The following is a 144,179-nucleotide window of genomic DNA, read 5'->3' as shown; positions in this document are numbered from 1 at the left end:
TCTTATTGTACTGTATAGTATGCTGCACACCAATTCGCAAATGCGTAGAAAAACAGGGTGCTCATTTGTAAATAAATGAATAGCCTTTAGTGTCTGGTTGACTAACCATCATGGATCAGATATTCAAACAGAAGCTACTCAAACAAAAGTTCTTTTTGATATCACTTAATACCGCTGTTTTAAGGCAGCATAGTTCATATCATGCCATGGTAACCTATGGTTTTAGCATAGGAATTAAACAACCCAATCTACTCTGTACTACTGAAGAAAAACAGGAATAATCCCTATATGTGCCATCTGGGTCTCTATAGGGAAGTAAAAAGTGCTGAGATCATTACCAGATAAGCACAGTGACCAGTCACTAGAGAGTCTATTTCAAGGAGCTTAGCCTTCCACAACAAATGTTATCCTTGATCCCCCCCCCCCCCAATACATTTAGGACTCCGACTGCTCATTTGGACACTTCTTTTGAGCCCCCTCCCCCTTTGCTTCTTTTAAAAAGTCAACAGTAAATTCAGCATTTTTACTCGAGAGTCTACTTTTCATATTCCCGTCTTGCAGAATGGTTACTTATAGTGAGGCTATCCTGGGAGACAAAACTTTTTTCTCATTTCTGAAAGTGACCATATGTTTTTATACTGGACTTGTATCCATTTAGTCTTTTGAGTAAAGACTGACTTGTTTGTCCTGTGTAACCAAAGGGCATTGATGGCAGGTTATATTCTGTATTACATTGGAGATTCACAGGTAAGTCGAATGATGACACAATGACTAATATTTCAACTCAGTATCTTTATCGGCATAAATTATAAACATAAGAAAGGAAAAAACAAAAAATGTCATTTTAACATTACAACAATTTATCTTTAAAATAATTTACCCTTATGCCCTTGAATCTCATAGCACTTCACAGATACCTGTTGCAACTAGACAGGTAACATAAGGTCCAACAGTAGATATGAAACAAACATCTCATTGGAATATCCATTAAAGTTGTGCAAAATGGACTAATTAAAGATCTCACAGTTTAACATAAAAATCACAATAAAACAGATTCAAGGTTACAAATGTAAGGTTTCTGAGCTTGAAGGACAGAGCTTGTCATGATGAGGAGCTTTTACAAATCTCCCAAAAAAAACCACTATGGGGAGGACATTAAATCTTGCCAGAAAAAAAGTTCAACGTAATTGAGGAGAATGTTAAATTCAGAAAATAGGATGCTGGAACCCCGTGATCAGGTGTGATACCAAACTTCAACAGGGAGCACATTCTGTTTGTTAAAGAGCAGAGAGGTTTTTTTAAAACATCCAGAAGTCTGTTTCAATTATCTAAAAACTTGAGATTCATCTAACGTAAGGAGAGAATTGAGAGGGATACTAATAAACTGCAAAATTAAACATGACCAATTAAGAAAGAATTAGACAGTGAGTGCATCACATAGCTAGAAGATTCTATCCTATAATGGACATCTAGATCTGGCTAATGTTTTAAAGTCTTACGAGTGTTGCCTAAAAAAACACATCCACCAGCCAATGTTTGAGACTCAGATGTTGAGAAGCAGAAAACACAATTTCATGGAGTCTGAGGTGGCCTTACTGAGTTTTATTTCATTTATTGACAAAATTCATATCCTACCTTTCTAGCTAGGGCCTCAGAAGTGGCTCCAAAAATTCCCAAACGTGGCTCCAAAAATTCCCAGGCACAGATTGTAATATCTATTTAATTTTATCAAAGTTGCTTTCTCATGACCTCCAGCCATACCTTAAATTTGGTTTGAATGGTCACTGTCCTTATTTTGTATATATTTGGACTTAGCTTAGGAATGATATACTGAACATTTTGCATTTTAAAGTCTTCTGTCTTCACTGTGCTCACACATGAACACACAACACCTGCCAACTATGGATAAACATTGCATACTTATGAAATAATGGGAACTAGTCAATAAAAATCATGCCTAATCGATCCATTCATTTGATGGTGCCACAAGACTTCTTTCTCAGGATTATGGTTACCAGGTCCCCCTGGACACTGGTGAGGGAATAGGTTTGCTGAGGAAAAGACGGGTCCCAATATACAAATCTTCATCTTCATCCAAATATTTCCACATTCTCACTTATATATTGTTAACAATACATTCTTAAGAACTCTTTTTGCTTCTGACTAAACTGGAGTGGGATTCTGAGTAGACCTTCTTAGGATTTCTTTCAAAATGTAGTAAAAAGAATTATATCAGTAAGAGTGGGACGTTGAAAAGATATGTGACTACCTTCTAACAGGAATTCCAAATCATTTAACGACTTTTACCCTAGAAGCAATAACAAATACTCTGTTTTCAAAATCAATAATTAATCTTATACATATGAGACAAAGGGGTCAGTACAGTAAGTATTATCTAATTTGCTTTGTTTTAATTTCTTGTGCCTCTGTCCTCCTTTGGATTGTATTGACTGACATTAAGGAGTGACATGTTCTACAATTACACTCTGCAAAGGATCAGAATGTGATGCTTCCAGGGTGCTGTCTACTTCTCATTGGAAAAGGAACTTGCCCATCTCCTGACCATACTCAGGATATCTTCTCAAGAATGATCAGGATTCCACTGTAGGAAAGAAATTCAGTTAGGAAAAATTGTTAAAATATGGAAAGATGGGCCCACAAACTTGTAATGAAAATATCCCTTTAACTCACTTCTTGCTTAATAGATTCAGAGTCCTCATTGCTTTCATGTTCATCATGAATAAGTGCTTTATTATTCAAACAAGCTTCAATGTGCATTATATCCCCTATAGAAAAAACACAATTGGTGTTTAATTCAGTGGTGGGATGGAAATTCAAATTCCCATAAGGAGAAGACTCTTAATGCTGTTTAAATTGGTTGTAAATTACAGATAACCCACTTGGGATCCAAACACAAATTGGTAGAGTGTTGCCTTATTAAACCATTCCTTGAACTTATTTTGTGTTTAAATGTGAGCAAGAAGGCAGTGAAGGCTTCTAGACATTTCTTTGTTATATCATTGTGGAAAACAATATTTTATTTGGAAAAACATGTTCTTAAGGATTTTATATGCTACTTTTCTCCCCAATGTGTCACAAAGCTGCTTACAATACAAAAATACAGTGAAAACAAGCAGGGGAAGAAGAAAGAGGTAGAAATAATTCTATAACATGGTTATGTATCTTTATAAAAGGTCATAGTTACATCTGTGTTTACATTCTTGTATGAAGTAGGTCACTAATGCAAGCTTATTTCAGCTTCATACTATACAGTAAAAGTCTGAGTCCTAATTTGTCCCAGTGGCCATCACTGACCAGTGAAGAACACACGGACTGGTCAAAATAAATGAAATTCATTTATTAAGTATGTTGCACAACCCAGCAAATAAAGTAACATTAAAGGCACTCTTCATATCAAGAACAGATATAAAAGCTGTGGAAAAATGTGCAAATGTCTTACGAATCTCAAGCAACACAATTAAACACCACAGAAAGATGAAATATATCAATACAGAAAAGGGATGATAAATTGTTGAAATTTAAGCTGAGTCTAATAAGTTTCCTTTAGATGTCAACTTTATTCTATTTGCATAGCTACCTTTATTTATGATGGGAACAGGAAGAATGATAACCTTAACAAAATAGTGTGTGTGTGTTAAGTGCTGTAAAGTCACTTCTGACCAGAGCCGTAGCTCCAAGGGGATGGGGTGTGTGCAATGCACCGGGGCACACGGCCCTGTGGGGGTGTGGTGAGGGCGTTCTGGGGCGGGACAGGGGTGGAGGACACACTAAGGTAATGTGCCAAGACAAACAACCAAAATCAAACCAGTGAATCTCAGCAGTGGAAACTCTAGATGGGGGTGGGAACTATTTTAAGCCAACAGGACTCAGAACCAATATAGAAGTGCAAGCCCATCAGGACCAATGTCAAACCAAGACTCTCTACTGTAGAAACTGAATTGGGGGGGACGTACTTCTGCAAGGCCAGCAGAATTTACAGCAATATACACAATCCCCAGCAGAACCCAGGATACTCTGGCAGTGCAGGCTCAACAGGACTAATGTCACACCAAAGGCTCACATCAAAACAAATCCAAGCAGAGGATTGGGGTGGGGGTGGGGGGAGGGAGTTGTAAGCCCAACAGAACAAACGGCAATATACAAAATGCCCAGTAGAACCCAGTGCCACAATATCAGTGCAAGATTAACAGGATTCACAAGCATCCAGAGAATCACAATACGGACAGACCTACAACAACCCAAACTCAGGGTTATCCAGAAATTGTAGTGGAATGAATGTATCCACCATGTGCAATGATCCCTCAATCATACCACTTGTAGCTGTCAATTATTTACTTTTATCCAGCCTATATTGCTAGCATTGTGAATCAACATGAGCTGGAGAGATCTCAAAAATTTAATTAGTTGTCTAGCTCAGCAGAAAGAAGGCAAGTCCCAGGCCAGCCAGGAAGGGTTCTAGGTTCCAATCCAAATTCAAAGCCTAGTAGCATAATCCAAAATCCCAGTCCAAATGCAGTCTAAAATCAAGTGCCAAGGTTCTAAGAGCACAGTAAGCCACATGTGGTAAGCCACCAAAATTACAAACATGCTGATTCCATACTAGTTGAAACGATAGTCTTATATAGGGAATTTCCTTATAGGTGTCACTATGTTCCACATTTGGCTCCTTCTCATAGGCTGAGTAATCTCCTCTACTGGGATAACTTATTGGTTTCTCCTAGCATTCGTCTGTGCTTGGCCCATGCCTCAGGCCTAGCTTTTCACCTCCTGTTTTGGGGTGCTTCAGGAAACATTGACAAGCCTGGTTGTGGCTGGGTCCATGCCAGATCAGGGGCAGTGTTGATGCTGGCTCATGGTCCTATTGGGAAGCTACTGGAGAGTCCACCTCAATGGGAGGATCTGCCAAAGCATGGTTTGGGGAAGGCTGTCCTACTTCTCCAAAAGCTCCTATTCACAAGCTAACCAGGGTAGTCTATAGTGGATCCCACATGGGCCAAAAACAGTGGTGTGAAAATGGTGTAAAATCTTTTAAAATGGTGTAACAGGGTTTACAGCATTTTCACATCATTTTCACACCACTATTTTTGGCCCATGCAGGATCCACCTAAGATACTGAGAAAGCATGGCTTATTTTTTTTATTTGATTTGATATTTTAATTTACATACCACCCTCCCCCACAGGGCTCTGGGCGGTGCACAACATAGTAGAAAATCAATAACATGATAATACAAGGCAATAAAACTAAGCAAGTCACGGTACAGTACAATAGGGCTAAGCATAATGGCAATGCCAATTTCGCTAGCTCCATAATCCACCAACAATTCAATATGATCAATAATAATTTCAAGTTAACAACCAATACCAACCCAAACTCATAACAACATCAACAACATTGATATAGCATTTCATAGCAACGACAGTATAAAATTATAAAAACGGCAACAGCATAACATTTCATACTAAGATAACAGTAGCAACAAGAATATAACATAATAATATCCCAACCACAATCCACATAGCAACCTAAACCCACAATAAACACCATGTCACAACAATAAATCATATACCATCCCCAAACTAAACAATCTCTTAATTAATCTGATATGGCATAGAATAGTAGAAAAATAGATGGCGATTTCCTAATAATTTCATCCAAATGACCTAACAACAACAATCCTATCTACTCTACCAACCCTATCTACTAGTTTTCTAATGCATTTGGAAATGTTGCAATTAGGTTCTTAGGCCACATAATAATTCTCAGTCACCCCACACCAACTCATATGACTACTATCTTAGGATACTCCACCAGGGTATACGTACGTTCTAAATGTGCTGGTGAAGGCAATGTCAGATCTTTTGAAACTATTGTATTAAAAATTGTCTGCAATCATGCTTGTGGTAAGAAGTTCAGAATTGAATTTTCACAGGATATTTAATAGCCAGTGGTCCTGAGTAATGATCAGTGTTCTGTAACTCTGCATTTGCCTCTCTTTTTGCTATCTTCCTCTCCATCTTGACCACTGATCCCCCTACCATCTTGGCCAAAATCAGCCTTCCTTCCCCCACCCCCCATCAATCAACTTTTTCTACAGCTTCATCACCATTTTACTACACACACTCTCTCTTCAAAGTGCTGGTCCCTGGGATTTTGTCCAATGTTGTTTTAAACAGGAGCATTTGGGTTTACAGCTTGATATCTTTCCGTCATTCAGATCTACAGAAACATACAGAGACATGCAGCATGACAAAAAGAAAAGAAAATACTTTCCAGAAGCTGCTAAACAGAATTGAAATCAATGGGTCTGATTTATCATTTTGTCCTATCAGTTTTCAGATTGCATTTTGAAAGATTACCTGGCAACTGGGCTTGGAGACACCTATAATATACACATATATAATATATACATGTGATCAAAGTGGCTGCTCTAGTTTCTCTTCCTCTATCCCTTTGATTATGGCTTTCTAAATGAAATAGTTCTCATTGTCTTGTCAAGTCTAAAATTAATTTGACAACCATGATTTCAGACTTATCACTCACAAGTTTTTCAGTTATAATATTCAAACAGTTCAAATCAGCTTGTATTTCCAGGGTCACCAACGTCATCACAAGCTCCAGAGAACATTCTGAATGCTCAGGAGTCTGATCATTGGTGGAGCTAAGCAAGGTCTGCATGGGGGACTGCCTGAAGCCCACATAAGATACTTTGAGTTCTTGAAAGGACTAACCATGAGCAATTACTCACTACCACCCAACCCAGTCATGGAAAGAACAGTAAGATATTATTAAGCTTTTCAAATACTTCCTTCTTAATGTTACCTGACAGCTCAGGAAAAGGCGTGAAAATCGTGAGAAGGCTCAGCCTTTACACTTTTATGCACTGTAACAAAATGGTGTAGCGCTTTAGATTTAAATAGTGCCTTCTTTGCTGTTGATGCAAATGGTGGCATAGCAGCAAGCAGCTAATGTCAGAGGACTGTGGGCTAAATTCAGAAGTGCTTCACTGAATTGGAACGACACATAAATTATTGCTTCAGAAGTTTTCCATTTTGCTCACTTCAGGCAAATTGGTAAAGGGCAATCAAATCTGTTTTTCAAATGCCAAGAATACTGAGGATGTGAAATTTCCCCAAAGTCTAGTCTTTTCAAGAAGATAAGGCAGCGACTGTTGCTCTTATTTCCGTAGGTTTCAAACAAGTAAAATGTGCTAGATATATCATAGCATTAGTTGGAATATAATGCTATAATACCCTGAATGTATTTGGCAAGGAAGGGCAGCTTCCATAATCCTCAGCTAAACCAAGTAACTAAACAGAGAAAGGTGAAATCTTTGCTACCTAAATCGTAGGAAGGCTTTGTTTTGTTCCAGAGGAGGCAACTAGGTCATAGATGTAGCTAGACCAGAACTACTGTCAGACAAATGATGACTAATATTACAGTCAGGTGGACTGGAACCTGATGGGATGGTTTATGTGACCAGTCACTTACAAACAAGATTTTAATTTTTTCAAAAATAGATCAATATTTATATTAAATTAGTTTTAAATACCAACTGTCCAAACTAGATCAACATTCTCTAGGGCCGTTTCCGCACGGGTGGAATATGGCGGCCTGGGGACGGCAAAAACGCCATCCCTAGGCCGCCATTCGCACAGGGGGCGCAGTTGCTTTGCAGCCGCGCCACCCTCGCGCTGCCCGCCTGGCGCCAAGCCGGCGTTTCCAGAGTGCGCTGGGAAGTGCACTTTTCTGGAAAAGCCGGCTGGAAGCTGCTGCCATGCGAACGGCAGCGGCTTCCCGGCGCTTCCCCCCCCCCCCCGCGCCGTTGTCCCGGTTCTTTCTGGGACCATCCATGCGGACGGTCCCAGCGTTGTCGGGTCGGTGTCGGAAATGCCGACCCAAGCCCTTCCGCCTTTGTGCGGAAAGGGCCTAGGAGAATTTTGAAACATGCTTTTTATAAGACAAACATGTAGATTTTCTCTTTTAATCCCCAAGGAAAGGAAACAGAATACTGATAAAATACTGGCAATCATTTCAATATTTGTATTGTTACTTTTAATGATTTTATTAATTGTTTATTTTTATGCTGCAACCCGCCCTGGTGGGATTTAAGTTGTATAAATTTAATTTAATTTAGATCTTACATAATAGATGTTACATTCAGGTGAAGAATATCATTCAGAAATACTGGCATTTGCTTTCTAATATTCCCAGATGTAGATCCGAACCTCTCTTTTCCTATAGATGTTCAAATGATAGTAAGGATATGTTGGTTAAAAGTACTCTTAAGGGATCTCAACCTGACACCACCATCAGTGGCACAGGAGGAATATCCCTTGGTAATCCTCTATGTGGTCACTGTTCTGCTTGTGATATTATCATTAAAAGACATACTTTTCAAAATTCCTGTAAGGATAGGATCTTTTATATTAATTCATTTGCCAATTGTAACACCAGAGGTATTATTTATATCATTGATTGTCCTTGCAAATTACTGTATGCGGAATTCTCAATCAGATCAGTAAAGACCAGGGTATGTGAAGATTGTAGCTCTGTCAGAACAAAGAGGATAACAGCACCTTAGCTCTCCTCACCAGCTTGTGCATCAACAAGGAAGAGATCCATTCCACACAGCACAAATAAGATGTCTTGAGGACCTAATAAAAGGTGTCTTAGGAAGAAATTCCACACAGCTTTTAGGGTGTCCTCAGGATGCCTTATTTCAGCTCATGGTATCTATTTTTTGAAAACACTTTTTTCTTTAAGTCATCTGCAAGATGTCCCCTTCCTGGCTGTGTGGAATGCAGAGCTCAGAAGACATCTTATTTTTCCCACCCAATCGTTGTGCTCTCAGGTCAGTTTCACCCTCCATTTGGTGCCCAGCATTTTGTGTGCTGCTGAAGGGATTCTCCCTGCCTCCATTTGCTGAAGACTGCCCCAGAACATTTGCACTGCAGGCTCTGATACTGGGTGCCTTTTCACCCCCAAAAATACATAGTTGCACTCAGCTTATCCTGCTGATTCTGGAAATATGTAGTTTTCCTATTTTTTAAATTTTCAAGGAGCTATCTTCAAAGATATGCAGACATGCTTAAGAAAATCTGAGTTGCTCAGAGCACTATTTTACCTCCGATTTAGAAACACTGGATAAACCTGCCCTCCATGGACCATCTTATTTTTTCAGAGCTTTTCTGTGCAGTAAGAACAAACTAACATGGTCCACAGAGGACAGGTATATCCTATGCTTCTTATGGAGGAGCATGAACAAGACTTGTGGCAAACAACTAATCAATTATCAATATATAGAAACAGTGAGCAATGCAAGCCAAACACAAGGCTTTTGTTCAAAGGATTACAGAAATTATACAACCACATATAGTTGTGTCAATAATCCTGTAAAATGTGTGTGTGTGTGTGTGTGTGTGTGTGTGTGTGTGTGTGTGTGTGAGTGTGAGTGTGAGTGTGTGAGTGTGTAAGATATACACCTGAAAGATGAAACCAATGAATAAAAGATGTATAAAATTATACAATATAATTTGCCTCTGGTAAACAAAATTCAAAAAATTATGTAAACTATTATGTAGATTATTATACTAAATTATGTAGTAGTAAACCAGGTGTAATATTCAGAAGTCAAATGGAGGATGCAGAACAGATTATTCAGGAGATAAAAAATGAAAATTGCTTATGATGCAAAATAAAGTGAAAATGTATATTTATTACTTAGGCCATTTCTGCAGGGCGACGGAAGGGGTGGGGTCGGCGTAGATGACGCCGACCTGACCCCTCTGGGACCATTTGCATGAATGGTCCCAGAACCTCCCGGGATGATGGCACAGAGCTGCGCCATCGTCAGGTCGACCTACCTGCCCTCCGGCCCTCCGGCACGTCGCCGAGGCCAGGGGACACACACCCCTGCCCTGCGCGACCGCTCCGGAGTCGGAGGGCAGAGGGGGCATGTCCCCAGGCCTCGGTGATGTGCCGGAGGGCTGCAGGGCAGGTAGGTCGCCCAGACATGGGAGGAGGGAAGACGCCTTGGAGCCGCTGCCGTTCGCACAGCAGTGGCTCTAAGCTGCCATTTTCCATAAACCTCGCTTGGGAAGCGAGGTTGGAAAACAGTGGCTTCGCGCCACTCAGGCGGCGCGGCTGCGAAGCAGCTGCGCCTCCTGTGCAAACAGCTCCCTGGGGATGGCGTTTTTGCCGTCCCCAGGGCGCCGTATTCTGCCCATGCGGAAAGGGCCTTAGTTAAAATTCCCTTCTTATTTTGCCAAGGGACATCTTGAGGCTAATCTGTTATAGCCCCTCCAAAAGGCTAAATGTCCAGACACAGCGCCGTGGATGTGCTGCTCCATTTCCAATGGGGCTTTCTCGCAGTATGGGAAGGCCAAAACACACACAAAAAGCATTCAAGCCACTGGAAACCCCCATTGCCAGTGTAACAGAGGCAAGGACAGGGTGGAAGCCAACTAGCACTGGCTCCTTCCCTAGTCATGCCCCCAGATGACCCCTATTAAGCCAGTGGCGGGGATGGAAGCACAGAGACACTGGCACCATGTTCACCACCATGGAAGGCTATGGTGGCCACATGCCAATGGATCTACCCCTCCACCAGGTAAGTCCCCTTGAGGAGGGCATATCTACTGGCATGATCTCATGCTACTCCCAGCAGTGGATTCCCTTCCCCTTTGGATGGGAATGTTAGTCTTTTAGTGATCCTCCAAGAAAAGAATAAGATCAGTAGCCTACTGGCCTTATTCTCTTTTTGGAGAATTACTGCAAGACTGCAAGACTGCAAGACTAAGAATAAAAATATATTTTATTTTGCCTCATCAGCTTTGGCCTTATTTTTATTTTCTGTGACTGGTGTCACCCTTTTATTTCTTGTTGAACAAATTAATCAGAACAAGCATAGAATTTCACCATATCACATATTTGAGAAAACTGTACGTTTTGTGGAAGTAATGGAGAAGCAGGACCATAAGATGCTCCCTTCTTATGAAAAGCATTTCTTCATACACACATAAGTAATGTGATAAATTTTTTCTATCAGATATGCTAGGCAGATAATAGAACTATGGGCATAAGGAAGGTGATATGTTGTGAATATTTTTGAAGCATATAAATGTCTTCTTTCATAATATGGACAATACCATTTGCATCATACATTCATTCCCTTCTGTCTTGCTTTTCTTCTATTATGATTTTTTAAAACCTGGAACTATTTTTGTTGTTTGTTTTGTTATTTCACTCCATATGTTATACTAATTTTAATAAGCATAATACCAAAATTTGTCTAGTATTTTTGCATTGCTGTGTCTATGCATGGTCTAGACCTTACTTCAATCTAGCCATTAAAGATTTTTATAGAATTAACAGTACCCCTCTGTTTGCACCAGTGTTATTTTTATAAAAGCATTATCATTTGTTATGACTGCCTTCCCACATTTTCCTATGTCTATGAATTACATTACAGGGCCAAGAACAATATATTATGGTCTCCATACTCAAACTCAATCAGCAATCTTACGTTTTAATTTCTGTACTTTATATCACAAGTTGTATTTTTGCACAAAATACAAGTTGCGTAAAATACGTTGTATAAAAGTTCAGGTAATATGTTCATTGTATTTGTTCACAGGACTTTTTCTGCCTTTTATTTGACTTTCTGCCTTTAAGAGTACAATCCATTTTGGCACTTTTGTGATACAGAAAATAATGTGAGGATGATGTGTACTCTAACTGAATTCTGGATTCTACAATGTGGCACTCTTCTAAGTTTTTCCCATAGGAACACACATACCTCATTAGAACTATAAGCGATGATGGGCCAAATTAGGGCAAGGTTTAAAGCATCATATACAACTATGAGCTAGGCAACTCCCATTTACTCCAATAGACCAACGTATCAATTTAGCCAGTGTCCAATAGGAACATACATTTATACAGCGTGGTGCTTGACAGAGAGAGCTTCAATAACACTGTGGTATGGCCAGTCCACTTGAACATCAATACATTTGGGCTGGAAATTATAAAAGGCCATCAGTGTTGAGTAATGAGAAATACAGCCTTTCCGCCTGGCTGTCCCAAGGCCAAAATGAAAGGGTCACAGAGGGCTGGTAAAAGAGAAGATGGAATTTCTTCCAAGAAGCTGATCCATAATTAGAGCTCCTTCAGCAAAAGTTAGTGGTTAGCCTCCATGTTGCCACCAGGCCTATCCCTCAGGCCAGTGATGTAGGTATAGATTTTTATGGGGGGGTTCTGGGGGCGAGGCCATGCCCCCCACCCACCCTGGGGGCATGGCCACGCCTTCCCAAGCCCCGCCTCTGGCCTCAGTGGTTATAAAAGCAGCTGTCCAAGGCAAGGGATGGCAGACTTCCCTGCCCCCCAGCCTGCCCACCCCCACTGGCTGGGCTCCCAGCTGGCAGCCAGCAGTCCCTTCTCCCTCCCTTCCAGGCAGAGGGGTGCCTAGGGAAAATGGAGCCCGGTGCAAGATCTGAGGTTTGCGCCCCCCCCCCATTGGCAGCTGCTGTGATGCTGGAATCCACCCCCAAACAGAATCACTTTCAATGGTGTTTCAACTAGGGAGCCCAGATTCTCCTTTTAAATCCACCTTAAAGGGAGAATCTGCTAGTCCCCAGTTAAAACAACATTGAAAGTGATGCTGTTTTGGGGTGGATTCTCCCCCACCCTGAAACAGCATAACTTTCAGTGTGTAACCTGGGGACCTCAGATTCTCCCTTTAAATCCATGCTGAAGGAGGTGGATTTAAAAAAGAGAATCTGGGGAAATTTGAGGGGGTGCCTGCTGTCAGAGGTACAGTTGTTAAGCTACTAGCACCAACATTTCAGGGTATCTTTAGGAGACTCTCCTGATGATACCACCCAGGTTTGGTGAAGTTTGATTCAGGGGGTCCAAAGTTATGGACCTTCAAAGGTGTAGCCCCTATCTTCTATTAGCTCCCATTGGAAACCATGGGGGATGGGGCACCCCCTTTGGGAGTCCATAACTTTGGATACCCTGAACCAACCTTCACCAAACCTGGGCAGTATTGTCAGGTGACACTCCTGATGATAAGAGCCAAGTTTGGTGAAGTTTGGTTCAGGGGATCCAAAGATATGGACCTTCAAAAGGGTAGCCCCATCTACTATTAGCTCCCATTGGAAACAATGGGGGATGGGGCACCCCTTTGGGGGTCCATAACTTTGGACCCCCTGAACCAAACTTCCCCAAATTTGGCTCGTATCATCAGGAGTATCACCTGACAATACCCTGAAATTATGCTGCCACTAGCCTAAAAACTGCGCCCCGTGCAGGCCAAAAACCGAAAACACACTTTAAAATACAAAAAATCCACAAACGGGGGGGGGGGGGGGGGCTTCGGACATGCAATGGGAGGGGGTTGAACCCAAAAAAAACCCCCTTACCTACGTCCTTGCCTCAGGCTACAGGTTTCCAGCCAGGGTAAATCTGGCCAGATGTCTACACAAAGTCCCTGCCATCTGAGAGAAACATGTAACTTCTTATGGAAGAAGAGGCTGCATACATCCACTAGACTTTAGTAATGCTATGTCAATGACAGAGTGAGTCTGTATGCTTAAATTTTTAGGATTAGACAATCCTGAATTAATGTCCCCTGACATGGCTAGCCCAGCTCGCCCAATCTTGCCAGATCTCAGAAGCTAAGCAACATTGCCCATGGTTAGTATTTGAATAGGAGACCACCAAGGAATGCCAGGGTTACTGCATAAGGGCAAGCAAAGGGAAACCATCTCTGATCATCTCTTGCCTTGAAAACTCTCTGGGATCCCCATGAGGCTGTGGCAACAAAATGGGAAATGTCCCAGCCTGAAGCCTGGGCTTCACCTTTCCTGATGCCTCTCTGTCTCTCAGTACCACAGCTTATCTGTTTTTCCATGGTAATATTTCCATGGTAATATTTAACAAAGAAGTAAGTGCTGTGTCACAGCACAAAAATGGGATCCTATTCAATTCCTGTCCTGTCTGCCTGAGAAAAGGATGTCTTATTGTTGCCCAGCTTATTTCATGCTTGACCTGATGCTGAGTGCCCATGAGTTTGCTGTGATCAGAGGGGAACAGACTATTGCATGTTAAAGAGACTGTTGAGAGGATTTCAGACTCATTAATAACCTTTCAAAGTGTTATCTTTAAAAAAATATTTACAGCTTCTCTTCAATGTCTCAGCTAACTTGCTGGTTTTAATGCAAGCCTGTCCCATGGGCTTCTCGCCCGTTAAAATAGATTAAGTGATTTTTTTCTAATGCACAATGGCAGAATTTGCCACCCTGCCATTCCACAGCTGACTGTGGCCGGCTGATACTCAACCCCATGAATCCCTGCTGAGAATCTAAGCTCTGTGATCCACACTGAATATATTTAATCTACATAAAAAGAACATAAATTGCATGTTAGCCTCTTTTGAGCCTGCTAATCAGTACAGTTTATGTCGTACGTTTCTCTGCACTTTGAAGAGCTGGCAAAGGATTCCCTCCACCTCCTCCAACAATCACAGTATCAGGTAAGAGCAAAACGCTTGCCTTTTAAATGAGTGCACTGAATGGCAATATCCTGAAACTTATCCATTGTTCATATTTAACGCCGACTGGAGTCCTGCTGGGTTGCTGATAACAACAATATGTAATAAGGCTCATGCTCTTTCATTTCATTCCCACATTGCCCCATAATTTGAAATTAAATTTCTTAATTAAAACTCGAGGCTGTTAAAGCAGGGCTCCCAGGCTGCAAGATTATAAATATTGTGCTTGCCTCAACAAGAAGCTAACATTTTGTTATCTGTATAAGTTGCTATGCACAAACCACTTACATTGCTGTTAAATGTAAGCCTTGATTCCACTCAGAAAAAATGCAAATATTGGCTTATTAAATATATAAATACAATATGCATAATTATTTACAAGAGCAAAATTAGTATTTAAAAACTTTAAAAATATTGTTGAAATACTCTGGACACCTAGGTCATATTCATATTTATTTTGAAGGCGTATAAAGTGGCATCAAGTTGCTTCTAACTTATGGTGACTATATGAATCAAATTCCTCCAAAACATCCTATAATTAATTGCTTTTTTCAAGCCTTGCAAACTGAGGGCTGTAGCTTTCTTTATAGAATCAATCATCTCATGTTGGGACTTCCTTTTTTCTGCAGGCTTCAACAACTTTATTGCCTTTTCTAGTCTTCTCATAATATGACCAACATACAACAGCCTCAACTTAGTGAAGTCAGGCTTGATTTGCTCCAGAACCCACAGTAGGGTTGGTGATTCAGTAAACCAAAATCACAATCACAGAAACACCCCAGAAAATCTACCTCAGTGATGCTTGATAGGCTCAGTGCAGTATGGAGCTCTGTCCCTGCCAACACTTTCCAAGCACTCCAGGGTTCAGGTTTTTTAACCTGAACATTTTTCAGTAACAGCCAAATAAAGCAGATGGATATTGGCTTCATTCAGCTTCACTAAAAATTATCAGTGCTCATCCCTAGTTCACAATATTCATAAAATTCTCCTCCAATACCACATTTTTTAAAAACCTACTTTCTTGTATTTTTCAAACAGTCTTCAAACAGTGTTCAGACCCACCAGAAAAATACAACAAATGCTATGATCCGCAAAAGACAAGAGAGACCCCCTTACCTCCACAGGAGTCTATTGCACACTATGCAGCTGTACATAAGGACAACAAAATGCAGACAAGCTCTAACCTAAGGATCTTATTAGATGACCCAAAAATTCTTGATGACTCCACTATGTAAGACTACACAGGGAAGCCATTGAAAAAACACCAAAACAGTCTTAACAGAAATGTGTGTGACTCGTCTCTCTGAAAACCAACAAAACCTGACTACCAGTACTAAAAAAAACCCCAAAACCCATGGGACTTTTCAAACACCACTTAACAAACTACCAGATGCTACAAAGTATTTATCTCCTCCTTCCGACTGCCTCAACTCACTCCAATTTCTGAGATGAGCCAGGATTTCTGAGATGAGCCAGATGAGGAGGAAGCAGGAAGGAGTCGGTCACAACAGGGAGGGGGAGGCGTGAAGTTAAATAGGCTGGTGGTGGGTGAAGAGAAGATTTCCAGGGCAATGTTGTGCTCACTAGCAAATAGTGAATAATCTGGTTCTACAAGAAGCCTTAAACTTCCTAGATCAAATCCAGACCTTTACAAAGACTGCTGTGCAACTGAGTGCTTTACCTGAGACATGTACCATACAGTGCAGTCCCAGTAGCTTGTACAGAGTCCCCTACATGTGGGGTATAAGATATGTGGCGGTCCAACCCTTATTTTGGGGTGCAGTACTTGTGTAATTATCCTTAATATTTGTGGCTGGATTCGTGAATAAGGAACTAGAAAATGTGAATAAGGAGCTGGGAACTGAGAACCTACTGCTTCCTTTCACTGGTCCAGTTTCACCCTTTGGATTTCAGTCTCAGTTCTTTCTTTTATGGCACACAGAACTTGCCTAATCCTTAATCAGATATGACAGTGAAATCTACCACTGCAAAGAAGGGTAGTGACTGATCTCAATCCCCTGACATCAGGAAACCTTTGAATCCACCAGGCTCCTGACACATCACACATGTCTATGGGTGAGTCATACACGGACAAACTGAGAATGAGAAGTAATTCACTTCATGTGTAATCAACATATGAGGACACCCATAAACATACCTACTGACTGGTCTGAATAAAAAAATCAGAAAAAACAGACATCAGTGGTGCAATAGCCAAATATTATGAAGTTCTATCAAAACAGCTCATGTTCATTCATCAGAGTTCAGGCTAAACTAAACATGTAAAGCACTTTTATGACTGATAGTTATATTTGTAGCTACACTGCACTCAGTACACACAGGCTCCTATTTAAACAGTCCTTTGCTGTAACAAAAATGTCAATCAAGATTAATAGCGTGGGCATAATGCAAAGGAAGTAGCCTAAGAGGAAATCTGCACAGCATCAAATAAATATTGATGTACAGATCTTTATTATCAGAATTAGGAAGTCTGCTAGAGAGCAGTTGACCTTTGCAGAACCCCAGAGTGAATCACAAGATTGTAATAAAACAGGGTTGGGTTTTTTTGTACAAAATGTAGCAAAGCTAGTGTCTTTGCTAATACATCTGAAAATGCAGAGTGTGAGCTCTCTGGATATCCCTTGCTATGCATTCCAAGCAAGATATAAGACAGGTGTTCCCAAAAAATAGCAAGTGTAAATCAGAAAAAGAAATCCAAATTAATCAGTAGGGCTGTTCATCAGCACAAAACTTGTGTTTGGAATTCAGATTTGGAATTTTCACAATTTAGAATAGAATTTTAAAAAAAAAAAATCCAGAGTTTCTGAATATTAAATATTCAACATGAAAGTCAATAGGAAAGAAGAAAATTTATTTTCATAACGTTTCCTTCAGCTCCCTCACCCTTTCCTAATGTCTGGGCTCCCACCTCCCAAAGAGTGGAACAGGTGTGGCAAGTGAAGATTTACAGATTATTCACCAAATGATCTAAACTAATGTGATTTTAAATTGGACCCATTCCAAATAGGTAAAACATCTACATTCTGTTATGCTCCTACAAGCCCTTCACCCTTCCTTCACCCCTGCTGTGAACTTTCTTTGCTATCCCTGACCACCCCTGGTCATCCCTGATCTACCCCCAAGTGGTGGGATAGGTGGCAGAGAAAAATGCCACTGTTTTAGGTTCTGTAACAACCACATGCTTCACAGACCTGGGGTAATTGGAACCAAAAGAAATGTAGTTCCTTTTGTTTGTCAGCATCCAGTTGCCACAGGCATTTGCAACAGACAACCACAAATACTGAGAGTAATGGGTAATATAGTTTTTACATTAGCTAGCATTCTTGGATATAAGTTTGGGGAAAGTCGCAGTCAGAAAGATTTTGGTTTTGGTCCAGATTCTGAGAGATACTTGGCTTCTAGATCCAATCCAAAATTGACATTGGTGGATGTTAAACTCTGGAAATCTAGTATCAGTGATCATAATTTCTGACTTTACTTTGTTACTAGAAATAAACAGTACACAAGCAGTAAAAATATGGCTTGCATCTCATCAGCACATATACAATCGATACAATAAACAGCATTATTAGATAAGATAACTTACAAATTTTCCATCTAGTATTACTAACCGGAAAAGGAAACAGAGAACCCCAAAACACTGATGAAAATTCTGTTCACAAGATAACAATGTCCAGATAGCATGTATGAAGATGTTGGTATTAAGCTCTGGAAAGTAGCATTCGCTTTATGTTATGCAAATGTAATTTCACGGTATCACACAGCCATAGGGCTGTCGTTCCCTTCCTCCCTCTGGCTTAGAAGGCATCTGTGCCTGTAATGCATTGGATAGATTATATTTGATGTGACTTCAAATGATATTTATAGTAATTTTCATAATGTCATTAACTATCACAAGCACATCCTCTGCTTTTTTTTATTTTCAGACCGTATTCTGCAGAACAGCTAGCATAATTTGATTATAGACTAGTTTGTCTTTTCTTTCCAAACCACAGATTTCTGTAGTTGGCTACTATTTGCCATCTACAGATGATGACAAAGTCATGTGAGAAAGCATTTGCATGCATGATTCCAAAGGAAAGTGGGGAAATAGCCAAATGAACGTGTAGCTAATAACTGAAACAGATTTTTTGCATTTCTTTTCCCTCTAAGAATTATCATTTGCAAGCAAGGAGTCATCTGGAGTGGCAAAACCTCCCTGGACTTTCCATTAACATAGGTAAAAATGCTATGGTTTCTGAACTATATCCTGCAGTAGGACTCCCATAGACTGCAGTTCATGGGTCACCAGGACAAGAAAACTTCCTGACTGGGGAAAAGGCACCTTGCATACCCAGGGTCCCGTGATTTCAATTGTTTCATATACTGCCTGTCAACCACAACTAAAGTGCCTGTAAATTACTAGCAGCTTACACTGGTAGTAGTTAGCCAAATGTCTCTCTCATTCTAAAAAGAGGGGATAAAATCCTGCAGAGGCTGGGAACAGAGGGAAAAATTGTATCAAATGAAGAATATTGAATATCAGTTGGAGATAAGGCAATTGGAGGCCACCATTCTACCTCCCCACCCCTTTTTTCTTTGTTTATAAAAATTGTGTCTTGATACAGCTCCTCTTAGTGCCACTAACTACTTAAATTTTCTTAACATTTGCAACTGGATATATATGACAGGTCTTGTTATCATAGCTAGAAACACATTTTTTCTCCTCACACATTGTTCAATTTTGTTGATTTTAATAAAAGTATTACATAGCTTTTGTTTCTGAATATTGCAAAAAAATGAAAAAGTACTCCAGAACCACATCTTATATCTGTATATACAGTATGTAATATGCAGGCCTAATAATGGGCCTGCAGATCATTTCTGTGAAGGACAACAGTGTAGGGCAGAAGGCTGAACGGCAGTCTCAGTCTAGAGTGGGAACACTGTACGTAGGAATATCAGCAAACACACACATTCAAGTTGTGGCTGGAGATCTACCAGCATTACATCTGATCTCCAGGTGACAGAGATCAGTTACATGGAGAAAATGGCCACTTCAGAAGGTGGGCTCTATGGCAGATTCAGATTCAGAGATCTTTATTAGGCATATACAACACAGGGAGAGTAAAGAGTAAATCCAGTAGAGAACAGTAAAAATAGTATGGTCAGCAGCCAAGGGAACCTAATTCAAAATGCGCTGCAAAAATTTGACTATGATTTCCGTTATTTCAGCCTCGAGATTCTTGAGCAGGAAAATCATCTTTGCATTGATAGGAAGATCCGAGAATCCAACTGAGAATCCAACTGAGGTAAAGGCAGAGAAGTCTGACCTAAAGCTGTTATACTTAGGGCAGGAGAGCAAGATGTGTTCAAGGGAATCAGCATAAGTAGGGCAGAAAGAACAGTGTTGATCATGCTGAGGGATGTTTAAAGAACCAGCCTTGAAGTAAAGATGATGGAAAGGAATTGCATCTTGCTCTTGAGAATGCCCATCTGAATTTATGGTTAGGAAGTTGGTTCAGATAATGGGCAACACAGAGCTTTTGGGAAATAATCCCAAAGTACAGAAACACTGTGCCTTGTTCAAAAGATATTGATATTCCTGCTCAAATAATTTATTTTTTAGTTGAAGATAAACCTCATTGGCAGTGAGCATGAGCAAGGAGTCTCAGGCAAGGCCCAATGAGGAGATTTTAGCCTCGATTAGTAGCCACCAGTCAGAGGTCTGGAGTTTGTGTATCACTAGTTGGACCAAGCTGTGGGAGTTGGAATGGAAACAGAGGGGCACCCAAAACCCATGCCCTGGTTTCCAGAAGGTGCTGTCCTGCCTCAAGGCAAAGGACTGCATAGGGGACACTGTGGAACTCCAGAGATTTTATATAGGAAGCTGGACTGCAACGGTTCAAGCTTGGATGTCCATGCGTGGATTCATATAGGAACCCCAGACATTAGATGTTGAACCACTTTCGTGTTGATTACGTTCAGGAGCGCCACGATGAATCTGCTGTCATTAAGGGTAAAACACTTCAGAACAGCAGCAGAGGCACATTTGCTACCCTTCAGGGCATTGTCTCTGTGTTTAGCCCAGCCAGACTTACGTTGGAAGACAGCCCCTAAGTATTTGAAAGATCTAACTTGCTCAATAACTGAGCCCTGAATAGACCAGGTCATTGGACTACGAGTGTTTGAGAAAACTATCACCTTGGATTTTGATGGATTGATTGAAAGCCGATTAGTATACACCACTGAAGTCCCGCCTCTTCCTCCCCAAATCCTGCCTTCCTCAGTCTTTAGTCACCAAGTCTCCAGGTAATTGAAGCTGGCAACCCCGTAGGTAACTGTCCATGGTCCTTACCCTGCAAACTCCATGTCATTGAAATCAATCCCCAGACTTTCTTTTTGACCGAGCAAATGTTTCCATCTCACTGTCCCTTGCTACATTACCTCATTTATCAAGTTTTACAAGCCTGCAGAGTCAGTAAAGCATCTTTTCTGGGGGAAATGAACTGTTAGTGTTCAATTATGCACATTTGCTTGTAATGTGTAATTGGGACCTATAGACTGAAAGCTAACTCAGATGATGGTGCATAGAAATAGTGAGAAGATAAGAACATTTTTATCCTTGGGCCAAATGATAATGAACCTAGTTCATTGAGTAAAACTATGGTTTTTTTTTCTTTCTTGCCTGCACTTTCTAAAACTTTATTTAATTTAGATGTTATTTTAAAACTAAGATCTATTCCTTGTTTTATATTTGTAACTTGAAAAATCAATAAAGATTTTCAAGAAGCCCAGCAAAACATGGTGTCAGCAGTTTCTCTTTCTGTCAACACACATGTGATAAAGCGTTACTGGCCTGCCTGGCTCAGTGTGTGCTCTTTGGCTTAGACCCAAGCAAATTCTCCCTCTTTCAAACCCCTCTCCCTCTTTGCCACAGATTTAACATCCTCTGTGCAAGAAAGACCTTAACATTTCATGATGAGGAAGTGCAAATGTCACAGGGGGAGGTGGGCAGAGTGCGTGCCCCTTTCACCACAAAGCAGCGTGGATCTTTTATTTAATTAAATTGCACCTGCTGTCTTATTTTCAAGCTCTGTGTCTATTTGTGGTACAGACCAGTAGACAGGCAAGGTCACATTACACCCTTCTTTCAGAAGGAGACCTGCAAAGCTGTTCTTTTATGACATTGATTATAATTTAAACTAAAAAACCAAACCAAATAGAAAAAAGGTGTTCCCTGCATTTCAGTTCCCTGCATTTCAGATTTTAAACACATCACGACAGCTATCTTAACAGCCTGTCTATACATTCAGAGCTATTTTTTTTAAAGTAGGCCTTGCAAATATTGCCGCATTTTAGAGAATTAAACATTGTAATTGTCAATTGTTTTAGTGGTTTTACAAGCTCATAACATTTTCACTTTCTAAAATATTCCAGCAGTTTTACTCTAAGAAACACTGTATAAATGACCTCATTCTACCGTTTCTGGTTTCAAAATGTTAATATGCAGATTTTAAAGTGCAATTGCTTTGAAGTTAATGGAAGGCAAGCTGTCATTGATTTGATAGAATTGGATTGTGACCACAATGTCAATAAAATGCTAAAATGCAACTTTTAAACTAGCTTCATAACTGATTTGAATGATGAAGTGGATTCAGTTGTGTCAAGAAACAAATGCCATAATCCCAGTAAGAAGGTCTGCATGTTTCCATAATGCTTGTAGGAACAAGGGCTGCTCAAGGTTCACTGGTTTTTGAAGTATAACTTTGCCCTCTCCCATTGAATAGAGAAAAAATCTTTAAAGATTTTTGAAATAAATATTATTGAAAGAAATATTATTAGGCTATCTAAGAAATATTGAAAGAAATATTATTAGGCTATCAAAATGCACAATGTAAATATCAAAATAGATAACCTCTTCCAAGCTTTCTGTCTTTCATCATGGCAGCTACTGAAAGTCACAGTCAGCAGATACGGGCATTCTAGAAGCCAGTTAATGCCAACCTCACAACAGCACTACATCATTTTTACTGTCTCCTTGGATCTCTTTTCCACTGGTTGCCAGCTCAGTGGCAGCAACCCTAGCAATAATACCCCAAGCATTTTTGCAATCTTTATGGTCAATTCTTAATGAATTACTGTGTCAAGCAACTACCTCCAAATGATCCTAGAATTGCCAGCTGCAGGCCTGGAAACCCTAACCCCAGCTCATTTCTTGCCTGGGTCATCCTTAGCTATTGCAGGCCACAGCAAGTAGGTGTCTTCCTTTGCTTCACAACCATGAAACCAGAACATGGGCAGTTTGATTGTGAAGAGGACCACGATAAGCTGCAGCTACAATAGTCTTAAAGGTACAGGAGACTTCCTGAGTTGTGATATAGTCTTCTAAACCTGTTTTGTGCATATTGTTCTTTAGAGCGTACAATAATTCTCAAAATTTCTGGAAGTAAAATTAATCCCACTTGAGTAAAATTACACCAGCACTGTGAATTCTGAGGACAGATAGGCTGCACTAATGCAAGCTTTTTGTTTCTCTGGGTATTGCCCATTCTGTTGTTATTTACTTCATGTCCTTTTTTTCAGTTTAAAAGCAGTTGATGCAAAACAATCATATTAAAAATGGAACAAATTGAGACTGCTTCCCGATGGGGGCACAAAATGCCTCTCAATGGCAACAGCACCAAGTAGCATGGCAACAGGTGGGAACAATGTCCACAACCTCCATCACCAGACTATTTGCTTCACTATCACCCCTGGTGTCATGCTCACCCACCACTTGCCCACCTTTGAAGGGTTCTCTCTTTTTTCCAGTCATGCTGAGTGCTTTCATGTAGCTCAGTAAAGAAATAAGGGGGGGGGGGAGGACTGAAAAGAGGAAGTACATAACCTGACACACACCTGCAATATTTACAGTGGTCAAGCCATTCACAGCTGCCACTGGGTAGAAAACAAAGTTTATGTTCTATACAGGCCAATTTTGCAGGAGGCCCCCACAGCGCATTGGCAAATGAACCCTGGTGCAGCAAACTTCCTTCTACCAACGAACAAGGAAGTTGCCGCATGAGGGGAGTAAAAGTGATGCACGGCAAACTTCCTTGTGCTGATGTACAAGGAAATTGCTGCGTGCCTACTGCTCTTGCTCTCAGCTTTCCCTGTGGAAAGCAAGAGCATGTCAGGTGCATGCTTAATGATGCAGGGGGAGTGGCAGAGAGGAGGTAAGCTCCCCAGTCCATAATTGCCCATAAAGTAAAAGAGGGAGCTAGAAGTCATGTCCAGAGAAGTCATGGGCATGACATCATCTAGGTGTTCCCTTAATTATGGGGACTTTCCACTACTCATGTGGGGAAAAGTTACCAAGTTGGAAGCAGCTCATTCCATAGCACTCTATGAGCCCTGTCCTTATGAGGTCCTCAGTTTTTACCAGCAAGCCCCTCTGACTAAATCTACCATTTCTTCAACTGCATATATCTGATGAAGGAAACTTTGGTGGATTCCACGTAGAGCAAATATAACAGGTGTAGAGCACAATACAAACCATTGGGAGGGGCTTTACACAGATCCTATCCCCAAAACGGTTTGCCCCATTTTATTACCCTCAACCTGGAAATTTCAAAAATCACTAAAACAGCTATTATTTTGCAAAATTCCAGGTAGGACCCACCCCCATGCGAACAGTCAGGCAGGAGACATTTTATTTCCCTCCCTTCCATCACGCATTCCACAGTGAGGAGGAATCCACCTGCCACAGCAATTCATTATTGCCCTGCCATTGCCCTGCCTTCTTCTTTTATTTTATGTGTTGCACCTGTGCAGCTACGCAGGTGCAGCCAATCATATTGTTGGATGATTGGCATGGCTGTGGGGGCTCATTTCTGTATGCCTGCACAGGTATGCATGTGTTGCCGGAAATTTTTTTAAAAAGAGAACCGTCTCCATGTGAAGGCGCAAAAGCAACCTGGATTGTTTCCATGCGCTCCAATCGCTGCCTGCATAGTTCACATGTGAACGTGAAAATCGAAAGCAGGTTCCTTTATAACGACTGCAACCCATTATACATTTACTGTGCAGAATCCACCATTGACTCCTGAAAGCTTATACCCTGTGAATCTTATAGGCCTTAAGGTGTTGCTTGACAATAATTTCCAAACAGCCTCCATGTAGAACTAACAGTGCAGGTGTTGATTTCTAAAGCTATCAATGGCTTGGGTTTGCTATGCCTCCTATACCTTTTCTTTTCTTCAAAATTTGGTCATCTAAAGAATATCCACATTCCAATTTTTCCAGCAATGACCCACAAGGAGATTCTCTAGTGGCCATATTGCATCTGTAATTGGGTTTGACACATTTTAGGCTTTGATCTTTATCATTTTTATACACACGTACTTTATTATTTGCTGTGTTGTTAGAAGGCAGCACAAAGCTAACGTCCTGTAATGCTGTTTCCCCCTCCCCCCCCACACACAGATCTGTTCATTTTAAGATTATATGCAAGTTTTATGCTCCATTTACAACAGACTGGCAAAGCAAGCCAAAAAACCCACTGTGGCTTCCTTTTGCTTTTTATATCTTCTGTCTTCAATGGATTTGAGCCCCTGTTGCTGGGTTTCCCTCTCTTTTAACAATGGTGGTTTAAATGGTGGAGAAAGCATTTTTTACCTTGTTCGTAATGTACTATGACCATTTTGTTTGTAATGTACTATAACCATTTTGAAAAAGCAGATAGAATGTAAAGCCATCTGAAATTATGTACCCCAGTTTACAAATTACAGCTAGAAAGATTGGTTTACAAATTACAGCCAGAAAGACCAATCAGAATCACCAATCTAAAACTACCTTCCTATAGTTTTTGAGGTTTTCTGATAGCACAGTAGAAATAAATGAATCAGGCAAAAAATGACAAGAAATTGTCTTTTGATGATTTTAGAGTTATCGTTATCCTAACTGAACCAATACCCAATTATCTATATCACAGATACACTTGTGGCTTCTCTAATTCACACTATTGATTTCATTTCTCAAAGTTATCATAAAAATATGTGAAGCTGACTTGGAATATATCCATCTTGTCTATATTCAGTAATCCCAATCTGGGGGATCAGGATTGTATGTTGTATTATATTGGGATGTGAGTAGCATGTATAGTTCCCAGAAGACAGAGCTTTAAGATCCAGAAAGGTTACAAATAGCAGATTGCAGGATCTTGCTAAGATCTGTTGCTGAGAGTGGAGTATGGCTGCATGTGTTGCTCCCCATAGGGCCATGGATTTCTTATCCGCCACTTTGACCATTCTATCTTTGCATAGCCACATAATAGATTAGAGAGTTAACATTTTAAAATAAAAATTATACTTGACAGTACTTCAGTGGAATTATTGGTATAATGTTGGGTAAATCAAAAATAGGTGTGTCTTTTTAGCCATGCTAAGACAGAAGTAATTGCTCAGGCACCCAACTCCTGCAGCTGGCTTTTTTACAGTGAGCCATCTCATACTATACCACCAAAAACAAAATACAAAAAACCCCACATCATCTTGCTAGCAATAGCTCCTCAAACACCAGGAGCTGTCAAGATTTACATGACTCTGGCTGCTTCCTTGTGGGGATTATTACCCACATGGAAGACAGGAAGTGCCGGCATTAAAAGAGAATGACCACATTATGTTGTGCTAATTTCACACATCACTCATGACATTCCCATGACTCATGCCATTCTCTTTAATCCAAAATTGGCTGGGTGGATGGGAAGGGACAGGTTTTCTCTAGTTTAAATGGGAATCATAAGAATGGTTACATAATGTCTATTATGTAAATATTCCCTCCATGACCTCAAAGAGAAGGAGCATAACCAAGCTCTGCTTTCAAAATGATGCTTCCTCCCACCCACAGTTCTTTAAAAAGTTCCCCCCATTCTCTGCTGAGTTGTGCTGTTATACTTCAGTACAGATTATGTAAGAAAGGGGAAGAGAAGAGAATGAGAGAAAAGGGAGGGTCAGGACTAAGGGCAGCATCACAAATCTAGCCCTGACTAGTTATTAGTTTATACAAAAACTGTGGCATGACTCATAAGATTGCCACGTCTGGGCTGGGAAATTCCTGGAGATTTGGGAGGTGGAGTCTAAAAGAGAGGGACTTCAGCAGGATATAATGTCATAGAGTCCACCCTCCAAAGCAGCCATTTTCTCCAAGGGAACCGATATCTGTCATCTGAAAATCAGCTGTAAACCCAGAAGAAAACAATCAGCTACCAGCTGGACATTGACAATCCTAGATGCGAGACTGTGCAGAAGTGGCATAGTGGGGAGGCATGTGGGGCTGGAACCTCAGGTGCCACTTCTTGTGGGTGCATTCTAGGGCCAAGGCCCCCTCACAACTGCTCCCCTGTTCAGAACTCCCTTTGGAGTTTGGGGCAGGGGCACAATTGAATGCTGGTAAGCAGGATTTTCCCTGCCCCCAATTTTCACATGGAGATTGGGAGCAGGGCCAGTCAGGCTTGCCTTGCCCTCTTCTCCACATGTGGATTAGATGTGGGGCCAATTGGAAGCCTGCAGTTTAAAGCTGGATCCAAACCTTGCTTGCCCTGGGTATGATCTTTAGTAGAAATGCTCCTGCAAACAACGGTGTGTCTAGATAAACACATGGGAGTTTGAGGAGTTGTAGTAGAGCAACCTGGCTGGGACATGACCAGAAGAGGCTTAACTTACAGCAGTTATGATGAAGGGTTGCAGAATTCACCATACAGCATACCCCATTAATTCACTGGGATGTCTGTGCCCAGTCAATATTACCTTGTGGTGAAAAACTGCCAGGGCTGCTACCTGTTAGCCCTTCTGGGTACAACTAGCATGCTTTTCACTCACCATCCCATACATTTGTCTAATGTCAATGTGAGAAGAAAACATTCCATAATATCCTTCTAATTAAAGCACACATTTGAGGCTTATTTTGCATCCTTTTCAAGATTGCCCCTGTGCCCTCTTTTGCACTGCCTTCATTGGAGAACTCTTTACCTGAGGAAACCATTGGGCTGATCTGAGGCCTCAGTTCCACTAACAGCAGAGCTCTGCCCTGTTGCCTGAGGCTCTTCAGCTAGAAGAAAGTTCTACTAATAACAGGAGAGACCTAGAATCCAGTCCACTGCTGCGGTAGAAAATGTGGCTCAGAGGGTGTTAGGAGTATCTAAAAATATTATTTTGACACAAGAAATGAAGTGGCAAATATAACCACACTCTTCTGTGAATTTCCTTGAAGCTGTTGTTGCTATAGAGGGCTATCAACTTCACCACAAACATAGCAGCAGACACAGGCAACATGAGCCTATAAATGAACATTTGGCTTTCAGCATATATCTTGTTGTTCCATAGCTCCATCTCCTTTGATTAGACTTCATCCATCATGCCAATAAATTGCATTTATAATTTCAAAGATTTGTAATCCACACATTAATTCATCAGAGTACCGGTAATCACATAGATCTAAATGGTAATTCAGGGGAAGCTGCATTAGGGTGGCTACCACAGTGGCCTGGCAATAAAATATTGATATTTGCAGTATTTTTATAATATTATTAAAACAGAGAAATGTAGATCATGGGTCACTTGCTTCTTTTTCTCAGGCAATGCACTGTAATGCAAGGTAGCCGTAAATCCTTAAGGATACATTATGCCTAGGGATGACAGGGGTACGAGGCAAAAGGTCGCAGTCTTCTAGCCTCAGTTTTTTCAGGAATGGATGTGACATTTAAATTGTATATCATTTTGGTCATAACAAATTTATTTATATCATGTGCTACTGGGATCGCTTTTCCATACATTACAGGCTTGATATATTATGAGCTATTTGGATCACTCTGTATTTGCATCATAATATAATGTCATGTGCCATCACCATGACATTAGCTGCTTGGCGCAATGAATATTACTCATTTAGAGACTGCATGGATTGCAGAAGCTGTCACAGAGCAGTTCATTCATGCCAGCGTGCTTTGAGGCTTCAAGCCCTGGGTTTAGAGGGGTTTTTTTACATACAGAGATGGAAAAATAATAAATTAACTAATCTATATGGAAAAATGAAGCTCCTATCAGCTCACACTGAGATTTGTGCATGGAACATTCAACATTTCCTGTAATGTAACAACCATAATAATCACATTTTAAAAAGGATCATCAAAGAAATAACTATCTGAAATATAAAGTACCACAGTTTAAAAATAAAGCATATGAGCAGGCTGCTCCTAGGCACAAATTATAAGAGTTCAGTAGTTCTTCCTTCCAAATAAATGTGTACTTGACCATGACTTAGACACTGAGAGGCAATATTGTTCCTACAATATTTATTTCTACAATATTGTTCCTACAAGACTTTCAATATCATTGGTCATTGTATCTTTCTGTAAGAAAAGTTTTTTCTCATTAAAAAATAAGATATTTTCTAAATAAATATGTGTCAATGGTATAACATGTTTTTCAGTGTTATTCCAAATTGTCAAATTTTTCCAATAGAAAAATTGAAAAGGTCCTTTGACTTTTTCATGCTGTACATTTTAGTTGTGAAAAGTCTTGCCTTAAGAAGCATTGCACTCTTTCTAAAAGAAAAAAATGTTTTGCAGGAGTTTCTCTTTGTGGTTCCCCAATTTGCCTTCAGAAACATTTCCATCAGGAGGCCTTGAGGGAAAAAGGGAAGAATGGTTCCTGCGTGAAGTTTTTCCATTTTTTTTTAGATTGTCACATTTCTAAGAAAGCTCCATCACAAAATAGTCACCATAAGAAGCAGGACCAATCACAAATTACAAAATTCTGGCAGGTTCCAAACCAACAGTGCAATCAAAAGGGAGGAGGCTGAAAGTGCTGTGAAGGCAGAATGACCCTTGAGCTTGGATAAATGCAACCAACAAGAGTTGGCATTTGCAGCAGCTCCAGGCAGGAGTTGGAGGGCCAATGTTGCAGTGGTGAGGCCAGAGGGGACAGGACCTGGGTCACCAATGCCACAGACCCAATCTCCCCAATCAACTAGCAATTGCACACCCTAGAAGATCCACCATGTACCCACCAGGAAGCCCTTGGCATCCTGCTGTGGCCATACATGTGATCTTTGTTTCCTACAAGATGCTGTGGGAAGCCACAGAACAGCTGAGGAGTTGGCGATCATGCCTGGTGATCAGTCACTGCCTAGTCCCCCAAACCAGGCCACTGTCAGAATGGCTCCAGCCTTGTCATATAGCTCCTCAGGTTGGAGATCAGCCTACTTAGAAACCCACTCTAGGCATGAGTGCTATGAAAGCTGCCAGTAGCTTTGGAGGTGGTTACAGAGGTCACACACTCCCCTGACTCTTCCCCCCCCCCCATAATTGCCTCTGTGAGGATGGAATGATGGGCGTGTGGGTAGGGACAAAACTACCCAGCTGCTGCCGGCAGTCTCCCAGCTTCAGTCCCCCCCGCCCCCCGCATAGAAATCTTCGAGATAGAATGCACATTACCCTGAATTTCACATTGCCCTGAATTATGAACATATCCACAATAATCATAACAATATTCAGTAATATCTTATTCCCTTCTAAACTACTTGTTTTATAACTTGTTATTTCATTCTCCCCCTCCCTCAATCCATTCCATTGTAATTCAGTTTGTTGAGTGCTTTGGTAATTGACAGAAGTTCTCCTCATGCGCAATTATAACCAGAAGGGTTTTAATGTTTTATGTTCTATCTGGCTAAATTATCCTCCTTATTGCATCCAGCATCCAACAAGGCTTTTGTACATGGGTCCAGGTCCCCTGAAGAACATGCAATTGGTAAAAATTGAAGTGAAAGCTGCACTGAGAGCAATTATGAATAGGCCTGTTTAGGATTGCTCTCTGGGTGCCAAGCAGGCATATTTGACTTGTAATTCTATATGTCTGAAAATTAGCTTGGATTAACCCATCTAGAGAACACTAAAAGTTACTTTGATGTGCACAAGCACTGCAAACAACATGTAGAGATCCTGTGATTGTGAATGCCTGAATTTGGTTTCTGAACATAGAAACAAATCATCATCATATCTATCTTGCTTAATAATTTGCTTTCGTCACACACTTGTTTCATATTTACCTTGATTCATAAATTTACACACTACCATCCTGAGCTAGTTTGGACCAGTTTCACATTAACTATCACCCTTCTTAAGTAGAACTCAAGTTCTTAGGAGAAAGAATTTGAATTGCTGTGCCAATGCAGCATTAGCAAGTTAGAGCTGATATAATCTGACCCAATTAAAATAATCCTTATAATTAATTTATAAAAATGGCATCCTCTTCCACATTATTTCAGGACAGGATTATCTTGAACTTTCAAGCTAGTCTGTTAGAACTAAAAGGCTTGTATTCTGCCTTATTCTTTTGCAGTTTGTGGGACTTGATTCTAAAGATTACCTAAAATAAATCCTTACAAATAAATGCTGCAAGAGTACTACATTGGTAAGGTGACTGCACATTGGAGGCTCTAGTAACATTCTCATCTAATATTTATATTTGTCACATTTTAACCTACCTGACAAGTTCTCCCATCCTCTAACAGTCTCACATCAATCCTGTGAGAGAGTGGGAGTTGCTCAAGTTCAGCCAGTGACTTTCTCAGTTAAGAGTCCTAATCCAGCACTCTAACCACTAACTACTATATCACACAGCCTATCTACAGCACTTTTTCAGCATTTAAAGTGCTTCACGTATGTTATTTTGGTAATCCTTGCAACAATTCTGTAAAATAGGTCAGCATTATCTTCATATTGCCATCATATTACAAACTGCCTGCGTCTGTTTTTCTAGGGCTGCCTGGAGAGTTTGTGAAAGACGTTAAATTTGAATGGAGCATTTCCTGATTCACAACTCCTTTGCCTTTAACAGCTGTATACAAGCAGTAGTGAGAAAAGCTGCACCAATTTGACACAACTTTAAAGATGCAACTTTAAAGACCACTCACCCTGGTTGATTCTGCACAGGGCAAAAATAATGGGTGCAGAACATTATATAGCCCATTTTGGGGTGGGGACTTCACACAGGTCCTGCCCCCCCCCCCAAACGAGCCTGCCCCGTTTTGTTTCCCTCAACCCAGGATTTTCAAAAGTCACTAAACCAGTGATCTTTTTGAAAAATCCCAGGTTGGAGCCACTGCAGGTGGGAGGCGCTTCATTTCCCTCCCTTCTACCATGCTGCCCACAATCAGGGAGAATCTGCCTGCCATTTCCCTGCCGTTACCAGGAGGCCCTTTTCTTTTTTGTTTATTTTGTAGGTTGAATCTGCGTAGCTATGCAGGGGCAGCCGGTTGTATTGTGGGATGATCACCATTGCTGTGGGGTTCATTTCTGCATGCATGTGTAGCTATGCATGTGTTGCAGGAAATTTTTACAGAGAGAAGTGTGTCTGTGAGAAAACGCAAAAGCAACCTGGATTGTTTCTGTGGGCACCAAACCATTTTGTCTGTAATGACTACAATTCATTTTGCATTTGCTGTGCAGAACTAACCCCTCTGTACTGATATTTCAGCAGTCAAACCAGTATAAAAGCTTGAGACTCTAGTGCCAAACAGATATTATCTTTGTGTAGATGGTTTGTTTGCACTCCTTCATTGGTTACACTTATCTCAAGATCTTAGATCCTGACACAATTAGGAGAAAAGCAGGCATGTAAATAATTTAAATGAATAAATAAACCTTGCCATTAAACATTCAACATTTTATTAAGCTTAAGTGCATTTATTAAAATTCTAATTTGCTCACAGAAATGTTGCCTAGTGGAAATGTCACCAGTGAAACAACCAACTGCTTATAGGTCTCAGAACAGTTCATAAAACTATGGTGGGGTGTTTTTTTCATACAGGAGGATACGCTTGTCATTTCCCCATTGCTGCTGTGTCTGCCAATACACTGCAGTAGCAATAGGGCAATCACATGGGAGGTCTCTCCATAGTTTCTGTGCCCCAGCACCACCACCCGTCAGTGATGTTTTCCAGGGTTTTTTTAAAAATGACAATTAAGTATGTTGATAAAATGCAACCAGCTGTGTACAAAATTCACAGCTTTCAATTTTTTAAAAAAATCTTTCTTGAAATCTCCCTTTCATAGTGGAGATTTACCTGCAGAAAAATGAGTCAGATAAATACCTTTAAAAAAAAGGAATTTAAATACCCTTGCACACAGGTTACTATATTGTTACAATACAATATTCTTTTTTTTAATTTAACTCCCCCGCACCCCCAGGCAGGGGAGGAATGGCCACTGCAGGCACAGGGAAAATAACTGCCCTGTGAGCGGGACCAGAAAAATACAAACATTTCCATCCACATAGTGGCCTTCCAGGTTTTGCTATAAACAGAAATGAGAGATCAGGAACAAAGGCTTGGAAAACACCACAATGGCACATCCACAACACTTTGTGCATCAAAAACTGCTTTGTGATTCCTGAACATCTTTAATGCATGCGCACACTCAAGTATGTGCCAAATGGCCCAACAACGTTTTTCATTCTTGCTGGGCTGTAATTGCTGCAGGCAAGTTGTTAGCACATAAATTACAATCCTCCTTCCAGTCCAGATGCTACATTTCTGGCTGGCAAAGAAATCTTCTGGGCCAGTGCAGTATGACTTTCCCTAAAATGCTTAATTTGTGTGCTCTGGAATATTAGGTGCTAAAGACACAGTGCTTCTGTAAGTTGATTTTCACAACATATTCCTCCTCCCGCCTCTTTCCTCTCCTCATAAATACCAGGCTTCTCCACTTGCTATTTGAGAGTTGTAAGTGACTAGCTTAGCTTCTGGGCTACACTTCTGGTTCTTTTCAAGCCTCTTCTCCAACCAAATGTCTAAAACAATACTTCTTTGCTCCTAGTTACTTTTTAGGTTGTTATGAAAAGATGGCAAATTGTGGCGTATGTGTTAAATTGTGTGTGAACAACTTATGTTTGTACAAAGTTCAGCTTGCATAGCACTGACAACCACATAAGAGAAGAATCAACATCTAAAGTTGTAGGGATCACCACATTTCTTAAAAGCCTATTAAGTAACAACTGCAGGATCAAAATTGTTAACATATCAAACATACCTTCAACAACTGTCCATTCTCTCCATGGTGGGGGATCAGGTGTCATTCAAATTTTTATTTTCTTGCCAAACCCATGTAAAGTTCTAACATTTAGCAACCTGTCATACCATTGCCTTTTTTGGAGGACATACGTTGGCTTGCTTGATGTTCACACATTGGGAAACCAAAGTTGTAAAAAGCATGTGCATAGATGTTTCAATGATTTGCTTCAGGTAATCCAACCAATCCAGCACAGAAGGATGACAAATTGGTGAGTGAAGGGACAAAGCTGAAAGATTATTCAGAGAAAATTTCTCCACTTGCTAAAACAAATTCAACAATGTGATCATATACAGCATATAAAGACTCCTATCCATTCAGTCAAGTTTAGCTATATGTGTATGTTCAAAAGCAGAGATTAACTTCATTCTTGAAGTCTATCATCTTTGCTGCTTTCAGAAAGCCTTGCTAAAATAATATGCACATTCCTATAAATGGGAGAAGATAGAGCTACTAAAAATACTAATATAATTCTACCACTTATCAGCTGTGCTGTCAGAAATACAACTGATCCCAAAATAAGCTGGTGCAAGATTAACAAGAAATCACTGATCTGACAGTTTGATATTTTTTTATTAGCTTCTTTCTCTGTCTTAAATCAATTTAGCCTACCTTCTCCATACGTCAGAGTATCATCAATTAGTGGGTGTAAGAAAGTGATCCTCTCCCATCTGGAAAGTTATAAAGACCAGGACAGTTCAAGATTTTTAAATGTCCTCTATTGGATCTAGATATTACTATTCCACATGAACCCATCAATCCATTTAGAACTACCCAGAGCACAAATATATATGCCTCTCTGCCATTGATGTATACACAGGCTAGTGCAGTATGACCTTTTCAATGGTAGCCCAAAGACTGCGGTTCCCCTAACCAGCAAGTCTGACTTAAATCCTTTCATTTGGGGCATGAAGTAAAAGCACTCTCATTTCTTGAGCAAAATAATTCTGACAGAACTTGCAGGAAATCTTTGGTCCAAAGCTTCATCATAGTTGAATCTGTTCAGTACTGCATATTACCAAGAAGCTAATTCAAATACGCTTATGAAACTTACCTGTTTGTTGTTTACTTACTGGAAGATAAAACATCTGGATGGATTCTTGTTCATGGAAATGTACAGAAAATATATTTCCTGTATGTGTTGGTGTGATGCTGACAGGATAGTCACCCATGAAACTATGTTGTACTGAATCAGACTATTGATTTATTTGCATTTACTACTCCAACTGATAGCAGTTCTCCAGAGTTTCAGGTAGAGGCTTTTCAGATCACTTCCTCCTTCTAACTGGAGGTGACAGAGTCTAAACCTAGAACTCTGTGTATGTCAAATAGATACTCAATTGAGCCATGGGCCACCTACAAAATGAACAGGGTCAACTCTTACAACAACAATTATTTGATTTTTTTCATTCCTTTGGAGCTTTTCACTTTGCCATTTTATTCTACTCTTGTGATTATCATGGAATTATATCTTTTCTTCCAAGATATGCCTCCTTTATTCTTAGAAATGGAAGCCTGAAGAGTGTGGATTGACAGAGTTGAACCAAAGGTTGTCAGCTACACGGAAATCAAGAGTACAAACGAAGCAAGACAAAGTTACTGGATCTAAAACTACTTGTACTTTAAAAAAGCATAGGGTAAGGGATAAATTATTTCCAACTCTACTACTAAAAATTGGAGCAAATTCTTGACCATTTTATATACTACAGATTTTGACAACTTCATGATAACCTCCTGTAGTTTTTCTAGTCAGTTTGGTATACTGGGCATGATTTGTGGTCTCCTTCAATACGTAGCTAAGTAGCAGCTTGCTATGGGGCTGAACAATCTTTTAAATTTTTTTTGCCAAATTGAATTGAATTAGCATGCTGTAGAGGGCAGACATTGTGTCACCATTCAGTAACAGGCCAAATGAGGAATACAAGGTTAAACTGGTCAAATGCTTCACAGCACATCTGTCACCACAGGGCAGATATTAACACCACAGAAGAAGTTATAACGAAGAATTATGCAAATAGCCAACAAATGGGATTTCCAAAGGTCACAAATCACAAGATCATTCTGTGGCTATGTCTTTAAAAACAACATAGTCCAAGAATAATTTTCCTCATCTTTCCTGTGTGACTGTTTCATGTCATCCATAATATGGGGTGTTCTCTGCTGGATGTCTTCTAAAATGGCTACTTGGAGAATAAATCTACTGGCCTCTTGGCCAGTATGATGTTGATTATGGTCAATAAAATCCTTCATCTGAATACCTTCAAAAATCTCTTACATTAAATTAGTGAATTAAGGATAAAGATTTAATCCATGCATTGATGTATTAATATTTAAACATTTTCTTCATATATTTACTGGAACTAGGAAAGTACTGTAATTGCAGTATTATTAATTTCTTATACAAATCTTTCTGTGCTGCACAGTTGACTTCTATCATCTCTCATGAATTGCCACTCCAATCCCTTATAGGGTGTTTCTACACATGTATTTCCATCTGGATGGACAATTAAGATGCTCTATGTTTCATTAGTTTTAGCTGCATTCACAGAACCTTTAAGACAATTCCACTATCAGTAGATGGAGGAATAGGATAGATTTTCTCCCAACCCCCACGAAAATGTACTCATTCCAAAAGACTTCAAGCCCCGCTGTTCTCTTTGCATGTACATATCAAAAACATTTTGGATTTGTTCATTTATTTAGAAAAACACACAGGATAGAATCTAGAAGGGTGAAGCTTTTTAGTGGAAAACAGTTTCTCATGGACCCACAACATAAACTGAGGAAAATTACATGTATGTCAAGCAAGAAGGGCCTGTGAATATAAGAGATTGTTTTGTATGAATTATAGGGCTGCCATTTCTGGCAGTGTTTTTGTCCAGAGACATGCTGTTAACTCTACATGAGATGACTATGCAGATGTGCATGTGTGGAGTTCCACACAATAACACACTGTAGTGATAATTTCCATTTGGTATATGGCTGAATCCCTGAGGTCATGACACCTTGCTTTCCTCAAGAGACATACAGTAAAGTGACAAACCACACCCCCATCCCAACTTTTTAATGAAATTGACTATGGCAGGTTTGTGAGAACATCAGCGTCAGACATGTAAACAGGGCAAGTAGCCACCACCAACAGAAGGCTTTTTGATTGATTTTAAATTAAGGTCACAATCCCTCAGGGTGCAGATAGATTTGATTATTTTTGGCATATTTCAAGTGCATTTTTCTGTAACTTTATGGGTAATAGTCATGTATTCTTTGAAGCAGCAACCATCACACACACGCACAAACATATAAAACATACACAGCATTTTTCTGACAATTTTGAACATCCAATTTAACAATCTGCTGTACCCTAATGTAGTTATATATGCAATAGCATTTTCTTCCCCACATTCAAGGGCATGGACCATTTAACAGACTCATATATGTGAGTTTCACAGGTGCCAGAAGTATTAGAGTCCATATATCCTAAAGGAAAGAGTGCACCACATATTCCTAAAAGCATGAAGCCAAATATATTTATTAGCTTCTTAAAATTGTGGTGTAGGTGTTTAGTGCAACCCATGGATTTACAAACCCACTTCAGGCAATGGTTTCTGACCACAGACCATTCTTTTCATTAAGGCATCACACCACACTACGCTTAAGCATCCTTATCCATTGTCTGGCATGTCTGTATCAAGTCAATGGCTGTAGCCTGGACAAATTAGTAGAAAACTAATTCAAAAGGATATTTCTCCACTGCTAAATACTGTACTTTATACACAAGTCTGTTTCCTTTTCCTTTTCTTGTACGATTCAAGAATGGAAAATGCATCCTAGCTTATTTCTAAATGTATAATATTTTCCAGCAAAGTAATTAACAGGGCAAATTTTAATAGTAAATCTTGCATATTCATATATTTATAATCCTATAGAGAACTAAAATAGTATTGTATGTAATATTAAATAAGAACTTGGCTTACTGTACTATATTTTCTCACATGGGATTAGAGATGTTAGTAGAAACAAATGTTTTAAAAGAAACATGACAAAATTGTACACCAAAACGTTTTTGAGATGATGTGGGAAGAGAGTTGGAAACAGAATTGTTTTATAAAGTTCAGATTGATACAGTTGTTAAACCAGCGGGATTTTAAACATTTGTTTAGCATCTGCGTGCCAGCCAACTGTATACATATATTACAGTGAATGTCCATAATATAGCAAGGAATAAGCTTCTATTATTTGTATTTTAGATATATATTGTATCTTTTGCTTCTTATAGTGAACTGGAATGCTGAAGAGGATAATGATATAAGCTACTTTGGCTCCCAATAGGGAGAAAAGCTGTGTATAAATGAAGTAAGCAAATACATAAAGCAACAAAGGTAGGCAGACTTTAGTTTTGTACATTCTCTTTTTAGAAGAAACTCTATGATCAGTCAAAATAAAAAGCAGGAGGACACATTAAGAACCACTTAAAAAAGTTATAACTAACCTGTATTAAGTAACCCTGAATAGACCACATGAAGCAAACAGCTGGAACAGAGCTAGTGTAGATACCACCTAGTCCAGCTTTCATTGGAAGAATCTCAGCAATCAGTGGGCATTTTATGATTCACTGAAAATTGATTGTCTATTTATTCAGTGCCCTGTGCAGCAGCAAACACGCCATCTGTTGACTAAGCATGGCCCAGGATATTGCAATTCAGTGCCAGGTCCTCTTTCCATTGCAGGGACCCTTCTAATGGTGTCACTTCAGCTGGGTGGGGTTGGCATGCTGCTGCATTCTTTTTACCCCCGTGAGTTTATGACAAGTTGTAGCATATGATAAAAGTTTATTTTCTGTTCCTCTACCTGCCATACTTACTCCCCCTCTCCTATTCCCCTGGCACTCATATCTGGCCCATGGTAGTGGTCTCTGGAATGAGCACTCTCAGCCTTATAAACCCAAGGCAATAATAAAGAGATAACACTCTGCACATGCGCGTATGAGATTTCGTAGGCGAAGCCACTCTAATTATCCGTGTTGCCCCATCCCAGCAGAGGCTTCCCTAGCTTCAAGGAATTCAATCGCACCGAGGGAAGAGCGCGCACAATCTTGCACTTTCGACGCCAAGGGCGCAGTTCTGTGGACACCGCTTCTCCCCCCACCCCCCGATTGCCACCCGGCCCCCTTCCTCCCTCCCACAAAGGTCGGTATCTCCTCTTCTGCTCCCCGCCGTCTCCGCTTCCCTTGGCGCCGCTTCTGCGGGCAGGAAGGCGAGGCGCCTCCTTCCTTGCGCGGCGCGCGGCGTCCTTGTGCCGGCTGATGAAGGACGGCGCGTGCCAGCTCGGGCTCAGCCGAGGCGTAGCGCGTGATGCTGTCCGGGCGATGGGCATGCGCTTTAAGCCACCCAGCAGCAATTTGGGAAGGGGCGGGAGCGCTGACCCTCCCTGCTGCTCCGCTCGCCCTGGAGGCGGGCACGGCTCTGCTTCCTACTGGCCCGCCCCTCCAGCGCAGGGGCCAGAGATACCAGGGATACCCGGACGCCAGAAGACAGCAGGAGCAGGCAGGGCACGGAAGGGGAGGCGGCCTTCCTACGGCTGGTCTCTGCCTGTCGGGCGGAGCAGCCTGGCAGATCCTGAGCCTGCAAGGACGCGGGTTGGGGAGGAGACCGACCCCGCAGTCAGGCGGAGGAAAGGGGGCTGCTGCCACTCTTTTCCGAGGGAGCCTGCCCGGTCCATGGAGCCCAGCTAGGGCGACGCAAGGCGGAGAGACCCAGGTAAAAGCTCTCAGACTGGGCGCAGACGGAGAAGCCGCTAAGCCAGAGAGAAGAAGCGGGAGATACGCAGCTGCAGCAGCCGCACCGTGTGGACCGGAGGGTGGGGGGCAGGTGCGGGTGCTGAAGGTTGGGGGCAGATTGGAGGGGACCTTGCTGGAGCTGGACAGCCCTGCCGGGCCGGCGCGAGGCGTGCTGTAGCCGGGTGACAGGTTGCTTGATCCCCAGGAGGGCTGAGCCAGCCAGCGATGGGGATGTACGTGTCTGGCTCTTCCTCAGAGGATGCTTTGTAGGGACACGATTTTTGTTTTGTTTTTAATATGGGGGAAGGGAAGCGGTGGGAAGGCAAAGTCATGGCTGTATCACCACAGAGAAAAGGGGGAGGAGAGGCCTGCTTTTCTGTAGTTGAAGGCTGATTTGCGCTCAATTTGGTACACGAAGGGAGAGGTTGTTGTGAAGCATCCATTTTGCCATCTGAAGGGTTCGGCTGCACCGCCAGGATGGATGGATGCTTTGGAAATGCACAGGCTGCTTTGGGAAGGTGAGCAATATCAAGATGTGATGTGAAGTTGCATTTTGATAAATAATGTTGCCCTTCTGCATGGGGGGTGGTGGTGATGGTGGGGAGAGTGGCCATGCTGGCGGTCTTCTGCTGCATCCGCCTTTTTTGTGACTTGATGTGGCAGTCCCAAATTGGACTCGCCGTCTTCCTGCGTTGGGCCTGGTGAGAGTCGTTCTGCCATTCTGGGAAACGACGGGATACCTTGAAGATGAGAGAATGAACATCCCCAAATGCACCAAGGATGATTGAAACCAATCTGTATTTAGAAAAACAAACAAAACGCCTCTATCGGTTGCTTTTTAGACAGTGTTAAAAGCTGCTTACTTTCTGTCTGTCATCTGGCATTCAATGGATAAAAAGTTGACAGCTGTGTGTGTGCATTTGGGTTTATGTGGTTGCTTTTTAATGTTTTCCCTTTTTTTTTTAAAGTGGCTATTGTTTCTACCAGTGTTGAAGGAGGCCTGCATATTTAAGGAGATGAAACCTCATTGCTTTTGCTGTTTAGCGTTAGAAATGTTGCCAAACAGCTGCTGCTTTGTGTTTCAATTGCTAAGGTCCCCGGAGTGGGTTTTGGACGGAGAGTGACATGGTGTGTAAACAATGACGAAAGAGAGGAACCAGGGTCCAGGGCAGATTTATGGGTGCATAGGTTCCCCTTGAAAATTCTTCAGAATAGTGATGTGGGGGAAGCAGTGGCACAAAACCCTCCCTTCCCCGCCCCCTCTCTTTAGTAAGCATTATTTTGCTTGCCAGAATGGGTCGAATACTTCCTAATCCAAAACGAGGGCTGGAGTTAAATTAAGAATACTTGACTAAAAAATAAACCTGACAGGATTTAATCGTAATTGTTAGGACTTTTTTTCTTATGGCAAGTCCTTTTAAACAATTGAAGCTTATTGTTAAAGTTACTCGATAGAAAAATAATAATGTGCTGCTTTTGCCTCCTCTTATAGTTTTTTTTTACAAGGTAATTATAGGATTGTGTTTTTCAGTGTTTCTGGTTTTGAAGGTGCATTATTATCTTGGTTACTGAAGCATGTGTAAATATTTCTGTGTAGGCTTTACATTGGCTCAGGCTCTCTCTGAAATAAATTATTGGTATACATGCAGTTCGTTACATTGCTGGGGCTAAATTCTTCCCCTTTTTCATAAAACCATATTTTGTTTTGCTGGTGTTTCACATACAATTATCTTTGGATTTGTTTAGATACAGACTGCTATTTCTTATATGGTCCGATGAACTTTTAATTCATCGGAGGGGAGAGCAGTCAGATGCCATCTGCATTTTTTAATGGATCCTTGTTATGATGAATACTGATGTTTTAAATTATGTTTTTATATATGTTTTAAAATGTTGTTCACCGCCCTAAGCCCTTAGGGGAAGGGAAGTATACAAAACTAATAAAATAAATAAATAAAATAAATAATTGGTTGCCGATTTAGTCCTCTCTTGCTTTTGTAGGTTTTTCATCTCTCTAGTGGAAATAATTTAAAATAAAAAGGTTTGTGGGCAATTTTTAATCCTGATTCATAAATAGTTCCCATCCTCAGTGTTGGCTCAGATCTGTCTTTCCCATCCCCAACCTTCCAGTAATGTGCGTGCAATTTTTCTATCTTTGCAAATTTGGAGAAAAAGTGAAAGAAACAGATTAGTAGCTTTGGACAGAACAAGAAACAGTGGACCAGATATATCCCTAGTGAGAAATGTGTATGCTGAGTAGAAATTGTATTCTGTCAAATTTCTTGTGGAGCCTACATGAAAAATCAGCTTCTTACAATCCATTCATTCTTTCCCATATTCTGACAAAATATCACATGTGATAAGCAGTTATCTCCACTAGGGGCCTCACAGGGACACCCAAAGCTGCATATCAAAGTTAAAAATTTGGCCTTTATGTGTGTATGTAAAATAACAGATATTCTTCAAGAAATCTAGAATGATTTCACTGCCAGGAAGAATGGTTTCTTTTGGGTGGTAGCACTGAATTGATTCTCATAGTATATGAGGATTTTAAAAGCATTTTAATATGATAAATCTCTGACATTTTAAAGAGGCTTCTCTAGGTGAAAGTGCAGTATAAATTTAATGTTGATTCAAGGCTTGTCAGCATACATACTCATTTGAATTTTGTATTTATAGTCAGCTGCAAAATTAATTGAGTATGACAAGATGAAAACTTTTCTTAGTATTGAGGAGAATGGTCAAAAATAGAAAACTGTCACCTTGATTTTTATAAAAGGAATAGGCACATGGATGTAAATTTTGTCTCTACCTGCAGTCAACGGAAAACAGGGCTGGTTTAAAGACGTAAGCATAGTGATCTGAATGCAGAAAAGTGTTTCAAGAAAATTAAAATGGTCCTAATTAGACCCAGCTGCCTGGCCTTGTTAAATGGCATGTGGGTTTGTTTCTTTCAGATGTTTCTAGGTTGCAAAATTAAGCTGGATGTGAAGACTTTTATATGGCAAATAATTTAACCCCAATTACTTTTACATAAATCATGTGAGTGGCTGCCAGGACGAGCTAAACACACATGGGGATACATGTGGTATTATTTTGGCCTACAACCAAAAGGTCCTGACCACAATCTCATCTTCCTATTCTTTCTGCATTGTCTCATAGTGAAATCCAAAGTATGTTTACTTAGAAGTAAACTACAAATACACTGAGTTTTACTCCCAAGAAAATGTATTTAGAATTTTCAAATGTAAACTTATTTCTAAGCTGTAATTCCACCCCTCCCCCAATCTTTTCTACTGTCTGGTCCAAACCACCTTTCCTTTGCATTCTGGGATCTGCTATCTTAATGTTCTTGTATGTTCCTTAAATGAGTCCTCTGCCTTCCCTATCAATCTGCCTCTGACAGAATTGCCTCAGCCACTGACTGCCAAAGACTTTTTTGTGTCTCATACCACCCTGTGTCACTGCTAGCAGCTTTAATTCTACCACTGCCATCACAAAACCCTAGTGCATTACACTATAGATACTAGACAAATGATTCCTCCACCTTGTTTCCTGTACCATAATAATAATAATAGTGATGCCATTAGAAAGATTCGGTGAGAATGTTAGGACATTTGTTAGGACTTTAGCCTTGAGGCCCATGCCATCCCACCACAAAGACGATACTCAGTTCTGAACTCCTCCTAATGCCAGCCCCTTATTGCCAGCAATAAGGATTAAGAAATGGGATGTGCCTCACATTGATTTTGGAAAGTTCTGAGAGAAGAGTAAGCTTGTAAGGTTGCATAAGGTTAATTGGGATAGGGTACTCACAGTTGTGAGGCACAGTTAGTTGTGAGGCAGTATGCATATTAACTTAATTGGGGCCAAATTTCTATCTAACCGACATGTTAATTAGGTGCTGTAAACCTTCACTGTGCTTTAAACACAGCAATGTTTTGATGTTAATCTTGTTTTCTTTGTAATGTTGAAAACATTAATGACAACAATAATGAACATACAAACTAATCCTAAATACGCTTGGTAGGAAAGTAATCGCCATAGAATTCAGTTGAACTCACTTCTGGGTAGAGTGAATTGGATTTTGATTGCTCTGCTGTGGTCTCAAGTGGGCTTGCTCAAATGTGTTGAAATTAAGGGGATTTCTAGGCAAAGAAACATGTTTAAGATCAAATGTTTTTTGGTTTTGTGCATTGGTCAGTCTGAAATTAGGGCTAAAATGGTTTCTGGAACAACCGCTGAACAAGAAACAGAATTGGAGCCTGTGAATTTTCCTGTAATGGCATTGGAATGGACAAATGATTTGTTTTTGTTTTTTGGATCCTTTCAATGCTGTGAAGGATGCTGAGACTAGAGAGCCAATGTGGTGCAGTCATTAGAGCAGTGAGTCTATGGCTCAGACAGAGACATTTACACTCCACAAAAATATCTCCCTCTCTCATAGATATATATATATGTAGTTAATTAGATAATTCAGATAGTTAATTATCTATCTGTCTGTACTTTTAATTACCAAAGTAGCTCGGAACATGTAGGATTGTGTCTTCCCACCACTGTTAACTCTTAGCCAGCCCTTGTGTATCTGGAATACACAAGGGAAAAGCCTCTTATTCGCTCCTCAGTTTGAGTTACAGAAGTTCATATGCTCTCAACCTAACCTACCTCACAGGGCTGTTTTGAGGATAAAGTGGAAAATGCTGTAAGGCACTTAGGCGCCCATTAAGATGTGGGATATAAATGAATAAAATGCATCCAACCTAATCCTGTGATGCAGTTCTCTTCTGAGATGTTTGTTTATATTCCACTTCCCCATCCACCCATGGCGACTCAAAGTGATATACAATTTAAAAAATAGTTGAAAGAAACACAAAGAATTGTGGTGGTAATTTGAATTTAAAACAGGTCTCTCTTTCTTTCTGTAAGTTGACCTTCCTTTTAGTTCTCCATGGCCCTCACTCTAAGAACTGAAAGACTATTGGCCTTTGGCTTATGCCACTGGGCATGCTGAGACTTGTACCTGTAGCAGAGGAGAAACACACTCAGACAGGTCACGTACAGGTGTTGCTAGCACAGCTTTTCAAAGGATATAGTGATGACTTGTCTGATCATGAGATGTAACTGTTTGGAGTGGCCATAGGTTGCCAAAAATTCAGGTTCCTTCTTGGAATTAAGTTTCTTCTGCATTCACACATCCAGAATATATATTCTGGAAATATCAGTAGGACGTCAAGAAATTTGGTTTTGATCAAATTTTCATAATTTCATTAGGCAGATGTTTGTCTGTGTGTCAAATCAGATAATAATAATTTGTGAACAAAATTTCACACCGTTGACCTGATCTCTGATAGCTCTTCAGAGCTGCTGTACATGTTACCTGTATGTTTCCCTAATACAGCAAAATGAGTTCTTGTGGGCATTTGAGATCAGGGCAACAGCATGAGATGAAAGAGTTATCTACATTTCTACTGTATCACATCTGAGTTCCCCTCTGCACTCACACAGCTGCTATTTATCCAAAAAATAAAAAAGCAAACTCCACAAACTGGAGATTCATTCATGGTCCTCCAGAATCTTGTCTAGTTTAGCTGTAATCATTGCCAAGTTTAAAAACAAAAATACACAAATTTAATCTTGTAACTATATTGTAGCAAAAAAAATTAACTGGGATTATTCTGTTAAGCACCTATTTGTTCCCTTTAAAAGACAAACTCCACATTGTAGTTTTAAAGAAACACAGTTTTATTCCACCCCAGCCTTGAAAGGTTTGGAATCAAGACGATGCCATCATCATGTGGCAGTGCAGCAGGGTATACAATAATTCCATAATCTGCTTTCCATGGCATAGGTCCATAGATGTCATCTGGAGAAGAGTCTTTCTGTTTTCCAGAGGTCATAGTAAGGTCAGATGGCTGAGTGTGGATTAAAACCTGGAAGGGATGAAGGCGGATACTGGGCTGATAAAAGCCAACTATTTTTAACTTAATGGCACACACAACAAAGAGAAAAATATTCCGTAATTTGTTGCTCTTCATGATTCTTTGCTTCACACATTGGTTGCTTTATTTCCAAGATTTTTTTAGCTAATGGACCTTTGGTTTTTCATGCATTGTCTCCACGACTCCTTTCCCAGTGGATTGGATTTTTTATTTGTTATAATTAGAAATGGGATACTGCAACAAGGAAGGAAATAAGCAATTAAGAAGCCAATTTTTGCTGTTTGAGGCCAGGTATTGTATAGGGTTCTGCTTTCATTGTGGTTGGTTGAGCTGTCCTGATTCACCATTTGTGGTAAATCCTTTCCCCCCTGCCCCCATCTCTGGTGCTATGATGTGATTCACTTGTTTGAGCCATCTGGTATATTTTACTGGGTTATTCTTTAATTGGTTATATTTCACAGTGAGGAATGTGTTTCCTATTAGTACTACCCCCATGAACTGGAGAAATTATGGATGACTAATGACAGTCAGCAGTGTTTATCACTTTTTGAAACATTTTAGTCTTATAGCGTTCAATCTGTTTAGATTTTGAAACAGGCAGAGGTTACAGTAAAATACAGTAAAAAGGATATTCTTCTCTTTGTTAGCAAAAGGACAAAGCAATAGAGACTTATGGATTTTTTTCCTGCTTTTGTGAACATCTCCATCATAAGTATGGCCTACTTATTGAGATGCTGTCTCAGATTTTAGGCATGTAGCAGCGTTAGGTCGACAGGATAACATGCTTTCCTTCCTGCAAATTTGGGCATTGGGAGCCAGCTCCAGGAGTGCATGCTCGTCGTTTTCTTTCTTCCCATCTCTGTCATGACTTATGCTCTGCTTTTCCTTGACAGCCTTAACTGCGACTGCAGATGTGACATGAGACATGGTTAACACTAACTAAAGTCACTCATCGCCAGTTTTTTCAAACCCATTTTAAAGCTTGTCTTCAAGCACTGGTGATTATGGGGACACTTGCTATTTCTTTAATAATGATTTAAAATGGCTCTATGCTAACTTTTCACCCAGTTCAGGTTTTCCAAGGCAATTATCATTTTCTCTATGCACAGGGAGTTCTCTATGCACAGGGAGTTTTCTCTATGCACAGGGAGTTTTCACAGACATCTTCCTGCAAGCAGAGAGCTGTATTCAGGATGGGGTGATGTGAGAACCAATGGTGTACCTAAGAGATTCAGTGACTTGGCTTCATAGAACTGTTGATGTATGGAACTGTCTTGCATGCATCTTTGTCTTCATAACCAAGTACTGTTTATTTTGATGGCTAGCTGTATACAGTTTTCCCAGTCATGCCTGATGTACAAAGACTGAACTTGTATCCTCTATGTAGGTAGTGATGTGTTCTCTGGCTGAGAAATAACCCTTCTTCCTCAGGTACTCCAAAGCGTTCCTTGACTGAATTACCAATAGCATTTCAGAGAGCTTCCTGGTGCCAAACTGACTAGGTCTTGTGTGTCTTTTAGCAGCTCACTATATATTTATGGGTCAGATAAGAACACCTAAAAATGTATAGTTGTATAACTAATTGTAGATCCAAATACACACATACTCCTACTTTCTACTCTATTTCCTGTGGTTTGCATTGAGAAGAAATGGCCCTTCTCTGTTGGGTGGAAATTTTGGTAGTAATAATTTTGTGACTGCACATAAGTTTAAAATGAATTATTCAGTACTGTGATGTTTCTAATTCAGTGGCCTGGATGTGTATGATCCTTCATCTCATCAGTGCTTTTCCCATTAGTAGGGTTGTTCTTAATGCCAACAAAACTCTGGCAAAGGAAACTAGTGAAGCTTTTGGTTCACATCCAGAAATGTGATTTGACTCCTCCCATGCAGAAACAAAACAGACTGGCTTTGGAATAATAGTAGACACAGATCCTGAGGCAATTCTGTTTCGGTATCCTGTATTCTGACCTTTGAGGCAAATTACAATGAAAACTGTATAACTTTAGCAGAAAATATTCAGGGACTAACATTTTATTTTTCTTTCACATTTGAGACAAAACACCTATCATAAATTATCCCATTAGTTAAAGGCTACAATTAAAAGGAGGTGCATGGGGATGAAGTGTTGAAACCATGTATTAGAGAGCAAGGAAACAAGGTTGCATGAATGGTAGTGGTAGAAGAATTAACATTGTAGCTGCAGATGGTAGATGAAGATGAGTATGCTCTGCTTGGGTAATAGTGCCTACCTAATTCTAGTAGGTGGTCAATAGGACCAAGCGAAGCATTCTAAAACAAAGGCTGTCTAGCATGTGACAGATGAAGTTACAGTTCTACTTAGATCTTTTCGTGGAAAAGAGTACAGTGGAACCTCAGTTTTCGTTGGTAATCCGTCCGAAAAGAATAGATGAAAACTGAAACCGATGAAAACCGAGGCAAACTTTTCCATTGGAATCAATGTAAATCCAATTAATCTGTTCTAGGCACTCCAAAAAACATACCAAAAACACATTTTTTGGTGAATAAACATAGTTTTTAATGCTGAAAACAGTAACAAATAATAACACTAGGACCACTACTGGAAATTGATGAAAACTGAGGCAAATCGATGAAAACCGAGACAAATTTTTCACTGAAAAAAATCGATGAAAACCGAAACCGATGAAAACCTAAGGCAATGAAACCGAGGTTCCACTGTATAGTGAAGTGATGTGAACAGTCTTAGTTTTGATGTGAGAATGTCACAAAGTGCTGATTGTCCGTTGATTGTTTCTTTATTAATAATGTCCTCCCACAATATAGTGTCATTCCATGTTGGTGGTGCAATGGGTCATTACTGAACTATGTATAGCATCCCTAGTTTCTGCAGAGACTTTTCTAGAAAGTCTGTGTGTACTCTTTTTTTTTAAGTATCCACATGACATTATGGTTTAATCGTGCTCCTCAGTGTGGTTTTCCCCAAAACTGCTTTTGGAAAGAGAATTTGGACATGATAGTCCAAAGATCCAATTTGCACCTGTACCATAATCCTTCTGTCAGCCCTTCACAGTTTCTGTTTCCCCTGCTGTGCTACTAGAGGCCTTTTTTGATAGATTATATTTTTTTTTAAAAAAAAAAAAGCCCATTGAGGGTGGTGGGAAAATTGCAGCTGATGCAGGAAAGTATGCAGAAAACTGCTGTATTTGCTGTGCTGCCAGTTCCCATGCCTGTGCATTCATAAAGCAATTAATGCAAAACAAAGAATAAGGTTTACTGAAGGATCTAAACTGGGACATACTGTTTTTAAAAAACCTCTAAATGGAAATGAATAGTAAAATCTAGTATTTTAAAATTATGTGTTATTTAGCTACAGAAAGATCTTATAACCTTTGAAAAGTGGCTGACAGAATTAAATATTAAATTCATGTTGGAAAGGGGAAAATGACATCAATTAAACAATAAGGTTTATTGGATTAGTTTTCCAAGAACATCTTTGACATTACGGATAATGTTCTAAACATCTCCGTATGCCGCAGCCACCAAAATGACAAACAGAATTACAGCAAGACCGAATAAAAAAATAACAGATGTATGATGATGCGTCTATTCTAATATAAGTTGACATCTACAAATCTTGTGCTTTGTACTGTTATCATTTTCTGATTTTAGAAATACCCAGAATGAAACAGATTAGTTTTTGGTAAAATGTGTACAGAATTGTAATTCTCACATTATACTAGAGATCGTTAAGACTCTGAAAGTTTCCTTTAACTTTATTTGTTTATTCCCAGGACTCTATGACAAACTCTTGTGCAAGTGAAAATTGAATTTAAATCTGTATAATGTTTCCTGAGTATGTGCAATAAAATATGTCATTGTAGAGAGTTAAATTGAGATATGTCCATTCCTTTCGCTGCTTGTTCTTTTAAATGAAAAAGCAGCAACAACAAAAAGCAACACCAATATGTTCATATGTCTTCTTCTAATTCACCTCTCATGGCAAAAGATACAAAATTGCAATAATGAGATCTGAGAACAAACCAAAACTAGCTAATTTATAAGATACAACGTCTTTATAAGATACAACGTCTAACTTAACATCTGAATGCCAGTATCTTGACATGCAATGTTTGCACAGTTGGAAGACTATAAATTAAATACCTGTTACTGAATTGATTTTCGGAATTCGCTTTAAGGAGTCTTGATTGAAGCATGGCTAAATAGAGATATAATCCTTAGGAGATTAGTCTCTGTTCCACAACCAGGATGGCTAATCTACAGACAAAGGGTTTCTAACAGTGCAGCCTGTGCAGAGATGCTACAGTATAAATCCATTAAAGTCAGTGGACTTTGATGGGAGTAAGATTGCATAGGGTTGCAATGTAAATTAGCTAGTTTGGTTTATTCTCAGATCTCATTATTGCAATTTTGTATCTTTCGCCATGAGAGGTGAATTATGTGTTTTTAAGATCTATATAAAATAGCAGGTTCAAGTATTTAGAGTTACTGCTTTTCTTGACTATGCATTCCGAGTAATGAGTTTAGAACTGAATATAACTCACTAGTACAAAATACTGCAGTAAAAATTAACTACTATGTCTAGAAAAAAATTAGAATATGATAGAAACCAGTCTTTGCATGTTCATGTCACAGATCAGTGATTAGCTATTGACAGGGTCTATTTATGGAATAAAAGCAGTCACCAATCCAGTCATAAAATAAAACCACCATGCAGTTTAATTTAAAATAATATGGGAGGGTCACTTTATTACTTCACATTTTTTTAGAGTTGTCATATCAACATGACAAAGTATTAAATTGCAAAAATATTTGGCTTTAACCAGCACTGCTAAACTTAAAAGATCTTTATAGATCACAGACCATTTTTCCAAATGTATATTTTAAAGTTACAATATGAGATGAAATATAGAGATTGCAGAGTTGTATGTGTTTATATAAGAAAAAAATAAGTGCTAACAAAGTAGATGTGTGCCTGGAAGGTTCAAGGAACTGAAGAAGGACACAGTTCATTAAAATCATTTGTTCTAACAGGCACCAATCTGATAAGTATGCATGGCAGCAATGATTAAGTGATACAAGGCAAATATCATCTAGTAAGGTTCTTTCATATTTGAACTGCCCTTTTTTCTGTACTCTGGGAAAGTTGTTACAAATATAGGAAAGTGAGTCAGAAGTGTTTATAGATACTTGGAGGGTGTTTCTTCTCTTCTGATTTAAAACACAGCACAAATACTATTATGGGATATCTCTTGAATAGTGCTCTACATTGGAATTCACAATATTAAAATTTTTTTTAAAAATGGGAATGATGTAACCTAACATGATATGCATGGAAATTTGGGGAAGACATTCAGGATATCCTTGTCATGTAAATCACATGCAGATTCTAGAACTCAAAACATGCAAAGAGGCATTTTTAATGCCTGTTGGTAATCTGTTCTTCCCTTGACTTGCTGCCATGGAATGAGCGTGTGTGATGGAAGATGTGATAAGGCAGCTGGGCAACACTCTTTGCCTTGCTCCACAGTGGTGGTTGTTTCATTGCCCCATAACACTGCCTGGAAAGACTTTCCCCCTGGTTCAGCTCTAGTCCCATTTGGTTGCCATCTTCTGCCAACAGAAGATGCTTGTCTAAATTTCCTTCAGTAATCCCTCTTTCCTGCCAAATGTTTTAATTGCAGCTTTGCATTATTTAAGTTTCCAAAAAGCTCACCAAGGGTTTAATAATAGTAATGTTTTGAAATAGGTTTCATTACGTTTTGTTTAGGCCATTTTTTAACTGCTTTGGTCACTCTTATGAAGGCCAAAAGACAGGATATAAATTTTATAAAATAAATACATTATCTAGTACTACCAGAGCTAGTGAGGAGAGAATGCAGATGGGAGTCAAATCCTGTTGAAATTAACACGTTACCGGTGTGCAAATGGATGAGTGGATGTCATCTGTAGGATGCACATCAAGATGTCTCAACTCAGTGCAATTGCTGCCTCTTCTTCCCAAACAGTGGAGTTAGTACCCGGGAGGAATGAAGCAATCAGCTGGGGCAGCCTCCAAGCATGTTTAAATAATCATTCTGCATTTTTTACCTTGTCAGAAGGAATCTTTGTTGATGGTAGCTGAACCTGATCTGGGCACAACCGTGTAATTCTGATGCAGGCTTTTAAAACTTAATATCTGAAAAAAAGGCACTGAAAAGAACTTAATTTCATCTCCTTCAGTTTTGTCGGCATTGTATTCTTATAGCTCACTGATTGATCATAGCTTCTCAGCTCATGCATAATACATATTAATTCAGTACTGTGTACGCATGACTTGTCCATATGTCACCTGAGCAGGGTCTTCTGCAGGTGCCAACCTGCAAACAGGCAAAATCAACAACAGCCCATAAATGTGCCTTCTTCGTTGTGACTCCTACTTTGTGAAATGGTCTGCCTGAAGAATTCAGGAAGGTTCACACTCACCTACAAACTATGTGAAACTCTATTCAAGAGGGCTTTTCTGCACAGGTAGTAGAGTTGCACAGTACTAGACTCGATTCATAGAAGTGACTTGGGAAAAGATTTGGCCCAAAGGGGACCCTGTGAAGTCCTGTCCAAGCTCCTATATGAAAGCTTTTCTGAAGGCAACTAGGATCCTGCTGTGGAATTTTTCATCATTTCATGTGTCATGTTAATACTTATGCTTTGTCTCAGTTCTGTTTTTAGACTTCTGGCTGATTTTGCAATTGTTACCCTATTAAATTGTTTATTGAATGCTGTTGATTCTATCTGCAATCTGCCTTGAAGCCAAGTGAGAATGGTGGGATATACATAATGCTGTAAATAAATAGAAATAATAAAATAAAATAATGTATTTCTTGCTAGTGTCAGAAATGGCCTAAGGCATTCATACTTTCTGCAAAAATTAATAACATACTGTTATGCTCAAAATTGTTGACTAGGATTGCTACTTTTTCCTGACACAGGCGTTGTGACTTCACTGCACTTTATATCTGTGATGGGAAAAACTGCACATCTTGAAATTTTTGCCTGTTAAGGAACAAAGGCTCTCAGGACAGCTATAGCAATTCATAAGTCTTGTCTTTTATTGTTTATATGAAAGCTAATGCTTGTGTCACATTTAATTTTATCTCAAAAGAAAATGTGTGTGTGTGTTGTGTGTATGATGTAATAGTATTAACTGTGCTTATTTTTAAATTATTCAAAAGTAATTACTCGAACAAAAAAATGGAACCTCATTTGTTGGGGGTGGGGCAGAAATTGGTCACTTTTTTTGCATGCACTGAGGAGAATGCTTATCACAATCAATTTCTGTCTCCCAATCTTCATTTTTTGGCTTAAGAATTACTACTACCCACTCTTTCTTTTCCTGCTACTAATTCATCAAGATACTTAAGAAAGCCAAAGAAGTGATTAACTTTCCAGATCACGGTAATGTCTGACTTCTGTAACCTTAACCATTTTTTTTTAGCTGAAGGCAAGGAACTGCAGGAAATGAGGTAATTGCAGGGCAATTGTCAGCCTTCTGCTGCAAAAGTAGCAGGCCAAACCCAGAGAATCTCTGTTCTTACTGCAGAAGTCAGTGAGGACTGAGGACTCTGAATGACTTGCAGATCAGATTCTGAGGTAACTGTACTTCAGTCATGGAAAATTATTGCTGTTTATGGTTACCTGTGCTCTGTGTCCACAAAAGCAGGCAAAGATGAGAGGAGGTACATCTTTATCCAATAGGTGGCAGCCTGGTTTTGGATTTTTAGCAGCAGAGCATTCTGGCATTATGCAGCTAGTATGGGTCCCTCCCACTTGCTTCCATCCTCCACAACAAGATGAATACTTTATTTTCCTTTTACTTTTGATGTTTTGCAAACTGACAGCATTCAGACACCATGATGGACTCTAATAAACTGAATGGTTCATTGATAAAGCTTCACTCTGCTATGGTGTCCAAATGTAGATAGGGACTTCAAAGAATTGGAGACTGGGAAGTATTCATTCATGTTGTTCACAACATGGAGCAGAATTCAGAATTCTAAACGGGGTTCAAACAAGGGAAAACCCCCACTGAATGAGGTGATTGTGTTTATTCTACACCGAACATTGGAACTAAATCAGACCCAAAAGTGTTTCATCATGTGCTGCTTGTTATAGGAAGAGAGGTAGGAGAAATGTATAGCTGATGAACTGTGATCACCAATAAACCTCTATTTACTTAGGCTTTGTTGTAGTGTGGTTTGAGGCTTGAGCACTGATACAAAATATTGGAAACATTTGAGGTTTACAGAATTTTTAACCTCGAATTTTTTGGTAAGGACGAATAAAGTTGATATCGATCAGTTTTATTTGGCTATTACTGAAAATATTTGAGTTAAAAAGCCTCAAATCTGAATTTTTTCATTCCTCCTCCCCACCCTCCCCATTTCTCAAGACCCAGAGGGCTTGTAAAGCACAGTTGAGGAATTGATCCTGCATATGGTACTGAGTATGCAGGGTTGGGCTGCCTTTCTCCCTGGCCCTGCTTTCCAAGTACCACAGAGCTTGAATAGCACCAGTGGTTATGAGATCCTCAGTGCCACATGGAGATCTTTCTCTCCCTCCCCTCCTATTTTGAGAAATATATGCCCAAACTGCCTGCTAAAAGATAGCATGAGCTTTAGAATAAAAATTGTTATGTTACAAAAGCTGAAATAACTGCAATTAGAGTACTGCAAATTCCGGTCATAGCTCCCAATTCTCCACCCAATGTATCTCACTGGGCTTTTGAGGGGGAGGAATCTTATATTGCATGTGAATTCCTAGAAAGAAGAGTTGGTTTTTTAAGCATGCTAATGTTTAACATGAGAAAATCTTAACATTATTCTGAAATTATGGGAACTATAGGAAAGAGTTTAATAATGGATGCTTTAAAATATTTATCATTTAGGACTTTGTGTATGAATAGTCATAGCTGAGCCATTATGAAACAGAAGCAAAACACACACTTTTAAAAACAGAATTTGTGGGCATTTATTAAGCTAGCAGCCTCTCTAGTGTTTTTGTGGATGAATCTAAAATAATGCAATGTTGAGAACAGTGGGGCACTTGAATTTAATCATTTTATTATGTCCTCATGTTGCTCTATGATTCTGATTTTAAAAACAAAAGAAATAAAGTGTTTTTAATGTGTCAGTTTCAAAAGGAATAGTTGTTTTATTTGGTTTTCTTACAGCATTACTCTAAGAAGTTATATAGTTTTGCTGCTGAAAGAGCTATTACAAAATCGATGTCTACTTTAATCTTGCTGTCAGATCCTGTAAATTGGCTGACAGAGACATTTTGAAGGAACAGTACTGTGGAAATAGACCTCCATCTCCCTTCCCTAGTTTCATAATGAGCATTACATCAAAAGAAATATGTTTCCCATGACATTTCTCAGTATATACATTTTTATGCTCTAGTAATACCAAAGAGATCATGGTTATCTGAGATTAACATATTAGAAGGTTAGTGCAAAATTAAATGATGACCCTGTGTAATTTTTCTCCCTGTTTTACTGACACATTTCATTTTTTTCTTGTAGAAATTCAGGCAGACGATAATTTAAAAAAACAAGTGCCACTAAAGCCTGAATCCTAGAGCTTTGAACCACTAGCCAGAGGCGTATCTAGGGAAATGGAGCCCAGGGACAAAATCTGAGTTTTGCACACACACCCCTCCATGGGCAGCTGCCACTTTCCATATGACCAAACAATGAACACACTTCCAGGATGGTTTCAAAGTCGCCATGTATAGAACATGCCCCAACTCACAAATCTGAACACAGCAATGGGCCATGCCACACAGCAGAAATAAATTTTTTTGAAAACGTTTTCAAAATATGATGAATAATAAAATGCTTTCAAAATGTTTTATTACTGCTGTGAAAACATTTTATGGTGTTGTATCCAGTCCCCTCAATTGGGGGAAACAGCATCACTTTCAATGTTATTTAAACATCTGGGGACCCCAGATTCTCCCTTTAAGGTGGCTTTAAAAGGAGAATCTGGGCTCCCTAGTTTAAACAAGTGATGCTGGAATCCATCCCCAAACAGTGTCATTTTCAATGGTGTTTAAACTAGAGAGACCAGATTCTCCTTTTAAATCCACCTTAAAGGGAGAATCTGGGGTCCCCAGTTTAAACAACATTGAAAGTGATGCTGTTTTGGGGTGGATTCTCCCCCACCCTGGAACAGCATCACTTTCAATGTTTAATCTGGGGGAATTTGGGGGGGTGCCTGCTGTCAGGGGTGCAATTGTTAAGCTAGCAGCACTAAAATTTCAGAGTATCTTTAGGAGACCCTCCTGATGATGCCACCCAGGTTTGGTGAAGTTTGGTTCAGAGGGTCCAAAGTTATGGACCCTCAAAGGTGTAGCCTCCATCTCCTATTAGCTCCCATTGGAAACAATGGGGATGGGGGCAGCCCCTTTGGGAGTCCATAACCCCCTGAACCATACCTCACCAAACCTGGATAATATCATCAGGAGAGTCTCCTGAAAAATCCCTGAAATTTCAGTGCTGCTAGCCTAAAAACTACGCCCCCTGCAAGCCAAAAACGGGAAAAACACCAAAAATACAAAAAAAACCACAAATGGACCTGCATTTTGTGTGCCCCCCCACAAGGGGGCACCCAGGAACATTTGACTCCCCATGTCTCCATTGCAGATACGCACTGCTACTAGCTCATACCTCAAGGCAGAGGCATAGTTACAAAAAATGGCACCTGAGGCAAGCACTCAAATTGCCCCCCCCCCAACTCCCAACTCCCATCTTTTGGAAAACTGTACAATAATACTGACTTTAAAAGACAAGTCAAGACCCCTTACACGCTAGAGCAGTGGAGATCGGGTGGGGGGAAAGTTAAGGAAGGGGGTCAAATTCCTGATATTTGGATATATTTAGGTAAGCAATATGAATTGAATGCACCACCACTTATGAATGAACTGCCTAGTATGTAATGTTTCAGTACATGAACTGGAAGCAATGTTTTAGGAGGCTATCAGCAATTTAAATTTAGTGATAATTATATTTTGCATCATAATGGTTAACTCAGTTAAGCCAATATAACTCCTGTTTGGTTATGTTTTAAAATAGGACTAGAAATATGTATCACCATTTCTTCTCAGGGCTACACATAAAATCTGTAGCTCTAGCTTATATTCGATTGACTGTTTAAGCTAAGGCTACAGTCCAATAGAAGATCTTTTGTTCAAGGCGATTGTGTGGTTTTGTGATATGTCCCTTAAGGACAGTTGCTTGATGATGATAGATTACATTGATCTATTAATGTAGTTGCATCATCTGTGAAAGATGAAACTGTGGTCTTAAGTTGTAAACGCAGACAACCCTGGACTGATCTTTGATTGCAGAATGAAACATTCCACTTATGCACTGCATTTTCATTTTGAAAACATTCTAAATATAAGAAAAAACAGTGCTAAAATATAAACTTTAAATTCATAGTGTTAGAACAGTGATGGCGAACCTTTGGCACTCCAGATGTTATGGACTGCAATTCCCATCAGCCCCTGCCAGCATGGCCAATTGGGGCTGATGGGAATTCTAAATCCATCACATCTGGATATGCCAATCGCTCTCAATGTTAGAACAATATTCAGAAATCCCTTAGCAATGGAAATGTTTTAAGAGCCATGATTTTACATTGTGCACTGCACAGAATAGTTATGTTTTTTTATGTCTAGCAATGTTTGGACAGTGCCCAACAAAGCTGGCACAACAAAGCATTGCACGGCCAATTTCTGGAGAAGGTCAAGGACAAGGTGGACAACAGAAAGACCTGGCTGTGGTTAACAACTGGAACTCTGAAAAAGGAAACTGAATCACTAATTTTAGCAGTTCAAGAGCAGTTCATTAGGAATTGAAAAATGTTCAGATGATGCAAAATGCAGATTGTGCAAGAAAGCTGATGAAACTGCAGATCATATATGCAGCTGCTGCAAAAATATTGTCCAGACTGAGTACAAACAAAGGCACAACTCAGTGGCCAAGATGATCTAGTGGAATTTATGCAATAATTACAACATTAGGACAGCTAAAAACTGGTGGGAACATTGTCTAGAGAAAGTCACAGAAAATAAGGTCGGGATCTTGTGGGACTTTTGAAATGGACAAAGTGTTGGCATATAATTCGCTGGACATCACAGTGATTGAGGACAAGAAAGTGACCATCATCAACATAACAATACCTGGGATGACAGCAGGGTCAATTAAAAATAACATGAGCAAGTCACTAAATATAACGATTTGGAAATTGAGCTTCAACTACTGTGGCACAAACCAGATGAGGTCACCCCAGTGGTAATTGGCACCCTGGCCACCAATCTGAAAACACTAGGGCGGCATTTGAAACATCTTAAAAATCAGCATCTGTCAGATTCAGAAGGCAGCCCTTCTGGGATCTGCATGAATATTATGCCAATACATGACAGCATCCTAGGTCTCTGGGTGAGACTCAAATTGTAATGAAAGATCAACAACCAGCTAAAGAACTGGCAGCAGTGATATTAAATAAAATTAAATAATAATAAATATCAAGGGCTGATTCCGCATGGGCCAAAAACAGCGGTGTGAAAACGGTGTGAAAACAGTATAAATCCTTTTACACTGTTTTAAACCCTTTTACACCATTTTCACACCGTTTTCACACTGCTGTTTTTGGCCCATGCGGAATCAGCCATAGAATATGGTAACCCGTTTGCCAGTTACCGATGCAACATTTCTGATAACTGTTAAAAAATCAAGCTTGTGGCTAGGATAATCACAGATTTTCAAAGTTTCCTGTCTGATACACAAACTTTGTAGTCCATCTTCACTTATGTTCTCTTTCATTCATGATAGCTTAGTTTAGAATTTGGAAAACCATGATAATATTATCTTATTTTCTCTCTCTTCAACATAACACAAGAAGTCACAATCAATTTTAGAAGCCTTCAGACAAGAATGCAAATTTAATTTATGCCTTGTTAACAAGGAATCAGTGATGAATTACCAAAATACGGAAGATTCTCTTGTGCCCCCCCCCCCCAATTTCTTGAATGAATATACCAGCATGTTTGCCTCATTTTATCTATGAACAAACTATCTTATTTATGGTGTTTTTTTGGTTGGGAATAATCAACTTTTCACTCTGAGCCACCCAATTCTGCTTCTTATCATGCTCCTCATCCCATGAAAGTATCTGCAGTTTCCCATCAGCCCCTTCTTATCATGCTCCTCATCATCATTCATGAAAGTATGAAGCATAGCCCTGGGGGGGGGGGGGTGAGGTTGATGTAAAGAAACCCTTGCTTCATTTTTCACTAGAAGAGAAAAAGTAGGGCTATACCAACAGTGTGCTTGCAAAGTGAAAAAGGAAAAAAAACATGCCAGGTTACAACTTTATTGTCATCTGCTTTGCATGACAGTAATGCTGTCACCTGGAATGTTTCTATCTTCTTTCAACACTAAAAAAGCTGGCTGAAGCCAACCCTTTTTAAATACACTGTTTAGTTTCTATAAGGATTTAAATTACAGTAAGCATATGTCTTTTAAGTTCATAATGGTTGTTATTGGCATTCTCTTTAAGACTTTCAAATAAAGTCTCGCCCACTAGCAGGTTAAAATGTATGGTTTTAAATAACCGGTCATCAATTGACTGTTTTCTGCCAGAATTGTACTATATTACAGGAATATCACCATGAGCTTTTACTAGGCAGAAGAAACTTCTTCAGAAACGATTGCTTCCATATATCTTGTAATGTGTCTTCCAGTCACTTTCTTTGATATTCATATAGGTATACTTTTTGGTTTGTGGGTCCCCATGACTGATCAAAGTGGTCATTCACAGCTTTAGAGCATTTTGGACTGTACCCTGGAGAAGTAATTAGCCTCCTACCCCCTTCTTAATATAGTTTGATCTTCCACTGCCCAGGCTCATTTCTTCCCAGCAGTAGCCCTTTCATGGAAAAGGTGTGGAGGACCATTACATTATCTTACTCCTAAAATAGTGCAAAACACTGTTATTTAAACAGATTTTTGGCAGGTAATCAAGGATTATGGGAAGTGATGCTCTGGAAGCCTGTCTGGTTTATTGATTGATAATGTTGTGTTTGAGTTTGGGTTGTTCTTTGTTCTAATTCTTTTTTTGTCTGCTAAGGAGGACTCCATGTGCCACTTTGAGCCATCATAGCTGGTGGATAAAGCAGAATATATTTAATCCTTATAGCTGTGGGTACCCCCTGTGAAGATAAAAAAAAATCCTTACATCCAGGACTAAGATAAAGGTTTTTGCAAGCATGGGGATTTGCAGCAAAAAACTAAAATATTGTTTATAATGGAGAAATTCCTCCACCGAATGAAGAACAATGTTTGCTCATTGGGTTGCCCAAATGAGTAGCACCTGAAATTAAAGTCATGATGTTAGCCATCAACATCAGGCAGACAAAGGAGTGGTTCTACCTAGATAATCATTTGTGCATTACCCTCGCTTCACATCTTTCCTGTGATGATTTTTGTTGTTCTCAGTGTACAGCACGCTCACTTGATCGTCAATGGGTTAAGCGGGGAAGTCACCCATGCCCTGCACTGCATCCCACATCCAGTTGGCTCATCTTCCAGTTCTCTTGTCTGCTCAGTACTTTTTTTGCCTAAGGCACATATTAGTTCCACCTAAGCAATGGGTGTGTCACACTAATCCAGGTAAGTGTAAGAGGAGTTGGCATTCCTGCTCTTTCACTCCCTGGCTCCTAGAGCAGGGTACCCCAAAGAAATTTAAACGGGTGACTCCATGATTAATGGCTCCACGTGTCACTTTCATCATCAGGTGATTTCTCTCTGCACTTTGATCAGCATGTCCCCTTGTGCCCAGCTTATGTAGTTGGAGGAGGATGCTTATACTTTATGTCATAACCATATTAATAGAATTGCACAGAAACCATTGACGCTAACCTTTTTTAACGTGGGATTTCAAGCAGAAGTCCAACCTTTTGCACTTTTGTGGGCTTGTGCATGCACGTATACAGGAAGAAGCATAATGGGGTCACTTGTGTTAAATATATATATATTCTAGATCAGGGGTAGGGAACCTGCGGCTCTCCAGATGTTCAGGAACTACAATTCCCATCAGCCTCTGTCCCAGCATGCGCCAATTGACGCCCATGCAATGGCAAAGCAATCTCGAATGCTTAACTGTAAGAATCAGACAAATTCTGCAGTATTCTTAAGAAATTCATTTTTGTGTTATACAGGCTTCTTTAAATATTTCAAAGCTAAGTATGAACCTCAAGGAAGGCAAAATTTAATCCTGAACAGCTCCTTATTGGTAAAAAGTTGGAGTGCTTTTTCATTTTATATTGGTACCCGAGTGTTACATATTACTTTGCTGCTGCCTTGAGTTTTATCAGAAGGCTGGAATTTTGTCAAGGAGAAAAGATTACACATTCCACTGAATGAAGCAGCCTGCTCACAACAGAAAAAAAGAATGAAGTTTGAAGTAAACTCCTTGTTGGTTTCTATAGTTTCCTCATATTGGCCAGCACCAAGCAAGTATACCAAGTACACATAATAATAAGGAAAAGTAGAGGTAGGGCAGCTGAGCCTTAATCTACCAAATCCCTCCTAACCTTTGCAGCCCTGCTATTACTAGGTCTCCCTACAGGTGTGTGAAGGATGGCTGCTATGTGCCTGTACTCAGTTGTTGGTTGGCTTCTTCATGTGATGCCATATGTGTATTATTCATGCCAGATGTGTATTATTGCCTGATCAGATGGTTCTAACTACATGAGTCTGGGGCTATGTTGCAAGTGGATTTATTTTTCAATGTTTATGTCCCACCTTTCTGCCTTCACAAAGGGCCACCAATGTGGCCAATACATTAAAAATATTTAATAAAATAAGCATCCAAAAAGAACAACACATTGATAAAACAATTAAAATACATAAGACAAACAATTAAAAGATTGCTCTGGAAGCAGGGATCACAATGACAACAGAGAATCTCTGGGGAGAGAGTTCTAGAGTTTTGGTGCTATGACGGAGCATCTCTAAACTCAGAAGGTGGAGCACTTGAAGAAGGGCATCTGAAGATGACTGTAGTGGTTAGGTAGGTTTGTAGGGAAATAGGGGGTCCTTCACATATGTTGGACCCAAACCTCACAAGGCTCTACAGGTTTACCACAGCACCTTTAATTTTTCTTGAATAATAAGTTCTCTATGACTTATACTATGATATCCCTTGCTAAATGTTTAGGAGGTCATGGATTTTGCCAGTGTTGTTTTAGTACTGCAAAAACAGCAAACCAAACCTTGCTAAAAGAGTCTGATTCCATTTTTTTTTGTTTTCTCAGTAATTGGTATCCTAAAATATCCAAGTATTATTTATAAAAAATATTTATCTTGTTTGTTTTGGTAACTGTGTTCTCAAAGTACTCTTTTCTCTTTGTTTTGCTGGGGACTAGAATATCATTGAAAGATGATACTAAATAATCAGTCAACAGGGAGACTTCAATTACAAAGAGTATAATTTTGTTTAAAATACATTTTCCCATAGGAGCACAGTGCAATTTCTAATACTAGTTTAGTCCATGTACTTCCTGCTATCTCATTCCCAACATAAACATCAAAATTGAACTACCTCAAGGGCATTTTTTGTAAAGGGTTTTTGTCAGTTCCTGAAATGAGAAGAGAACTGGAAGGATGCATAGCAAACATAGAAGGTTATGCTTTATTATGCATGTCAACAACCTGTTAGTTTCCTTCACAGTCCTTACTTCTCCAAACATGAAAATGGCAGACCTGCCATGTTTTCTGAATTATCCGTGGCAGATTCAGCTAAATACTTATTTTTTTTTCACTGCCTTTGAATGTTTGAGAGCTAAACTCAGTTTCACTGTTTGGACTTGATTACAAATGGGAAGTATGCAAGGGATCTCCAGAGATCTCTTGATCAACTGTATACTAAGCTTCACTGAATTATTATATGTTATATTTCTTGTCACCGCATAGATTTTGAAGGATACGTCTGTTTTACCTTGAGCTAGCTATCAGCAAAGCAATGTTATATTTCCCTAGGCAATGTGTTTTTATTTATGGCTAGTTAATATAAAAGAAAACCATTTAGGATTAGAAAAATAAACAGGAACATATTTACACTGATTGAGGGCAACAAGGCAAAATACCAATAATTCCTTGTATATTGTAATCCTTATTTATTACTAGCACTGGGCCTTATTTTAGCCCTTGCTTATTTCATCCAGAAACTGGAACTGTCAGTAAAAGAAAATGTCATTATAAGTAAAGGCTACTGATACTATATCATCATGCTGTTATTTCCATTTATCACTTGTTTCTCATCCTATGCATAATTCATTTGAAAGTAGTCGTGTTAAAGTCTGTGGAATTATTCAACAACTATTTTATTATGGATGATTAAATGTTGGCTTTGGAACATTTTACACTTTTGACTGTAAAAATCAAGGAAACATTTTAAATTTGCCTATGAAAATATATATCTAGATTATGTAATCCCAGTGCTAACTAGGATGTAGATGTTGTTTTGGGGGCCTAATGGTGCTTTAAATAAGTAACATGGGTAATGAAAATCTACTCCCCATGTTGCAGAGGCGAGGCCACAAAATCAAGTTTCTTAACATTTCCTCGCTCTCTGAGTGTGGTATGTATGTTAGCATACTGCTTGATGAGGAATTTTCCAGAATTCCTTTGGATGACTGCAAAGTTTACATGCTGTTTTATGAGTGGGCACCTGTTGTCCTAATAATTACATATATATTGTTTTGGAAATTTGTTTTCACTCAGTGAAAACTACCTGCATCCTTTGGAAATCACTGAGAATGAATGTGCTCCTTTTCCAGTACAATCCTATGCAGATCTGGCTAAGTTCATTGGCCTCTGTGGACTTAAAAGGATATTGCTCTGCTTGCTGTGCTATTCATCATTTGAGGTGAATGAGGAATTCTAGTAGGCTTGATGACTTTATATTTGCAGTTCTTTTTTCACCCTTACTTTACACATATTACATCATCAAAATCTAACCATTGGGAGACAGGGATTTAGTGTAGAAATACCAGGCACAAAGCAGAATAGAAGATGAATAACAATGAAGATTAAGCAACATATGAAATGTCTGTGAACAAGTATGTGAATAAGGCAATATATGTTTAATAATTTTTCCAATTAAAACCCTATAATTATACCGTATGGCACATAACTGCAAAATGACATAATTGTACCGTTATCATCAAACAACTAAACATATGATAGGATTAATCATTAGTTTCTTCAAGTAATGTCCTGTGGCATTTATCATTGATTCATATTGATGCACTTAACCCTGTCACTGCCACTATGGGAAGTCTATCACTTTATACAGCAAATATGTTTTGGTTGCCTTAAAATTTTTTACATGAAACCACTTTTGTAAGGAGGGGCAAGAGGGAATAAAAAATCTGACACAATAATCTGCTTGAATAGTTAGTTTTCAAGATGTTTATGTATCTCTGCTCTGTATAGCACAACATTCCCCAGCTTATTGAATTATGATCCAAGATTACCCTCGGCCCTATTTCAATTGTTTTGACTTTATTCAGTAATGTCCCACTTGCCCCTGTAAGATTAAATTCTGCTAGTTAAGTGGAACATTAAATAGTTTTGGTTGTATAAGATTCTAAAACGAAGTTAAGCTTAAGAACAGCATAACAATATGCTTTCTCTTTATTACAATAACCTTTTTGGTTACAAAATGTAATTAAGGATAAATAACTTTTTGGAATCTGGTAATGGTTAAGAATTAAAAATCAATCTTTATTATGTATAATGGACTACCCCAACTGTTATTAACTGTAATTGTGATGATTTTAATTTTAATAAAGATTTTTTAAAAAGAAAAAAAGAAAATGACATTACCAGTATATTGGGTTGGATCCAGCACAAAATTTCAGCATGTGCTAGAGCTCTTGCACAAGTATAAATACAAGATACAGAACACAGTAGCTGCTTGTGGTAAGGTAAACTTATTTATCCCCACTTGTGCATCCAATTGCACAAATTCTACACTATCATATATAGGGGAGAGCACTAAATGTTGCACAAGGTCGTTCAAGCAGAATTACGCTAAGTACATTGCTGGATCCAAGCCACTGGTTGCTTAAAATCCATCACCCAGTGAAAGATATAGCTATACAATGCACTATGGTAATATTATAATATTATGGGTCAACTGTTCAGGCTGTTGTATTTGGGAGGGGTACTAATCAATGCATAATCATTGTATAGTTATAATTTCCATTTTTAGAACAGATGCTGTCTGATAAAAGACTGGTACTATTCAGTATAGTTGCTTAGCTGGGTAATAAGAAATGAAGTATCGGTTTCTTGCATCAGGCTTTTTCAGTCTATATAAAATAGTATATGATTATCCAATAGCCACAATTTGAACCTTTTCCTAACCTCATTTTTTTTAGATTAAGATTTCAAGAATAGTTTCCATGGTAGTAATCAGGATTATTTGGGTGCCCCATACTGTCTTGGGATTCAATTTCTGTTTTATTTTTTACAGCTCTGAATCATATTAGGTCCATTATTCCCTCTGGAAGACCTTTTTCTGGATAGCTGGAGTGGCTGTTTTTAAAACAAATGAAATGGTAGTCACTTTTTCCAAGACAAACTTATTGTTATTCCCACGTGCATTACTTTTTGTGCATCATAAGAACATAAGAACATAAGAACTAGCCTTCTGGATCAGACCAGAGTCCATCTAGTCCAGCACTCTGCTACTCGCAGTGGCCCACCAGGTGCCTTTGGGAGCTCACATGCAGGATGTGAAAGCAATGGCCTTCTGCTGCTGCTGCTCCTGAACATCTGGTCTGCTAAGGCTTTTGCAATCTCAGATCCAGTTTATAGTATATAACATATATGGAAGAAAGCACTAGGTGTTGTGCACTATCTTGTGCATGTAAAACTAGGTTAATTTATATTTCTGCTTGGCATCACTCAGTCCAAGGCTGTGAGTGTTACCTGGTCATTTATCATGTCACCTGTGTGGTTTCTTTAAGCTATCGTATCCAGAACATTTTTTTGGATCAACAGCATTCCATGTAAAAGCTGCTGCTTCTGCATAGTAGTACTATTTGACTGGATTTATCATGAGGTATACTGATGTATATGGTGTCAAAATTCCTAAGAGTAGAATGACATAAAGATAACAGGTGTTAATACTCAAGACACTAAAATGTAAGGGGAAACAGAATGACATTCGTTATAACACATGATATTTGGGCCTTTTAAATAAGGGTCATCAGCCAATACTAGTATCTGTGTGAGCTGGAAAACTTTCATGTGAGGTAGATTTGTGGTCACTGCTGGGGGAGGGGTAGGCTGTGGCAAAGATACGTTAAGCCTCTCATGCTTTGCAGTATGTGATATCTCTGCTTTTTTGTTAACATCTGCACAATAAAGATTAACATGTCCAAGTGAACTTAAAGTAACCTCCATTTTAATTCATTACATCTGTTATTGAGATTTCTGTTCCTCATTTTCTGCCATTGGGGTAGCTCCGAAGGCAGCATTGCTTTTTAAATATGGTTGAAAGAAAACCTTGCACAATGAAAAGAGTACACCAGTGGATCTGACTGAATTACTGAGGACTGTGCAAAAATTCTTACTGCAGTCTTTGAAGTATAAAAGAAATGACTTTCTTGGATGGGTTTTTCCTAGGAGTTTAGAGGTCCCCTAGTGAGATTCTTTTATGACAACTCCAGAACCATCATTTCTTTATTTTTAGGACACTTCAATTTGGGGATCTTGAAAGAACAGCTTGTGTCACATGATGCCATTGGACATTTGTTTAAAAGTATAAAACAAATATTCTACATGCGGGCGCTTAGCTTCCACAGGATGATAGCTGTTTCAGAATGTTTTGTTTATGGCTAAGCTTAAGTTCTTTAGAGTCTTCATGTAACACTTGGATATCTGTATATCAGTATGTCTTTGTGTGTGTTTAGATATGCATGTGCTCTGCACACATACCTAGGATACACTATATAGAACTGCTGGCTCCCCAAGTGTAGAGACATTTAACAGCTATTTTAGTGATAAGCTCTTTAAAAATGAGTTGCAAATATTATTTTTAAGCAGTGCTTAAAACATGTCTCTGTTTTGCAGGCCAGATAGTGTTCATGTGGATACTTGGGCAGCCTGGAGATAAAATGGATGCTGGCGACAGCTATGTAAACTGAAATTTTGCCAAGTCTTGGAAAATCCTATAAAATGGAGGAACTCTATAAGGACACACAAAACTTGCCCATGGATGTTACCAATTCTCCTTCAGCAATAGGAAACAACAAGCTTGAAAATGGAGTTGCCCAGCTAATCACTGCAGAAGCATGGAATATCAATTCAGCAGACCTGATGAAGAAAGCCCTTTCGCCACTGGTGACTGTTCCTGCCCCATCAATATTGACCCCACCTGCGGAATCACAGAGTGGTGTCGCTCTCAAGGTAGCGGCCACAGTGCTTCAGCCGATTTGTTTAGGGGATAGCCCTGTGGTTCTGCCAATACATCTGCAAGTAGCAGGAAGTGCTGCTCCTCAGATTGCTCCTGCCAGTAATACTCCCTATGTCATGACAACGCAAGGCCCAGTTCCTTTACCTGTCCTCTTAGAGCAACACGTCTTTCAGCATTTAAATTCTCCACTGGTGTTACCTCAGAGTTCCCCCTGTGGCCCCAATTCCATCCACAGCAATCTTTTCCAGGGCTCTTCTGCCCCAGTTGGACAGCCACAGCTCTTGGATCACAAGCCCTCCAGTCAGACTCAGGAGCATGTCTTGCCCCCTGTGTTTCAGACACCAGGGTTTGCTGCAGTTCTGCAGGATCTCTTTCCTACCCAAGGCACATTAGGTTCATCAGCTTATCAGTCACCCCCTGAATGTTCTTCTGTCCCTATGCAGCCCTTCAGTTCCCCTTTGTCTCCCCTGGTTCCCCCAGCTACACTCTTAGTACCATACCCTGTTATTGTTCCTTTGCCCGTCCCTGTCCCTATCCCTATCCCCATCCCTATCCCGGTGCCCCATAATGCAGAATCCAAGGCCAACCTGGATCGCCCTAGACCAACTTCTTCATGTGTACTGCATTCCTGCAAAGGCACCCAGACTCCCCTGGAGAAGGAAGAAACTAAACCATTTGATTTCATCCACCACAGGGATCTTCCCCAGCTGACTCGACACACTGTCATCAAGATGAGCAATGAGAGCGAGGTCCTTGATCTGTCCATGAAAACGACACCTTTCTTGAAGGAAAGTGAGGACAATTCCCAGCACTCACCTGAGGACGGTGCTCTGGATTTATCAGTTGGTTCCTGTCGGAAGACTGGAAGTGCTGAATTTACAGGTACCATTCGGTCTGGGTCCACCATGATGGATAGCACTGTTCATTCTGGAGCAGATAAACTGTCCAACAGCGCTTTTCCCTTTGTTCTTTCAAAACCTCATGAAGCTCCAGCAAAAGCTGAGAATAGAGTGATCAGTGGCAATTCCTCTGAACTCCTGAGACAGCAGCCCAAATGGTTGGTGGATCAGACTAGTATACCATGTGAGCCCTCAGCAGGCAATAACATTGAGATTGTGAGCACTTCACAGACAGCTAAAGTGATAGTCTCTGTCAAGGACGCAGTACCTACCATTTTCTGTGGCAAGATTAAAGGCCTTTCGGGCGTTTCCACAAAAAACTTTTCCTTTAAAAGGGATATGCCCCAGGACTCCGTGCTGCAATGTTACGATGTGAAGAACCAGCCAGAAGCTCGAGATAACGCAGAAGCTCTTAGGAAACCCATCAAAAACAGAAGCGTCAAGTTAAAGAAAATGAACTCACAGGAGATCCATATTCTTCCAATCAAAAAGCAAAGGCTTGCGGCCTTTTTCCCAAGGAAGTAATTTATGAGGTTTTAGAATGTTTAAGGTATGATTATTATGAATTAAGAAATGCACTTCGTTTTAAATTACATTTAAAAATTTAAATATCTTTTAAATTATTTGGAAGTGGAGGGGGGTGGGAGGTTAGCAGGAGAAGACAGGATATATCTTCCCAGTAATCTTGGTCTTTCCCTTATTGTGTTCTAACTTTTCATTAAAAATAAATAAAAGGCAACATATTTTTCAAATGGATTGCACATTTTGCAGCTTTAATGGAATATAATGGATGAGTGATTCAGAAGGGTAAGAGCTATTTTCACTGCCATAAAGTGCTTGGATGATGTTATTCTGAACCATGGTGACTAGAATGGAACTTTGAGAATAAATGTTTGTATGTGCTAATTCTGTTGCAGTACCTTGTTCCTTATAATTTGCTTTTGTTATCAGGAAACTTTGGACGAGTGTAAATAATACAATAACTGCACAGTTATTATATTCCTGAGTTGTCCAAGTACTCCAAGTTAAATGGTGTTGTCCAATTTCAATCTAGGTGCTCTTCCATTAATGAAATGTGTTAACTGAAAGGAACCAAATGACATTGGTATTACAATGAAAAGCTCATTAACATAGTCCAGCAAGCAACAAGAAATCTTTAAAAACTAGGTTCAGCATAAAAGGATTATTTTGAAGGATTTCATTGCTTGGTGGTGAGGGAAAACTTTCTTCCACTCCAGATAGTTAGATACAAATTCTTTATCATTTCTTATGCACATGGAAAAGCAGGTCAACGTGTAATTGTATTTTCCTATGGTGCAAAAGGCATCCATGTCTTTCTTGCAGAGTTCCACAAAGACAAGACAGGATATCACCCACTACACTAACAGTAAGGATGGGACTACAATAACATGGAAGGACAATGCTGCATTTTTTAGTTTGCTGCAGAACATGTTATAACTGACTGGCTTTATGCTTCAATAATTTTTGTGGGTTTTGTTTTTTTTTAATCTTGGGCTAATGTAGCTCCTTTGACAGACACAAATTAGATTTAATAAACCACATGGTAAGAAGCTTGCAGTAAAGACTGAATTTTACTGTATGCTGTTTCCAAGCTCCAGCAGTCCATATCGTAAATTGGGCACTGGTAATTGATCATCAAGATGTTAAAAGGGTTTGTATGTTTTTAAAGAGAAAAACAGTAATTTAGACGTGTAAAAAACCTGTAAGCAGCATGGGAGTTTGTTACTGGGACATGTCTATAATGGACTGCTAAACAATATGGTAACAAAAATTCTGCCATTTTGAATGGTGACATAAGTATCATCTGGATACAAGTAACCTCTTGTTTTACTAGAGCCTGGTTCAATCAAATTCCATATTCCCTTGAAACCGTACAATTGCATGGGAAAGCCTGACTATAGTGACATGTCTGTTCTATCTGCTTTTTATTGTGGCAAGACAATAATCTCCTTAACCTATAATAATATGGCTAATTTTACTGTCGGTCCAGAAGACTATCTTATGTGCTTACACTGAAAAAATGGTCTAACCATAAAGTTACCTTTAGCATGCAAGAAAAGTATGCCTGCAGACTTGTTAGACTCAGGCAACGGGAACACCATCATTGATCTATCAGTCCTTAACTGGAATGTAGTGAGATATGAAACACTGCTGCTCCTGTTCATTGTCCTCAACTTTAGCTGTATGTTAAGAGGACTGAATACCAGTAATGTACCATGATGGTCCTGTGCTAGTGACAGAAAACTTTATTGAAACTGTTTTTGTTTGTTTGGGTGCTAAGACTGTGCATCTCCTTTTCCTTTACTTACAGCAAAAAATTAATGATTGCTTTTGAGGACCAAATACATTATCTCTTCCCTTCCAAATGTTTGACTGTTTCTGTTTATCTTGTATGCTAAAGATTCCCTTAGTTTATAATTAAATATAGCATGAAAACAAGCTAAGTTTTCACAGAAAACTACTCTCAACTATTATGGAACCTTCTAGAATTCCTGCCGCATTCTGAAATGTCAGCAGCAAGCAGCACATTTCTCTAGACTTTCAGCCTCTTCTGAAAAATGTATTGATTATGTAAAAGCTTTCATGATTCCTTAAATTCACGTTGTTGTTTCATTAAATGCACAAGTTTCCCCTCCCCCTTCTTTTTGGAAAATATTCCTCCAGATGCTCCCATTGGATGGAGATGTCAGAGATGCTCCCATTGGATGGAGATGACCAGAGATGTCAACATGATTTTATGTACTGTCTTGGTATACAGAGATTCAGTGTATTGTAGAAATCACAAATTTGTTGACTTCATTTATCCCCACCTTCCTCTCCAATGGAGACCTAAATTGGTTTAAATGGTTTACCTCTCCTCCAATATGAAGTAAGGCTGAATCTGGCCCAAGGTCACCAAACAAGTCTCCATGGCTTGGGGTTCTGGATCCTAGCCTAACACTCTCACCACTAGACCAAGCAGGTTTCTCCAATCTGTGCTACTTGTTTCAAGCTTGACATAGAAAGTGACACCAGTCTGATTCTCATTCAACTATCATCTAACTGCAGATTTATTAGCAGACTGACAGCACACAGAATGTTCCTGAGGTTGTGAAGTTACAGAAGAAGTGTGTGCAGGGCTGCATCATAACAAATGACCCATAAACACTGAACAAGTTTAATTTTCTGCTTAGATAATAAATCCAGTCGAAAATAAAGGATTAAAATATATTCTGTTACAGACACTTGACAGACTTTGATATTATGCTATTGTACAAGGTTAAATTTCACTGTGACATTCCCATTTCATGTTCAAATGTGTGAATGTGATACAGTGCACACCTTTTATGCAATGCTAACAAAATCTTGCATCATGCTGGCAAAATGTGTAAAAACATAAGACATGAAATAATTTTTTAAAAAATGATCTATAGTTTAAATAAAATTAATTGAGCTGTGTTTGTAATATTTTCAAAGTAATTAGCTGCAACCTAGAAGAAGTATTAACACACTTGTAAGAGTTTGATTCTTTTCTACGCAAATCTGCTTCTGAATATTCTTGGTAAGTAGAATATGTTGGTAAGTAGAATGAACAAGTCACTGATCAGGAAATATAACATTTTTTTAAAAAACCCTCTTTCCTTTCTATATTAACAGCATTTGGAAATGCCATTAGAAACAGAAAGGCAGTCTAGCATTTTCCATTATCTCTGTAATTGAACAACAAAAAGTTTTCAAGTTTAAAAAATTATTTGGCAAACTGAGCGGCTGTCTGAGGTTACTAAACTACAACTACTCAAGACATTTGGAATTTGTGGTATCTTCAGGATCACAGCCAGCCATATATACATCCGTCAAGTGCTTGCTGCCATGCTTTCACTATTCCATTGTTAGAATCTTGTGCATTTGTCACATCTGCTGGAAGACATGTGCATGCAAATGATACGTGAACTGAATCGCAGCTCTGACACCCTGATCCTAGATGTTTGCATAAATTCATATGCCTGCATCAGCATTGTAAAGCCATGACACAGGACTAGCTAGATGCTTTGTATGTGCTCATTAAAAGCTGGCACAATTGATATTAACACAAGACTGCTCATTTGTAAGGCAAACCTCTGTAGTTGAGTCAAATTTAAATTCTATCTGTGTAATTTAAAACATAATTAAGTCTGAGACGGATTTCTTTATTAGTTGGAAATATTTTTGTTAAACCTGAGTTATTAGTATACCAGTAAGCAAGGCATTTTCAAATGAGTATTGTGTAAAAATACTTTTAAGCTTTGATATAAAAAGGCTGTAAGAAATATACAATCTACCCTTCTTTTAGGACTACATCACCTTTATCATCAGTTGTACTATTAAATACAGTACATTCAGTTTGCTAAACAGCAAATGTACACAAATGGTCCCTGATATGACATTGGCAATGACAGCAAAGTGTTTACTATCAGCATAACTTCTTGTAGCTTATAGAATGCAGCACCAAGGTTTATGTAAAACACACACACGTCCATGGGCACTTCAACTTCTTTGTTCAAAATTATCATCTTTACATTAAAAGAAGCTAAAAGAAACCCAAAATCAATAAAATCCATACTACTAGCCAGAAAACCTCCCAAAATAAAATGGCTCAGCAAAATATGAAAATCTAGGAATATTGCATAGTGCAGGGAATATCCCTGTATGAATACACCTGTCTATTGATTGTTTTATACTTCTCCAGAAATGGAAAGTAAAGCAGACAAGTATCAATGAATAGTAAGAGGACACATTCACTTTTTTTAATCTAGCAAGACCAATTTTGTGGCTGCAAATGATACTTTGTGGTTTAAGATCCTTGCATCAAGTACTTAAAGATACACACCCCGTGGAGCCCTTGCTAGAACACACATCACTCAAGAGGCAGCATAAACTCACCTTTGTAAAGGGGAAAGGAGTCACAAAGGCCTCTCTTTTCTCCTTGCCCTATTTCCCAGTTTATCTATACTTGTAGTAGGTGTGTATTTGAAGATCCTAGTACACAGCCTACCTCTGTGCACTGGGCCAAAATATTTTCTGCGTGATTTTGTTTAACTGGTTTAGAAAAGGATTTCTACAGTTTATTGTCCATCACAGTGCAAAAGTACCTTTAAAAGACATTTAAAATGAACACATATGTACAGTATATATGCATGTACCATATACACACATATATAAATATACAAGCGCATGAACATTAATATTCATGCAAGGCTCCGTAAAGATGGAATGTTTTAAAATAACAGGTGGGTTATTCCAGTTGGCAAGCTGGAAGTGTTTGTCATCTGGAAGCTGGCTGCTCGAATCAGCACTGAGAACTTCCTTGTAAAAATATATATATACATATACATAGATATATTGCTAGCTTAAATTGTCAGCATAAAACAATATTTTCTTTCATAATTTAAAAAGAGAAAGTAATAGCAGTATTTCAAAAAAAAGCTTATTAGTTTTTAAACAAACACCATATATAGAGAACAATTCATATGGCTATTCCCTTTATGGAAATCAACACAGCAATATCTCAATATTAATATTCTGGAGTGCCAGGTATAAAATGTTAACCGAGGAAATGAAATTAATTGCAAAAATTGCTTTCCGCCACACACCCGTCCCCAGCGCCATTTTTATCTTAGAATTCAGCCACAGCTTTAGGAACTTACATATCCTGATGAGATTTTAAAAAAATGATTATTCCTTTGGAATTCAGCTGTTTTGGTTCTAAATGAAAATGCACCAGCTGAAGCTGAATAATGGAGAATATATTTTGCAGGTTTTCTTTTCCCAGTATGTTTTCACACAAATTATTAAATACCACAGTGTGATCCATGTATTCTATTGTGACAAGAAAACCTGCATTTTGAGAGGATGCTTCTCCAGACCAGTGATAGTTGCAAAGCACACAAGGCTTTTCAAATAAACACTGGATACCAGTGACCTGGACTTTTCTTTTTGCAGTGTGAATGGGACCAGCAACAATCCATTTGTATGACCCATGAACTGGCAAAGTCTTTGCTGCATTGTGTCCGATGTATTTTGTGAACCTGAGAAGTTGTCCGAAACACATAATAATGTTGTGCGTCCACTACCTAGTACTTTCCTTGCTTAAGCCTCTCAATATGGTAGCACAGCTTTAATGCTGGGCCTAACTTTAGCCCCATATATTTCATTATCATTTCACTCCTCAGCAAAAGGAGAGCCTTTCCATCTATTTCCTGTGGAAACAAAAAAGTGAAGATTAACAAATAAGGAACTCTATTTCTGAAGACTTTAGCGAACAGGCTAAACAACATAGGAGCTGTAACTTTGGTAATATCATCCTTATAAAATGATCTGCCATTATAATCTGCAATCTTCAAATTTTGAAATTTTGAGTCCATTGTCTCTACCAGGTAGATAACAAATGCACTTAAGCATTTATCCCACTTGAAGTGACTTTCAGTTAAATTAATAAAAATAGGCAAAGGATGGGCTTTTTTGGCGATAATAGTCCATACTTGTGAATCTCCTTTTGCCTAAATAAAATAGTAAGTATCCCTTAATATTTCAGCTCTAATACTGAACCTGGGTTAGTTTCTTATGTCTATTGTAAGAGGTCCAAACAGACACAAAGCAGCAATAACTGATTATATGCATTGCACAGCACCTTTGACCAAGGGTCTTTTGCCTCTAGATTTTGTCTATTTAAAAATGCAAAGCATCCAATATCATGAAGTGTGCTCATGAAGATCCTCCTTTTAGATCTGCTTACCAGGCAAACAGTTTCAAAAAGAACATATAAAAATAAGTGTGTCTTAAAAAAAAAATGCAGCGTACAGGGGGTGACAATACTTGAGTTCAGCTTTCAACTTTTTGTAGTCCTAGTCCTTAATCAGTGTAATTATAGTTACACTCCAGGAAGTGAAGACACCTTTTTCCTCTTTACAGCCAGATTCTGAAGCAGCTAGTTCTAAAACCAAAAGGCAGCAATAACACTACTTAGCAGAAAAGGAGTGTCTGAAAGGCCCTTTCCGCACGGGCCATTAACGACGCCCTGGGGACGGCAAAAACGCCATCCCCAGGGAGCCGTTCGCACAGGCGGCGCTGCCAAAAAGCAGCAGTGCCAACCTGGCTCCCTTCCCCCTCCCCCAGGGCGGCGTCAGGCCGCCTCCAAAACCTCCCTCCTGGAGGGAGGTTTTTGGAACAACAGCGCATTCCCGGCGGCGTGGTGCGAACGGCACCGCCGGGAATGCGCTGTTTTCCCTGTCCCTCTCTCACTCACCTCATCGCCCCTGTCGCCCTGCTGGCCTCCGTAGACCCTCCCTCGCTGTCCTCCGACCCCTGGAGGTCGAAGGGCAGCGTGGGCGGGTCTACGGAGGCCAGCAGGGCGACGGAGGCGATGAGGTGAGTGGGAGAGGGACGGGGAGGAGGTGACTCCGTGCGGAGCCACCTTTCTTGCGCTGGCCTCTTTGGGGGCCGCTTGCACACTCTTGTGCGAACGGCCCCTGCTTCCCCACCAGCAGAATTCTCCACCGGCAGAAAGGGGAAGCGCCCTTTCCGCAGTGCGGAAAGGGCCAAAGAAACTTTTTGCTGTCTTATCACACCTAATAAGTCAAGCAAAGCTTTTTGATTGCTAATACAAAACAACCTATATCCAAAGATAGTTCCAATCAGGTCTGCTAAAGTTAAAAGGGGGAACAAAAATATTGGGAGTAAAGATGTAAGATGGCCTGTGGACTCATGAGCTTTCTGACCTTTTCTTTTTCTGAGCCAAAGTATGCTATTATAAAATACAGCACTGTAAATGGTAGAATCAAAGCAAAAGGCTTTCTTACATGTCTTCTGAAGAGCTCTACATGGGGTGCTAATGCTTGAGGATCAGCTTCTTTCACAAATCGCATTACTTCATCTATTGACCATGTAGATGGATCCTTATTGGGAATTCTGGAAGGTTCCCGCTTTAGTGTGCTGAGGTCAGGCCCTGTTGTAGAGCTTGCAGCTTAAATCAATGACAAGATGTGAGGAAATTGGTATAATATAATTTATAATCGGTATAAAATAATAAATTTTGTATATATGTGTGTGTGTGTGTGAAAACTTATATATTTATTAATGAACAGAACAAAATACTTTCTTTTCTTATAATCGCATGCTATAAAATCATGTTTAAAAGCAACAGGCAGCAATAACACTTCTTAGCAGAAAGTATGTGCGTGGTATTTTTTATTATGTTTATACTATAGCTGTTTATGTATCTGAGTATGTTGTTCAACATAAGTCATATCATGGAAGAATGACAGGAGGAAATACAATATGGTGGCTCTTCCTATTTATTGTTAACATGTATTCTAAATTACATGTAAGCCTTAATTAAGGATCCGTCACACAATATAAGGCAATATGAGAAGATCCCTCACTGATCAGTCCTAATATGTACAACATAAAGGGTGACGACATGTGGAATGTGAAGACATTAAAACTCTCTTACGCTGCCATTCCCCAAAACTGATATGCAGAGGCATAATTCATCTGAATATTCTGTTTAGACTACACAGACACTGAAAGACCTGTCGATGAAATGATACGATCCCATTTTAAAGAGATAACTACATTCTGTTGCAATATGTTCCATAAATCAATTATGCATTGTAGTATTTACTTCCTTTGTCTAAAACCTGCAACCAGTCAGGAAAGAAAAACCACCAAAAATGTATATCAGTCAGACAATGCGATTTATCATAGGGTTCAAACTAAGGATTCAATTTATCATAGGGTTCAAACTAACAAAATAACTGACTGCCAGGCCCAGGAAAGTTGTTGGGAATAATGGGGGGATGGATCTAACCCCAGTGAATTCTCTTCCATCAGGGGGGACTGTGTCAGTATCACCTCCCCATCTCATCAAGTCTTGCAAGATTTGGCTAAAAAGTTTTGACTGCACAGCTACCCTCAAATGGCCACTGAAAGTTCACTGGGCATTATTTTCTTAAAGCTACAGAAGTTGTTATTTTGGGGAGTTTTAATCTCTGAATTAAATTCAAATCCAATAGCACCGACCAATAAGATTTCCAGGGTGTACACTTTGGAGAGTAAAGGCTCTCTTCATCATTTGAGGTGCTACTGGATTTGAATCTAGCTTTTCTACTGCAGACCAACATGGCTGTCCTATGAAACTATCTGAATCCTTCTATGTCCTGTTTTGTTTTTTAGATTTCAGATTTTTCTGCAAACATGAGTCATGCTTCCCTCTGTCTACTCTGTCCCTGCCTCCATTCTGCAGAGTTTTTTGTTTTTGACCCATACTATATGGCCCAGTTTGGAATTAGTGAGGATGTGGTAAGAACCTAAAATTCCCTATAGAGGGAGAAGACAGTGAACAAATGAAAAGAAGCACTCTTGACAATAATCTCATCTGTGAATTTAACTCTTTTAAATTGACTTTGGCAGCTGAGAGAAGAAATGGCAGCAAAAAGAGTCAGTTACATAGCAAGATAAGATGAATTTGATTTCTGAAGCCTCACTGCATGTTCTGAGTTTTTTGCAACATCTCAAATGTAAAATGCTTTGCAGACACAGTTGATGAATTTATGTCTGAATAGATGAACACAGTAGTACATATAGGTTCTGAGTGAAATTTGTGGTACAGAATTGAGACATGATTTTTTTTGATGATCTTTGCCCTAAAAATTATAATTCACATATTGCCTAGTCCACAAGTTCTGCAGGGTGAGAGAAAGGTCAAAATGACCAAAATCTTTTAGCAAGCAGATTAGCCCGGTATAGCCTGAGCTTGTCAGATCTCAGAAGCTAAGAAGGGCTAGCTCTGGTTAGTATTTGTAGGATCAACAAGAAACACCAGTCGTGACACACAGACAGGCAATGGCAAACTACCTCCAAATACCTATTGCATTGAAAACTCCATGGGGTTGCCATTAGCCAGCTGAGACTTGAGGGCACTTAAAAAAAAATCAGTCACACTGCAACCATTCGCAGTTAAATTAGAAGTACTTTTCTGCTTTAAGGTGTAGATTAACAAATCAGTGAAAATTATTTTTAAAAACCCTACATAAACCAGGTTTTTAAATACTTAAGATTTTTGTGACATATTTAGGCATCTGTATTCCAGAGCAAATAAGTCAAAAGAATCATACACACTTTGACTACATGAACTGCAAATAATAATGATGGTGGTGAGGAATGTAGGTCAAGTTTCAAACTAACAAAATTAGGCACATGATAATAATAGTCTACTTGAAATATTGCAGAGCCATTATATATGTTGAAATGTACCTACAGTAAAAATCTGCCAAGGGGGCCAGGTTACAGTTTTCCAAAAATTTGCTCAAGGTAACATTTTTTCATAGAATATGAGTTTGCTGTCATAGAATCAGATTTACTTTATGTACAACAGCCATTAAGGTCTCATTTTGGAGCTTAAAATCTTTTTAAAATATGGTATGTGAGATGCCAAAGTTAACAGAAACATTAATAACTTATGTCCAAACACTTGGGACATATCCAAATGTTTATGTATTCCTGTACACAGTATCTCTGTGTGCAAACAGAACCATTATCATGGTGATCCACTGGTTAGTGATCAGTTAAGCCAGAATATTTCATAGTAAGATTTTTCACGCACATACCACCGACCTCCTCCGTCCGCAGCCTGGGGGTCCACCTGGATTCGTCCCTTTCAATGGAGACACAGGTGGCCCATATAACCTGGGTTGGCCCCCTTCCTCTCCACCACTGATCTAGCCACTGTGATCCATGCAACGGTCACCTCCAGGCCAGACTATTGTAACTCGCTCTACGCGGGCCTTCCCTTGCGCTTGATCCGGAAACTGAAACTGGTCCAACATGCAGCGGCTCAGTTGCTCACAGGGGGCACCTTTAGAGAACATATTCGCCCGGTGTTGTGCCGCCTGCATTGGTTACCAGTTGAATTCCGGATCGTGTTCAAGGTGTGGGTGTTGACCTTTAAGGCCTTACGCGGCCTGGGACCCTCGTACCTTCGGGACCGCATTACCCCATATGTCCCGGTTCGACCTCTACGTTCTGCAGAGGCAAATTTACTGGAGATCCCTGGCCCCCCAATGACGCGGCTGGCCTCCACATGGGCCAGGGCCTTTACGGCTCTGGCGCCGGCCTGGTGGAACACTTTGCTACCAGCTGTCTGGGCCCTGCGGGACCTTGGAGAATTCCGCAGGGCCTGTAAGACCAAATTGTTCCACCGGGCCTTTGGAGAGACCAGCCGCTGATAGTGCCTCCACCCCCCCTTGTTTATGGGACCCCTCTGTTTATGGGACCCTCTCTGTTCACAGAGCCTTAACATCATTGGGCCCCATTCCTTTTCTGGGGAGGGTTATATTTGGACTTCGTGGGGCTACTGTTTTAGATTTAATTATTTTATATTAAGTTTTATATGATTTTATGTTGTTCACCGCCCTGAGCCCTTCGGGGATAGGGCGGTATACCAAATTCAATAAATAAATAAATAAATTGATTTTTTAAAAAATCAATTCATTACAGCCATTGAAAAGCATTAACTTCTCTTGAGTTAAGAAAGGATGCTGTATAATCATGTAATGGTGTGATATTTAACTGAAAAAAGGCTGTCAGCTATGTTGATTCCGTTCTCCTTCATATGCAGTCCTTATGGGCCTGGCAACATATAAATTCCAATTCCTGAGGAAAGATCTTCAAGAAGTTATACTCCAATATGCCATAACTTTCCCATAGAAAACAATTTGCATCTCAACTATACTATTCAAGAAGCGGGCGAGGGAAGCATGCACTTTGGAAAGGTTTAAGTTTACCTTCAATCCTCCTCTGCAGTCGATTCCTGTTGACTTCATAATAACTGCTGTTCCCAGCAGAACTTGATGATACCCTGCGTAGGATTGGTGCTATATTTGAGGTAGCAGTCAATGGTGGAAGAGAATTCCTGTAATAGGCTGCGCTCCCTGAGGTACGATATTCTGTGGAACTCCGACAACTAGGGCTTGAAGGATTTACTGAATTTAGTGCAGAATCCATTGAGTCTTCAGAAAACCTGTGCTCCTTAGATGTGCTGTTTTCTTCGCTTGGCAAAATTTCTGCTACATGAAGTTAACACAAACAAATGATGAGCACTAGTGTTACAATGATACATGGGGATGCGGTGGTACTTCTGGATATAGTTTTAAATATTGTCCATCAAAGAGTTGTTCAGTTTAGGCAACCAAGTTTCCTCAGTTTCCCATGAATGAACTGAAATTAACCTTTCCTTACACCACAAAGTTGTTACCAGGATACATGAGGTAACAAGTGTGATTCACTTCACAATGCCCACATTATGTTCCTGTATCTTCAGTCCTAGAAATCAATTCCATTTTTCAGGCAATCCTTGTTCTTACACAGCTCTCTATCATTTATCTATTTCTGTCATTATTTCTGTGGTCCTAACCACAGACTTATGGGGAAAAGGAGGAGTCTGTTGCTCCTGTTTGATTGTCTTGTCAAGATATGTGCTTTATAGGAGGACTTCCGGCAGGGCTCCGAGACGGCTAGCCGCACCCGAGAGAGGCTGCGGTCCCAACCCTTGTTTATTTACAGTTCTCGAGTTGTTGACGAGACCCGAGAAAACCTCTGAAGCAGTGCAAGCAGAGGGAAAGAAGGCGAAAATTCGCTGCGGTGCTCCAGCGCCCCAACCACCTAGAAGGAGCCAGGAAAGGTTTCTATCGGGGGGAAGGGAAGACGCTGGAGAAAAGCGCCATTTGCAAGGCGAGGGAACGGTGCATACAGGGGAAAAAAAGCCGAGGGGAGCCAACGCTCTTTTTCTTTTTTGAGAGCGGTGATATAGCCGGAAGAGAAACGGAGAAGCGGAGTACGAGTTGAACTAAACGGTACCCATAGCGAGAATTAAATAAGAAAGCAATACAAATAATAGACGCAGACCGCAACCGGCAGGAAAAGTCGGGAAAGAATGAAAGGAGCCTCTAAGGTGAAGCCCGAAGAATAAATTCGTTGCGGTGGATCTAACTAACCCGGAAAGGGGTGAGTGAACAAACTCTTAAGTTTAAACAAATAATTAAACGGATGATATTTGGTGAATGCACTTACCAGATTGAGTAAACAAAGGGGTTAAACTGAAGGAAGATACCCAGAAGCAGTCGGTATAGAAGGGGAGGAAGCCCATTGCGGTTACTAAGACTGAGCTTTGTTTTGTTTCCGGTTTTGTGACTAAGTAAACGGAAATGAGATCATAGAGTTTAAACGGACTAGAGTGGCCAATAAGAAAAGAGGGGAAGAGACTTAAAGGGAAGAGAGGATATAAACGGAACTGAACGAAAATAATATAAAAAGAATAATACAAAAAGAATGGCGACTAGAGCCAAGAATGGTAATAATGGAAATAATGGAAAGACCCCAGAAAGGAATAACACTGAAATGAATACAAGACTGGACCAGCTAACAGATCTGATAGTCTCCTTTCAAGAAGATGTGAACGGGAAGTTGAGTAAACTGGACAAATTAGACCAAAGGTTTGCATCGTTTGAAAAAGAGATATTAGAGATTAAAAAGGACATGAACCAGGTCAAAAAAATAGAAACTTCAATGGTGGAACTTACAAAAGAAGTGGGAATTATAAAAAACAAAGTGACAGTGACTGACAGTAAAGTTGAAATAATGAAGAACCAACAAGAACAAATACTAGACCAAATGGCCCTGATGGAATTAAAATTAAAAGAGAATCAACTAAGAATAAGAGGATGTAAGGAAGAAGGAAAGGAAGACGTAAGGAGGAAGGTGATCAATGCACTAGGAGAATTCCTGGAAATGGAGGAAGAAGATTTGGACCAAGATATAGAAAAGATCTTCAGAGCAAATTCTAGATATGCTAGGAACAACCATACTCCCAGGGATATTGTAATAATTTTTGAAAGAAAAAGAACAAGAGATGAAGTCTTAATGAAACACTCTAAAGAAAGACTGAAAATCCAGGGACAAGAGGTAATAGTTTTAAAAGAAGTCCCAAACCACATCTTAAGGAAAAGAAAGGATTACACCCCTTTAAAAAATTGGCTAAAGGAAAACAACATCGTTTTCAGATGGGGGATGATGGAAGGTATGAGCTTTATATGGAACTCTGAAAGAATCTCAATAGAAACAATACAACAAGCACAAGAATTCCTGAAAGAGAAAGTAGGAAATAAGAAAATTGAAGGGAGAAAAAAATGTAAGTGATGGAATTATGCTATGTATAGAATAGCTTGACCTTGCGCAACTTCCTGTGATTTATTGTATTTTCTGTATTTTATTAATTCAATATGAGTAGTGAAAGGGACCATTATTGGTAATGAAAAAATATATATGTGTGTGTGTGTGTTTCCTGGGAGAGGATTCTTTTTCCTTTTGAGAGACTAGAGTCACGACTATTATTTCTACTATTTTATTTTATTTTTTTCAAAGGAAGAAAGGAGAAAAAAAATACTAATTAATTAAAATTAAAATTATTTATTTAAGGTCAAGTCTCAAGAGAGAAAAAAATGAAGACTGTAGGCCACTCTATAAATGAATTAACATATTATGTCAATAGACTTGTTATCTATTAATGTAAATGGACTGAACAGTCCTAATAAGAGGAGGAAAATATTTAGTTATTTGTATCAACTTAAACAAGAAGTAATTTGTGTTCAAGAAACACACATAAGAAGAATAGATAGGAAAATCTTAGAATGTAAAAAATTAGGAGTTTTGTTTCAAGCAACAAATGATAAAAAGAAAAAGGGAGTGGCAGTGTATGTCAAAGAAAGGCTAGATCCAAGATTAGTTTTTGAAGACCAGACAGGAAGATACATAGGGGTAGAGGTGAGAATAAACAATTTAAAAACATTGATAATAGGGGTTTATGCACCCAACAAAAATAAATCACAGTTCTTCAAGGATATATTAAAAGAAATAACACAATTTATGTACGAAAATATAGTCATAATAAATAGGAGACTTCAACAGAATAGTAAATAATGCATTGGATAGAAAAGGAAAGAAAGGTACAACTGGTGGCGTACTACCATCGTCTTTTTTCGACTTAATGAATATCTTAAATCTGAAGGACATATGGCGGGAGAGAGAAGGGGACTCACAAGAGTTCACTTTCTTCTCAAGTAGGCATGTGAGTCACACACGAATTGATATGATCTGGTCTACAGAGTTACTGAAGTTTAAGACAAAAAAAATAAAAATTCTACCCAGATTGGTATCAGATCACAACCCAATTAGTTGGCAGATTATAAATAAAAAGACAGAAAGGAGAGGATATACTATAAAAAATTGGTTATTACAAAACAAAAAGGTATTAGAAATAAATGAGGCAAAGATGAAAGAATTTTTTCAAGTAAACAATGGATCAGTAGAGGATAAAAAGATAATCTGGGAGACGAGCAAAGCTTATGCCAGAGGCATATTTATAGAACAGGAAGCTAGAATTAAGAAAGAAAAAAAGCAAGAACAAAAAGAGATAACAGAAGAATTAGAGAGATTAGAAAAGGACTTAATTAAAAGACCAGAAAATAAAAAGATTAAGAAGAAAATACAGAATTTAAAACAAAAATTAGACCAAAAATACCAAATTGAGATGGTAAAGGCTTTAAAATTCTTGAAACAGAGAGAATTTGAGTGGGGTAATAAACCCGGGAAATGGCTGTCACAAAAATTAAGGAAAGAAAAAGAATCTAGGATGATAACGCAAATTAGTGACAAAAAGGAGATTATTACGGAAGAAAAGAAAATAGAAAAAGTGTTTCTAGAATATTATGAGAAATTATATAAAGAAGGAGGTAAATCTGCAAAATTAATAGAGCAATACTTAAAAGATAGGGAAATCCCGAAAATAAGTGAAGAAGATTTGGAAGAATTAAATAAAAACATAACAAAAGAAGAGATTATAAGTGTCATCAATGCCCTGCAGGAGGATAAGGCTCCGGGGCCGGATGGCCTGACTCCAAAGTACTTTAAAAAAATGAAGGAAATAATATTGCCGAATATGTTAGATTTATTTAACGAAGTGCTTGAAGGGAAAGGAATCCCCAAGACATGGGAGGAAGCGTTCATAACGTTGATACCAAAAGTACAACAAAAGGTACTGGAAGTATCAAGTTATAGGCCTATATCCCTTCTTAATGTTGATTATAAGATCTTCTCAAAAGTTTTAGCAGAGAGATTGAAAAAGAAATTCATGAGAGAATATATTGGAGAGGACCAAGTAGGATTTATACCCGGAAGAAATAGTAGGGAGAATATAAGGATAGTAGTCGATATGATAGAATACTTGGGCCTTAAACCAGGGAAGAAAGCAGCTCTAGTTTTTCTAGATGCTGAAAAAGCCTTCGATAATGTTAGTTGGCAATTTATGAAAGACGTCTTAGGAAAAATAGGCATAGAAGGAAAATTTAAGAAGGCGATTGAAGCAATTTACAAAAATCAATGGGCATCTATATTAATAAATGGGAACCCAACAAAACAATTTAGGATAAATAAAGGTACAAGACAGGGTTGTCCCCTCTCGCCAATATTATTTATTTTACAATTAGAGATCTTGGGACGTAAAATAAATAATGATAAAACTTAGAAAGGAATTAGAGTAAAAGATTGTGAATACAAATATAGGGCATTCGCAGACGACATAGTTTTATTTGTGGAAGAACCAGAAGAAAATATGCCAATAATACAAAATAAATTAAATGATTTCGGGAAAGTATCAGGATTCAAAGTTAATAACGAGAAAACAAAAATTTTGCCAAAAAATCTGACAATCGAGGAAAAGGAAAAACTCCAGAACAATACGGGATATAAGGTAGAAAAGAAAGTGAAATATTTAGGCATAATATTAGAAAATCAAAATAATGCATTATATGAAAACAATCATAAAAAGAAGTGGACAGAAATTGAACAAGATATAGAAAGATGGAACAAATTAAACCTATCCCTGTTAGGCAGAATAGCAGTGATAAAAAATAATATCATGCCCAAACTGATGTACATTTTACAGAACGTGCCAGTAACGATGTCTTCAAAAACGATAGAAAATTGGAAAAGAAAATTAGTAAAATTCATTTGGAAGGGGAAGAGAGCAAGAATAAATTATTTAACATTAATAGATGAAAAAGAAAGAGGAGGGTTAAAATTATCGGACATACAAACATATTACGAAACAAATCTGCTGGTTTGGATTACGGATTGGATATTCTTAAAAAACCGTAAGATACTGACGTTGGAAGGATATGGCCTAGTAAAAGGCTGGCATGGATATCTATGGCCAGTAGGAGAAGGGAGAGACAACAAATCCTTTCAAAATCACTATGTGAGAAAAATACTATGGAATATCTGGGTTAAATATAAAAGAAGATTGTACCAGAAAATACCTAGATGGGTTTCGAGGGCAGAAACACTACAGATAAAAGAATATAATAAGGATTGGAATTGGCCAACGTATGAGGATACGCTAAAAATTACGAACAGAGGAATTGAATTAAAAAATAGAGAGGAAATTCTCAACAAAGGAAACATTTGCCACTGGTATACATACCACCAAATAAATGAGATATTTTAAAAAGATAGAGAAGACCTAGATACCCAGAAAAAGAAGAATGAATTTGATGATCTGATCAATAGAGGAAGTAAGAAATTAATTAGTAGAATATATAAAATGTTGTTAAGATATAGAACAGAACAAAATGAAGTTAAAGAAGTGATGTTAAAATGGTCATTTGATCTAAAGAAAAATATAACGTTAGAGGAGTGGGGGAAAATTTGGAAACGACAAAATAAATTTACATTATCAACAAATTTAAAGGAAAATTTTATAAAGGTTTATAACAGGTGGTATTATACACCAGTACAACTGTCAAGAATGGATAGTAAAAAAGAAGATCTATGCTGGAAGTGTAGGAAAAAGAAAGGTTCCTTTATCCACATGTGGTGGAGTTGTATAAAAAAATATTGGAAGAAAATAGTAACCCGGATGCGAAAGATACTAAAAACGAAGATAAAGTTAAAACCAGAAATCCTTTTATTGGGACTGACTAAAGATAAGAAAATATTAAGGAATGATATTCTTTTTCTTTATATGATAACGTTGGCCAGAATTGAAAATGCAAAGTGTTGGAAAAAGAAAGAAATACCATCTGTGAGAAAATGGGAAGAAAGACTGCAAGAAATAATGGATGTGGACTTATTAACTTGGAGATTGAAAGACAACATTGAAAGATTTGAAGAAATCTGGAAGCCATTCATACAATATTATAAACTTTAATATTTGTTTAGAAATTAAGAATTAGGAATTAGAATGTTTGGAACTATGGGAACAGGAGTATAAAACTCCTGGGGAAAAGGTTTTATTTTTCCGCAGCGTGATTCCATGTTGTTGTTGTTTTGTTTGTTTGTTTTTACCCATAAGTGAGGACGAATAGAAATACGATAAAGATTAGAAGAAAGTATAATTTATTCTATGTAGAATTGGAGAGAAATATAGAAACATGGAAGATGAAAATTTTGTTTAGCAGTTCTTCACGTAAAAACAGTACATAATATTAACTTTTTGAAGTTAATTAATCTATAAGATGAAATAGGTTTAGTGATAACTAGTGAATTATGTAAATTTGTTTGCTTATTTGTTTTTAAAAATTGTATTTGAAACTCTTAATAAATTATTTAATTAAAAAAAAGATATGTGCTTTATACAAAGGTGATATAGAACATAACTTGCTACCTTATAAATATACCGGTACCTTGAAAAGGCCGTTTCCGCACGGGCGTCCCCAGGCCGCCATTCGCACAGGGGGCGCAGCTGCTGCGCAGCCGCACCGCCCTCGCACCACCTGACAGGCACGAAGCCGGCATTTCCCAACCTCGCTCGGGGAGCGGCTCCAAGGCGCCTTCCCCCCCACTCCCTCCCTTCACTTACCTGGTCTCCGGCCCTCCGGCGTGTCGCCGGGGCCTGGGGACACCCCCCCCGCCCTGCGACGCTGAAGAAGGTGCGCAGGGCAGGGGAGGCGTGTCCCCAGGCCCCAGCGATGCACCGGATGGCCGCAGGAACAGTAAGTCCACCGGGCGACGGCACTCGGCGGCGCCGTCTTCCCGGTTCTTTCTGGGACTGTTCATGCAAATGGTCCCAGCGGCGTCAGGTCGGCGTCGACTACACCGACCCGGCCACTTCCACCTCCGTGCGGAAGCGGCCAAAGTGTCAGCTAATGGAGAAAATAGATCCCAAAACGTCAGGAAATTTTTTTATTTAAGAATGGGTTTCTCAAAAAAAAAAAAGGATTCCTCACCTACATGCTGAAAAACTAACCTCTTGTTTGCTTGGAGAAATGGATGGGGTGAGGTAAGAAGTCCCATGACACATTCTATAAATTAAAAGTCACTGAGTCTAGGATCTGGGAGGGCCACGTTTGAATCCCTACTCTGCCATGGGAGCTTGCTGGGTGACTTTGAGCCAAGTCACAGCCTCTCAGTTTAACCCACCTCAAAAAGGTTATTGCAAGGGAGGAGAGGAGCAATATGTAAGCCATTCTGGTTCCACACTGAGGAGAAAACTGGAATATAACTGGGAGAGCCAACGTGGTGTAGTGGTTAAGAGCAGGTGCACTCTAATCTGGAGAACTGGGTTTGATTCCCTGCTCTGCACTTGAGCTGCAGAGGCTTATCTGGTGAACCAGATTAGCTTGTGCACTCCAACACATGCCAGCTGAGTGACCTTGGGCTAGTCTCAGTTCTTTGGAGCTCTCTCAGCCCACCCACCTCACAGGGTGTTTGTTGGGGCACGGAGGGAAAGGAGATTGTAAGCCCCTTTGAGTCTCCTTGCAGGAGAGAAAGGGGGGATATAAATCCAAACTCTTCTTCTTCTTAAATGATGTAAATAAAATAACATGTCAGAAATTAGGCTGACATTGCAATTAAAGACAGTAAAAATTTGATCAGCAAAGCAGGTTTGCTAGTTACATGTGTCACACTGGCAATAAAAGATTGTTTATTTTAGCCATTTTACACCTGTTTCATATAGGCAAAGGCAAAGTAACATTTGAAAATACCTTGCTAATTAATATTCACAGAAAAACAATAATGCCAGTTTGGGTGAGACTTTTATATTGCCCACAGTATGAACACAGCAAGTGCATAAACAGTGTTAAACCTGTTTAACAGTAATTATTCTATTTGAAAATTAGTAATTGTTCTATTTGAATAATTATTCAATTCTATTTGAAAATTAGATGATATATAGCAAGATATATCAGCATAATATTGGGATGACTGCCAACAAGAACCGGTCCCTGTAATTCTGCTAACAAGACCAACAGCCCAATCCAGAGGGAGGCAGAGGCTGAATAGAGTGTGGAGGCAGTATGGTCCTTTGTCAACAGAAATGCCCTCCCCAGGGCACTTACCCCAGTGCAGGGGCAAATTTGCTGGTAGGTGGCCATTGCAGCCTCCCAGGATGCCCCAAATGGTTCTCCCCACTGGTATCATGGGTGCATTCTGGAGCCATGGGCAGGGGCAGAGCCGACATTCATCAGCTTTCACCTCAGCATTGCCTTCAGTTACAAAGCGACCCTGGCATTGGGCTTATGCCACCCTTTTGGGTGGTATAAGCCCACTGAGCCCAATGGAGGGCTTTTCAGCAGCAGAGTGGTTTTGCCACTGAAGAGCCTTCTGCAGGTAATGAGGGTTCTGGATTGGGTTGCCTGATTTTTATAAGAAGATGGAAATACAACTTAAACGTGCCTGCAGGCCACATACTCTCAGCTTCAAATCTTGCATCTGAATTCCAGATATTCAGGAAAGGAAATTCTGCCTTTGATCAATGAGACTCACTGGGCTTCTGCTCAGGTTTCATCATGATGAGTATTTACCAGGTCCTGGCTAAAAATTACAGATTCTATTTCTGAATCCATTACACACAGAAGAGAACCCAATGAAATCATAAAGATGTACAATTCATACTGGTGAGTACTCACTGCTCCCCACTGTTGTCTTTGGTGAGCGAATTACAAATTTAGGGTTGTATCCAAGTCCTGGATTGTACACGTGTGTGGATGGTACTTCTGCTCAAGCAAGTGGTGGTAGCGGATCAACCATTTCCAAATATTGTATCCTCTAGGTTATAGTCCCCTGCATCACGTTGCGTATTATTCCACAGTAGCTTTTCACAGGCATACAGAGTCTGAAATCCAGCCATTCTCAGAAATCTAGTTTGTGCTTATCTATTATGATGCTTTTAGGAAAAGAATGTTAGTTTCCTCCCCTTGCCATATAAGATCTCTATGTGGATGTAAATTCAAAGGTATACCTTAAGATGTAGTTTATAGTGCTAAGAATTGTAATGAAAATTATGCGTATTGCGGTTAATTACACAGTTACCTTCTGAGGGGTGAACTTCAGTTCTTGGTAGTTTAGTAGACAGCGGGACAGTATAGGGTGGTGAATCCTGAGAACACCGCTTAGTAGTACTTCTGTTGTCCAATATTTCTTCTTTCGCTGCAAACACACAGAAACAGTTCATTTTATTAAAATTAAGGAATGCTAGTATTATAAGTAAATATTGCAGTTAATTTAGTAGTTCATCAGTGTTTTATTTTCCTACAAAGTCTCTTTCCATTTCTGTTTTAACAGTCTTCTTCCATGAGAGTCCTTTGAATTAATTCCTGGAGAGGAGTACACACAGGAAATACAACATGGATTTTTTTCTGGAAAGATTCATAAGCAGAAGACAGCTGGTAGTCAGCATATTACTTTTTCACATGTATTATTCCACAGAAATCATTCCAAAGTGCTCCCTTGAAGCAAATCATTATAATGGAACTGGACCTCAGATGCAATCTGTTCCCAGTTAGGGCTGTATGCAAAATGTACTGCAAGTCAGAGAGCACATTTATTAATTTCAGCTGCAAGGAATTGACATAATAGGCAACAATTAAAATGTGCATTCTTAACCATCTGTGTATCTTTCTTTTTTATGAACATGGCAGATACCAAATGCCAGTTCTTCTAGAAAATGAAGTTGCAAGCATAGCCTTCAGAATGTTACAGCTTCTGACAATTTCTGATGTGAATATGTAAATAATACGATTAGTACAGTGTAGTGCTAAAAGTGTGAACTATGAACAGTTCCCAATTCACTTCCCAATTCAGGCATGTATGCTCTCAACTGAGGCCCTTCACTTCAGTATGGTGGAAAGACATGACTACCTTACAGGGCAGTTACAAAGATAATTGACACAATATCCATGATTTTTACCCATTATTCTATTGGAGAAAACAGAACTGCTCTTTCCTAAAGACACATACTTGGAAACAGCAGGGTCCCTTAGCAACTCTCCATGCCTTGATTGCAAGGCCTACCCTTTAAACATTTGGTGTATTTATTGTAGACCTCTTATGGTCCAGCAGGTAGCAATCTCAAATTTTTATCTCTAAAAGGGAATCACCACGATAAGACTAGAACAGTTGCTCAATGAACCAGTGTTAAACCACTACTTATGACTCTTGATCAGGGGTGGATTGGCCATTAAAATCAATGCACTTCTCACAGTGAACTTATTAGTACCACCATCTAGGCCAGGCTAGTCTGGTTATCAGAAAGGCTGAGCAATATGGGGTGCAGGAAGGGTACCACCCAGCTGAACCCTGAGCAGTGAGGTTGAGGCAACACACAGCCAAATTCCATGGCTGAGCAGTCAGACTGGCTCTTTCTGCCTCATCACTTCCTTTGGGGGAGACGATTCAGGGTCACTTTTTCACTCCAGTCCTCCCTGGTCTTGCTGCAGTTTACATTAAAGTTTGGAACTCAGCTAAGACAGCAAGACTCTCATACTTACCTATTGTATCAAAGATCATGCAAGTCCTATTCTGTACACTATTAAAGCTGCTTTTACTGCTTGTCACATCCTATTCCACTCACTGGAATTCACTTCTAAGAGTAAATACAGTAAGTAAAGGAAAAGCCAAGAATTTAAAAGCATGTTTGGAAATTTAAGTGTGCAGCATTTTGCATTTCTTTTATTCTGTGATCCTTTGTAAATGTTTATATTATGAACTATAACAGATACTGCTTTCTAAGCTACAATGAATTCGTTTGCACCAGAACTCAAAACACAATTGCTATCAAGTTCTGTTGTATAGCATACGTTGTTGATTCCTGGCTGAGGGAAGTAATAGCTCAACAGAGAATTACCTGGCTTGCTTCTATCATAGTCTGTAGGACTATGGGCACTCCCCATGTAAGGGCTGAAAGGCTGGCTGCTGAAAAGATTATCACAGTGTAGGCTGTGGCAGAGCTTCTCCAAGAAACGTAGGACAAATGATGCACTGTTTACAGAAGGAAGACTGATGGCATGCTTCTCCCCATCAAAAGAGGCTGTTAGGGGGGAAAAAAGTAAAAATGCTATTTGTGTACTATATGATGAAACAGACAGGAATACCATCAGTGCCCAAAACAGAACACGCAGTTCCTTTGACTGAAACGAAGCAATAAAAGGACATATTCCTGTGTTTCTTTTCTGGCAAACCTAGTTTCAGAGCCTTGGCTTTTTCATTGACTCTTGTGTAAATGCCAAACAACAGTCTTTTCTTTCAAGCATATCATGACTGTACAAAACTTTTTACAGTGGCAGTTTCTCATTAAGTTAGTGCCAGTTAGGTAGCCGCCACGCCAGATTCTGTTCTTTCTGCCCCTTTGTAAGGCAGAAATCACTAATTTATACAAACAATGGAAAAATCATTACAAATTTGATTTGTTGCAATTCAGTGAGACTACATTCCTTGACCTTCCGTGTCATTCAAATAATTATTCCATGTATAACAATGGTGACTTACAAACTGAGTTTCACTTAATGCCTGTTAAGCGTTTTTGATGAGAGACTGAAACTGCCCTATATGAGTGCAAGTGTGTGTGGAAGATGGTGTAAAATTAGTAACTTATCACAGCAGACTAACATTTTAATACTGCTAGACAGGAGGTTTATGAGGCTCTTATTAAATCTGAATACTATGAGTTACTGTTGCCATCTGGCATTAAGTCAGGCAACCCTTTTTGAGTGTCTATAACTGAAATATGTATTGATGTGCTAACATCTGTCCTAAATCTTCCTTTTTTAGCAACAACAGCTCTCAGTGTAAAACAAGATAATATTTTAATCAACAGCTACTATTATTCTATAACAGATGACAGAGGAAAACGGACTGTCTTGGACTTCCATAATATTTTCACAGGAAAAGGAATGTAGCAACAACAGCTTACTTTAAACATATGGAACCATTTAGTGGGATGTTTATCAGATTTGTTTAAGAACTATGCACATCTCTGAAAAAGTACAAGCACAACATATGCAGGTGTGTTTGCTAGTGAATTATAGCATAAACAGCATACACTGATGTTTTGGACAGCATTTAGATGAGGTGATTGTGCTTTGATATAAAGAAAGCAAAGCAGTGCAGCATTATTTAATCTTACCCACTGGACCAATAAAGAAACAGCTGTTTTGTACAACTGCGCTACTATAACCTTTACTCTTGATTTCCCCCTAGTCCAGGGGTAGGGAACCTGCGGCTCTCCAGATGTTCAGGAACTACAATTCCCATCAGCCCCTACCAGCATGGCCAATTGGCCATGCTGACAGAGGCTGATGGGAATTGTAGTTCCTGAACATCTGGAGAGCCGCAGGTTCCCTACCCCTGCCCTAGTCAGTTGCACCCAAATTACGCATCCTTTGCAATGCTTAAAAAAAAATACATTGCCACTTCCTTGATCAAAAACTGCTCATTTGGGACCAACAGGAAAAGCTGAATGTTCTGCCATTACCTGTGATCATTTCTCCTGCATGATGTCCTGACTTCAGGAATCCAAAGACTGTTTTTGATTGACAGGCGCAGTCTACACAAGCCTGCACAGCCTGCTGAAGCACCACATTCACAGGACCTGGTCCAAAGTGATCAGGAAGCTGCTGCACCTTCTTCTGATCCAGATGAGGCCCAGAGTTTCCGTGTTTGTTAACATAGACACAAACTACGAAGAAAAAAGAAAGGATCACTGGCAATTTTATCAAATGGAACTTGCTGCTCTTCAAGAATAAGCCTTATATTCTGGACCTAATTTTGCTTCATAGAATTATCACTGAAAAGGCCCACACTTATGTGCAGGTCTATTACACATTTATTTCCAGCTCTATGGCTTTCCAGAGGTAACATTTAGGCTGCATAATGAAAGTGAACAGCTAATGGTCTGCCTATAAATCCACCCACCGCCCCAGCACACGTAAGCTTTCTCTAGACCTCCAAATCTCAGGGGAAGGAGCCCAAATTCACACACTCTTGACACTTCTATACAAACCCAACTAGACTAGTTTAATTGCAGTGCCTTGCTTTTCCCAGGCATTGAAAAAATCCTTTCATAAACAAATGCTGCTCTTTCCAGTGTTTATTTTGCATGTCTTCATAAATTCCTGAGATGTAGATTTCCACATTCAGATGGGAAACAGACTGAAAGTGACTTGCCAAACTCAAAATAATGAGTAAGCGGGTAGGAAATTCTTAAGGAAAACCAATTACTTCAAACACATACAATGAGCCTACAGTACAATGTTAACTTCCGTTAGCAGATGGGAAAGAGATAGTCTAAAGACGGACAACAAAACTGATGGTAGATATGGGATGTGAAACTCTTAATCTGGTGGTATGGTCGGGGTATATCTATACATTTAATTAATATGATAAATAACCACAATTAGAGTAAAGTGGAAGAAGAGCTAGAAAAGGAAATAGAAGAAGGCCAGTTACACACAAGGCATCTGCTGCACGATGGGGGAAAATGTCTGTCACAGAAAGATTTCTTGTACGGATGTATTTCCCTGTCCCATTTTCACTTTCTAATCTCCCCGCGGAAAGCGAAACCACTTCTAGCATGAATTTAATTTTGCTTTGCTGCCAGAGTGAGGAGATTTCCAGTGAGCACAGCTTTCCCCAGGACCTCTTTCCTTCCCCACAGCTAGCCTGCCTAGCTCTACCCTTCTCTACCCTTCCCACTCTTCACATATGGCTTTTCTCTTGTCCCCTCCTTCCATGTTGCCAGCTCCTTCCTTCTTTTCTAAACACTCATATCAACATATCGATGCATCAATAGAGTTGGCTTTTGAAAGGAGAAGCGCAGGGGCTGTTTCTGGCTCCAGCCTTCTTCCCCTGTTCTGCTTCTGCCCTCCCTGATGATCGGGACGGCTTTTAAAAACTTTTTTTCACACAAGCCTCCTTTTCAAAACAAGCCTTTCCCCCACAGCAGCAGTAAGAGAGAGGCTAGGAGAGAGAGATTGTGTGTGGAGGGGAAGGGAAGGGAGGGAGAGAATATAAACTCTATAGTATTGGGATTACCAAGGGTTACGAGCAATGGTGGGATTCAAAAATGTTAGTAACAGGTTCCAATGGTGGTGGGATTCAAACAGTGGCGTAGCACCAATGGGGCTGGGCAGGGCACGACGGGGACGTGGGCAGGCATTCTGGGGGTGGGGCATTCCTGGGCGGGGCTGTGAAAGGACACAGGGTGCACACGCCCCAGGTGCAGTTCCCCTTCGCCCCGCCTCTAGATTCAAATAATGACTGTTTAAAGCAGGGGTCTGCAACCTGCGGCTCTCCAGATATTCATGGACTACAAATCCCATCAGCCCCTGCCAGCATGGCCAATGGGATTTGTAGTCCATGAACATCTGGAGAGCCGCAGGTTGCAGATCCCTGGTTTAAAGTATTAAAAAAGCAATATACCGAAAGGTAGTGTATTATTTCTTTTTATATAATTATATTGATTGATTTTAAACAACATAAGTAAGGAGAGAAACCAAAAACTGTTTACAATTGTTAACATATTACAAACATATCTAATTGTCTATCTCTCTCAACCCCCCAACTAAAACATCCTATATTGCCTCCCTCCTTCCCATATTTCCCTCCCTCCCTACTTTCTCCTTCAGATTCCTGTAACTACTTTATTTATTCCACTTGAAAGAAAACTAACAGAGGGAGAGATCCAAAATCCTTAATCTAAAAGAGTAGTTTAAACTCCTCTCTTTCCAATATAAATTTCAAGGGGAAAAAAGAAAATTAAAAATCTTTACCTACAATACTTTCCCAACCTTTATACCAATGAACAAAAAAAATAGAATTACTATATATTGTTTTATTTCATACAGTTCATACACACATGGGGGTGTGCCATGGGGGCAGGGGGGCCGCAGGGGGCCCTGGGGGGTGATTTTGCATCCCCCACTTGACAAGATTTGTTGTACCCAGGGACAGAGATTACCCCCTTGTCCCTTGTGGAGTTAATCATTAATAACCGGTTCTCCGAACTGAGAAAATGTTAGTAACCGGTTCTACCGAATAGGTGCGAATAGGCTGCATTCCACTTCTGGTTACGAGATCTGTGCTTTAAGAGGAGCAGAGATAAACAAACCAAGAAACAGAGGCCTGTTGAGGCAAGCTGTGAGGGACGACTGGACTGCCTCCTTGCATGTAAACAGAGATACACAAGAAGACTGCACTTTAACCCCACCGTGCAGCTAAAGGGCCCCAAGGTAAGTGTTCCATGAGTCGAATACAGAGAAAAGGGGTTAAGAAGAACAAGAGAAAGAAAATCGCTAGGAGGAGACTTGTACCATGGATTGGTATCAGGCAGAATGTAACAAACTGGATAAAGAAAAACAGGAGAAGAAAAAGACAAAAGGAGGGAAATTACTGTATTCTCCTTATCAGAGTATTTATATATCCAGGATCTGGAATGATATAGTATACACTCTGTCGTGGATAAAGATATTAGTATGGTAAGTTGAGGTGAAGCGGTTGAGAAAATGGCACGTTTCCGCATTAGAAAATGGCATGCTTCCGCATTAGTCCTGAATGAATATGAGAATTATCATTCATTTCTACACGCTGCCTTTGTCAAAACCATTATTTTGTGCACTATTGAACATGGACTATACAATCTACTAACATCTTTTTGTGAGACTGAGTATAGCCTGGTCTTGTCAGATCTTGGAAGCTAAGCAGTGTGCGTACTTGGATGGGAACCCTCTGAGGGAGACTTTGAAGAAGGCAGCAATGGAAAACCTCCTCTGCTTAATTACTTGCCTTAAAAACCCTTTGAGGTCTTCATAAGTCAGCTGCAACTTGTCAGCACTTTGCCCACACACACACAGACACAAACACATTCATATATCACCTTCGTATTTAAAAATAAATTCACAACGTGGCTTGAAATGTTAAAACCCATGCAAAGATTTTAAAAGACAGCAACTGAAAAAAGAAGAAAATTTTATTTATACCCCACCCTTCCCCAGCAAACCAAGTTCATCTTATATTAACTGTTAAAATAAGCACTGGCTTACAGAGCACATATTAAGACCCAAGCCATTTAGGGCCTTAAAAGTTAACACTATAACTTTGTATGATACAATGATAAAGAAGCATGAGAACTGAAAAATCCCTCTTCCCTAACCAATGTTTTAATTAACTCCTTTTAACAGCTTGTATATATTTAACTCTGTTTTAATTGTTTTGATGATGTGTGTTTGCGGAGGTTGATTTTAATGGTTTTAAAATGTGATTTTATCATGTATGTTTTAAATTGTTAGCTGCCTCGACGATCTTTAATAGCAGAAAGACTAGATACAGACTTTGTAAATAAATTATACAAAAATAGGGAGGAGATTTGGAAAGAAAAACCAGAGAGATGGAGAAAACAAAGACCAGAAAGACTTGGGGGTGGGGTGAATAAAATTATCAGAAACCAGACCCAGTTTAAAAGCTTAACGAGCTACCTTCAAAACTTAGTGCTGTCTAAAAGGCTTTTTCTAATTAGAATTCCTCATTCTGTGGCAACCCTAAAACTCAGTTTCTCCACAGAAGAGGGTGTTATCTCATGCTTGCAATGATCTTACCGGTAGAAATGACAGCTGTTGTTGCACTCGTAATAGCAGGCCCATCTTTGTGAATCTGTGTACTGCTATTTTCCAGTTTTGCAGAAGCAAGGGGAGGAGAAAATACTGGAGATGGCACTGGTAAGATTTTTTTCTGTTTTTTCAAAAAAAAAAAGAAAATTGCTTTTTAAATATAAATGCATAACCTGTATGAAAAACCACCTCAGCTCTGGTTTCTCTGAATGGCTCAAGAATTCCAAGATAGTAGATTGCTTCTAATAGTCCCAGCCCATATTTCAAAGGTTCTTCTAGGACAGTGGTGGCGAACCTATGGCACGGGTGCCAGAGGTGGCACTCAGAGCCCTCTCTGTGGGCACGCGCAAACAGAGTGCCCCCCACACATCTAGGCTGGCCTGGGACACTGGGCTCGATTATTAGCATTAAACTTAAGACCTAGTTTTGGGGAAGCAGTGTAGGTAACCCTGTTAAGCGCTGTTAAACCCCACTGATTTTCATGTGAAGAACTAAAGTGTGATCCTTTACCTGGGAGTAAGCTCGGTTGCTGCAATGGGGCTTGCTTCTGAGTAAACCCTCCTGGGGTCATGATTCACCCATTAGAAGAGTTGCACGATTGCTTCAAAGCAAAGCCACTGACTACCACCAAGCTTACTCCTGAGTAACGCACACCTCGGAGCCAACCATTTTTTCTAAACTAAAACCTAAGTATTTAGGTTAAATTGCCGTGTTGGCACTTTGCAATAAATAAGCGGGTTTTGGGTTGCAGTTTGGGCACTTGGTCTCGAAAAGGTTCGCCATCACTGTTCTAGGAGATTCATTTATCTCAACACATACCAAAGCATGCACAAGGGGAACAAAAATTCACTCAAGATTGCTCCCAAACTACAATGGCTGTGTGAAGCAGCTCAAGATCAGTCACAATGGATAAGCACGTTAGCATTGCTCCACCTTTGTGTTTCACAAGAATGAAAAGCTGCTAAAGTTAGAATAGACTGAGATGTCAAACTTTGATTTCATTGCTGTCTTTGTGATTGCAGGAGACAAGCATGTGTGTTCACCCTAATTAATTATTTTAGTGAGCGAAACTTGCTTTTCCTAAAAACCTAGACTAAAAAAATCAGCAAAAAATTCACTAAAGGGGTTAGGTCCTAATCAAGACTCACAGAATGGCTAAGGAAAATAAGTGAGATAAATGGAAATCAGCAATTGTAAAACAAGTCAGATTTGAAACAAGTATTTGTCTTTGTCATATTTTCATCTTGCTTTTCAATCAAAACTGACTCTTCAAAGCAACTCACAGGAATAAAAGAAATAAATTTGCATTCAGCATATTCTAAATATATATATATATAGTTTGTCCTGCATGACTTGTAGGCACACTGAAAAAGAAACCTGTAACACATTTATTACACAATTTGCACTAAGTATGCATAATACATAAATGAAATGTTGATTTCTCTGCCAAGTATCCCAGTAAAACATAGATATCCCCTGGCAACAAATATGAAAATAATCAGGTTCGCTAACCTTCCTGCCTGGTTTCAAGCTGTGTTTTCTTGTTTGGAGGTTTTCCTTATGAGATGTGTTTGTTGTCACATGAATATTTTTGGGAGACCTGCCTTTCCTAAGAACTGCAGATGAAGCTTTCTTCCCAGATGAAGCTTTCTTCCCTTTAGGTGTGGGAGCAGGAACAGGAACTGGAACAGATGCCAATTTCTGTGGAGACTGCATTGAACGCCGGGTCACTTTGGAAGGGGATGTTTGGGCTTTTGCATTATTCTTTGCACCAGAAACTGAGAGGAAATGAAAAAGGTACATGCAAATTGGTAACAATTTGAAATGACTATTTAAAACCTCTAATTAGTCTTTTAAAAAATGCAATATCTTCATGCAATTTGTACTTGAAATGACGGGTGCCAACTTTCAACATAGTACTGAGTATTTTTTCAGCAGGTTACTTTTCCAGCAGATTACTGCATGGAAATCTGCAGCTAATATTTGTCCATATTCTGTGAGGAGCTTAACCTGCTGGTTTACCTAGCACTAAGTTGCTAATAAATGCTCAACAACAAGCCAGACTATTTCTTTTCTGAAGAGCAGGCAACTCGAGTGGGAATACAACTAGATTCTATCAGAATCCCTGCTATTCGATCTTCAGTTTCCCAATGAAACCTCTTGGCAGTGAACTGAGAATAAAAATAAATGAATAGAAACTGAACACATTCAAGGTACCTCTTTGCTTCTCATTAGCTGAATGTTTTAAACTAAATTTCATCTCATAATTTATCCCGGCCATTTGGATTCCTGAGACATTATACCTTTGTCAAGAACTTAGGAGTTATCCATCTGTGAGCCGTAGAAAATATTTTTGTCCCATTACAAGGCATAACTCTCACATAAGAACCAAGAGAGCTTAGATGTTTCTAAAAATACTATTTTTCTAGAATTCAAGATGTATACCATATTGATTAAAAGTTGTACAATAAGAGCTTACTAACTCTAAAAACAACTGACTTAACTAGAACACAAAATTTGTTCTGGTTTCCAAACACATTTTTGTTACACAATACTGGACAAACTGAACCCATCATTTCTCAATGAACTCAGAATACTTTAATTTTTAAATTAAGCAGTATGGGCCCATCTTCTTTACGTACAAATGTGTAAATTCCACATACATATTATCTAAATGCTCGTAAAAGTAGAAGTTTAATTGTGCTATGAAGTTTTAAACAGAAAACTGGCAAGTTTTAAACAGAAAACTAGCTTTGCCCTGTATAGATCATAAAATGATACTATTATTTATGCACTGATACTTTCAACTGCAACTCACATTAGACGTTTACTGAAGTTTGAATACTATATTTCCCTGGACCTCTCCTGACTTTTGAGATCATTGATCATGGTATCTTTCTTGGACGCATTTTGAGGTTAGGACTGGGAGGCACAGTTCAGTGATGGTTTCAGTACTACCTTGGTGGATTTCAGAATGTAGTGGTAGGGGACTACTGCTCAGCTTCTTGGCCTTTAGCCTGTGAGGTCTCAAAACTTCAAATTTGTCCCTCTAACATTTACATGAAACCATGGGAGAGGTTATCCAGAGATTTAGGCTGAGCTGCCACCAATATGTAGTTGACACTTAGCTTTATATTTTCCTTCTGACAATTCCCATGGAATCTGTGGGGGTAGTTTTGGGATAGATGAGGGCTAACAAACTGAACCTTAATCCCAAAAACTGGAGATATTTCTCAAGGGGGGGGGGGGTTGACCAAGGAATTGGGATGACTTTGTTCTGTATTGGGTTGTACTGCCCCCCCCCCCAAAGCAGGTTTGTAGCTTAGGGTGTTGCTGGACCCAGGCTTCCAGTTGGTTAAACAGGTTGCAGAGGTGAGAAAAATCTTAGAACTATCTTGATTAGATAGGTAGAAACATCTTATAAACATCTTGATTAGATTACTGCAACACATGGTATGAGGAGCTATCCTTGAAGAATGCTGACTGAGGTGGGTGTAGAGTCCATATCACTCCAGTCTTGTTCCATATACACTAGTTCTGCTTCTGGGCTGATAGAGACCTTCAGGGTCTTAAATGGCTTGAGGCCAGCATGTCTGAAGGATAGCCTTCTCCCATACAAACTTACCCACCCACTCCAGTCATCACTGGAGGCCCTTCTTGGGTGCCCCCACCATCTGATGCTAGATGGGTGACAACCTGAGAAAGAGTCTTCTTGGTCATGGGGGCACCTCAGGGAGACCCATTTGCCTTCCTCTATTGTTGGTCTTCCACCAGCAGGCAAAGAGATTTTTCTTTTGTTTGGCATTCTCACATGGTTATTGGCCTTCTTCCCTGGTTATGTTATATGTGTTTGTGTTTCATACGATTATTTTACATACAATTTATTTTAAATGAAGTTTTAACACTGAAATGTTTTGATGTTTTGAAATTTGCAGCATGGGGGACCCTATGTGGGTGGGAAGACAGTCTAAAATATTTTAAATTAATTAATTAAATATTTGTGATCAATGTTTCCTCATCATGAATAATAGTAAACAACACACAATTGTGGGCAAGTGCCAGATTCAGGATTGGATGCAGCCAGCCTTTTCAGTCTATCTCACCCAATTCCATTCCTTATTCCAGCTCTCATTACACATTTATTTCATCAAGGCAGGTATCACCATCTCTAACATAACCTTTTCAGCAGTCAGCCAACCCCCCCGCCCCATCCCCTTTGCATCATTGGAAAAGCTGATGGGATCTAACTCACAATTTTCGGAATATAATTTCTATCATCTATTCCTAAATGTCATGTTTCAAAATACATTTTGAAAGCATTTTCAAGCTAGTTATCAGCAATTTCCATGATACACTGTAATTATATACAAATCACAAATATTCAATAAATTGTATCTTAGCAAATATCAGAATGCATCATAAATGTACATTAATGTAAGATATGTGCAAAACATTTTGTCACTATCCGGAATGCATTCACTGAAGTAAGCTTCGAGTACATTCGCTTGAAGTAAGATCTAAAAATAAAAACCTGTAATTATAGGACACACTGTACACACACATTGTTGAAAATTCCCTTAAACAAACTTATTCCTTAAAGTATAAAAGTATTTATCAAGAGTAAAAGTCTTTAACCAAAATTTAACCAAAATACAGGACAAATCAAAACAGCAAATCTTTCAAGATATAATTGAAGCACCCTCCCTTTAGCAGCAGAATATCTTTACCACACAGTAAAATACTGTTACGATATCATTGGCTAACAATTTTAATGGATTACTGTACAGTAAAAACCTGTGAGATCAACTGAGTTCAAAAATACAAAGAAAACAAGCCTCAACATCACATGTAAGAAGTAGAAATGGAGGTATGCATTTTTACACAATGAAACTTTCTCCTCTTTGTTTAGCAAGTGATATCTATCATTCATCATGCAGACTGGCAATGCAATAATAATGACTCCTAAAAATTGCTTCCTTTAAAACAGGATTTCCTACCTTTACATTCCAGAGATTGAAATATCACTTAGATGAGCCACTGAATGTTCAGGATCCAACCTGACCTGTCTGCTTTTTTTTCAAAAATGAGACTGAAAAAGCAAATCCGAAACAAAACCCATAAGCCTGGACTGAAAAGTGCTAGCAAATCAGAATGGACCTATTTACATTTGTTGGTTTAGGAGAAAGGGAAGGGGGGAGGTGACAGAGGGGAGTAGACTGTTAAAGCAATTCACTTATTGTCTGTGGACTCTACTGGCAAAGACCATCAGTCACCTGCCCACAGTTCCCTAACCCCTGCCTTCAGGAGGAGATCAAAGGTTAGATGGGGTCAAATACTTTGGAAAGAAGTGAAAGGACAGGCAAAAAAATCTAATTGCCAACTCGCCAAATCTGCAGACAAAGCTGACCCAACTGGGTCACAGATGTTAAAACCTTTAAAACAGTTTGTTGATCTCAAGGCTTTTTTAATCAATTAAAAAGGGAGAAATGACCGCCTGTGTTTGTAATTAATATATAGGGTATAGTTGAGAAGGGGAGGGTGGAAAGGCAGAGCAGCTTGTTTGCTCTTTTCAGGACACTGTTTTGCATTACAAAAGTCCTCTCAAATCTACACACAAAACAAAGCATTTAGTTTCTAGCTGTCTTGGCAAAACAATTAAGATATCAACCATTTAGGACTCCTGTATGCAATCTCTTGTCATGTCTTCAATCCTAAGCGATGACTTCACTACAGACTTTTGAAATATAATGCCTTCTTAACCTGAGCAACAATATATGCTTGCAACCATCATGAAAACAAGAGACAGTGGAAGCAAATGCTAGCATGCATTTTCTGCAATTAGAATACTGATGTAGATGCTCAGATAATTCTTTATACTACTTACACTAGAAATTAGCATGCCAGTCCTTCACCCCTGCTATAGTTTTCATTACTGTATCATTTTCAACTAACAGTATTACTGTAACATTATCCTCTACATCTATGGAAAGGAAATAATCTTTTATCAGGGCTAGAAAAGTACCACAAATCCTTAGGCAGTTGTTATATCATCAAAACTAGTATTTCCATGGCCATTCCAAGCAGATCTAACAAAATAAAAACAACACCCAGATATTTCAGAAGTCCAAATAAGAATAAATGCAAGATAGGGAAAAAAAATTTCAACCAACAAAAAAGTTTCCAAGATTTTGCTGGGGATCTAGACTAGACCCCTATTATGCCTCTGTTGCTAGCAGAGTCATTAAAGATGGAATGGTCACAGTTGAGACACCAGACACATACATCTCCTTCAGAGATCAACTGCCACATCAGCAGAAGAGAACAGAGAGTTCCAGTGGTAATGGGGGCAGAAGAATCCTTGAAGGGTAGCTACTAGACAATGGCAGTAGTGGAAGGTAACACTGGCAGATGATCTATAATAACAATGACAATGTCCCTTCAGCTAATTATGGTGAGTACTGCACAGAAGAAGGCAATAGTTAACCAATTCTGACCAATTCGTGCCTCAGAAACCCTATGATAAGGTCATCCAAACTGCAAAATGATACAGTGCTAGAAGATGGAACTCTCAGGTCGGATGACATTTAATCAGCTACTTGGGAAGGGTGCAGGATAAGTACGAGTAGCGTTATTCTTAATGAGACAACTGGACTAAAGCCCAAAAGATCAGTTGTTGATGTTAATGAATGCAATAGGAAGGTCCAAAGTTGCTCAACGCATATAATAGGAACATGGAATGAATGTTTCAAGGTAAGCTCAAAATCATAAAATGAGAAATGGAATGTTTAACCATTGCGGGAGAGTGAATTAAATTGGACTGGAACAGAACATTTTCAGCCAGAAAATTACTCAGGGCATAATATACACAGAAGAAACAGAGTTGTTCTAATAGTGAGATTGGATGAGATACAGGCAATCAGAGGCTACACTGCAAAGTTTGACCGAATAATATCAATCAGACTGCATGGGAATCCTATCAAGATAACCATCATTCAGGTTTATGCCCCAACGAAAGATGCCGATGAGGAAGAAATTGAAGGCTTTTATGCAAGTGTCCAGGAAGAAATTGATCACACACCTAAACAAGATGTCATGATAATCAGAGATGACTTGAATGCAAAAGTAGGGCGTAAAACAAAATCAAATAATGTTGAAGATTTCATGGAAGTTAACAACTATTAAAGACGTATGGAAAAATGTACTGTTTTTCCAAACTAGATCATTATGTATAGGAAAAATTGTGTAGTAAAGAAGATTTGAATAAAACAATTATGGAAAATACTCTAACTAAAGATTTTGTTGCACAACTGAATTATGGCAAAAATTACAAAAAGTGAACATGAGCAATATATTTTTATTAATTTAATCAAAGCTTTCAGATACAGTATTAAAACTAAAAACAATTTATCGGTTTCTTACCATTGTTCCCTGGTGGTTGTAGAGCATCTTTTGTTAAGTCACACCATCCAACTGGAAAGATATCCCGAGAATCATATTTACACCAATAGTCAAATGCCCCTCGCCAGCCATCAAAGGTAATAAAAATTTCATCTCCTTTAACATCCCCAATGGTTGCAGGACATATTAAAAAAGGGTTTTTTCTGTCTATTGCTTCTAATTTCATCCCAACTTTAAAACAATTTGGAGAAGGCTTTGGTGGTTCCTACAAAATAAAAAGATCCAAATATTTATGTAAATATAACATCTTGAAGAATATACATGTTCTATAACTATGTTCTATATGTTCTATAACATATTCTATAACTATGTGGCCTAAAGATACTCATGTTCCAAAAGAAATGCTAACTACACACAATATACAGGTGTTCTTCTCACTTTATCTATTGTCCCAATTGCCCTAATTACCACTCTCTCTCTCTCTCTCTCTCTCTCTCTCTCTCTGGTTTAAAGATAAGCCAGTAATTAAAAAGAAACAACGAACATTTTTTTTAATGAAAAAGATGTATCCTTACAGAAACAAAAATTAAAGTGTTGATGAAAAGGTACAATAGTCTTCAGTCTCATACTTGTCAATGTCAAAGGGGCCATGAACTGAACTCCTGAAGACTTTAAAGACTTTGCTGAAGCACATTTGTAAACTAGACTCTTATAAAGTCATTCAAACTTGGAAAACTTCAACGGAAGCTGAAATAATGAATTATGATGATGATGGCATCTCCATTTCCCTCCTGTTAACTTTCTGAATTGTGAAACTACTTTGTAATGTTAAGATGTAATAAAACATTGACAATTTTACACTGTTTTCGCCCCCAACCTGCCCCCTTCTCTTCATAAAGCACAGATTTGTACTGTTCTAGCTATGGTAATTCACTAAGTATGTTATGTATCAAGAAGTACGAAAAGACAAAGAAAGTTGGGACAATTTATGACAAAGGGAAGAGGAGGACATTAGATATAAATCCATCTGGCATATAGTGTTTGGTATGGATACAGTTCCCATTTTTCCTTCGGCACTTTTCACATGACCTCTCACCTGACAAACTCTGTCTATACCATTTCATCTTCCTTCTCTGGTCTCCCAATACTTTGGTTATTTTATTTATCTAGACCTCCCTTACCTATCTACCCTAGCTGCTTTCTGTACAATGTGAGATTTCTGGACATGCATACACAACCTTATACGTGATTCCTTTACACACAACAAAGATTATTTAACAAAAATATTTTAATTAGAATAGGAAGCGCATAACTTGTGTCAATAGAAAAGTTCACGAGTTCACCGTAGAAGAAGATAATGTAAAAAAAAAGACATATTACTGAAAATATATTCAATATTTCTTGATGCTAATTTTCAGCAACATTACAAAATGTTCACATTTATTGTATTCACTTATAACTGTGTGAACTCTCACATAGGTATAACATGTATTCTCAACCACTGGCATATGTCTTGAATTCGTGAAATATAAATCATGCTAATGGTGTTAGCTTAATATAGCGTACCTCTATAATATAAGCACAGTAGTCGGTGCTGTTATACATTCAGATTAAATATTATTTCCAGCTCAGTTCTGGAATTTGCAATGTTAATCAAAGTAAAAGCCATTCTTAAAGACTTCCTTGCATTTGGGTATTGAAAAAAAATAGTATAGTACAGTGGAATCATGCGTAAACAATGCAACTGTAACTCCTCTTTTAGAAAATGTTTACAAAACACAAACTATGAGATCTTTCAGTGCATTACCTTTCTAAACAATGCTGCAGATGCCATGTCAGCTCCATTTAGTGTTCTTAAGAGAAACATTGGCCAAGAAGATGCATTCATCTGGAATCCTACATTGACAACAGTAAATGAATAGTGCATACAGTTTTACAAAATGCAGGTTTGAAGGAAACAAGAGGCTTCATAATTGGTATATAACTCATAACAGGATACATTTGAATTAAAAAAAACCGGAATGGCTTTGCACTAGGAAATGCAACTATAACTAAGAAATACTAAATTAAGTTGTTGTTGCAACGCACAAGAATGTAGTATATTTAAAGCTAGGGTGAAATGGATAATTTTAATTTATACTTTACTATGAAAAAATAGGATGTTGAAACCAGAAGGTTCCATACCACAAGCATATAACTGAAGCACTTCCAGCATAAATAAAACAATTCAAATATATTGATAAAACTGATACAATAATCAAAAGCCACAACTGTACATTAAAACCAGAAAAACTTTCAGGTGAAAAAATGATAAAATCATAAATATCCTAAAAACAGATTTAAAAATAGTAACCAAACACAAACACCCTTCCTCATTACCTGGTACTTGCTCTATTTTCTTTTAGAGTCAGGAAAAAACATTTCCCATTTTCCTGGCTTTTAAATGAGGGGTTCCATCCTTTTAGTTATTGTTTTCAACAGCTCTAAGACTAGAAGCAGGCCACTTTGGGAATACTACTTTATGCTGCCTTTTCAGGCTGTTAGCTTAATCTTCTGCTGGTTTTAACAATGATAATTTTATGAAGGGTTTTTGTTTTTATGAAATTATTGTTGTTTTGTTTTTACTTTGTGAGCAACCTTTGGAACTCTGGAAAAGTGGTGTATAAACTTCCTAAATAAATAAACAAATCCAGAACTTTTAAAACAAAGTATAGGTACAATTTCTAAGTAGTTCAAAGTTTATAACAATCCTCTTGGCTTTACACCTTCCTTCCAAAGCAGAGCAGACATTCCAAGGTTAATCAAAAAGCTGTACAAGTCTCTTTGCTTGTCTTTATTTTATGGTTTCAGTGGTCATGGAGTTTTTTTAGAACCAATCAGAAAGTGGAAGGGGCTTGTGCAAATAGTACTTCCAAAATTAACTGTTTCCACACAATCATGTACATTTTGCTATCAACATAAACCTGGAAATCTTGAGAACAATATGTGGGTTACTGAAGCAGACAGTGGGCCACACAGATTTCCTGGCCTGTCCGATTTGGGGATTAAATATCTGTACAACAGATCAATAAGCACAAACATGGGGTTTTTTAAACTGTCCTCCCCCAAACAACCCCCCCCCCCGACCCCCAGTTATACTTGACAGGAAACAGACAGACTCTAATTATCAAATCTGTGGGGTTTATGTAATCTGCTCCAATATATAAAATGGAGATTTTGTCAGCTAAGATTCTCAAAATGAGTTTCATGGACAACAAAAGGGGTTTCTATTCATTATAAAGCAGTTTAATGTAAACTTATCCTAAAATATATAATTCACTAAGGCAGTGGAATGTCCAACAAGGAACCCACAACCAGTGGGCACGCAGGAGTCATGAAGTGAGTCCTGGATGCCCACTGGTGGCCAGCATTCCATCCACTCTCCTGCCTGCTGTCTCCCAACCCAGGGCCAAGCCAGCCTCTGCTGGGCCTGCCAACAGTCTCTCAGTTGTTTAACCCTCCTACCACCCCAACAGCCAGGCCACCATACTGGAGAAGTGGCACTTTGGAACGCACTGCTCTGCCGCCAACAGCCTCCCAGTTTTCCCACCACCATCCCCAAAAGCCAAGCCAGCTACTGGAGAAGTGGGCACCATTGGGCACACCCTCCTCTCATTCCAAATACCAGGCCTAACACCAACATCCTCACCTGCATAACCCTTCCCCACAAGCCACCCTGGCGCTCCCAGCGACAGCAGCGCCAAGTGAAAAAACAGAGGTGGCAAACCTGTGTGTACCTCACCTGCCTTCCCCCGACCCACCCTAAGCCTGGCCTGCTAGCCAGGATAGCATCCACACTCCTCTCCTGCAACAATCCTCCCACATCTCCCCCTCCCAACACCTACACAAGCCACCACAGCCTGCCCCAGTGCTGAGCAGTAGAACAGCAGAAGAAGCCCCATCCATCTCTCATCCACCTTCCCCCAACCCACCTGCAAGCACAGCCCAACACCCAGGCCAGCGTCTGCAGGTCACTGGACCCACTACCATGCTCTCCACCAGCAACAATCCTCCCGCCTCATAACACCCATTCAAGACAACCTGACTCACCCAATGCCAGCAGTGCCAGAGCAACCATGGATCTGTCCATCCCTCGCTCACCTTCCCCAGGATTCAAAGGACCCCATTCCCCCACAGCCTCCCCCACCCCTTCACACTTACCCAAGTCCTTGCGGGATTGCCCACAATAAGGTTAAGACCCCACCAGCTGGAGTTGGGGCATTCAAGTGATACTACAGCCCATGATGCAGAAGAATTCTTGCTTACCCCTCCCCCTTTGCTTGGGTCTGTTGCTGCTAATATTAAAATAAATTGCTTAAAATGGCTCTAACAATAATGGATAAGCATAGAGATGGGTTTTCTTGAAGTTGCTAAATACATCCTAAAATTCCAAACAACTGTATTTTGAACATTATAGTAATTTGTACATATGCTAATAGGAGGAAAGAAGCCAAATTGAAGATTTTGGCATTTCAAAATTTGCCAGCCCAAAACATTTTGCGTGCATGAAAATATTACACTGAAATGTGCTGCATTAGGTGAATCCACTGAAGCAAATGTATTGCTGGAATTACATGCACACAAGAGATAACCAATGCAAAAATTGCTAAAGATTTGAAAATGTTCTTTAAATGTATAGCTAGCATCTTTCTGCTAATTTTGGCATACTATGTTATGTTCATTTTTTATAGATATTTTGATCATTAGCACGAGGCCTTCAATAATTCCCAGAGGTTCATCTCAATTTGTGGAAACAAGAATTAAAGCAGCTTTTTATATACACATTTTTAGAGCAGCATTGTTATGTCCCAAGTAAAAAAAAACTTTTTCAAAAATTTGGGATGTAGATACATAAGTACTCTGCAAAATTTCAACAAAATTCATGACCTTTACACAATTTGTTCATTTGTTGTCAAGTGCCTTACAGGAAAGACAGAAATGAGGGCTCTGCCTGCCTCCTGACCCTTTCCCTACATGCAGTAGCAGACATACGGTAGATATATTACAGCATTTCGACATTCTACTAATGCACCAAGCTTCAGCATAGAAAAATTGCTGTTTTGCTGTTTCTGTTTCTTTCAAACCACACTGGAGCAACTGGAACTACTCTGTGCTCAGCTAAGAACTGTACAGATATGTACCTGCTAAGATATGTACAGAAAATATTTTCTTACTGACCTATGTGGTTTTTGTGCCGTTTCTTCTGACTTACGGTGACCCTATGAATCTCCAAAATATCCTGTCATTGGCAGCCTTGCTCAGGTCTTGCAAACAGAAGGCCATGGCCTTATGGAGGACTGGCCTGTACTGTCTATTTACTTCATTTATACACTTGCCTTTATTACCAGTGGAGACCCAAAGCCACTTAGATTGTCCTCCTCCGCTGTATTTTCTCTCCACAACAACCCAGTAGGGCAGATTAGACTGAGATTTTTAACTAGTATTAACATTGCAAGTCTTTTTGAACAAGGAGGATATCAAAAAACAAATATACATTATGGTGTCAGAGTAGCACACCTTTGTTTAGCTTTGTTTAGTTGATGTTTCCCCCACAAAAAAAACATAATTGCATCTAACATTTCCAGTGTTTTTATTCTGCAATAAAATTACCATTCAGCCCTTAGTTTTTATCATTACTTCAGCCCTTTACCGTTCAGCCCTTTACCATTTATCATTACTTCAGCTACCCCAGATCTTCAGCTACCCTGGGTCTCAACTCCAATGAGGAGTTCACCCTACAGCTTTAGCCCACTAAGTCTCTGTCAATATCACTGCCACTAGCAGGGCATTAACAGCACTGCAGTCTGATTGTGAGAGCCAGCATGGAAGCTTGCTGACTGACCTTGGGGCCAGACATACTGGCCTATTATGCATTTGTGCTCTGCCTCTCGGTAAGCACACATTTCCTTCAGTGCAGAGTTTCCATTATGGACATGTGTCACAGATTTGACATTCCTCATGGTTTCCAAAATCGGGCAAATTGTGCTATTTTCCCTGAGAAGCAGAGCAGCATCAGTTTTTCTTGCTTTGGGGTTTCCACCCCTCTCTGCCTTTCCCCCACCCACACAGAAGCAGTTCTGCTCACTCAGGCATTTCTAGGAGAATCAATAGGCCTTCTTTTGTTAAAATTTTTATACTAGCATTCCATCAAGGGATGATGGACCATTAAAGCAGGTAAAAAAAATTAAAGGGTGGCAAAAAAGGTGGGATTCAACCGAGCTTTACCAAGGGAACAAAACTGAGGAGAGTAGAAGGGGAGCCAGGAACCAAAATGGCAGCTAGGCTTTTTTGGCGAGGACCAGTCCCCGCTTTTGAGGCTGATTTACAATCCTCAAGCATCCAACGGGGTTTTTAAATGTCCCGATTTTTGGAAGGCTGCCGCACTGCCTTCTGGGGCGCTCCCCTTTTCCTGCCCTGTCACAGGGCGGGGAATGGAGTGCCCCAGAAGGCAAAGCGCGGCAGCCGCGAGGAGGCTGGACGCACTGCCTTCTGGGAAACTCCCCCGTGACAGTGGCGGGAAACAGGGGTTTGGCAGTGTGGCAGCCTTCCGTACGGCGCTGCCGGGGCGACTGCCTTTCTGGGGCTCCCCTTTCCCACCCTGTCACAGGGCGGGAAACAGGGGAGCGCCCCAGAAGGCAGTGCGCCCCAAGTGCTGCCGACTCTTGCGATGTCGCGCATGGTGTCCCCGGCTTTAAAAAGGTTAGGAAAAATCCTGAGTCACCCCTTTTTAAAGGCTAGGCTCACAGCAAGCAGTGGAGCACTTCCTCATCTGTAAACAGAGAAATGCGGGGAGACTCCACTGCGGAGCCGAGAGCCTCCAAGTAAGAACAGCATGCATAATGGGCCAAACTCTCAGCCTAACCAATTTACAAGGTTGATGTGACAATAAAATGGAAGGGAAGAGAACAATGTGATCTGGAAAAGTACAATGGGCATTGAAGGAAATGAGCAGGAAAATCCACACAGGATTAGTCTGTATAGTCCAGCATGCTGTTAAATGCAATGGTGTGTTTATGAGGATGTCTAAAGTCACCAGGCTGACACTGTGTGTCACCATCACCTGCTATTCAGTAGAACACTGCCTCCAAATACCAAAGTTTAATTAAGTTGTCAATGTTAACAGCCACTGACATACCCATCCACCATTAATTAGGCTGGGCCTTGATCAATTTTCTTTGGCTCTAAGAAGCAGCCCAAGAATGTAGGAGCCACAATCATTTTTCAGCCTTCTGTTGTTTTTTGTATTTTTATTTTAATGACCATCTTTTCCTTGAGAAAGGCAATTAATGTTCCTTCACTGCAAAGTGAGGCAGCTCAATTTGTTACACCGTGTTTCCCCGAAAATAAGACAGTGTCTTATATTAATTTTTGCTCCCAAAGATGCGCTATGTCTTATTTTCAGAGGATGTCTTATTTTTCCACTCCACAGCTGCATGCTCTGGTATTCTGTTCGACAGGCATTCTTCCAAACAAAAACTTTGCTACGTCTTACTTTCAGGGAATGCTTTATATTTAGCACTTCAGCAAAACCTCTACTACGTCTTATTTTCGGGAAAACAGGGTATTAACTGATTCATCTTTCCTGTCTTTCCCATCTTTGTCTACCTTGGCTTCCACTTCAGCATTTCTGAAGCTGAGGCAGATGCGGTTTTTAGAGATGATTTTGGAAGTGCAAGCCAGAGCTTGGGAAAGGCCCTTGAATGGCATGAAATCAGCTTCCACTTTTCCCTCTCCCACCTTCTTTCTCTGTCCCCTGCTCAGGAGCAAAAGAAAGGGAACTGCTCAAGTCAACTTGTCAGAATAATGCAGCCAATTACCTCTGATCTCCTTGAACAGAAAGCTGTCCAGCCAGACTGCCATTTTGCCTATCCCCACCCACACCCCTGCAGCTTGCTTGTTGATTATGCAGCAGATGGAACTGACACTGTGGGTGGGAGACGAGCAGGAAAACCCCTTCCAGAAGCTGGACAAAGACTCATCTCCCTCGCTTTCCCTATGAAGGGAAGCAAAAAGTTGCACTTTTAACAGGTTTTGGGATACATGAGCAGACTCTGATTGGAGATGCGGTGAGTTTTGAAGAGGGAGAAACATGTGCGTAACCAATAACCCTACCCGAAGGGAATGTATGCTCAACGTGAAGGAGAACATAAGTGGCTCAAGAGGAAGTCATACATAAGTGCATAAATGCACATGATTTTATTGGAGCTATGACAAAGGTATTATAGTATATGAACAAACAAACAGGAAACCTGCAAGGATTTGTGGAGGGAATTTAATTTTTACTTCCTCAATTCTTTTACAATCTATACTTTACATCTTGTGGTTCCTGAGTGTGTGGACGAGATACTTGGACAGGTGAGATCTGACACCTATGTTCTTCACCCTTGGCCTTCCTGCTGGAGGGGGATTGGCTGAAAGGGTAAGGGGAGTGGTAAATGCTTCCTTGAGAGTGGGAGTGCTCAAGGAAGCAGTGAGTTCTGAAGAAAAAAACCCATCCCTGATCCCTGCTATGTTAAAGAACCTCTTGCAAGTTGACAATTTTCAGTTCTTGAGAAGGGCAATTAAGCAGGCTGTTGCCTCTCAGTTTCATGGGCTCTTGAAAAAGACTAATTTTCTGGACCCATTTCAATCTGGTTTCAGGCCACAATCTGGAACAGAGACTTCTGCTTCATTAAAAACTAGATTGGGAGAATGTGACCCTGCTAATTCTGCTGCATCTCTCATCTGCAGTCAGTACTATCAACCCTAGTATCCTACTGAGCCTCCTCTCAACACCCTAGGAGTAAGGGGCGCTCATGGCAGTTCAATGGGGTTCAATGAAAAAAGGTAGTGTTAGGGGATTTTTGATCTACCTGCGGGCCTATGGGGTATCCCAGGGTTCTATTTTATACTCCATGCTATTTAATATCTGTCTGTCTACCATATTTATTTATGTTTATTACCTATAAGAAGGCAGTGGGAGAGGTCATTAGGAGGTAAAGGCTACAGTGTCACCAAAATGTAGATGATACCCAGCTCTACCTTTCTTTTTCACAAATTTTGAGAATGCTGTTGATGTTCTGAACTGGTGCTGGGAGTCAGTAATGAGCTACCTGAAGATTAACAAGCTGAAACTTAAATCCTGACAAGTCAGAGGTTTTCTGGGTTGGTAGAAAGGCAGACTGGGGGCTCCTGTCTTGGATAAATTTATATTCCCATTGAAAAGCCAGGTCTTCAGCTTGGGAATACAGTTTGACACAGCATTCACCTTAGAAAACCAAATGGCTGTGGCAGTTCTGACTGCTTTTGCCCAGTCTCAGCTGGTGCATCAGCTGTGCCAAATCCTGGTTCAGTCAGATCTAGCCACAGTGATCCATGGTTTAATTACATCTAGACTGGACTACTGCAATGTGCTATACTTGGGTCTGCTCTTGGAGAAGTGTTCGGAAACTGCAGGTAGTACAGAAAGCTGTGGCTAGACCGCTGGTTTGGGCCAGCAACTGGTAATATAGGTTATGTGGAATATTTGCATTTATTGTAGGCATTCTATTATTCCATTCTGTATGTTTGGCTAATATTGCTACAATTAAGTGCAATTTTATACTGTCTAGAATTTTCTTTTTTTCCCTAAAATATCCAGATCTCAGCTTTTCTTCCAAATTTGCTTAGGACTCTATCTCTTTGTTACACAGCCCAAGAACAATGCACTGTAGGCTGAATCCAGCCCAAGAACAATCCACTGTAGGCTGAAATTTGGGCATGTTAGTCTATGCAAGCGTTAAATTGTAAGGCACAAGCTTTTTTCAGAGGCATCAGAGGTGACAGCAAAAACACTTCTTTTGTATGCTCAATTATTTTAGTACATCAGAATCCAGTTTCGGAAGTGATACCATTCAAACCATATTTAATTATATTCCATCTTTCCCAATGTGGATTTCAAATTCAAAAATTCAAGATACTATGAAGCCCCATATAACCTTTCTTCCCTTAAAAAAGCAATTTGCAATATTTATTTGGCCCAAAAGATATTTGGCTGACCACAGACAGAGTGTTCTTGGCTCAGGCAGAATGCTCTGTCGAAGGAGACCCAGGCCTGCGAAAATTGTCTCAGACCCACAGGGCCTACAAGATGGAGCTGTTCTGCCAGGCCTATGGTTGAGGACAACAACATCATTTTCCACCATCACTAGCCTCTCGATCCCTATTCCTTATTCATTTCCTTATTATTTTCCCTTCAGTTCTGTGGCTAGAATGGAATCCTGCCTTTCTATCCTCACAAGGGCCACCAAGGCAGCCAATAAATAAAAACATACATAATAAAATAATATTTTAAAAACAACTAAAACTATTCAAAATAAGCACTCTCTTGGGTTGCCACCCATCTAATGTTAGAAAATGGGGATTTTTCAAGCAGAGCCTTCAAAGATAACTGTAGCAATTGGGTAGGCTTATAAGTGAATTGTTGGTCCTTCAGGCATGTTGGCCCCAAACTATAAAGGGTTTTAAAGGGTAATACCACCACCTTGAATTGTGCCCAGAAACAAATTGGAAGCCAGTGTAGACAGGCCAAAACCGAACTGATATAGTCCCTGCAACCCATTCAACTCAACACCTGGAAACACCATCCTGTGCCAACAGAAGTTTCTGAACACTTCTCAAGGAAAGCCCCCATAAAGCGTACTGCAGTAATCCAATATCAACAAGGCATCCTCCACAGCAGCCAGATCTTTTCATTCTGCCCAGGTCACAGCTGGCTAACCAGTTGAATCTGGTTATTCCTAGCCACAGCTGCCCCCTGTTTATCCAGCAGTAGACCTGACTCCAAGAGTACAGCACTACTATGCGCTTGTTCCTGGAAGGAGAGTGCAACCCCATTCAGAACCTCACAAAATGCCTTCAACCTATACCTCATTAGAGTAAGCACAACTATAAAATTATGCATGGGGTAGTGAAAGTTGATAGGGAAAATGTTTCTTTCCTTTCCTGAAACACTAAAAACAGAAGCACCTAAAGAGGTTGATCTTTACTAATGTTATTAAATTGTGGAATTCACCACCAGAGCATGTAGTGATGACCACTAATACTGATGACTTCAAAAGCAAATTAGACAGATTCATGAAGGTTCATCACTGGCTATCAGACATGGTGGCTAAAGGGAATCTTTACATTCAGAGGTAATAAACCTATGATTCCCAGAATCAGGAGGCACAATCAGGGGAAGGCCACGGCTTCTATGCTCTCCAGGGCATATGTTGACCTCTATTTGATGCCCCCCCCCCATATGATGAGAGGTATGATGTAAATAGCATAGGCTCAAATTGATTTTGGATCAGAGTGCAACTTTATGTGGGAAATAGTGAGAAAAAACGAGTTATCCACACACTTGCTCTCATTCAAACAGGGGCATTCTCACAGCTGTTGATTATTGAACTTAAACAAAAATCAGGCAATCCAATTAAATAACATTCATATTTTGCATCTGTAAACCCCCAGAACCCAAAACGTGAAAAATTTAGCCTTTCTTTGTTTTCTTAAGAGGTGAGCATCCCTGCTGGCCGTTGTTACAATTCTATGGGTGTTATTTCAAACACCACTGGCCTCAGAGAAAAATGAGATTGCATGTGTGAGAACAAACAAAAAATAAAACCCTTACCTAATGGAGGCTGAAGCATCCCTCCATTCTTTTCACAGGTTCCAACTGGCTGTATGTCAGATGAATCCACAAGCCTCCAAAAGTCATTTTTGTTATCACTTCCATCCAGTCGCAACCTTAATCTGGCACCCGTAATTCCAATAACTGTAGCTATACATACTGAGGTAATATTGCGAGGGTCATGAGCTTCCAGTTTCATACCCACTTTGAAATCATTAGTAGGTGGAATTCTAGACTACAGGAAGAAATAAGTGAGGTATTATTGAAGTAGACCCCCAGGGAGGGGACCAGAACATACTAATAGTAGTTTTCTAGAGAGATGGATGTATTTTCAGGATAATATGGAACATTTATTCATTTTTCTGACTATCGCAATTGTTTCTCATCCTTTTGTTCCAAGGTAAAGTATACATGATTAGAAAATTTCAGGCACTCAAAACAGTTGACTCCACTACCTAGAAATCCAAAACAGTTCCCAGCCCTACACAAAATGCAGTTTACAAACCAATTTATCCAGTCACATGATTAAGATAAATTGGCTGAAAGATACTAATATACTCAGATCAACCTGGTGAACAAAGGGGCCAAGCAGGGATTTTAAAACAGAGCATGGCATATCTAAGTGAGCGTAGGATCTTAAACAAATAAATTATTTTGCAGTATATTGTAGTATGCTGGTAGCTGTTGCACAAATTTTAATTCGGGTTGATTGTGAAAAGTTATTAGACTGGATTTTGCAATTGAAACAGGGCCCCCACTCTCTTAGACTGCTCATATGACCAAATCATGTTCCAAAAGATTGATGACAAGCAGTCTGCTGAAGTCTGAGTTCAAGAAACAATCCTGGCACTTCAGAGATGGTACTGGTACTGGAAGAGCCTGAGTCATTTATTTTAGCTCAGATGGGTGCAGTTTAAGCTTTCATACATAAGACAGGCACTTTCTGGTTCTGTTCATTTCTTTAGATCCATCCCCAGAAGTGACAAGAGAGTGGGCCCTAAATAAGATGAAAACGCATGGATCGCAAGTGCCTTTTAAACCAATGAGGGGTGGGGGTACTAATTTCATGATAGAATTTAACTTAAACTGGTTATTTCAAAAGTCACTAAATATGTTTGTTAATCTCATCTTTTAAAAAATATTTTTAATATGACTTGTAACATATCCTTCTCGGTGGTTACAAAAGCCTACATTAAATACAAGCAACATCAAAAAGTTACAGTGGAAAACTAATTGAAGTTCAATATTACAAAGTATTAACATATCAAAAGTTCTACCTGTCTGAAACAATGTGCAGGAGCAGCGAGAGATCCAGTCTCTTTCAAGTAATTTTCCCAGCTAAAATAGTCTTTAAAAAAACACAGAAAAAAGAACTTTAAAGATATCTTCTTTTAAATACATATAAAATTCTTCAGATACTTTTATAATTCAGTATATTTCTCATTTTTGTGGGGGACGGGCAGAAATTATTCCAGAGCAAACAAAAAAAATCCAGATATCAATCAAAATGCAGATAACAATGCTTACGATTCAACATAAACAATGCTTTTAAAGAGCAAGAATCCAGCAGTGTTTTAAAGACTAACAAAATTTTTGGCAGTATATAAGCTTTCTTGAATCACAAATAATGTCTTCAGATGCAGCTAGAAAGTGACTCCATCTATCCTTATGTAAAAAAGAGTGAATTCAGACACCCAATAAGAATAACATGTAATTATCAATAGTAAATAAATGACAATAGCAGGAGTGATTGCATTAGGGGTGTAATGCAGAAGAGTAGGAAGTGTGGAGAAATCAGAATTGGCAATGAGATAGGAATCCTAGGCGGATTCTGCATGGGCCAAAATCAGCGATGTGACAACGGTGTGAAAACAGTGTAAAAGGGTTTAAAACAGTGTAAAACGTTTACACCGTTTTCACATCGCTGTTTTTGGCTCATGCGGAATCCACCCTAGGTCTCGGTTCAGTCCAGGAGCTTCAATATTAGCTGTAATTCAGTGTCTTTCTAATCTTGGTTTTTAAACAAATAGATTCCCTTTGGATTAATGCTGCAGATCCAGTCCACAAACAGTAGCTCTTTCCTCATGCACATGGACCCTTCCATTGATGCAAGAGTTCCGTGGGTCAGGACATGACTCCTTTTGCCAGAGGAAAGCGTTTCATTGGAATCTAACCCAACATCATTTTTTATCAACTCTTTCTCAAGTTTATACTGGCAAAGACACCAATGCTCAGCAATTAAACAGACTATATCTCAGTTCTTGGATTTTAATCTGCCTAGCATTTTGCAAGAGCAGTTTCTACTAGTTCCCCCACCCACCTCACAGGGTGTTTGTTGTGAGGGGGGAAGGGCAAGGAGATTGTAAGCCCCTTTGAGTCTCCTGCAGGAGAGAAAGGGGGGATATAAATCCAAACTCTTCTTCTTCTTCTTCTTCTTCTTCTTCTTCTTCTTCTTCTTCTTCTTCTTCTTCTTTATATATCAAGGCTTAAAATAATTAGCAGGAAAATATAAAAACTCCTTTGTATGGTGGGGAGTCAAGAAAAGGGTCACTATTTAAAAACTTCATTTCTTTTATACCTTTTTTTATAAATTCACATTTTGCATCTGTCTGTACTGCAGCTTACAGCAGTTCAATCTATGACTTTTTCAATGACTGACTGATTGGATATGTTTACACAGTAAGTTACCCTGTGTCAGTGAAAATGCTTTGCAGTCTATAAAGATGAGCTCCCATTCACCCACCCATCTACCTCACTACATTCACAGATAAACTTTTTTTTAAAAAAAAAGTTTTATTCACTTATTCAAGGCAAACAGTTCATATGAAGCAACTGCTCAAGGAACAAACCCTAACTCTTCAGACAAGACTGAAAAAAGGGTCTTACAGATGCCATGCAACCATTTCTGGACGAGGGAGAGAAGGCAGAATCACGGACCTGAAACTGTTTTGTCTACCTCGGGCAAAAAATACACACTCACAATTACATATACGCAGGAAGATATGTAACAATATGGTTCACACACACAAAGGAATGAGACAGGAGAATCCCTTTGCCTTCTGTCTGTGCAACACACACTCACTCACTATGACATTCCCTTTCCACTTTCCTTTTACTTTCCAGAAGTTGAAGTAGCATCGGAGGAAGAGGAGGAGGCAGCTAACGAGCATGTAAAGCTGAGCAGAGCTGATTGGCAAATAGAGCAGGTACAAATTGAAAGCAGAAAGGCTATTTTATGTATTGCTGTGTCAATAGGCATAAATTTGGTCTATGCATATTGAGTGGGAAATGTATTGAAAATCCTTGTTTCCACTGACAATAGCTGCATGTTCAGGCCTTCAACTGAACAGACACACTTGTTAGGGGTTTTTTGTGCTTTCATCTGCCACTAATTCCAATTTAGATAAAGATTAAACCACTAAAATAATATACTTCTGCCACCTAGTGGCTTTTATAGATACATACATGTCATGGGATTTTTCAATAGTATATTCATACTGCATTCTGGAAGCATCCAGGCTGTGAGGTTTGGCCTACTAGGTTTGACCCCCAAATGACTTGAATGCCTGATGGAACAGGTTATACTTGGTTTTTGTGAAAATGCTGCCAGTCCAAACAGCTCAACAGTCATTAACATCTACTTAAGTGACAACCAGCATGGTGTAGTAGGTAAGGTGTTGGTCTAAAGCGCAGAATACCCAGACTTGAATCTCCACTTGTCCTCATGGAAGCTTGCTGGGTGACCTTGGGCCAGTAATACACTCTCAGCCTTAACCCTAGCTAGTATTTGGAATGGAGACCTCCAAGGAATACCAGGTTGTGATGCAGAGGCAGACAATGATAAACCCCCTATGAATGTCTCTTGCCTTGAAAATTCTACAAGGTCACGATAAGTCAGTTATGACTTATGGTTAAAAAAGTAGTAACACTACTAGTAGTAATAAGGTGTTATAACTTTTTTTCCCTTTCTATCCTTTCCTGAAGCAATGACCTATACAGGATAGAAATCTTCTTTAAAAATAATTAAAATATTAGAACTCTCCCCCAAGTCAGTGAAGTGTTATGAAGCTCCCACAGCACAACATTCTATCCCAAATATGGTTTAGTTGAAACTGTCCTGAAGTCTCAGCTTTCTGTGAGATTCATGTCCTTAATATGGACTTGTGGAAGGAAAAATATTTTACTGTCAAATCTTACTAGTAAACGAGGCATCTTGAACTATAAACATATTAATTTTCATTTTCCTGGGATCCTACTGATTCTCCCCCTTTTCAGGGAGAGATATATACGTTTATCCAAATTTTCAGATTTTGCTAGTGAACAGTGCCTTAAGCTACATGTGTACCAAATTTCCATTTTGTATAAAATACGCACGCACAAACTAGTAGTACGGGAAACAAAATACATATTCTAGCAGATAGCATTCTAGTAACATTTTTGGTGTCTGACAAAAGAAGTGTTGCGATTTTTAAAACAGATATTCACAATATGCTTATAATATGGTTAGCCTACCCAGAACTACCCTAAACGTGTGCACACAACAATACTACTAACTGTATTAGATCTCTGTTCACAGATAGAAGCATACACCACCTGAGCAGCAATGGCATAGTGATTAAGAGCAGGTGTACTCTAATCTGGAGGAACTGGGTTTGATTCCCCGCTCTGACACTTGAGCTGTGGAGGCTTATCTGGGAACTAGATTAGCCTGTGCACTCCCACACATGCTAGCTGGGTGACCTTGGGCTAGTCACAGTTCTTCTGAGCTCTCTCAGCCCCACCTACCTCACAGGGTGTTTGTTGTGAGGGGGGAAGGGAAAGGAATGTGCAAGCCCCTTTGAGTCTCCTTACAGGAGAGAAAGGGAGGATATAAATCCAACTCTTCTTCTTCTTCTTCTGTGTGGTGGAAAGTGTTTTTGCCCACCTTTGGTTTGCACAGCTATTGTAAGAGGAACGAACTGGTAATTAACTATGAAAAAACCAAAATAATGGTCTTCGCTAGAAGACCCCCTAGTCATACATGGACCATCAATAACAGACCCATAGAACAAGTTAACCAGTTCAAATATTTGGGCATAACTCTTACTAGCAACCTTAATTGGGCAGTACATAGGAAATTAGCACTCGCTGCAGCTAACAACAGTGCCCCCCAGCAATTCAGCCTTTTCTTTTCACTGTGGGCCACTCAGTAGAGTATACCCATCCCAAGCATTGAAGGTGTTCAATGCTAAATGCGGCTCTCAGCCTCTATGGAGCACCTCATTTGATCGGAGCTATAAACAAAAATATAAACACACAGCCTGAAGTCCCGTTTCTTCCATGCAAAATTATGGGCTTTCACCAAATTGTGCTTCCCTATATGCAAGCCTCTATGTTTAGAACTCGGCAAATATCATATGCGCCACGATGGCCTGGTTGAGGAACTGTCGTAGCATACTGGCTACGCATCCACTATCTGCAGGATCACTCCAGTTTGTTACACCTCTATGCTTTCCGACTATGCAAATTCTAGGTGGCTGAAACTCAGTTGAGGGAAAAATCAACACTCTTTGGCTTTTCATTAGAGTCGCTAGTCCCTCTTTCCCTGTATCAGAAGCATAAGGAGCTGGCTTGAAAACTAAGCTATTAGAATTTCAAGAGTATGCGAGGATATGATAACAGCTGCCATGTAGGAAAAAACGTGTTCCCCACTGACCCCTGCTTTATTTCCAAGTTGAACAAGGACACATGGCAAATTATTTACAGTGGATCACCAACCCTAAATTCAAGAAGGGAAGGCTTTTAACACTGGGCCATGTGATTCAATCTAATGCAGCTTCTATGCTGCTCTCATGGCAGATATCCAACAAATTGGATAAACAGAGTGAGGCCAAGTGTCCATGCAATATGGAGTCAGGGTTTGGAGACACTTTCGACTCACTCACCCTCTTTCCATTGTGGCCAATAGGTTTGCAAAAATCAGAATGTCCACAGAGTTCTGCACTTCTTATCCCATTTCTGTATAACAATCTAACTGATGCTCTTAAGATACCTATGCTTTTAGTTAACTTAACATGGATCCCATAGTGTGTAGTGAGAATGTAGCAAAATTTCTACTAACAATAATAGACATAAGTCTAGATGAATACCAACCAATGTCTATGTATTATGACCACATATAGCCAGCAGTAATTTTGCTAGCTTCTGTCAGTATCCGATGTAGCGCTTCTTAAGTGAGATTAGAACTCTTAGCTGAAGGAATGTCCTATATTTACAGAAGGACCATGTATATATTTTAGTATTTAGTATTTTAGTACCAGTGTCTATAATTGTGAGCAATAATGGGCAAATTTTGTATGCTGATTTTGTATGTTTATTTTATGCCAATAAAGGCTTGTGTGTGGTTTGCACAGCAGCTGAATCTTTTTCCAGATAAGCACTGAATGTGAAATTATATATGAAGTCTGTTTGGAAGCTCTAAACTGTTCAAAATCTAACAGCATGACAGCTAAGAGGCACAAGCTATTAGAACATTTCCTACATATGCACTATTTCTTCTATTTCCTGAAAGCCTCCATAGCCGTTCCCCCAATTCCTGCATCCTTTTTTAGGGTTGCCAGCTCCAGTTTGGGAAATTCCTGGAGATGGGGAAGAGTTAGAGACTTGTCAGAGCAAGGTTTGGGGAGGGAAGCGACTTCAGCAAGCTATAATGCCATAGATTCTACCCTCCAAAGAAGTCATTTTCTCCAGGGGAGCTAAACTCTGTCATCTGGAGATCAGTTGTAATTCCAAGTGATCTCCAGCCCCCACCTGGAGGTTGGCAGCCCTATCTGCTTTCCACCCAAGAGCCAATTTGCCTTTATCTGCCCCTCTGTCCCAAGCTTTACTGCTCCCCACAGCAGCCTCTACCTAGGAAAACTGTGGCCCAGTTTTGTGGTACCAGTTACTAGGCCAGGCCCACTTGAATGGCAAGGAACTCTCAAGGACTTGTGGGGTGGCACCTCACTTTCCCCCTCCCAAAACTATTTCCTCGTTCTCTTTACCTGCCTCATTCTCTCTTCAGCCATTCACCAACCTACCTTTTATCTATCTCCTATTAAGAGTGGGAAAAAATAATATAAGTAGTTTTCAGGTTTGGTTTAATAAACCCAGATGTTTTCAAAAAACCTGGAAAAAACATGATACTCCATATCAGCTTTTTGAGTTTTTCCCAACAAATTTTTGGTTATTAAGCCTCAACACAAAAAGCCGCTTGCCTCCAGACTCCATGTCAGTCTGGGAGGCAGTAGGCAGTGCAGAGAATTGAACCATCTACCCGCTGCCTCTGAGACCCACATGGAGTTCAGAGGCAATGGTGCAGAGTTCAACAGTAGACTCCAGCAGGCTGAGCCCACCATTCAACTGAGTGCACCGCCTCCAAGCTCTCCATGGAGACTCAAGATGGTGTCTGCAGTTCAACACTGGACTTAGTCAGGTTGCAGGTAAGGGAGGGAGGAAAGAGGGAGAAGGGGTTTTTTTAAAAGGTCACAGGCTGAAACAGCCTGAAAAACATTGGCATTTTCAGGATCTGCTTTTTTGGCTCCCTTTTATTGCTGCTTTTTTCCAGGATGTTTTCTGTTCGGCTTTATCCGAATGCCCACCTCCACCTCTTATCCTCAGCTATGTATTATTTACTTACTACCCCACATTTCTTCATAGTAGGAACCAAAACAGTGTATATTATTCTCCTCTCCTCCTTTTTATCCACACAACAACTCTGCCAGGTCGAGCGACTGGTCCAAAATCACCCAGTGAATTTCCCCAGAAAGATGAAAATTCAAACTTGGGTCACCTATACCTTTCTCTGAAGTTCTAACCGCTATACTGCACTGGCTTTCATAGGATGGCTGCTGTTGAGAAGTAGCGAGTAGACAGGCCTAGTTGAGTCAAGCAAGTTGGATTATATCAAGGCACCCAGAGGCTGCTGCCAGTCCTAGGTTCGCTAGCCTCTAGGGTAGGACCTGGAGTTCTCCCAGAATTACAGCTTAATTCCAGACAACACAAATCTGTCCCAGTGGAGAAAATGCCTGCTTTGGAGGACAGACTCTATGGCATCATATCCAGATGAGCCTCTCCCCTCCTCAAACTTTGCCCTCCTCAGACTCCACCACAAAATCTACAGAAATTTCACAAGTTGAAGCTGGCAGCCCTAGCCAGGCCTAGTCCCAATGCATTCTCCCTCAAAGGCCAAAAAACTCATAGCACCAAGCCTGGAATGTGGATGCTCAGCAACAGCCACTGGTGGAAACAGTTGCTTAAAGATCCAGGCACTCCGTTTATTATTTTGGTTTTTTTTAAGTCTCTAAACTATTCATTTTTTAGCTTTCACATTTTTCTGCAAACCTAGGGCTCTTTATGTTCGCAGAAGAAAAAGAGATGGTTTTTATACCCCACTTTTTTCAACCATTAAGGAGTCTCAAAGCCGCTTACAATCGCCTTTCTTTCTCTTCCTCACAACAGACATCTTGTGAGGTGGGTGAGACTAAGAGAGTTCTGAATGGACTGTGACTAGCCCAAGATCACCCAGCAGGTTTCATGCAGAGGAGTGGTGAAACAAACCTAGTTCTCCAGATTAGAGTCTTAATCGCTCTTAATGGCTCAGCCATATAGAAAGTTCAGTCTTGCCTGTCCACAGCTCCAGCCACCGGATTAAAGTATTCTCAGATTTGGCTAATAAACACACAGAGACACAGTGGCTGCAACTTCCAGACACAATTCAAAATGCTGGTTATTACTACCTTTAAAGCTCTCAATATTCTCAGACTTGAGTGTTGCATCCTTCTAGTTCCACATAAGTTAACAAACTTAGAAGGATTTAGGGCTGTGTACTTCCATATGAGCCCACCTGATATTTAAGACTGTGACAATGTGCCTCTGACTCTCAAAGGTGTGATAGCTAATTTGTGACCACACTCACTACCTTGTATTAAAATACCAAAAGTATCCACATGCTCAAAAAGGATGGAGACCCTAGACTAAAAGCACAATAAATTCCTTTCTAGCAAATATGCAGAGAACATCTTCATCATATACAACCCTAAGCCCCAAAGACTATGCAGAAATAATATATATATATATATAATACTAATGATTTACAGGGTTGTAAATACATTTTGTTACACTGCCTCTTGTACATAGCAACATTCAATAGTTTTAAGACACAATGAACTAAGTTTGCATTTATAATACGTACCATTATTTACTAACTGATTGTTCGATGGATTACTCTTCCCAAGTTTTTCTTTTCTGATAGTCTTGGATTCTAAAAGACACCAGACACAATTTTTATACTATAGGAATATTTCCACTGAAAAGTGTATTATTGCAAACTTGTTAATAGGATGAAATTAATAAAACTAATGTTTAAATTTAGGCACATACATGAAATGATAAAACCGCTAAAGCTGCAATTCTATACACATTTACCTATAAGTAAGTCCCACAGAGGGCAATAGGAGTTACTTCTAAGTAAACATGTTTGGAAGCATGATAAACAAGCCACATTCTCAAAGCAATTTGGGGGAGAGGTACCATGTGAAAGGGAGGCACAAAAACATCAAAACATTATGTTTACATATTAAGAAAACAAAAAGAAAACAAAAAGAAAACACTTAATGATTGGTTCCCCACCCTGGGACATGGACAATATACCACACTAAACTTTCCCTTCTCACTTAGACCCCTTCCGCACACGCAAAATAATGTGTTTTCAAACCACTTTCACAACTGTTTGCAAGTGGATTTTGCTATTCCGCACAGCTTCAAAGAGCACTGAAAGCAGTTTAAAAGTGCATTATTCTGCATGTGCACAATGAGCCTTAGACACAATGTGAAACAGACTTTTCTCTGTGATACACCTTTGAAGATGCCAGCCACAAATACAGGCGAAACGTTAGGAACAAAATCCACCAGACCACGGCCACACAGCCCGGAAAACCCACCAGAACTAACAAAAAGATAACAATTTAACTTTTAAAGTATATTCTCTTATAAAATAAAGACTCCCCTTTCCCATAGTTACACCATAGAATTCATTGCAACAGACTGTTGTATCAGCTGCTAAGCTGTAAAACTCTACCAGAATGGAGTGTACAGTCTTAATCCCATGGATAATAATAAACCAATAGATACAAACATAAAGCAGTGTTCTGTTTGATTTGTTCCAATTACCCAAATACCCAGTCTATAATTAGCTAAGGTATTTTAACTTCAGCCAATTTACAACCAACCCATAATCCAGTTGAATAGAACACCTTACGCTTGGTTTGGCCAATTATAAGATCCCTGCACGGAGATGTACCCAACAGAAAAACATGAAGCTCTAAGTTGCCTATTCCTCCTTCTAGTCTTAGGTCTAAGGTTACCATTAACCTGACCCTTCCTTCACACTATGTACAGGCAGTCATCTCTACCAAACTCTTAAGATCTAAGGGTTGGGGACTCCCTCTAGACATTCTGTACTTTCCCAAATGTAAAAAAAAGTCCTTATGTTACTAGTTTTAATAACTTTACCTTTAGCTGCTGTTTTTCCCATGGTACAATGTTTGTTCTTTCTTTTCACAGCGAAAACATAAATGTTGTAAGAACACTTCACTCTTCTTTTTAGTACAAGCTTCCTGTGGAGCAGTAACATAGCAGATTAGGTCAAATATAAATATTTTATAAAGAACTACCGAAATTACTGGGGTGGGGACAGGGGGGGGGGGGTTACAAGGTTATACTGAAACTAGGACCAAAAAAAGCCTATGACTGTTGTAAATCCTCGTAAAGGTGAAAAAGAATTGCATTTACCTCTAACTGTCATTAAGCACTCCAGATTCCTAAGGAGCACTCTTGTCATATTGACCTTAATATCAAAATAGTCACCAAGTGAGAGACAAGAGAGCCTGTCCCCTCACCACTCAAACTGCTATTGCTGGAAAAAGTGTAACACCACGAGGGTATGGCTTGTGGTGAATACCCAGGGAAGAATACCATATATATTAATGTGTTGGACCCATAAGTCTCTCTCTCTCTCTCTCTCTCTCTCTCTCTCTCTCTCTCTCTGAGGAAGAATTAATAAAGGGACAGGTGTCCGGGAAGAGTGACTGCTTAGTAGAGACCTTGTTGAACAGCAGTTATAGGTAAGTACAATGCTTTTTATAATAATGTTATCACTGTACACTCATACACATAGAGAGCAACGTGCTCACCAGGTAAAGAAAAACCAAAGTCATCAAGCAAATAATTTTAACATTGCTATACCAACTTTGGCCTTCTTTACAAAATGTGCTTCTGTAGCACAGTGCCTGGCACAAGTAGAGATGCAAACTATGTTGCTACCTGCCAGATGACTGCAAAGAGATACCTCAAAAGAAATCTACCAAAGAGGTCCACACCTTCATGGATTGGGCACGGATAGAGCGAGGACCATCTACCTTCACCAGGAGGTAACAGGTGGTGATGGCAAACACCACCAAAGAAGAGAAGTGGACAATTCCTTTCTTTAAAAAATTATAAAAAGAAGGTCATGGCAAAAGATTCACTCACTCATTTAACAGAAGGGATACCTACTAAAAATGCAATCTCAGAAGAAATAAGAGCCAACAGCAAGCAGCTATAAGTTCAAATGGTTTAGCCCTGGTTTAGAGAGAACTAATATGAGGATCCATTGAGAGGTTGGAGGCATGACTGGTGGGAATACACGGTACAGGTCCTTGAGAAAATGCTCTATGTGTTTCTGTTCTATTACTTGGATGGCAGAGTCTATATGTGTTTTTGTTCAATGTATAATTCTGTGGTTGTGGAGTCCACCTCTACATACAGGGGTCAGTTCTACCAGTCACTGACCAGGAAAGGGATTTGGGCGTCTTAGTTGATAGTTCCATGGGAATATCAACTCAATGCATGGCAGCTGTGAAGAAGGCAAACTCTATTCTGGGGATAATTAGGAAAGAAATTGATAATAAAACAGCAAAGATTGTCATGCCCTTATATAAAGCAGTGGTGCGACCACACTTGGTGTACTGTGTTCTGTTCTGGTCACCACATCTCAAAAAGAATATCGAAGAAATAGAAAAAGTGCAGAGGAAATACAACAAAGATGCCGATTGGAGGGAGTTTGGAGCACCTTCCTTAAGTGAGGTGGAGAGACTGCAGCGCTTTGGGTTTCTCCTTTAGTTTGGAGAGGAGACGTCTGAGGGGGGATATGATTGAAGTCTATAAAATTATGCATGGGGTAGAAAATGTTGACAGAGAGAAACTTTTCTCTCTTTCTCACAATACTAAAACCAGGGGGCATCCATTGAAAATGCTGGGGGGAAGAATTAGGACTAATAAAAGGAAACATTTCTTCACGCAACGTGTGATTGGTGTTTGGAATATGCTGCCACAGGAGGTGGTGATGACCACTAACCTGGATAGCTTTAAAAGGGGCATGGACAGATTTATGGAGGAGAAGTCGATCTATGGCTACCAATCTTGATCCTCCTTGATCTGGGATTGCAAATGCCATAGCAGACCAGGTGCTCGGGAGCAGCAGCAGCAGCAGGCCATTGCTTTCCCATCCTGCATGTGAGCTCCCAAAGGCACCTGGTGGGCCTCTGCGAGTAGCAGAGTGCTGGACTAGATGGACTCTAGTCTGATCCAGCAAGCTTTCTTATGTTCTTATGTTCTATCACACGACCATTTTGGCAGAAAGGGCAGTTTAAAGGAAGAGCAGCCTCTAGGGCTTTGGAAAACGCTGGTATTTTCAGGTGCATCTATGTGCTACTAGATTAGGTAACAATTTAGAACTAATCTAATTTTAGCAACTTGACTTGCTTATCATGACAAGAAAAATAAAACAATCAAGTGTGCAAGACAAAGGATAGTTCACACAGATTAATTTTTAGATTTGAAAAATCTTTACTTTCCAATGGCGTATTTACAATGTGTTAGATAACAAATAAAAAAAGAAAAATGTCAGGATGAAAACACAATTCACTTTTCTTCAGTGTAAATCTCTAAGATGAACCTGAATATCTCTTGAAGGATATGCAGGGAAACACTAAACCAAGTACAAGAACATACCAAGAACATGTCATTTACTGAACACAGTGTCAAAATTAACCAAATTCATGGAGATAGGCACTTTACCGTGACACAGTTAAGCACAGATTTGGTATTCTGTGCATAAAGAAAATAATTTTAAATTCCATTATAAATATTAGTGCAAAAACATTTCTATGCATCTGAATAAACTGGCAGTAAAAGTCTGCCGTTGTGTACCTAATTATTTATATCTGTATAATTTAATTTTCATAAAATAATTTCTAAACGTGATTTCTGAACATTGTGAACTTCATGAAATATTTACATATTAGTCATCACTGCTAAAAAACTATTGATAGTTATCAAAGCAGTAGCTTAATTTGTCAGATTTCACAGCAGCATTCCAGAATATGCAAATGTACTTACTTTTCATGATGACGCTAAAGTACGATAAAACTTTTACAGTTCTGAATTTCAGGGAAATGTGTATCTGCAATGTAAACACTGAATACTGGATGCTCATTATGCAGCTTCCTAGAGAAATACTGTCTGAACTCTAAAAATCTGTGATATTTTAAACAGCCAAAAAAAAAAAGGATGAATTTCTAAATATATTTTGAATATAAAAAAATGATGGCCAATCGTACCGGAAAAAGTAAAGGCAAGTAATACCTAAATGTATTTTACATTTATATGACCTCCAACAAATAAAAGAAATCTAAATGAAAGCAAGTTTGGAACATTACAAATAGTTGTGGAAGTCAGACACATTCCTGCCATCCACGAACAATAAACTGGGAAAGCTGATGTTCTGCCGAATGGCCACCTTTATGTCTAGAATACTTTAAACAGTGGGTATCCTTAGGGCAGTAGGTGTTATCTTTTTGTTGTAGTTACAACCACCAGACTGCACTTGCTGCTGTAATAAAGATTCCAACCCTGCAGTGGTAATCATCCCTTTGCCACTGGAATGTCTGTTAGAAACATAAAAAGAATTCCAGTGTTTCAGGAGTTTGCACAGCTTTCAAGATACAAAACTGCCTCTTAATAAAACACTGTAAAATACAGGCAGGAAATATGCAGTTCATGGTATACTATTCTGGGGTTATGGGACTATTGGTATTTTGAGAATTCCAATTTTTATTTATGGATGGGGAAGCTATAGCAAATGTTACTTTGTCCCTGAACATGTATCACTGGCCAAACAAACATTTGCACCGTCAAGCATATGACAATAAACACAATTTATCAAACATGAGAAAAATAATATATAAATGTATAAAGTCCAGGAGCACAGTTTACAGATTAATCTACACTGTTATGCTATACTTTAGCATGCAGAATTACACTGAGGATCAGGTTGCTGTTTTCTTCATCAGCTCATACATAATCTCTGCCCTCTCAAATGTACTGAGTGCTCACGCTGCTTTACTGATTGACAGGAGTTCAAAGTACTAACAGGCCACAAGGATACAGACTAGAAGCACAAATAAACAACAGGTGAAGTATTTTTCAGGATGAAGAGATTATTTTAAACTAAGTAATTTATTTAAAATATATTAAAAGTGTATAAAAATGCTGCAGTCAATCTAATTCGTATGCTTTCTAATTATCATTCAAAACATAATGACAGTATTGTTCCATCTGTTCTAGACTCTGACTTTAAAAAAACTACTATTAATTGATTACAGTACTGAAGTTTTGCAGTTTTGAGAGTAAAGGGATTCTAAGATGTACATATGAGAATTAACCCTGTTTTTAAATCTCTAAAGATTTAAAGCTAACAAGTACCATCCTACCGACGAGTAGATGGAACATTTATTGTCTAAAACTAATAAGTACCATCTTATTTACTATAGGGGGGGAGAGACTCTAGCCATTTAAACCATTCATACATTACACAACTGCTTACTTAGTGCTGGGATTTCAATGTGACTAAGCATATATGGACACCACAATGTGTTTTTCAGGTGTTTGATAAGCATTTGATCTATCAAACATTTCCACTAGTAAGTGGAAGTGATTAATTACACACTAGGAACATACATTTTCTGTTGAAAAGACACTCTGAAGAAAAATATTCTTTGATTGTTTTTGTTCTAAAATAATAAACTGGAAACCTTGACAATTAGAAAGACAAGCCTGAGCAATTTCCATCAAACCTTTGATACATAAAAGTGCTGAAGTAATCAGACAGTAGTTTTTGAAATTCAGAACTAAAATTAATCTTCAGAGTACAGACTGGGACAACTAAAAACACATCTGCTATTATATATTAGTACAGCCCACTCACTCTCTCTCGCTCTCTCTCAAAATGCAAAATTTCTGGATATTTTGAAGCCACAGAAAAAGTATTGCTGTTTTTTTTTCTCCCAGAGGGAAGGGAGATCATAAAAAGAAACAGAAATTTGTACTCTAATTATATTATTTAATGCTGCAGATGCCCTTACAGAAAAAAAAAATCATGTTGCACGTGAGTGAACTGATCTTATTTTTTAAAGATGTTATTCATTCCAAAAGATGAAATATTTTATAGGAATTTTTGGTGCTCCCTAAAATTTCCCAATTTGTCCATCAGAAAAATTGAAAAAGGACCTAAAAGAAACAGTGTTATTTTATTTATTTTTTATCAGGAAGCTGTAATAGGAAGCTCTTGATTGCTATGCCTAAGTTGGAGTAGGCCTGGATACGAGCCCCATATAAGAATGGAACAGAAATGTCAGAGAAGAAGTGACACCCTGGTCCTTTCCGCACAGCACAGGATGTCTTAAAGACATTATAAATGAAATTGATTTTTTTCTTTTTGTTCACACTGTGACTTCATTAACTTTCTGGAAGCGTTTGAAGCTCATGAAATGCTTTTATGCATGTATGCATGTATGCATGTCATGCATGTGTAGCTTCGAAGCTACGCACGCAAAAATCCTCACAGCCATGCCAATTTTTTAGCAATCTGAGTGGTTGCAACTTATGATGGGATGTATCCAGTCCTCCTTGTCTCCTTAGCTTCTATTGTTCAGCACAGTGAGGACAAATTCATCTCAGCTTCCTCCTCTCTTTCTGCCTGCCCTTGTAGCTGATTTGTGGTGTTTTGGTTGCTACAGAGATCTTTGGTGTTGCCAAGCTGCCTACCTCTCAAAAGTTTATCAACTGACCAATCTAGTCTCACCCGCCCTGCAGATTTCAAGCAGGGTTACTAAATGGAGGTGCCGTAATCAATACACAGGAAGGAGGCAGGTTGTCTACCTTCAACACAAAGTTTATTTGAAATGGCCAACTAGGTAATTCTCCCAGTTCTCCTGGCATCCTGCCATCTGCAACAGTCCCAACATGGCCCTGCAGCAAAGAGGTTTTTTAGCAGGTGGAGGAGGTTCTGCTAATGTTGCAGACCATCAAACTGGAAAATCTCACTATCCTTTTAATGGACAACACACACCTCCCAAACAATTATGCAGCCATCTCCACACTCTCTGAGAGAGTGGTGTTGAAAGAAGCCCTGTGCAATGCAGGATGAAGTTTAAGGCCCTGAAAAAGACCTTCTTTGATATTATGTACACTTGGGGGAATACCTCAGTGCTAGAGCTCATCCCCCTCCCCCCCCCCCCCACACACACACACACTTCAAAGAAATGAAGCATCTTTGGCAAGCAGCAGGGGAGCCATGGTGGGAAGATAGGTGCCCTGAAGGTAAACTTTTTTGTGTGTATGTGACATTTTGCTCCTTTTCACCTGTGGTGCAGTTAATGGTGGTGGGGATAGATAGCAGTTGGCTGTGGGCCTGTTTGTTCGCTTTGTCTGGCATGTGGATTGAATGCCCCTTTTTAGAGCCAATAGTACAGGTTAACCTGCTTCTGAGGGATGGAGTCCTGGCCAAAGACACAGACCATCACAGCTGTGTTCCAAAGCACAATGGGAAAATGTTGCTGGTTTGGATGATTGGAGATTTTGAATATGTGGTAGGGTGGGAGATGTTGCATTTAAAATTTCTCAATATGGGTAAAATGAAAATGTCCATTCATATGCCCCTTGTAGCCGTTCCCAGAAATGTTGGAGATTCCTTTCTCACTAATATGTGTGAAACTGGTACACACACACACACATGCTATAAGACCCAAGGGACAGGTTAAACAATCTTTTGACAATTTTACCTCTTAGTAAACATAGTACTGTATTGAATGCATTCTCATGATCCCATTTTTTCTTTTTCTCCTGAGCTAGGGCAAGGGGGCAGGGGGGAGAGAATGCAGGAGATCAGCCAAGGCCAGGAGGTGGTGGAGGAGGAAGAGCAACAGATTACTGATGGCAAGTACATTCTTGAAAGGGTCAACCCAACCCTTGCTTCAATCCAGGTCACAAAGTCCACTTTGCCATAGATTTTCCCCTGTCAGTGCTATGCAATGCCATCCCATGCCATGGTAAAACAGAAAGGAATCACCTGGTCACACTTTGCATGTGATGGTGGCATATAACTGCCTGCAGAGATTGCCCTGGTGGCATGAACATACAAAGCCTACAGAGGACGCTGAGGTCACGGCTGCTAAGGATGGCCTCCAGCAGGAAGAGGATTTGCCAGGTTAGGCCAATCCTTACTAACATAACTAGCAGACAATGACAGCCATGAGAGGTCTTTAACATTACCTTGATGTGGCTGCTGGAGTGGGCTGGTTTCCATGTTCCTCATAAGGATGTCTGCGGCATACAAAAGCATGTGGACTGTGCATGCCCTGCCCCCCACGGTGGTCTGAAGGCTCGTAGTGTATGCCCATCCATATATTTAAATCTTCTTGCATCCATCTTTCAGAACCCTCTGGTGTTGCCACCCACCCCAGGCCTCCAGGAGCAGCCACACCAGGGGAGCCTTCTTCGGGAAAGAAGTCAATGCTGCCCCTGAAGTTTCAGGAGAAGCGCCTGGGCATGGCTGCTGCTGGGAAGTTAACTAATAGGCAAGTTATTCAAATGTGTAAACAATTTTTTTTTCTTTTTCCAGTGAACAGACTCCAGCCTCCACAATCAGGTTAACTTGCTGGAGCAGAGGGGAAGGCTACATTGGCACCTGATACGAAACCTAAGAAGAACAGTGAGGGAACTGCAAAATAATCATGAAAGGCAGGAGGAGGATTAATATTTAATAATATTAACATAATTTATTTGTAAATAGTTCAACAGTTCTTGCATTTGTAAATAGTTCAACTGAACAGAAATCTGTAATACGTGAAGGTTAACTTTTCTAAGTTATATTTATATAAGCACATAATTTTTTAAGACGCTCTCCCTTTTTTTCTTTCAAAGGCAAAACATCTCCCTTAACACACCACCCCAAACCTCATGTTTAAACGAGAATTCGCCCCCTTTTTTCTGACAATGGGCAAAGAGGAAGGGAAATTCTAGAAACATGGAAAGCGGGACATTCAGAAACCACAGATTCTCTCAAAGGTCCATGCAACCAGATTGTTTTTTATTTCGCTTTACCCTGCCTGTGCTTTGGTCAGTGTTCTTAAGTCCCAGGGATTTCTGAGGTTCTGCTGCCCCAGTGTTACCTTTTTTCTTTTGGGTGGGCTTCTTTTTTCCCAATTGGCTTTTGCAGCATGTTTTTGGAGACATGGAAGGTCATGGGGATGGGCTGGGGGACCCGGGATGAGGATGTTTGACAGACAGGTTGAGTGTGGGTCTGCTGTTGGAGTGGCAGCCCTGCAAGCCTTTGCACTCTGCCACTGATTTAATGGCGCCCACAGCCTTAAGACATTATGGTGGGGCTTCTGGCCATAGCATGTTCAAAATTTTCCCTGTGCAGTCTGCTTTCCTCCAGTATTGCCTCATGTCTTCTATTCTCTTCTTCCAAGACCTCTGCATGCCATCTCCTCTTCTTGGCCATTATTTGTGTGTCCCTCTTGTCTGCTCTACCGGTCTTGGCCACAAATTGCCTCAGGAGTTGTTGGGCAACATCTGACGGCAGGAAAACTCACCTTCTCCTGTTTCTCCCCACAATCAGTTTGCGCTCAGGAGACATCTCTGCAAGATGATGAAGAGGAAGAAGCATTTGGATTTATACCCCATCTTTCTCTTCTGTAAGGAGACTCAAGGTGGCTTACAAGCTCTTTTCCCTTCCTTTCCCCACCACAGACACCTTGTGAGGTAGGTGGAGCTGAAAGAGTTCTGAAGAACTGTGACTAGCCCAAGATCACCCAGCAGGAATATAGGAGTGTGTAAACACATCTGGTTCACCAGATAAGCCTCAGCCACTCAGGTGGAGGAGTGGGGAATCAAACCTGCTTCTCCAGATTAGAATCCACCTGCTCTTAACCACTACACCACGCTGGATGTCAGCTTGCCCTTTATTAGGAGTAGAGAAAGAATGGCAAAAGCAAATCAGAGTTCATACTACTGTAACTGATAGAATGACAATCTTTTCAGATGAAAGGAATGCTATAGATCCCGCTGCTGATGCAAAGCTATTTTGTCACCCTCCTCCTGGTCTTCCTGATTTTCCTCTTCATCATCTGATTGGCCCCTTGAGCAAGGAAAAACACCACATGAATACCAAGAAAAATGAGTGTACATGGAACTCTCTGCAGGGTGAAGATCAGTGGGAATGCCAGGTGATCTCCAGCCACCCCTTGGAGGTTGGCAGCCTTGGGCACATGCTCTTGAAGGTGATCCAAGAGGGGATCCCTAGCTGGGATTGTGTTGTGTTAAAGCCAACAGCAGAAGGGAATTCTTTGGGGCATATCCCCCCCCCCCCCCAGTAAAGAATGAATGCAAAAGCCGCCTTTTTCCCACTGATCTCTGGGTGAGAGAGATGAAACGCTTGAGCATGTGCTCTTCAAAGTGACCGGGGAAGGGGGGGTGGGATTCTTGGATTGGAAATATAACATGTGAATAAAACCTACCTTCCAGTGCCCCTTCATAAATCTGGGGAGTGTCAGGATCCTTCTCTTATGATTCATCTGGTTCTTAGAAAATAGAAAGAAAAATATTGTCCGGGTGTCTTGAAGCCTCAACAGTCAAGACCAAAATGAAATGGTGATACATTCTTCCTTACCTGATCCAGAGGGGCTTGGAGGGGGCACATGTCTCCTAATTAATTGTCTGGAGGTCGTGCGAAAAGAGCTCCTCCAATCCTGGCACTGGTGGCCTTGTGGGAGTTGGGCCAGGCAACATTCTCAGTTCAAAACTTCTGACCACTCCTCACGACATAATGGTCTGATCCCCTCCAAGAATACGATCCAGTTCTTCGTAAAAGGGACAAGTTGTCCTCTCATTCCCTGACTCCTGTTGTGTGTGTGACCACTCGTTTATATTTGTGGTGCATTGCATTAGCTTTGGTTCTGAATTCCTGGGCACTTCAGTTGTAACTCAGTTTCCTCATTTCATCAGCCACCCTCTGAAAAATCTAAAGGTTTCAGTGCCCCTTGGTCAGAGCTCTCCAGATGGACTGCTCCCCCCATATCCCTAAGAGATCTTGGGTTTCTCTCTCCCTCCACACCACCCCTCGACATGGAGCCTTGCCACTACCACTACTCCTGCCACTAGTGCTTGCCATTTCCTTCCACATGCAGCCATACAATAATCACAACAACCTCACCACCCAAAAACAAACTCCACAAGCAACAACGCAGTCAAAACAACAAGACTAACTCCTCAAACAGCAATGCAATCACACAATTACCTCCTCCAAGTAGCTCCACAATCAGCAAAACAATCTTGACAACTACCTCCTCCAAAGTAATCCCCACAACATGACTGATTCTACTTACAGATTCCTTGCTGCGCATTCCCATCCTCAGATGAGGGAAGACTTCCAATCTGTGGTGACTCTCTACAGCATACCTGATCGGGCAAAACAATACCTCCCCTTCTTTTTCTCCAGTACAGGACAGTACTTTAACAATGGAAATAATTCCACTCACCTTTATCCTTCATAAAATTAATCAGTGAAAACATTATGTTCGTAAATGGAAGATTCCTTCCCCTCCCCTCACAAACATCCCCTTGTGATGACCCTCGAGTACACCTTCACAGTTTCACAATGTACAAAACAAAAAAGGGGAAAGGGTGCCTTCATTAAAGTCATGCTATAATGATTGTGTTACTATATTTCGCTGAGGGAAATAATGGGCAGCATTGCTGCCTGGGGAGAAATTGCTAGGGGAACTTCATAAAATGACAGTTGGATAGAGAATCTGCTTAAAATGGCAGGCAGCAGTACCAACCTAAGTGGCAGAGTGGAGAGAGGGAATCTTGAAATTCAGGTAGGAGGAATTGCATGGGAGAAATAAACCATTTCCTGTCTGCTTGGTTCATACACAGCAAGCAGTAAACATTTTCAACCCATTTTTTCAGGAGAAAAGGTTGCTAGTTTAGTGATTTTCAAAAAACCTGGGCTGAGAAAAATAAAACAACCTAAAAATGTTTTGGAGGACAAAGCTGTGCAAACCTCCCCCAAAATGCTTTTTATAATGTCCTCAAGTTGTTGTAATTCTGCTGTGCAGAAAGGACCACTTTTAAATATATAATTTCCCACACACTGTCATGATTTACAGTTTAGTCCAAAGCAAGAGTTACATTGAATTCAATGGACTAAAAAAGACATTGTAAGAGTTGCTTATTTTAAAATGTGACATTAAGGAATCTTACCCTGATGACTAAACTATCTCCAGGTTTTAAAAGTGAAATCCAAAAATTAAGCACATTTAATTCTCACTGGTTTCTACAGAAAAGTAAAACACAAGCTTAATGTTTTCCTATCAACACAAATGGAAATGGTAAGCACTTAGCAATATAGTGGATCAAAGGATTTCTAAAACAGCATGGGATTGTCTTATGTATCTGTTTTTTTAGCGGCGAAGGCTGACAAAGATTTAAAACCAGTAGTTTAACAGACAAATAAGCAGTAATTGGTATCATAATTATGAATGCATGAAGGCAAAGTTTCTTTTGCAATCTTAACCTCTTCTAGAAGTTAATGATACTCATGAATCCGAAGGAGGTTCAGCTGGCTTCCACAAGAGCCAGGGCCTTTACAGCCCTGGCCCCTACCTGGTGGAATAAACTCCCTAGTGAGATCAGGGCCCTGCAGGACTTGAATGAGTTCCACAGGGCCTGAAAAATGGAGCTTTTCCACCAGGCATTCCCATCTAGCCAGCCAGCCTGACAATTACTATCACTGGCCTCCCGGGGCGGGGGGGGGGTACGCCATAGTTGGTTTTTACTGTTTTAATATTGTTCTGTTGATTATTTTATTTTGTATTGGTTTCTATGTTGTTGCCACCCTAAGCCCTGTTGGGAAGTGCAGGAGAATGAATGAATGGATGGATGGATGGATGGATGGATGGATGGATGGATGGATGGATGGATGGATGGATGGATGGATGGATGGATGGATGGATGGATGGATGGATGGATGGATGGATGGATGATGGATGATGGATGATGGATGGATGGATGGATGGATGGATGGATGATGGATGATGGATGGATGGATGGATGGATGGATGGATGGATGGATGGATGGATGGATGGATGGATGGATGGATGGATGGATGTTCTCTGCAGCTGGAACCTTCACTATGCGGAAATCTAAAGCTTAATAGGCAAATCAATATAAATAATACTAGTGAAAATATAAAAGAATATTTTAGCTAATGTCAAATAAAACTCTTTCCATCCCTATAATCAAAAATCAGTCTCCTGATTTAATTAAAATACCCCCCAAACTCTATAAAATTAACTACTTCAGCTACAACATTTAACACTGTGGATTAAAGTTTTGGAAGAACATTAACAAGACCCCAAGTGGACCAAACCAGTGTTTCATCCAGTCCAGCATTCTGTCTCACAAAGTGACCAGCCAGTTACACTGAAGGACCAACAATAGAGCATAGAGATCAAGAACAAACTTTCATCCCGTTCTTGTATAGCTCTTTATTGGCAGCTTGCTGCACTATGCTCAGCAAAACTTAGAACTGGGCTGTTCAAAACTGTTATTATCTAGACTAGTATCTGGGATGGACTCTACTTTGTGTGCACATTTACAAATGAGATTTTACAAAGAATACTCTCTGTGAACAGCAGTATATGAAATGATACTTCCTGTAAGTTTCAGTATTACTAGAGAATCAGACACATTACACAACGTCACAATAAAGCCCTATAACCTCTATTAATTTATTCTACTTTGTCTACAGATACTATCACCTGCTTGGACATGCTGGTGTTCTCGACAGCTAACATTAATATGGCTCAATTAGACTTGCCTGAGAATGTGACTCTCTCATATATGCCGAGTCCCATTGAAAGAGCAGGGCCTGTACAGATCAGCAGGGTGCCTATTGGCTCACACAGGTTACAGCAAAAGCAACAGGCAAAAAGAGAACTGGACAGAGGGATAAGATATTTCACTGTCTTCCTGGCCAAAAGTATCAACAGAGATGTCAAACCAAGAAGGGAGGGGGAATAGGGTTCCACATAGCTCAGCTTCTTCTTCTATTATTTATTTATTTCATTTTTAGACTGCCCTCCCCCAGGGCTCAGGGCGGTGTACATCACATATATAATATTGCAGTAAAATCAGCATAAATCAATACATTTTAAATTTGTAGCACAACAGATTAATAACATGGGTGCTGTGTGGTTTCCGGGCTGTATGGCCGTGTTCTAGCAGCATTCTCTCCTGACGTTTCGCCCGCGTCTGTGGCTGGCATCTTCAGAGGATCCTCTGAAGATGCTGTTTGCTAATTTTAGGCTTAAAACGCCAGGAGAGAATGTTGCCAGAACACGGCCATACAGCCCGAAACCACAGCACCTAAGTGATCTGCCGCGGAACAGCCACACTAGTATGCTAAATTCGGCTCACTAACTTCAATCCCCACAACATAATAATCAGCGATGAAGCCTTCGACAATAGATTAATAACAGCTGATGGCAACTCCCCCCCAACCCCATCCTGCCCACAGGAGGCCTAGATGGTACGAGGGTCCGATGGCTACCCTTGCTGGCCAAAAGTCTGGTGGAACAGGTCCGTTTTGCAGGCCCTGCGGAAACTCTGTAGATCCCACAGGGCCCTGGTCTCTTTAGGGAGCCTGTTCCACCAGGTTGGGGCCAGGACCGTAAAGGCCCTGGCCCTGATAGAGGCCAGCCAGATCTTTTTTGGGGCCCAGCTTGCTCTCATCTCCAGCGAAAATACACTGAAATAACAACAGAAGAACATTCACTGTGAATGCAACAAGAGACCTAGACCCAGTGAACAAGAAAACCCATGCTTTCTGAGTTTCAGTCATCATTGTGTGCCTGAATACATCAGGTTAACCATGTTTAATATAAGGGTACTGAGAACACATCTTAGGAGAAATCAGACAACTTGCTAGATACACCAAAGCTTTTTGCTGCGATTTGTTTCAAGTTGTATTTTAGGTCACTTCCTTTCTTATTACAACTTATTACAACATTAACATTATTTACCTGATCACTCCCACTGTCATTTGCAATTCATTTATATTCTCGACCCATACATGATAACATTAAGGCAGATTTAAGTAAGATTTTGAAGTCAAAAAAGGCATTACACTATTACAGAAGTGAGATTTTACATGTGTGCTTTTTCATACTGTGTGAAAATGTATTTATTCATATTTCAGTTTACTGCTTGACTTTAATCGTAATGGATACTAATGAAACAAAACCACGTATAAAATATCCCATTAAAACAGCTAAAAATAAATGAGAAGTTCCAACCTCTATTATTTTAACTTTAATACCCAGTTGAAATAGAAAGATCTACAAAATGCACAATTTTCCTTTTAGCAAATTTGTTGCAAGGTAATATACTTTAACCTTCATCAAATCAAAATTCTGAAAATATTACTATTAATATAAGACCTTTGTTTCTTACTATAATTTGAAATGAATTGTTTGATTCATGTAACATGTCTCTTACAGCCAAATTATACTGCTAGCTAATTCAATAATTAAGAAAATGTGGTGACAGGAAGAAGAAAAGATTAACATATTTTAGGCTGCAATAAGTAACTATTTAGAAAAGGAACACACAAGAAAGTGCTTTTTATTACTGAAGTTTAACTGAGCATGAAACACAGCTATATAAAGTAAGGTTCCATTTAATTACTACCATGAGGCAATCTGCAGTGCAATTTGCTCAGCCACAGGCAATGGCTAATTCATAACATTTCACAGCATCAAAGTTGAGATTTAATTTCAAACTTGGTTTAAAGCACCTAGTATCTAAAACTGTATTTCTCTGCAAAATACAATTCTGTCTCAAACGATTTTTTCATGTAAATTCCTTGTGCTTATTTCCATCAACTTGGATGCAATTCATAGAAAAATCAGTATGTCTAAGTCACACTGAAATCAAGATCTGCCATCCACTTCTTGAGTGTATGTTATGTATGGGAGAGTTCTGCATTACACAATAATGTGTGTCGTTGAAAATTATTTTATCCCATCCACTTTCTAAAATGTTTCCCTCAAAGGGCAATCCTAAACAGTTGCACCCTTCTAAGTACATTTTCAATTGACATAGTAGGGTTTAAATCCATTTAGAATTACACTGTAAATCTGTACTTAGTATTTAAAAGAACAATACTAAGGATTAACTGATCAATTACAGCACCCTAACCCTCTCCAAAACAATTGTAATATTTTCATCCACATCCTAAAGTTTTAAACATTTACTCTACACCGTAGTTTGTACAACTGGTGAAACGCTCTTCTGCTGGTGAAACCCTCTTCAGAATGTTTTCAGCACACTTGGAAACAAATCCCAGGGAACTCAGAGGCTTAGTTTACAGCAGTCAGTCTGCACTATTGTAATCTTCAACAGGATGCATGTTTACTCAAAAAGTAGCCCTCTTTATTCCACGAGGCTTGCCACCAAGTAAGTGTGTATGTATATGTAATATATATATATAGGATTTTATATATATGTAATATATTATATGTAATATATATATAAGATTATATGTAATATATATATAGGATTATATATAGGATTATGGCCCTAAACACACTGACTTGTAAAGTAAGCCCCACACACTTCTTCCAAGTAAAAAGTGCTTGTGACTGGGGGAAATGTCCACATTTCCCGAAATCTGCTGTTCTGGCACTAAAAAGCTAAGGTACAGACTGTCCTGTATTCCTTTGTTAAATGTATTTCACCCATCATCAGCCCACTTTGGGCCAAACCCTGCTGACTTCCATTGTAAAGAAAAGGAGCGGGTAACATCCTAGCGTGCTAAAAGATTCATTGGCGAGGAGACGCAAAGCTGGTCTCTGCCTCGGCTGCCCATCTGCCGGGCTGAAGGCGCCTGCCCTAGATCGACAGCTGCAACCGCTCCCCAAAGCAAGTGAATTTTAGGCGCCACTCCTGCTGCCGCTGCTACAGACGAAACAGGGAGGGGAACTTCAGCCAGCGGGAAGCTACAGCACAAGGAGGTGTGTCTTCCTCTCTGCTCCTGTCAAACAGACTTCAAAGTAATCGCCCCCGTCCCCAAACACAACAAGACTGATGGGGGGTAGGTGACAATGCAGGGCTTTCACGAAGGGCAGGCAAATTGATTTCAAAGCAGGGAGCCCTGTGAACACCTTACGGCTGGTCATCTCGATTCCCTCCAACCCTTGCCTTGCCTACTGGTCATCTGGATTCTCTACTTCTGCTTAAGTTACATGATGACCGTCAGTGGTGGACAGAGACGGCAATCCCGCTTTGCGGACGGGACCCATGCGGGATACTTCTCTTCTTCAACCCGTTATATTCGTCCCGTGCGGAAAAATCGACCCTTGTTGTTTCTGAGGTTGCCACGGAGTGGGCTAAACGCACCAGCAGCCAAGCCTCACCTCCGGCAGTTCCTATTGGAAGTAAAAGGGCATGCCTGCATAGTTGGCATCTGCATTCCCACTCCCAAGCGACTACTAAATACTTGCTGCTCTCTTCCTTGCCAGCTGCTCGGGGGCTTTCTATGGAGAGTGGGAGAGAGAGCGCGAGAGACCTGCCATGCCCCCTGGCTAACATACAAGGTTAGCGTCCTCCACTAGATCTCCCACCTCCTCCGTTCCTCCTGCCTCTCCCCAAAGAGGAATGTGGGTCTCCCTCCCCTCCTCCTCTTGATGCCTCGAAGGTGGACCGGGTGTTCAGGAGAGGGAGAACAAGATCGCTCTATCTGCGTCCTCCAACAGAGAGGGAGAGTCGCCAACTCCGTCACTTTAAACAAGAGAGAGGGGGACCAAAACTGGACAGGAGCCGGAGGGCAGCGGCGGGTGCAAAAGGCCAGGCCACTTCCCTCTTCGGCCAAATCCGCCTAAGAGTGCACCGGTGAGGCTCTGGACCAGCCACCCCCGTCCCTACAAACCCCCACTCCTCCTCTGAGCCTCTGCTCCGGAAAGTGGGCGACCACGGCTTCCCTTGCCCGCGCTTCAGGACCCGAGAGGCACCGCAGAAGGCGTCGGCAGAGAGAGGGGGAGGCGGCGCCGGTTTTGCCTCCTTTTCCCCCTCTCGCACAAAACCCAACGGCAGCCTCCCCAGTGCCCCGCAAAGTTTCCCCTCGGCACCCGCCGGCACTCACCCCAGGGCAAAGGAGGGAAGCCGAGGCAGCCGCCGGTCCTGCAAAGCGCCGGCGGCGCGGCTCGCGTGTCTGTCAGCTGCGCGCGGCTCCCGTCGCCTGGATTCACGCCGCCGCCTCCGCCATGTTTCTGGGGCGCCGTTGCGCATGCCCGTCAGTGGCACTGGGGGCTTCCCTCCGCCTTCACGTCCTCCCTTCGCAGCCCACTGACAAGGCAGCGGAGGGGGTTGGCGGCGGCTCGCCCATCACCGCTGCCACCACACTGTGCTGACCCCGGCGAGAGCGCCGCGGTAGCTGTCCACACCCAGCCCGGCAGCTGCTCCTGGGTACTAGCTGAGTCTTCTGTGGCGCGCGATTACGAGCACCCACTCGCGTGTTTACTGAGCACCCACGCACTTTTTGATACTCGTGGAAATTAGACATCGGGGTGTAAAAGACAGGAATGATTCAATATGGGGTTTTAAAAATAAAGGAACAGTAATATCTCTATTGAAAATCCTGCCAATGCTGTAAAAAACAAACCAGCAACACAAAAATCAAAGCTGATATTCAAAATCTACTGAACTATTTGCAACAAATAGTAATATCGAGCACATGCTTTTCCAAAATGTTTTTTTCCAAGCTGTGACCTTTTAAAAATTTGGCAACTAGTGGGTCACTGAGGAGCAAGCTCCATAAAAACGAAGTAGTTACAGAACTCCTGTCTTGTCCT

General features: G+C 39.9%; 2 protein-coding genes across 7 annotated transcripts; one reads left to right on the top strand and one right to left on the bottom strand.

Moving 5' to 3' along the window:
• The first annotated feature begins 38,979 nt into the window (after nt 1-38,979).
• Nucleotides 38,980-68,735, top strand: RAI2 (retinoic acid induced 2). 4 transcript variants are annotated; one of them, XM_048495530.1, is made up of 2 exons: nt 38,980-39,438; nt 66,588-68,735. In XM_048495530.1, the coding sequence occupies exon 2, from the start codon at nt 66,693-66,695 to the stop codon at nt 68,352-68,354; it is 1,662 nt and encodes a 553-aa protein (XP_048351487.1). In that variant the 5' UTR covers nt 38,980-39,438; nt 66,588-66,692; the 3' UTR covers nt 68,355-68,735. The 4 variants fall into 4 exon arrangements, with proteins under 4 accessions (XP_048351487.1, XP_048351488.1, XP_048351489.1 ...); XM_048495531.1 differs by having other exon boundaries at nt 38,980-39,724; XM_048495532.1 differs by lacking the exon at nt 38,980-39,438 and adding an exon at nt 39,780-39,976.
• A 2,258-nt stretch (nt 68,736-70,993) lies between these two features.
• On the bottom strand, nt 70,994-143,678 carry SCML2 (Scm polycomb group protein like 2). Of its 3 annotated transcripts, none has more exons than XM_048495527.1 (15): nt 143,471-143,678; nt 126,396-126,499; nt 125,077-125,145; nt 117,143-117,213; nt 115,866-116,100; nt 106,002-106,090; nt 104,216-104,459; nt 98,309-98,574; nt 96,785-96,917; nt 92,668-92,871; nt 91,042-91,224; nt 89,229-89,345; nt 79,649-79,927; nt 75,665-75,828; nt 70,994-74,065 (listed from the first exon to the last, which is right to left on the bottom strand). In XM_048495527.1, the coding sequence occupies exons 1-15, from the start codon at nt 143,614-143,616 to the stop codon at nt 73,940-73,942; spliced, it is 2,430 nt and encodes an 809-aa protein (XP_048351484.1). In that variant the 5' UTR covers nt 143,617-143,678; the 3' UTR covers nt 70,994-73,939. The 3 variants fall into 3 exon arrangements, with proteins under 3 accessions (XP_048351484.1, XP_048351483.1, XP_048351485.1); XM_048495526.1 differs by having other exon boundaries at nt 79,649-79,930; nt 143,471-143,677; XM_048495528.1 differs by lacking the exon at nt 91,042-91,224 and having other exon boundaries at nt 79,649-79,930.
• Between the last annotated feature and the right edge of the window lie 501 nt (nt 143,679-144,179).

Source organism: Sphaerodactylus townsendi, linkage group LG04 (genome assembly GCF_021028975.2).
Source record: "Sphaerodactylus townsendi isolate TG3544 linkage group LG04, MPM_Stown_v2.3, whole genome shotgun sequence".
In the NCBI taxonomy this organism is placed as follows: Eukaryota; Metazoa; Chordata; class Lepidosauria; order Squamata; family Sphaerodactylidae; genus Sphaerodactylus; species Sphaerodactylus townsendi.
This window is presented reverse-complemented; position numbering and strand designations above follow the sequence as displayed.

Bases quoted from the DNA above. Each gene is read 5' to 3' on its own strand.
- RAI2 (XM_048495530.1), top strand. From the start codon at position 66,693: ATGGAGGAACTCTATAAGGACACACAAAACTTGCCCATGGATGTTACC.
- SCML2 (XM_048495526.1), bottom strand. From the start codon at position 143,616: ATGCGCAACGGCGCCCCAGAAACATGGCGGAGGCGGCGGCGTGAATCC. The intron at 125,146-126,395 runs GTAAAGTTATTA...GGTGTCTTTTAG, and splicing joins GGGAAAAACAGCAGCTAAAG to AATCCAAGACTATCAGAAAA. The intron at 74,066-75,664 runs GTAAGAAAGCCT...TTGTTTCCACAG, and splicing joins TAGAGCTCTTCAGAAGACAT to GAAATAGATGGAAAGGCTCT.